At 50.3% G+C, this 140250-nt stretch overlaps 5 protein-coding genes and 1 long non-coding RNA gene across 11 annotated transcripts; 3 read left to right on the top strand and 3 right to left on the bottom strand.

Moving 5' to 3' along the window:
• Positions 1–8614: 8614 nt before the first annotated feature.
• On the bottom strand, positions 8615–27281 carry DUOX2 (dual oxidase 2; the record flags this gene model as incomplete). The annotated part of the gene is made up of 33 exons (XM_081228262.1): positions 8615–10025; positions 10302–10430; positions 10578–10733; positions 11084–11242; positions 11466–11698; positions 12949–13102; positions 13355–13482; positions 13772–13821; positions 14527–14626; positions 14787–15017; positions 15175–15353; positions 15890–15973; positions 16397–16466; positions 16988–17175; positions 18780–18873; positions 18953–19178; positions 19974–20159; positions 20455–20657; positions 20854–20967; positions 21188–21325; positions 21688–21806; positions 22008–22183; positions 22717–22880; positions 23367–23469; positions 23744–23834; positions 24278–24374; positions 24561–24621; positions 25003–25169; positions 25268–25469; positions 25631–25818; positions 26419–26583; positions 26684–26857; positions 26981–27281. The coding sequence occupies 33 exons, from the start codon at positions 27279–27281 to the stop codon at positions 9903–9905; spliced, it is 4953 nt and encodes a 1650-aa protein (XP_081084388.1). The 3' UTR covers positions 8615–9902.
• A 1048-nt stretch (positions 27282–28329) lies between these two features.
• Positions 28330–31912, top strand: DUOXA2 (dual oxidase maturation factor 2). The gene is made up of 6 exons (XM_081227651.1): positions 28330–28541; positions 29646–29703; positions 29983–30117; positions 30377–30590; positions 30953–31167; positions 31524–31912. Exons 1-6 carry the CDS (start codon positions 28395–28397, stop codon positions 31715–31717), a joined length of 963 nt encoding a protein of 320 aa, XP_081083777.1. The 5' UTR covers positions 28330–28394; the 3' UTR covers positions 31718–31912.
• A 102-nt stretch (positions 31913–32014) lies between these two features.
• Positions 32015–36215, bottom strand: LOC308614044 (dual oxidase maturation factor 1-like; the record flags this gene model as incomplete). The annotated part of the gene is given in 10 exon segments (XM_081228261.1): positions 32015–32256; positions 32870–33143; positions 33145–33215; positions 33958–34175; positions 34441–34595; positions 34597–34643; positions 34898–35032; positions 35693–35729; positions 35733–35750; positions 36069–36215. Coding segments are annotated over 10 exon segments (1344 nt in total).
• Positions 36216–46876: 10661 nt separating this feature from the next.
• Positions 46877–75626, top strand: DUOX1 (dual oxidase 1; the record flags this gene model as incomplete). The annotated part of the gene is given in 40 exon segments (XM_081228260.1): positions 46877–46995; positions 47480–47514; positions 47517–47558; positions 47753–47886; positions 47890–47917; positions 48697–48884; positions 49048–49249; positions 49348–49514; positions 49896–49956; positions 50144–50237; positions 51637–51727; positions 52763–52858; positions 53092–53280; positions 54729–54904; positions 55115–55233; positions 55818–55955; positions 56653–56766; positions 57510–57540; positions 57542–57653; positions 57656–57703; positions 58351–58530; positions 60643–60868; positions 61127–61220; positions 61514–61689; positions 63572–63641; positions 64060–64191; positions 64726–64901; positions 65072–65308; positions 65988–66087; positions 66344–66393; positions 67867–67994; positions 71743–71896; positions 72303–72373; positions 72377–72483; positions 72485–72533; positions 72781–72852; positions 72854–72940; positions 74086–74241; positions 74389–74517; positions 75195–75626. Coding segments are annotated over 40 exon segments (4701 nt in total). The 3' UTR covers positions 75318–75626.
• Positions 75627–77547: 1921 nt separating this feature from the next.
• On the bottom strand, positions 77548–97243 carry SHF (Src homology 2 domain containing F). 6 transcript variants are annotated; one of them, XM_081227645.1, is made up of 7 exons: positions 96720–97243; positions 87944–88085; positions 85144–85353; positions 83581–83721; positions 82131–82302; positions 81869–81988; positions 77548–78349 (listed from the first exon to the last, which is right to left on the bottom strand). In XM_081227645.1, the coding sequence occupies exons 1-7, from the start codon at positions 97215–97217 to the stop codon at positions 78163–78165; spliced, it is 1470 nt and encodes a 489-aa protein (XP_081083771.1). In that variant the 5' UTR covers positions 97218–97243; the 3' UTR covers positions 77548–78162. The 6 variants fall into 6 exon arrangements, with proteins under 6 accessions (XP_081083771.1, XP_081083772.1, XP_081083774.1 ...); XM_081227647.1 differs by lacking the exon at positions 77548–78349 and adding an exon at positions 80289–80507 and having other exon boundaries at positions 81865–81988; XM_081227646.1 differs by lacking the exon at positions 83581–83721.
• An 8474-nt stretch (positions 97244–105717) lies between these two features.
• LOC308613536 lies at positions 105718–113816 on the top strand. The gene is made up of 4 exons (XR_014015261.1): positions 105718–106243; positions 109647–109802; positions 111993–112098; positions 112881–113816. It is a non-coding gene; the product is annotated as an uncharacterized lncRNA (long non-coding RNA).
• Positions 113817–140250: the final 26434 nt, after the last annotated feature.

The following is a 140250-nucleotide window of genomic DNA, read 5'->3' as shown; positions in this document are numbered from 1 at the left end:
TTAAGTCCTTAGCATGGTGAATAACACCGTGATTATGCTCAGTAGGTGCTTGTACCCCTGCCCCTTCCTCACCAAACCTCTCTTCAGCTGGTAAGTGAGCAGAGTGGATGATTCCCAAGACTCTTCTAGCTCTGAGCCTCTAGTCTGCAAAGGTGCTTCAAAGAAGTTCTCAGGGTGACAGGAAAGGCTCAGCCTGTCCATGACTCAGTATCCTCTGCTTTTCCATAAACCTGTCAGGGCAAGGGAGATAGCACCAGAGGTAGACGTGGAGGCCAGGCAGGTAGGAGAAGTGGGGACTAGGTAACTGCTCTCAGGAGCTCCCTGTTATCTGCCTGCACTGCTCTGCCCCTGTGACCACCCAGAGGAGCCCCTGCACCCAGGAGCCCTAAGTAAGTGATTGGACCCTGCTGGACAGGGCCTCCCTGAGGCCATGGCTATGCCTCACACCTACATTATGGAGGTATCCCTCAATAGCTGGTGCAGTGCCTGGCATACACAGAGGGAGCTCTGGAAATGTCTGTAGCCTGATAAGCAGCCTGATCTTACTCTCAACTCTGAGCCATTGCCTTCTTGCCAGTCAGCCTGAGCTAACCCCAGAGCAACTGGGAGTGCTCAGCATGATTCACTGTGTAGAAGAGGAAGAACCAAGAGGGGCATATCTGGAACAAGAGGAGGGCTCACCTTCACTTAGAGCCCCCTACCCTGGAAACCCATCAGAGACAGCCTGGGGTCCAAATAAGATGGGGCAGCAGAGACGGATCTCACTGAGGGACAAGGAGTGAGACCAGCTGCCCCCTTCAGACCTCTTTGGCTTTAAAGGGGCTTGTGGGGGACCCTGTGGTATGATAAGAACAACTCTGGGCCACAGGCAGAATCCTAGGTTCTGGGCCCAGCCCCCACTAATTTTAGTAGAGCCATTTAATTTGTGTGTGTTCTTGGGCATCTGTGATGGGGACAGTAAAACCTCTCTCAGTAACGTCATCTATACAGTAGGATGCTAAGCTGCTGTAAAAAAGAATGAGGGAATAATCATAACAGCTAAGCTCTGAGTGCTAACTATGGACCAGGCCCTTTTCTGAGAATGCTAGATATCTTAACTCATTTCACCCTCAACAACCCTATGGGATTAGTATTTCCCCCATTTTAAAGCTGAGAAAACTGAGGTACAGAGATTAAATAATTGCTCCAGATGCCCCCCCATACATACATATGTTTGAATATGTGTGGGAAAATTGTCTAGTAGGATAGACACCAAACTGTTAATAGTAGTTAACTCTGGAGGAGAGGATTTGGGGGTTTTGTGGTGTTTGAGGGTAGGGGAACAGGAGGACTTTCATTTTTTTACTGTATAAATTCCTCTATTGATCAAAAAAAGTTTTTACCATTATCATTTAAGAAATTTAAGAAAATGAATAAGGATGTCACAACTCACTGTAGCTTTCAGACTCAAATGCAGAAGTGCATAAGCAGTAGCACAGGCTCCCAAGGCAGGGGACACTCTCCATTCCCAGAAATCCTTTGACTGCAGCCAGTTCCCAGGAGCAGGGAGAGGGAAGGAGCCACCCAAGCTCAATTACAACCCCAACCCTCACCCCTAGAATACCCCCGGCAGCCTGGGCAGGGTGATCTGTTACATCATGGGCCCAAGGATCACTTGTGAAGTCTCAGGACTATGGGGTGGAACCACTGGCTCTGAGAAGTGAGCTGTTTTCATCCTTGAGCTATCTCTTGGTCTTCTTAAGTAAATCATGTGCTTTATCTGATGACTAGGGGAGTAACCTCTCACAGCTGGGCAGTCATTGGCAGTCCTCCCTTTAGTTCTGCATGCCTGCATCTTTTGGTCTTAGCCGTGTTTTGTGGACTCCATGACACTGAGTTCTGTTTTTGAATCAAGTCAAGGCCCTTTCCATTTTCAGAAGAATTCAGCTAGTACTCATTTATGCCTCTGATTATGGTGTCTGTCTTTCGTTATCCCTTGGACCTGCCTTGGTTACATAATTCTTTTGCTTCCCTTCTCCCATATTTGATTTCTGTAGAGGACTTTGTGTTTTCTGGATCCTTTTAAATTAGGTCAGAGGAGAACATTACCTCATCTTTCTAGCTTTTAAAACTGGTTTTTACCTTAAAAACCTTTAACAGAATGTTTTTTATCATTCCTGCTATTAATTTCTATGAACAATTAAGTTATATTTTAATCTTGCTCTGGAGAAATGTGGATTTAAGTGTTTCCTCCCCAGTCTTACTCAGCCCTTGGTATTATATAGCTGTCGGAAAAACCCTGTCAAACCTCCCTCTTTACTCCCCTAGTGGTTCTCACGATATCGTATCTGATACACCATTTAATGAGACTGTTAACATGCTGTTAAACAGGACCTCAGTTAGTCTTTCAGATCATATTACATTTGGTTGTGTAGTTTACTGAGCTACTCTCTTCCCATTGGACATCCAGATTATGGCTTCCTCATAGGGTTGCTGAGAGAATTAAGTGAGAAAGCATATTAGGGAACTAGTCCTGGGCCTGACTCAGAGAGGAACTCCATTTCTTTGTTTGCTGACCCCCTCCTTCAGCCATTCCAGGTAATGGCATTCCTGTCCCCCAGAAAACTCAGCCGTAACTGCCTCCCCTTCTCATCTGGGGGCCATTGCATCACATCCCCAAAAGTCTGTGCCTTCCAAAAGTGTCAGCCTCTCCTAAACCCAGACCAGGTAAGACTCTTGTTTCTTATAAAGTGATGTGATAAAGGTGACAATCCTTCATTGGGGTCACTGACACTGACGAGGTAGCCACATCACACTGGATGTCAGCAGATCTGAAGGTAATAGGAATTCAGAGATGTTCTTTCCTTCTGAAGATGCCATCTTTAGGAAGCTCTGATTGTGGAAGGGGAATATAGCTCAAGTCTGGACCAGTAGAATGTGGACTCCAGCCCAGAGATGAGTTTGTACAATTGACCTTTATCCTTCAAGGTTTAGCTCCCTCCTCCAGAGACCTTTCCTGAACTCCCTCACGGCTCTCCCACTCATCTTGGCATTTAATCAATTACTTATTGTGTAATGTAATTTATGCACCAAAAAGCCCGTGAGAATCTGCTCTGTGCCTGGCACTCTGCTAGGCAGTGGAGAAACAACAGTGAAACAGCAAAGGCTCAGGCCCTACCCTCTAGGAGCTTACAGCATAACAGGAAAGACGGACCTTGAACAAGCACTGTGCTTGCAAGTGTGATGAATTACTGCACTTTCTCCCCAGAGCTGGGCTAATTTTCCACTTCCATACGGCTGGGGTGTATTGGGTTGGCCAAAAAGTGCCTTTGGTTTTTAAGTAAACATAAAAGACACATTTTTCATTTTCACCAAGAACTTTATTGAACAACATATTCACTCTTTTGTTCCACTACCTTCTGCCATTTTTCAGGCAACTTCATAATTCCGTCTTCCCAAGATTTTTTATCTTTTTGAGCAAAGAACTATTCCAGGTGCCTTTTATAGTCTTCCAGGGAATTGAAATTTTTTCCATTAAGAGAATTTTATAAAGACTGAAACAAATGGAAATCCAGAGGTGCAATGTCTGGTGAATATGGAGGATGAATCAGAACTTCCCAGCCAAGCTGTAACAATTTTTGCCTGGTGATCAAAGAAACATGTGATCTTGCCGTTATCCTAATGGAATTGAATAATTGCAATTAATTAATTAATTGATAGTTGCAACTAATTGTTTGGTTTTCTGGAAGGAGCTCATAATAGAGGATTCCCTTCCAGTCCCACCATGCATACAACGTCACCTTCTTTGGATAAAGACTGGCCTTTGGTGTGGTTGGTGGTGGCTCATTTTGCTTGCCCCACGATCTATTCCATTCCACATTATTGTACAGTATCCACTTTTCATCGCCTGTCACAATTTGTTTTAAAAACGGAACAGGGCCTCCCTGGTGGCGCAGTGGTTGAGAGTCCGCCTGCCGATGCAGGGGATACGGGTTCGTGCCCCGGTCTGGGAGGATCCCATATGCCGCGGAGCGGCTGGGCCTGTGAGCCGTGGCCGCTGGGCCTGCGCGTCCGGAGCCTGTGCTCCGCAACGGGAGAGGCCACAACAGTGAGAGGCCCGCATACCACAAAAAGAAAAAAAATAATAATAATAAAAAAATAAAAAATAAATAAAAAATAAAAACGGAACATTTTCATTACATTTCAGTAGAGAATCGCATGTGGAAATACAGTCAAGAAGGTTTTTTTCGCTTAACTTATGTGGAACCCAAACATCATTAACATAACCAGGCTGGTGCAAATGATTTTCAGTGCTTGCTTTGGATATTTTGAGTATGTTGGCTATCTCCAGCGTGGTATAACGTTGATTGTTCTCAATTAATGTCTCCATTTTATCGCTATCAACTTCAACTGGTCTACCTGACCATGGAGCATTGTCCAGCGAGAAATCTCCAGCATGGAACTTCACAAACCACTTTTGACACGTTCGATCCATCACAGCACCTTCTCCATACACTACACAATTTTTTTTTGCGTTTTTACCTTTCTTGAATTAATAGAGCATAATATGCGAAAATGTTGCTTTTTTTCTTCCATCTTCAATATTAAAATAGCTACACAAAAATTCGCCAATTTTGATGTCTTTTTTAAATGCACGCTGATATGACAGCTGTTACATACAATCTAACAAAATTGTTTCAAATGAAGTTAAAGACAACTAAGTACTACTAGAGCCATCTTACGGAAAAAACGGAATGAGCCTTTTGGCCAACCCAATATCTTGCATTCCTTTTGGGTCCTGTGGGCTCTAACATGATCTGTCACAGCAGTTGCTCAATAAATACCATTTGAATAATTAACAATGAGAAACAGATTATGAAAATGTTTGTTTCTTTTCTTAATTTAGGTATAATTGACATATAACATTTATATTAGTTTCAGGTGTGCAATGTAATGATCCAGTATCGTGAGATCACCACAGTAAGTCTAATTAATATCTGTCACCTTATATAGTTACAAAATTTTTTTCTTGTAATGAGAACTTTAAAAATCTACTCTCTTAGCAACTTTCAAATATGCAATACAGTATTATTAACTAGAGTCACCACGCTATAGTTTGCTTCTTGATTGCCTTCTCTTTCTATACCATTAGAGGCACCAGGATGGAAAGAGCAGAGATTCTGAGATTTCATGGGACCTGGGTTCAAATCCTGATTTTACTTGTTACTTCTTGGATGTTTATGGGCAATTTGCTCTCTGAGCCACAGGTGCCTTCTCTGTAAAATGAAAGCAAAAATACCTTCTCCAAAGAGTTATTGTGAAGATTAAATGAGGCAATTTATGTAAATGTGGTATAGGATCTAAAACACATACAAACTTTTAAATGTTAGTTTCCTTCCCCTAGCCAATCGAACCTTGGATGGGAGGCCAAAGAAGCTGTTTTCCTAATATAGGACTTCCATTCATTTAGGATAATGAGTGCAGAGGGGAACAGTAAAATTTTAGGTCTGGATGGGGTCTTAGCCTAATCCCTTTATTTTCTTGGTGAGGAAATTGAGGCCCAGAGAACTCAGGTGATTTCCCTAGGGTCGCACAATGATTTTAGTAGTAGGGCTGGAAAAAGAACCCAGGTCCCGACCCAGCATCCGGTGCATTTTGGGCAGTTTCTCCTAGAATTTTATTGCCAGCCTCTCACTCTCAGAAAAGGGAATGCCTTCATGTTACAGTTCATCTGAAGTCTCTCTCCAGGGAGGAAGATAATTCCTGAGAAGTCAGCTGGAGAGGTTCCCAGACCCTTTACAACTTCCTGGAGACTGGGTGAGAAGGTGGTCAGCTCTCCTTGTTGCATTCCAGGAAAGGCCAGGATAGAGTGGCTTGCAGATGATCTGGGGGCCTGATGTCCCTAGAGGGTAAGGCAGGCCTCCTCCTCGTCCCCCTTCCTGGGGAGATGGAAAGTGAAGGGAGCAGTCAGCACAGGACAGTCAGAACATGCCACTTAGCATCACTCAAGTCCCAAACACTCCAAACTCCTCAGAATATGGAGCTCTGCCTCCTGGAACCTCAATTTCTCTTAATAATAATAATAACGATGACAACAACAATAATATTATGAAGTGCCAGGCACAGTTAAAGGCTATCATACATTATCTTTGCCTGCACACTTGCAGCCTGCTTTTGAGAGGCAAGATAAAGCAGTAGTTAAGGGCTTGGTCTCTGATTAAAACTTTCTGGGCTCAAATCTAGACCTCTCACTTACATTCTGGGCAATATTGGGCAAGTTATTTAAGCCTTCTTTGTGCTTCAGCTTCCTTATCTATAAAATGGGAAGAATGATAATATCTACTACATAGGTTGTTCTAAAGATTAAGTGAGTTAATACATATGAAGCATTCACAATAGCACTGGGCACACAGCAAGCTCTGTGTGCATTAGTTGTTAATATCTTAGAGTCACTTCAGAGGCCTTCCCTTAATCATCTTATCTAAAGGGTCCCCTTTAGTGACTCACTATCAGATTATTGTTTTATTATTTTCAAAGTTCTTTATCATGATCTGGAATTACCTTCCTTTTATTTTTTTAACTTGTTTCTTGTCTGTTTGCTCCCACTAACAGGTAAGTTTCATGGGAGCTGGACCTCGCCTGGGATCGAATAGACGCTCAGTACATATTTGTTGAATTGAATTGAATTATATCACTGGGGTCTTCCCAAACTCCTGGAAGCAGATACTCGTGTTATTCCCCCCTTTATGAAGAAGCAAAATGAGGCACTGAGAGCTCCTTTGTTTGCTCAAGGTCACCCAGCTGGTGGCCCAGTTTGATTCAGGTCAAACCCAGTTTGATTCAAGAGCTCTCACTCTTTTTTATATATATATATATTTATTTATTATTTCTGGCTGTGTTGTCAAGAGCCCTCACTCTTAATGATTATGCTAGGTTGGCTCCTCTTACTCAAAAATTCTTAGCAAGTGGGTGGGAAGGTTGCCACATCTTATCAACTTTCTCCCCTCTCAAATGGTGCTGGATCTGGAAAGTTCGAAAAAAAGACAAAGAGCTAGCCTTCACTTCTTTCTTCTGGAGCTCGGTCTCAGCACCTCCCCATCCTTGTGCACTCCCTTCCCAACAGACCCTGAAGACCTTCCATCCAGTCTCATCCTCATCTTCTCCATCTCCATCTAATCCCACCGGATTCCTTTTCCATCCCTGTTCCATTCTCATCCGCATTCCTATGTCTATGAGGCAGGGCTTGGGTTGGGTTCTGTCCTAGGGCCTGAGACCTATATCTGTGACCTGGAGCAGAAAAGGTTTGCTTTCTTTCTCACTGTCAACATAATAGTTTCCGTGAAGTTTTTCTGAGCTACCTTTCCCTAGTCCTCTTTTTCTGAGACATTTTTGTGGCCTCCCATGTTTACATATTTTCCAGAGTCTAACCTCTCCCCTATACCCACTTGTGCAGTGACCTCATTTCCTCAGTCCAAAGGCACATGGCCTGCTGGCTGCCTGATATTGCCTTTCAATCCACTTCCCAAGACTTGGCTACAAAGTCCCAGGAAAGGTGGGGCCCACTGAGGTTTTGGTGAATGACCAGGCTGAAAACACTTCTATCCTCTGTGTAAGTCTTTGACTTTTATCACAGCAACAAGTGGGTTTCTGGGAACTGAACAAGATTGGATAGCAGCCAGATCATATGAATACATGCTTATAGCTGATATCTAGAACTTGGCTGGGGTTTGGAGTCAGGACTAAGGCCAGGCAGCCTAAGAGCCACCTGAGGCTACTCAAGATGATGATGGCACGTCCTTCTGTCCAGCTGGACAGGCAATTGGCATTGTCTGGGCAAAAGTGATCATGGAGTCTTCAGGAGACCCTCACTCAGGCTCAAGAATGGTAGGGAGGATAAGGCTGAGTAGAGAATATTATGGACAATCATGACAGCCATGTTAACAATATCATCTGGTCTAGCAAGGGTAGATGAATTAGGATGAGACAGATAAATATTTTCAGTGGTCTTTAGAAAGGAATAAGGAAGGAATTGATGGGCCAGATTTGGGAATACAGCTAAGGCTGAGACTTAAGGGGCTGGAGTTTGGGATTAGTGACTGGTTGTAGACCCAGTGAGGGGCAGGAGGGCTGGAGGCCTGTAGGCCTGATGCTGTTAGGAAATAGGTGGATTAATAATCAAAATACATTGCAATTGTATAATATATTCTCATAAATTTTCTCATCTGTATAATTTTCTGGGCCAGTATCACTATCTCTCTTCCTAATACCCACACAGACATTTTAATACATGAGAAAACAGGCTCAGAGAAGTTGAGGGATTTTCCTCTGTAGCTACATATAGGCAAAGTTGGCACTCGTACCCAGGTCTCTTAGCTCCTGATCTGGTGCCCTTCCAGTTCTGTCAGAGAGATTCCTTCAGTACAGAGAGTAGGGAGCTAAAGGCATCTGATCTGTCAGAAGAGGTAGAGTATGACCAATGAGGACAGAAGCCTGGGGCAGGAATGTGGAGATGGCCTGAAACTCTCCCTGCCACAGGTCCTATTGGCTGGAGGACGCTATTACCCAGCAATTTTACTCCTAGATACATACCCAAGAGGAATGAGTGCATTATGTTCACCAAAAGATAAGTCCTAAGAAAGTTCATAACAGCTTTATTCATAATTATCAAAGACTAGAAACAATCTAAATGTCTATTAACAGAAGATTTGATAAACTGTGGTATATCTCTACAATGGAATATGACACATCAATAAAAAGGAACAAACTACCGATATATACAACAACATGGATGAATCACAGAGACATTGTGCTGAGTAAAACAAGCCAGTTTCAAAACAGTACATTCAGTATGACCAAATGAATCTGGAGTGATAACAAAAAATCACATCTGTGGTTCTTTCTAAGGCTTGGGGAGACTGACTGGAAGGGGTACAAGGGAAGTTTCTGGGGTGATGGAAATGTTCTATATCTTGATTTGGGTAGTAGTAACATATGTAGTACATGGTAACTTTAAGATTTGTACACTTTAAGCAAATTATACCTTTTGTTTTTTTAATTAAGGCTTAGCTTTTGAGGAAAGAGCCAGTTGAAGAAGGAAAAGGAAGGGTCTTAAAGAGTATGGAGGTGATGTCCCAGATTGGCTCCTGTGGAAGGTGACCAACTGCCCTGATTTGCCTGGGACTGAGGGGTTTCCTGGGACAAGAGACTTTCAGTGCCAAGACTGGGAGAGTCCTGGGCAAACTGGGACAGTTGGTCATCCAAGTCCTGTGAAGGAGGGGAGCTGAGTGGGGACTCTGGATGATTGGCAGAGAGGCTGGACTCCCTTGGTACCAGAGCTGAGGGGCTGCTCCAGCAGGCTAAGAGAAGGGCCAGCCAAGAGGTGAGGGCAGCGGGCGTTGCTGGTTGCTCCTCAGGATTCCTGATCCTCTAGGAGCAGGAATGAGTTGGGGGGTAGAGCTGGAGGGAAAAGACCTCGGAGACTGAATTGAGGCAGGCAGGCCATCCAGGTTTAGCATCGCAACTTCTAAGCTGGGCTCTGAGGAGATTCTCACTCAGAACCCTCTCTTCACACCAGGTATCCCCACCCTGTCCTCCCTCAAATGCCTAGGCCAAGAAAATACCAAAGCAATACATTGATTTTCTGGAAGGAAAACAGACATGGGGACCTATCAGAGGACAAGGTGGTTGTATCTCTTCACCTCCATAGTTGTCACAAGGAAGGGACTGTCCCCTCCCCACTTTGTCTGCTACAGCCTGCTGTGGCTTAAGCTAGAAGGATCTCCTCTATCTTCTCAGAGCCTGGGACAGATGGGGCAATGAGGGAGAGGCTCTTCCAGCTCTCCAGCTGAGGCCTGAAGTGAATTCTGACAGAAACTGCTGGCAGGGCTGGTCCATGGAGGGATCAGGAACCAGGGAGGGAGGGCTCAGAAGTTCTCATAGTGGTGCACAAAGTGGGCCTGGTCCTTCCTGTTGATGAGCTGACAGGCCTTCTCTACATTCTTGGTCATTCCTGGAGGGCCGCAGCTAAACACCCCGATCTTCCTCACCTGTCAAGTGTGTGGGGGGACAGTGGTTGCAGAGAAGCAGAGGCCTGTGGGCTTCCTCCCCAGGAGGGAGCTGCTTCTCAAGCCTGGCTGGAACGACCAGGGCATTCACCACAGGCCCTGAGGACAAGGCTTGAGTTGGGGAGGCAGGGGGTGGGGTTTAAAGCCCTTCTCCAATGCTTGACCCCATCCTGAGGTCCTCTGCTCAGTACCCAGCTGCAGGCTGCTTGAGGGCCAGGAAGTCCTGGCAGGGGACGGATGGGTCGGGGTGGGACTGACCTTTGGGTGGACTTCCTGCAGAGAGTCAAAGAAGGGCTCAAAGGGGGGTCGGCCAAAGTGGGTGATGGAGCGCAAGCCCGTGAACAGACTCCGGTTCAGCACCTTCTGGAAGTGCCGCTCACAGATGTACTGGGGGAGGGAGTAGAGGAGGGAGGTCACAGCCAGGCAGAGCCAGGGTCAGCGCCTAGTCCAGAGGGTCCACCCACCTGCCTTGGCCATCCTTACCCTCAACCCACATACCCACTGAGCTGCCCTGCCTGGCCGGCCCTGACGTACCAGCATGGTGGTCCTGAGGTCAAACTTCTCAGCCAGCTGGGTGATGTAGATGTGCACGGACACCAGGTCCTGGTGGTCATTCTCCTCCACCTCCCGGATGATGTCAGCCAGCCACTCAAACTGCCGCTGGGTCCGTGTCACCCAGATGAAGTAGATCTGGGGACACACAACTAGGGCTCTGACTCAGCTCAGCTCAAGGTTCCTCCACCCAGATGCTTATACTGAGATGGTGGGAAGCCCTGGACCCCCCACAGGCACCAAACCTCTGGCAGGACCCACAGGCCTGATCCAAGGCTTCTAGCCACAGATCCCAGCAGAGGCTCTTCTGGCTACACCTTCTACCCTCCCTCAAATGTTTGCCATCTGGGCAACTGGGTATGAATGGCCCCAGCAGAACCAGTTGCCTAGGAGCCAGGGACTTTTTATCATGCTACTCTGCTGGGATGTGGGGACACAATCAGGCTGTCTGTCCCCATTTCTTTGAAGAATGGGAAAGGGACACTCACCTTTTTACAGAGCATTTGGCTGCCTAAGGATGACTTGAAGACCAGGTCTTTGAGGATGGAGGCAAAGGGGGTGACCCCAATGCCCCCTCCCACCAGCACGGACACCTCAAACTTATGCCACTCCTGGTGGCCCTCTCCAAATGGTCCATCGAGGTACAGCTGCCAACAGAAGAGGAAGATGAGATGAGCCTGGCCCTTCCCCAGCTCTGAGGTTAGAAATGGAGGGGGGTGGGGAGGACAGGGAGAACTAATTTCTCTGAGGCACGCCAGCCCTCTTCCAGTCTGGCTTTGGGGTGGCTGGAGCATCTTATCCCAAGGTCAGGGAGGGTGGGGACCTTCTATCAATGCCAGAACCCCAAAAGTGGTTCCCAGTGATGGGCACCTTTGGATGTTTGGCACAGCTGTCACCCGTCGGGGGTGAGTAGATCTCCCTGAGGCGGGTGGTCCAGGGTCCTACTGCCCGGATGTGCAGGCTAAGCGTGTCCTCGTGGGGCGCAGAAGTCAGGGTGAAGGGGTGGTACTCGTTGGTCCCCAGAGCCAAGCATGCAATCCGCACCCACTGTCCTGACTTGTACTCAAAGCCTTGGGGCCGCTGGAACTCGAGGTGGGTCACTCCTGGGGGTCATGGGCAGGGAGGGGCAGGGATCAGAGGGCTTGCTCCTGGTACCTGAGGACTGGCAGGTACACTGTCCTCTCCACACACCTGAGGCACAGGGAGTAGTCACATGATCTGAGCGAGTATGGCTTCTGGGGCTGGGAGATGGAGGGCCCCCTTCTCTGTTTCCTGGGTAACTCAAGAGCTGGGCTTCTCCACTCTCCTGTTCCAGCCCCTCCCCTCCTCTTTGCTGCTTCTTCCCACTAAGGGCCCAGGCCTGATACCACTGTCCTGGATACCAGCTTACTAGGTCAGGGGACCTCAGGCTCCCCAGGTACCATCTCAGTGTTTGCCAAACCTCCACCATATGAGGGTTACCTTTATGGTGGGCCATATCAGCACACCTCCTGCACTATCATTTATCTAACATTTTTCTTTAAATTGACTTACTTTTTCAATTCAATTTACCTTGAGAAGAACATTTAGGTCACTAGGGTGAGTAGAAAACCAGCATCATGTGCTCTATCTAGCTTCAGAGGCCAAGTTCTTAACCAATACCCTACATTGCCTTGCCTAAGTATCATGTGGTCTAAACAGAAGGTACCATGTTTTAACAAATTTTAGCTGGATACTGTTTGTTGCCTGACCATAGCTGAGCCTCAGGCTTGTTCTCTCTTTGTGGAAAAAGGAGATTCGCAAGTACTGGAGGATGCAGAAGGCATGCTAATACCATGCTGAGACTTTGCATTTAAATAATCTTGATTGAAATACAGTTGAAGTGAGGTTAATTTTCTTACTATGTGAGTCCTGAAGGTTAGCCGACCCCTTGTCACTTAAGTCATCTTCCACCACCCTTTACATTGATGTGAATCCCCACTCTGGCCAACATTGACTCTTAACAACAGACTCTTGCTGTCTGGGCCATTTATCTGTCTCTGAAGAGAGGTTATTCTGAGTGAAGGAATGGGAGAGGGATGTATGGTTCCCCACCCTGCACCCAGGCCACACGAGCACGGGTCTTTCTTGTCCTTAAACCCCTCTGAATGCACTTTCAGCCTCCTCTTCTCATAGTCACTTCTCACTGTCTGTAAGTCCTCCTGGGAACTAAGCACAGCTCTTTTGGGGGTTGTAGTTCCATCAGGAAAGCTGCAGGGGTCCCTGAGAGGCTAACAGAGGCAGCAATGGGATGATGAGGCTTGGGGAGCTGTCTCCCCACATCCCATGAGTTGACCTCCAATCTTCCCACCGAGGGTCAGGCCAGGCCTGGTACCTGAAGGCAGCAGTTCTGCTTTCACCACGCCTATCTCCACCTTCTTCCGGCTCAGGCTCACCAGCTTGTCCCCCACATAGATAAGTGCTGGCACCAGGAAGTAGATGTGGAAACGGGGCAGTTGGATCAGAGCGAAGCTGCCGTGAATGATAAGCTGGAGACATGGCCAGTTAGTATAGCTCAGGCCCAGCTGGCCCCCTTCCTGCACCCACCCTACCCAGATACTTCCTGCCTGGGCCCTGGGCCTGGGCAGGGTAGATGGGGCTGGCATAGGCTCCATAGACTGTGGTCTCAGATCTCGGGGTCTCGGTCTGAGATCTTGCGTCCAATTCACCCTGCTCCCTCCCCACATCATGAGTGCTCATCTCTGTCCTGTGGCCTGGCCCTGCCCAGAGAGTTCCCTCACCAGCACGTAGAGCAGGATGTAGAGGTGGTGGGTCAGCCAGAAGCCCCGGAAGCTGCGGCGCCGAAACTGGTGGGAGGCGAAGACGTACATGACGGCGAGAACCAGGAGCAGGAGCACCCCTGTCATACCTGGGGGCAGCGGGGGACAGGGTCAGAGAGCCCCTGGTCTCGGGACCTCAGCCTGGGCTGAGAATACCAGAGGGCATTTCTCCATTCCGCTCTTCTTCCCTGACCTCTCTCATCCCTCCCTGGCTCCCAGAACAGCTTGTCCAAAGAAGGCTGGAGCTGAGGCTTGTGCTGGAGGCTGCAAAGGGATCCTATGACCACTATAGACAAGTGTGTATTCATGGGAAGATGAGGACAAAAGCAAAAGTCCTCAGACAGAAACCCCAGACTCCACATACAGTCCACTCTTTACCTGGGACTGTCTGGAAGAACCACCAGTAGAACTTCTGGGGAAGCTTGGACCTGTAGGACAAAGACACCCAGAGCCTCAGGCTGGGGCAGGAGGGGCTCCACCACTGTTGCAATGTGACTCTGTTCCTGACGGCCCTGAATGCGGAGGTTACTGGGCCTCAACCCAGAAGGCCAAGGATCCTTCCAAAGAACATGACACCCAGCCTCCTGCAGTTCCACCCTCTGATCTCAAAGCAATTATTCCTCCTGTGTTATCTTGAATTCTCCTACTGCAGCTGACCTTTGCTTCCTTGAGTGCTTGGTTCATATTCTGTAAGCTCCATGAGGGCAGGGAGCTTACCTCCATGCTCTATCCCTATGCTCAAACAATGCCCAGCACAGAGTAAATGCTCAATAAATATTTGTTGAACGACTGCATGTATCTTGGCATCCCTACTCTTTGGCTCCTGGATGGACACACAGGACGTGTTCCACAAATATTTGCCCAGTGACTGGACAGTAGGCTGAGACAGCAAGCTACGTGTCAAGTACACGTGAGAAAGAGGCTCCGACTTTATCTCCCAAACTCCTTTCCTGGCCAATTACGGCCTGCTTCCTTCCTGAGGGCAAGGAAGTCATCTCTCAGCCTTCCCAAGAATGCTAGCTTCTCGCCCTCACTTAGTGAGAGAGTGGAGGGTCTAGGGCCATCTACCTCTTTTCTGTTGTACCCTGAGGCCTGCCCCAGGATTCCCAAGGGGGACCCTCCCCAAAACTGACCCATCATTCACAAAGACGCTGGGGAAGATGCAGGCCAGCAGGCTGAGGGGGCTGACTGAGAAGATGTAGACATTCACCACGTGGCCAGCACTGTGCAAAACTGAGAGAGACACATCCTGTTAGAGACGCCTCCAGGGCCAACTCTACCTCCAGCCCCGAGGAGAGCAGGAAGTATAAGTAGCTCCAGTCTCCCCACTGCCTCCCCGACAGCTCGACCCAGGGGACTGCAGCAGTGACGAGCGCGCCCGGGAGCCACATACTGGCCAGGACGACAGCAGCCATGGCGATCCAGCGATGGAAGTCCACGGCGGCGTCGAAGGGCACGTAGCAGTTGAGGAAGGTCTCTCGCAGGAAGGTGATGAGGTTGCGGCACATGGTGAGCAGGATGTAGGAGAACATGAAGGAGACGCTGGCCGCCGTGCCCCGTGACAGGATGATGCCCACAAGGGTGGTCTCTGCAATGCCCGAGGGTGGCGAGGCAAAGGCATAGTCTGGGGGCACAGTGGGGGTGGATCAGCACAGCACAGAGGCCTGGACTCCAGTCAGAACAGCTGGGATCCCCTATCCAGACGCCTGAGGATCAAGAATAACAACCAAAAGGCTCTCACATCTCCCCTCCCACTGCCCACCACCTGGAACTCTCCTTACAGTAAGCACGCTCCACAAACAGTCCGGCACAAATGGCTGAGAAGATTGCCACGACCACGATGTGCCGCCGGTAGTTCTCCACGAAGCGCTTGTACTGCTGCAGCTTCTGGGCCAGGAAGCCCCGCTGCATCTTCTCCTGCAGCGCCTCTGTGTATAGCCGGGGAGGGGGCACCACTGCCCTGCAGCAATGGGAGGCAGGTGGCCTGAGGTCAGGGCACCCTGTCCTCCCCTAAATGCTACCCTATGAAGGAGACCTGGTGATCTGGTAGCGGTCAGGATGGGCCACAACAGATGAAAGAAAAAGCTTTTGGGGTGTAGAATCCCACTCTGACAAGCCTTTGCCTCTCAGCTTTATTTGCCCTCTCCACCCACTCCTCCATCTCCCCACTCCTCCATCTCCACTTCCTCCCCTCTGTTCTGTGCTTCCTTCTTCCTGCTCCCTGCACAGGCCTCACTGCTGTGCCCAAGGCAGGCAGGAGCCAGGAGACCCCTCACTGTCTAGTGTTGCATCTGAGTGCCAGGCCCCTTGCCTGAAGATTAGGATGCAGAGGTTGGAAGAGGCTGAAGAGTCATTAACTCAATAGCCTGCCAATCCGGTCAGGGACACATGGAATGAGTCTCAGGATGGTTCCTTGTGTGTGGAGGTGTGGGCAGACCAGAGACCCTGAAAATTCTCCCCATGTCTCCTTGGGTCAAGGGTCTGGGAAACACTTACTTTTTGCCAAACCTCTTCTTCAACCCAGGGCCTCCCAACTCTGGGGCTTCTGAGACAGGGAGCCCCACTCCCTGAGGGCAAGAACTGAGAAGAGAAAAATAGGTCTCATTCTCCCCTTGTCTTTGCAGCCAGGAGAAGAACTACCAAGTCAGAGTTGGGGCTGGTGTGGGAGGGGATAGATCCTGGGACTCATTTCTGTCCACAGAACCTGCCCATAAAACCGGTCAGAAAGAAGCCAGGCAGAAGGCACGACAGAAGGAATGAACATGATCTGGTCATATGTTCTGTAGAATGATTCTGCCCTGGAGGGGCAGGGAGAGAGCCAGGCTCCTGAGCAGTAAGGGGTATGTGTGTGAGGCAGCTGGAACTTGGACTAGAACAACCGTGTGCTGAAAGCTACTTTCAGAGCAAACGTCTGGCCCAGGGGCTGATTCCACCAGCCCTACTCCTTCATTTCTCTGCAGGGGACCCAGCCGGGGCACCTCCCAGTGCCCCGTTCCCACTCACCGTTCCCCAGAAGTCCGAGTGATGAATGACACTCGATAGCTGACGTTTGGTTTAAGAATGTCTCCAATACCTGGGGAGAACAAGAAGCTGGATGGGCTTCCCCACGAGGGAGGAGACTGTCCTAGGAAGGCTGCCGTGGCACTTGCCAGTGACTTGGTCATGTCCCCATCTCTTTCTCCAGCCTTGCTTCCCTCACTGCCCACACCGAGCACCCACTGTACACAGGGCGGCGGCCACTGCTAGACAATGTGGCAACTGAGTGCAGTTAGCAAAGGGGCCCCCCTCCAGGCGGATGCAACCCTGCAGGTCCTTTGTGTAGAGAAAATAGGGACTCTTCCTCTGGCCCGACACACCCCAGACCAATGCACATGGTTGGTGTGTAGAATGTAGGCTGGACTTCAGCCTGCCCTGACCCCTCAGTGGGTATCTTTGTGCATAAATTGCACAGGTGTATGTGATGCCCTTGATTACACGTGCCTGGCTCTCTACTAGGCACCAAGGACTAAAAGAGAAATAAGACCTGAGTGCTATGCACCAGGAACTCTCATTTTGAAGACACGCCCGTTCCTGACGCCTTCCAAACTCACACACCTCCACCTCCACCCTTGACGCAGAGCTGGGTGCAGCGGAGCTCATTGTCGTGGTCCCGCAGCATGAAGTGGAAGTCCTCCCACGTCAGCTCCTGCTTGTCCTGGAAGCCCGACTCCCGGAACATGGACTCCACCACCTCGGCCAGCTGGGCCTTGGACAGGCAGTTGTTGGAGATCTCGATGAAGGACCTGGGCAGGAAGAGGGAGGAGAGACGAAAACAGCCTGTCACCCGGCAAGGTCAGGTTCAGGCAGGTGCTGGGTGGGGTGGGCCCCGGCCTATCTAATGTGGTTACCAGTGACCCAGGAAATGGCACTGAGAAAGTGTTCATCCAGCCTGCCGCTGACGCTAAGCTGGGTGGGGCGGCCAAGGGCTCAAAAGGCAGAACAAAATTGAAAGTGACCTTGACCAGTTAAAGAAAGCAGTCCCCAAACAGGGGGGCATCTACAGCTGGGATGAATGTCTACTTAGTGTAGGGACTTGTCCAGGTGTGCCATGGCACTCTCATGTGGCAGGCTCTTGTGCTGATACCTCCCACACCACTGCCAGGCACCCGTTCGTGGTCCAGCGGGGGGCTGGAAGAGGAGATATAGCTGCACTGGCTGCTGCTTCCTTGTGCCAACAGCCTGGGGCATAGGCAGGAGTATCTACGCACCCAATGTGACAGCACCCACAGTGGCAGCTACAGTGGCCATAACTCTTTTCTTAGACTGTGCTTTGGGACAAAAGCAAACAAACATGCAAGTTTGTGTGAATCCAGCAGAAAAAGACCTTTGCGTGCATGGCACAGCAAGCACTGCCATCACATTAAAAAACACATCATCCCACTTGCTCAGGGTGAGACTGAGCAAGAGCCACACTGAGTACAGGCCAAGGAGGTGGACCTCAGCCCCTGGGAGCAGAGACCGTCTCCTAGAGGGTCCTGCAGCAGCACGCCCAGCGAAGGACAACTGCAATGCGCCTCGCCCTAGCCCTTTCAGAAGCCCACGTCCAGTTGTGGTATCTGGACTGTAAAGAATGTGGCAGTTAAGGTGAAAGCTGAAAGCAATGAGGAGGCTTACAGGGGTAGAAGAGTTAAAAGGGTCTGGGCTGTTCTATGCATTCTGTTTATTCATTTGCTTATTTGTTTCATCTGATTCAGTTAACTATGTATTGAATGCCTGCTATGTGCCAATCACAGTGCGGAGGAGGGGATTCAGTAGGGAACAAAGAGAGATATGAACCCTGTCCTTATAGAGCTGCAGGCAGCTGTGTTACAGGAGCACGGTCTTCAGGAATAAGTCTGTGAGCTCAAAACTGGTCTTTATCAGCACACCACAACCAGAAATGGCTTAAGAAGCAGGGAGAGAGAAGGGTTGGAATATAGAAAAACTTTCCATGTTTCTCCTCCTGCCTGTCATGGTGATTAATACTGGCAGTGACCCAGGGCATCCATCCTCCATGATTCATTATCTCACTGTGTAAAGCACAGCATTTGAAGAGTTAGCAAAGACCCAAAGGCATCCAGAAGGGGTTAGTGGGCTTTGTTACTGGTCATCTTGATGTTGGTTGTCTTTTGTAACCAGGGAGAATTTTCTGGTGGTGTTGGCACTGCAAATACAGACCCTCCTGGAGGCAGGGGCCTAGCCAGATAAACTTCTGAAGCTGGATGCTCTGAGTGTCTAGGATATAGTAGCTAGGCCACCTCTCAATGCAGATGGACTCATAACCTCCTCGCCTACCCTCCTCTGACCTGACCTGTTCTCCTGTTTAAAGTATCAGGAAGTCTCAGGACTGGAGGGGCCCACCCCATACCGCATCATGGTAAAGAACTCGTCCTTGGAGAGGAAGCCATTCCCATCAAGGTCATACATGGTGAACATCAAGCGGGACTTGTCCTCTGGGGAGCCTGGGAAGAGATAGGGGGATGCCTGTCACCTCTCTGCTGAAAGACACCTGACTCCTGGGATGGTGCACCATCCCCCTACCTTTCATGAAGACCACCAGGACGTCCAGGAACTCCCGGAAGGACAGGTAGCCATTGCCGTCCTTGTCAGCCAGAGAAAACATGGACTCCACAAACATGTCCTGGGGCTTGAGGCCCAGGGACTCGGCAAACTCAGTCCGGCTCAGCTCACACGTCAGGGCCTCCCGCACCTTCTGTGACGAGTCCAGGGGCAGGGTCCCGGCGTCTGCCTGGTCGATGTCCAGCACCTGCACTCGGGCAGCAGCAGAGGGAAGGAGAGAAGGAGGTGAGGCCTGGCTGGAAGCAGTTCAGTGACCTCTCACATCTCCCCAAAGTCCAGCTCAGAAAGGGTAAGCCCTGGTGGCTGCTCACGGTCATTAGATAAACTTCTGACTTGGGCTTCTGCTTTCCTGCAGAGGGGGTGACTGTAGCAGGGGATGGGGTGGGAATGGGGAGGGGCACAGTTTGGGAATGCAAAGTGAGAGAGCCTACACTGGGGACAGAAGCTGCAGCAGACATTAAGTGGACAGGGAGGAAGGGGCTAAAGATATGTTCTATTGTCAGTTCAGACAGGGCTGCCATGTGCCTGATTTTAAAAGTCATATACATGTAACTACCATTTGTTAAATGCCTATAATGAAGTAAGCACTTGGGCTAAACCCTGTACATAGAACAGTGTTTATCAAACTTTAGAGTGAATCAGAAGCCTCTGGTGGGCTTGTGGGCCCCAACCCCAGAGTTCTGCTTTCCTAGGTCCTGGGGGAGGGCCTGAGGACTTGAATTTCTAACAAATTCCCAGATGAGCCTGCTGCTGCTGGTCCAGGGGCCACACTTTGAGAACCACTGATGTAGACCATCTCCCTGAATCCTCACAGCAACCTAAAGGGATGGATCCTATTTTAATCACTGTTTCATAGATGAGGAAACTGAAATCTCCAGCCCGCAGAGCAGAAGCTTAGATCACCCCACATAGGGCCCTGTCCAGCCCAGGGTCCCTTCAACCCCTGGGCCTGGCCCTGCCTCCAAAAGGCACAATCAGGCACCTGGGCAAACAGGTGTCTGAAGAAGACCTCCAGGATGCGGCCCCGCTGCTGCTTGGTCACAGCCTTCCTGAACAGCTCGTTCTCATTCATCTCAGCCACATCAAGGCCCAGAGCCCAGCTCACACAGAAGCCCTGCAGATGCTGCACGAAGATGCCTCGCTCTTCCTCGGAGTTAAACAGCATCACCTGGTGGGAGGAAGGCTCAAGCTTCTGGTTCAGCCTCCCCTCAAAGGGTCTTGGGTTGGGGGATGGAGAAAAAAGCTGTCCCCCATTCCATCCCGGCTGGGGCCAGGTGAGAGGCCCAAAGGGGGTCAGAGGGAGAGTCCGGTGGGTCTGGGGACCTCTGAAAGGAGTGCCTCCTCCCAGCATCAGCCTTCACAACTGAGCTCTGTAGCTGAGGACAGGGTGGCCGGAGAGGACTTGCCGTGAGAGGGGAGATGTGCGAGGGCAGCCCAAGCCGGGGAGGCAGGATGGGCCATACCAGGTCATACTCCTTCGGGATCTTGAGCAGCAGGGCGCGGCGTCCACAGTTGCTGGACAGGATGAGGTGGACCTGCTGCGGGGGCCTCAGCTGGACGGTGCGGAGCACAGAGAGACGCCTGTCCAGGACCTGCAGACGCCTGTCTGGGAGCAGCTGGATGGTGATGGGATAGCTCCTCTCCCTGGGTCCCGGCCACTCCATCGCTAGGGAAGGGACAATGGGGCAGAGTGGTTCAGCAGAGGTCCCAGGCCCCTGCCCTCAGGCTGGTTCCACTCTGCCAGTCTGAGCAGGCACCCCCAAAGCCTGGCTCTCTCCCCACATCTGTAACCTGGTTCTTTCTCCCAGCACTGCCCCCCCATCTGTCCCCTTCCCCCTTCCCGCCCCTTGGCCCCATCTCACCTGACATTCCATCTTTGGCTGCTTCCTTCTTCACACTCTCTCTGCCTTTCTTTTGTAGCTTCTTGCGCTCTTGGCCCCGGAAATAGGCCACCACCCCAGAGATAAGCAGGCTCACTGAAGGGGGTCAGAAGGAGACACTGGGCGGGGGGGCCTTGCCTACAGCCTCGCCTACTGAGGCTTTGGCTGCTGCCGCTCCCTTCCCAAGGCCCCTTGAGCCTGGCTTCAAATGTACCTAGGAGCTAGCCTTACAGGCCAGCAGGTAATAAGGGGCAGGGACAGTCTGTGAGGAGGAGGGGAGCCAGAAGAGAAATGGGCGAAGGGGTAAAGGGCTCACCTAGTGGGAGACAGCACAGAGCCACGATGGTGATGCCAAAACCAGGACCACTGCCCTCGAAGAAATGAGTCACAGTCAGGGGCACACAGGGGGGCAAGTCTTCACTTCTGAGCTGCTGGGGCTGAGGGCAGGGTGCACCTGAGGGAAAGACACAGAAGATCTCAGGGCCTGAGGATCCCACTCCTTGGCCAGGCAGCCTTCCCTTCTGTCCTATAAAGGACCAGGTACCCACTCCCTCCCAAACCCTCCTCCCTGGAACTTGTTCCCATCAAAAATTCCTCTTCCACATCCCATCTCTCAGCATCTATCCCAACTTGACCACAAGGTTCAGCCTGCAAACCAGTCTAGTCTCTACTGTGGGAGGTGGCCTAATGCAGGCCTCCCAGACCAACACAGAAGGAGCTGCCTGGTGCCTAGCTCCCTGGACAGCACCAAGTGATCCCCACACAACCTCTGTCTCTTCTCTGCCACCATTGCTTGTGTTCTCCCAGGCCACCCACCTTGTTGCCAAATAAAGACATTGGGCTGCAGGTCACCATGGTTCACGCTGGTGACAGCCACCAGCACGTCCCGAAGAGTGGTGTTTCTGATTTCTGCAATTTCCTCCATGGAGAACAGCCTAAGTTAGAGAAAGCCAGGAATTGTTGGGATGGGAAGGGGACACAGGTCTCCAGCAAACTCAGGCCCAGGGACCCAGATGAGAAAAGAGACCGAGAGGGGTTGGGGAGGGGTGCTGGGACAGCCGGGTGCTGTTTACAGGCAGAGGGTCTGGGGCCCAGGCCGAGGTAGAGTCTGAGGTGGGAACCCAGGCAGGCCTCACCCATTCCTGCTGTTCTCAAACCAGTAGCGGTCGCCATCCCGCAGTCGCACAAACTGATCAAGGACGATGGTGCTGAAGAGGGGTCCAGGGTCCCCATAGCTCTCCAGGAGCCCCCCGGGGAGTAGCTCCAGCCGGGACAGGTCCTGGTTGTACAGGGCGGCTGTGGCATTCAGCACCTGGGGCCACACAGGAAGCGAGGAGTGTGTGAGCATGGGTATGGTTTTGTGTTGGGAGGGCAGCCACTATTGCCCCATCCCTCAAACACAGGACCCCATCAGCTGCCTGGCTTGCTGCTCAGGCCTGAGGAAGTCTCCTCTATCTAGGCAGCACTCCTCAGGTGGTGACAAGTCTGGTGGGAGGACCAGTGCGTCACTACCCAGACTGCCTATCCCCAGTGATCAGCAGCTTCAGGGTCACCCAACTCCTGGGGAGAGATCCTGCAGGAATAGGACAATGGCACCCAACCCAGGGGCCACTCTGCAGTAATGGTACAATGCAGTGTGAGGATACTCTGGAATCAGATGGCTGAATTTAAATCCTGCCTCCAAGACTGACTTATCAATTATGTCATCAGTAAAACAGCAATAATTATGGTATCTACTCTGTAACGTTCTTGACATAGATTAAATGTGTTACATGTGTAAAGGACTTAGAACAGTATCACCACAAGACAGCTTTAGCTGCCATTATTATCATCACTATTCCTGACCTGAGGGTCCACGCTGGTGTTGAAGTCACTCCAGCTCTCTGGGGTCTTCAGCCCCAAGGCCTGTCGGGCTTGGCTATAGCTGGGCAGCCCCATATCTCGGCCACGTTGGATGCTGCTGGCCACATAGTCAGTACGGGAGAACTTGCCAGGGCCAGGCCAGTAATCTGAGGAGGAGAGAGGACCAGGCTCTAGGCTCAGTCCCCCTAACCCTTCTTCGCCCAGCAGCCTTGAATTGGGCTGTTGGCATTACCCACACTCAGCACTCCTTGACATGTGACCTGCCTTGGTGTAGGGTCACTGTCATCATGTGTGACCAGGGGCAATTTTTCTGGCAAAACGCTTCCCTTAAGACTCAGGACTGTTGTAGTCACCAAGCAGTAAATTCTCTGTCCCACCTCCTTAACCTCAGCATAGGGCTGGACAAAAACCTTTAGCGACCTAAGCACCAGAGATTGTGGTGCCACCCTTCCCCCACATACTCAGATGTTGGTAATTTAGAATAAAGCTTGTTTTCTTCTAATGGCTGGTTACTGTGTGTTTATCTATGTTCCTGCATTGTAGGTACCCTAGGTCTGCCTGATGCTTAACCCAGAAGGGTCCCCAGGCTCCCGGACCTCTGGGCCCTCATCCCCTCTGCCTCCAGTGCTTACCCCTCAGATCTTCAACCACTATCCTGTCCTCCAGCTCTGAAATCTGGGAGGCCATTCCCAGCAGCAGATGATTCACTGCCTCGGCACTGTTCAGATTGGGGTTCTGGAAAAAAACAACACACTCAAGGTAGGTTCTTAGGCCCCTCCCTAAAGCCAGGTCCTTCTCAGGACCAATGCAGCACCTCAGGATAAAGGGCCCTTGGCCAGTCCTAGACTCTCTTGAGCTGTTGTCCCCAGATAATTTTCTGATCACTCTACCCTTCAACTCCTACCACCCTGGAGCTGCAACACCTAAGAACTGGAATTGTTGCTTTTCCCAGCCTGTGTGATGAGACTGACCTTGACCCACCTCCCCTTGCCCCTGACCCCAGGCTGACCTCCCGAATCCAGTAGCTGTTGCAGACTCTGAGAGCTGGGGAGCTGACAAAACCCTCATTCAGGACCATCTGGAAATGACAGCTGGTGTTTCTGAAATGCGGAATAAAGGATGCAGTAAGAGAATTCAGAGAAGTTGAGGTGGGGTTGAGTGGGGTGAGGGGTTCAGAGGGGGTCTGGCCAATACTAAGGGGTGTCCTCGGAACTTCCTTGAACATGGCAGGGATTTGGCAACGAGTGCGGATTGAAGGTAGAGGTTGCTCTTTGTCCACACAGGGTAGGAAGAGAAGGAGGGAAGAGAGTGACCCAGCTGCTGGACAAATCCTTCTCTCAACAACTGAAGTTCAGCCATTAGGAGGAAATGGGGAGATTTTCCTGTTAAGAGTGAACTTCCTACCCCAGGGTGCTGTTTCAGGGCACCAAATTCTGCTTCTTTTCCCCCATGAAACTGTAGGGGTGTAAAAAAGGCCCCAGGCCCACAAGACCACTAAGTGTTCACCTCTGCCAGTGTGCTGCTCAGCCAGACCCTCCCTCACCTCATGTAGACGCCAGGGGGCACCATGGTGGAGAAGAACTGCTCAGAGGCCGCCAGGAACTCCGGAGAGATGCTGGGGTCCAGGAAAGGGCGGTACTCTGTCCACAGGGGTAAGAAGAGAAATAGGCTCTTTACCCTCACACACTCTCGTCACATGAACCCACCTGTCTTCTTTGTCCTGAAGAAGGACAGAGATCCTGGATCCTGTCCTGACAGGATCCTGACCCCCTCCCCCTCCTCCTCCCCAAAACCCCTCAGCCCAGGTGTTCCCCAAACTCCCTCACCTGTGTAATTCGGCGGTGCTTCCTGCAGGAAGCTGGGCAGCCACTCATACATCGCGATGTTCTGAGGGTCAAGAGAGGGGGAAATGGGAGGCCAGCGCTGGAGCAGCCAGGCCAGGAGGGATCTGAGCTCAAGGAAAGCTTAGGTGGGAGACGAGGACCAGGCAGGGGCAGTCACGGGAGAGACACTCAAACAGGAGAGGGGCGGAGGTTCCCGTTGCCCACGAGGAACGAGGGCAGGGGGGAGGGGCAGCTAAATAACAATCACGAGAAAACCTCTGGTATAAGTAGCGCTTTGCCTCCTTATCACTCTCAGGGGCTTTCCCTAGACGGTAGCTGTCTGGGGAGGGGTGTTTCTGGGTGGGCTTGTCCAAGGATGGAGGGCTCTGCGGGGCAGCGGAGTCTCCCGGGGACCAGGACGTGGGGGCAGGGCCGCGCGACTGACCTGGTAGGTGGCGATGACCCTCTTGCGCGCGTGCTGGAACAGCTCCTCGTCCCCCCAGAGCGGGTGCTGGCGGGCCAGCCTCTGCGCCCACAGGTTGTGGTAGCGGAACCAGAGCAGGCCCAGCGCCTGCAGGAAGGGCTCGCGGTTCCCTCGCTCCGCCCCGAAGGCTGCTCGCGCGGTGGGGACGCAGGGGAGGAGTTGAGCGCGGGTGGGCCCGAGGGGGGCGCACCTCGCCGGCCCCCCGCCCGCGCCCCCGCCGCCTCACCGTACAGTCCCCGGGGCCCGCGCCGTCCCGTGGCGGGGTCGGGCGCCGTCCACATGCGCAGCGGGTCCTGCGCGTCCCGGGGGAAGGCGGGGTCGGGCCCCGACGCCAGCTGCCCCCCGGAGAAGCTCCGCAGCTCGTCGCTCCAGGAGTGCGAGGAGCCATAGATGGCGCTGCCGTCCAGCCAGCCCGTCACCTCGTTGGTCTGCGGGGACAGCGGGAGGCTGAGCCGGGGTTCGGGTGGCCGAGGCGGCTCAGGGCGGGCGAGGGCCGGGCGGCCGTTGCGGGTGTGCTGGGGGTGGGAGCCTCTCCCCAGCTGCCTCAGGTCCCGCCCCACCCCAATCCCCAGCCCCCTGCCCCGCCCACCAGGTCCCGGGGGTTGCTGGGGCTCTGTCCGGTCTCGGGGTCCCAGCGGCTCCTCTGGAAGGGCAGCACCACGTCCCCGCTCTGGTCGCTATCGAACACGGGGTCTCCGGGCGGGATGTGGATGTTGAGGAACTCGGCCGGGCAGCCAGGCTTTTCTACGCTCACCAGGTCCGAGAGTACGTGGTAGCCTGCGGGTGTAGGGGGCAAACTGGTGAGAATCGGTACTCCCCACCGCCAATGCTGACGCCAATTTCTGAAGAGCCTAAAGGCAGAGGTTCCAAGGCAATTTCCGCGCCACCAGCTCTAAAACTTTTTTCTAATTTGCAAAGTGGGGTCATAGTACCCTCCTCGCCCACCCCATAATGTTGTTGGGAGAATCAAAATAATATAATTAATGTAAGGGCTCCCCCAAGCCAGTCCCCATCTCCTAACAGATCCTGCCTCTCCCTCCCTCTTCGGGGGAAAGAAGATATAATCACAACAGGAGGAGAGCGGCGGCAGGGGAATCAGCTTCTAAGAGCTATAATGAGGGTTAGTGGCACTCCTGGGTTTGTAGTCAGTGATAAGAGAAAGATTAGGAGAGCAAATACCCCCGAATCAACACCCCCAAATCCCTCCAAGAAGAAGAAAGGCTTAAAGTGAGGCTTGGTGGGGAGAGGAAGTGGTTCGGGGTCTTGTATCGGTCTCCTGTGGACCTGCAGAGAGGCCTCAGGGCCCCTCTCCCCAGGCGCTGAGCTGAGCGCCAGGTCAACCCTCACCGAAGACGCGTTCTCCCACTTTGCTCTCACCGAAGAAGACCCCCAGCACTGTGCGATTGCGGCTGGATGGCCGCCCGGCTGTGCCCCGCATGGCGGCGTTGCTGAGTAGGCGCGGGTTGGGCAGCAGTGGCTCCCCCAGAGCCTGATACACGCCGTCCGCGTAATTAGCTGGTACAAGGCGCCGCAGTCGGGAGCCTGTGGGAAGCAGGGAGCCGGGCTCTGTCAGAGCACTCCGTCTCCAACAAGCCCACGAACCTCGCTCTACGCCTCCCTCCAACTCCCCACTCCCACTGACGAGACCCCTTCTTCTGTCCCCAGGAGTGCATAGGAGTTCGCGGCGCAGGCAGCCGGGCGGCTGGCGGCGCGCTCTCTCGGCTTCTCCGCACCGGGTCTCCCGCCACCCTGCCCTCCACTAGCCGTTCCCCACCCCAGACCACGGGACGCACCGGCAGCGCCACGCTCGTGGTGCCTCAGGTTGTTGAACCAGCCGTCATAGCGCTGCACTTCCCAGGTCAGCGAGAGTGAGTCCTGGCCTCCTGTGGGTCAGAGGGTGGTCCACTCAGTGCTAGCCTCCCTGCGACCCCTCTGGGACCCGACGGCCTCGGCCCGTGCTTCTCCAGCTCGCCCAGCGCCCCCAACCCGACCCAAGTGGCGATACTCGCGCGACGTCTAGGCTGCGCCAGGAAGTTTCCCATCTGGCTGAGCCGCTCAGCCATCTCACCCGATCTTCTAGCCTCAGGAAGCCGCTTGCCTGCACGTCTCCCTTCCCCAACTCCCAAGGGAAACTGGGAGACATCCCGAACTAGGGGTGCCTGGTACTTACCCGCTGGGTCCAGGAGTGCAGTCAGCAGAGCTCCCAGGAGCACCAGGGTCTCTGGTCTTGCACGGAGCATGCTGACCCTGCAGCCAAGGGGGTGGGAGGTGGTACGTGAGGGACACGGAGCAGGCGTCCCCCACACCGACAGTTGGCACAGGAGGAGGAAGCGCCAGCTGTGTCCACTTCTGGAGCGAAGCTTTTAGAAACGTCGCCAAGGACCCGCACCCGCAGGGCACTTTTTTAAAGGCACAAGCAGCCCTCAAGGCAGTGACACTGGTCCCCACCCTCCACCCCGTGGAAGAACTAACCCCGATCACACACAGGAACCCGGGAGGCACAAATCCTCTGGGGCTTGTCAGTCTCTGGCAGGACTTTACCTCCAGCCTCCCAGGTCCCGAACAAAGCCTCAAGTCCTACCCCTCAGGAACTGCTTCTCCTAGAGGAGGCAGGGAAAGGAACGTGGCTAGTGAGCTGGGAATCTGGAACCTGCAGTCCCTCATACCCCTCAGTGAATGCCTGTGCATGGACACGAGGGATGGGAAGATCAGGTCCCAAGTCCCACTCAAACCTCGGGCTTAGGGCCCCCATCGGGGTCAGAAGTCTTCTTTTTCTTGGAATCTTTGCTTCTCTCCTCTGCTCTCTGCCTCTCCCCCACCACTCCTCCCCAGCTCCGCAGATCCTCAGCCTCCCCGGCTTCATTCTCACCCTCCTTTCTGGGTCCTCTGAGGCCAGCTGTGCAGGTGTCCACTCAGGCCAGACCAGCACCAGATGTGAGCATCTGGACTGGGACTCACCCTCTTGCTATGCAGGCGGGGCTCCTCTCATTTGCATAGCAACATTCGCCTCTCATTTGCATGATCTCTTCCCTCTGGGACCTGGCTGCAAAGCCCAGGCACGCTGCCCAGGCTGCTATAAAAAGGATTTCAGGTCCTGTGCGACTTCTAAACGCAGAGTGAACACGCAGAGCCCGCCCTCCCACCTACCTAACTCCGTCCCGGCCAACCCAGAGTGCCTGAGGGCGGCTAGCTGCTGCGCTTCCTTAGGGGCAAGCCGAGGCGCTCAGACTTGACTTGTCTATTGGGTCCAGTCCTCGCACGCAGGGAACGGGGTAAAGAGAAGTGGGATCCGGGCTCGGACGCCAGTGACCGCTCTCCCCGCTGGAACAGACCCAGCTCGGCCGGGTTGCAGCATGACTCTGTGGAACGGTGTGCTGCCCTTCTACCCTCAGCCCCGGCATGCCGCCGGCATCAGCGTCCCACTACTCATTGTCATTCTGGTGTTCTTGGCCTTGGCTGCCAGCTTCCTACTCATCTTACCCGGGATTCGTGGCCACTCGGTAAGGGGGTACTAGAAGCTTGGGTATGGGGGTGGAGGGCATCAAGGACAGCATGTCTCTGGAGGACAGGACAGTTAAGACGGCAGCAAGATCTTCCGTGAATAGTCAAACTGAAGCACTGAACCAGACAGGTGGAGCATAGCCAGAAGTCTGGCCCAGCAAGCACCCCTTCCCAAGGTTAGGGGGAGGTCCCATACAAGACATCCAGAGGCTGACCCCAGCTGGAACATTCAGGAGGCTGCTGCAGAGAGTGGGTGCCCAGTCCAGTAATCCTGGGGCCAGTTCTAGTCTTCACGTACTGCAGGGGTCTCCTGCCTCTCCTCAGGCTGCACCTCCACTCCCATCCCACTCCCATCCCGACCTCAAGTGATGACCTTCTGGCCAAGAGGACAGAAACCAGCAACTCATACTGCTGTGTTTCACCTGTGCACTGGGTTGAGTCATGTGTGTGGGAGCCCCCATCCTAATGACAGATTTCTCCACAGAAATTTCTTCGAAGTTGTAGCAGACTGGGCACTTTTTCTTAGATTCCCTCCTGTCCCAGAACCTAAGTTGTCTGTTTTTCAAGTCTAGGAGGGCCTAGCTTCCCTGAGTCTTGTGTTGGTTTTCTGGGAAACTGGCACACCTAGTAATATCTGAGAGGTTACATTCGCACCTCCTCTACTTGGTGACCAGACCTTGAGGCCTCCCTCTCCTGAGGGAGGTGACCGCTGCCTGCCTAGCACTTCTGGACTCACTGAGCCTCATCATGGCAGTGACCCAAGCAGGAGGTGGGACCAGGACTAGGAGTCAGATAGCTAGAGAGGAAGGGGGATGAAGGTGTTGGGAGGGCACCAGATAGAGACAACCCAGTTGCAGGGTGGACTGGAAAATGGGGCTGGGAGGCAGAATCATGCAGCCAGAAAACATTAGAAAACGCCAGTGGCTCAGAGGGACTTGCATGACTTGACTTCAGCCTTTAAAGGTCAGGAATGTAACTGGGAGAAGTGGGCAAGAGAGGGAAGTTGCAGAAGCACTAAAGGCCCGGGTGGCATGGGGTCAAGGGAGAGCTTGGGGACTCTGGTTGGGCAGTACCCAGGCCTGACCCAGTTCCTGCTCCTGCAGCGCTGGTTCTGGTTGGTGAGAGTTCTCCTCAGCCTGTTCATAGGAGCAGAAATTGTGGGTGAGTGTGTGATGCAGCGGAGCGGGAGAGGACCTGGGGTGAGGAAGGATGTGGCCTGAGGGCACCTGGGAAAATGGAGAACCGGGGATGGGTTCCCGCTCCCTCTTCCCATTCTCTTTCTAGTGCCCACTCTTCCACCCTTACCGTGTATATCCCTTTGGACTCCTAGACCCCCCATCTCTGTTCAGTGTCCCAACTCCCATCACCACGCTCCCAATCCTATCTCCCCAATCTTCTCCCTAACCTTTCCCCTCCCCCACGGTTTGCCTCTCCCCACAGCGGTACACTTCAGCGCAGAATGGTCAGTGGGCAGAGTTAGCACCAGTACATCCTACAAGGCCTTCAGTGCGGCACGCGTCCGAGCCCACGTCGGTCTGCACGTGGGCCTGGAGGGCGTGAATGTTACACTCACAGGTGAGGAGCTGCGGCGAAGTGAACTCCTGAGGTTGGCAGACACCATGGTTGGGGGTGTGTGGCAGGCAGGGGCAGCTGGAGGACCTGTGAGGACAGCTCCCACAAGCCCATATAGAATAGCTTTTGGCTCTCATTGATTTGTGTTTTCCCCAACCGCTGCCAAACCTACTTCTCTCAAGATTCTCACTTTCCTATCCGAATCCGCTTAGTTGCCCGGTCCTCGCTGTACGCAGCCGGGTGACGACGCCGCCCTCCGCAGGGAACCCAGTGCAGCAGTTGAACGAGACCATCGACTACAACGAGCAGTTCATTTGGCGGATGGGCGAAAACTATGCTGGGGCGTACACGGAGGCACTGCAGAAGGGGCTGCCGGATCCAGTTCTCTATCTGGCGGAGAAGTTCACTCCGAGCAGCCCCTGCGGGGTTTACCGCCAATACCGCTTGGCGGGACACTACGCCTCGGCCACGCTGTGGTGAGCGCGGAAAGAAGACACTTTGCGTGCTTGGGCGCGCGCGTGCGTGTGTGTATGTGGCGGGGGTCGGGGTGGGGGCATGTGAGGCGGAGGATGTGAGCTACAGTTACAGCCCGACGCGCTGGGGGTGAGAGTTGCCGCCTCGCGCGCAGATGGTCACGAGGTCCGTACAGAGCGTGGGAATCCGAAGAGACCCAGCAATGGCTGGGCGCCGGCTACTCCCCTCCAGTGTTTCCCTGCGTCTCCGCCATCCCAGCCCCGGGCTTTTGTTCTGGGGCCGGGATGTAGGGGAAGCGAGCCCGTGGGAACCCGGGCGGGCTGGGGTAATCCGGCTCACAGCTCCGCTGGTCCCCTCCCCGCAGGGTGGCGTTCTGCTTCTGGCTCCTCTCCAACGTGCTGCTCTCCATGCCGGTCCCGCACTACGGAGGCCTGGCTCTCCTGATCACCGGCGCCTTCGCACTCTTCTCCGTCTTCGCCTTCGCCTCCATCTCCAGCGTGACTCTCTGCCAGCTCCGCCTTGGCTCCTCCGAGCTCACCACTCACTACGGTGCCGCCTTTTGGATCACGCTGGCCACGGGTGAGGACCGAGGGAACCGGCCCCCGGGTGTCTGGGGGCAGAGACGAGATTTATCCCAGCGTGCGCTTTCCGATTTGCAAAATGAGTTCACGTATATTATCTAATTTGCCCCTCTCAATAGTTCGTAGAGGCAGGCACTGTTGTGCCTATTTTACAGAGGAGGGGAAGGGAGTTCGGAAGGGTTCGGTATCTTGCCCCAGTGGCGTGCGAACCCGTGTATCATGTATGCCATATTAGAGGTCTTTCCGTGGTGGGTGTGTCTGGGGAGGAAACGCAAATACCTCCAATAGATGGAGACGGGCGGCCGGGTTCTGGAGCCCTGACCGCCCTCTTTACCCGCGACTGCGCTAACGCAGGCATCCTGTGCCTCCTCCTCGGAGTGGCGGTGCTGAGTCTCCACTACGCTCGGACCAACGCTCTTCGCACCTTCTTGGATGGAAGCGTCAAGGGCCTCGAAAGTCAGGCGAAAGGGAGCTCTCCTCTCATCCTCAACAACCCACTGCATAAGCAGTTCTGGGCCTCAGACTTAACCATCAGTACTAAACTGTGAAAGGGACTCAACCTCGGACTCCTACTCTGCCTTGGTCCCCCGCAGGCTGGGGAGCAGTGCCCACCGGGCCTGGGGAGCTCCGGGAGGGCACTGCGCTGGGGGCGTGGGGGTGAAAGGCCGGTGGCCTCAGATGTGCCGCCTGCACCCAGGAAAGAGTCTCCCAGGGTGAGCTGTAAATAAACTTTCTTCTTCTTCTTTTCTTTTTTTTTTTTTAAACTTTCTCCCATTATTTTCCATGGCTTTTCGAGACTTTTTGGGATACAAGCTCTGGGGAGACTTCCCTGGGTTGGAGGCAGCCTAGTACACTCTTTCTCTGCTTTGCCACAGACGCCGGATTCTGTGTCTGAAGAATGCAGAGTAACCGGGGAAAGGGTCTGGGAGAGGGTGCCCTCTAGTGAGCCCAGAGAAGAACCAATCGGAGCCTGCATCTTCCTGAGCTGCTCCAAGTGGATGGTAGCAGTGACCAGGCAGGTCACTCCCCCGCACCTCCACCCCCGCTGGCCCTGTGGGATCCCCCTCTGCTGGCCCAGCTGAGGGGGCTAAGAAGAAATGGCATTTTGGAGTTTATTCACTAGCTTCACTTTATTCATTAAAGGGGTGGTGTCTGAGGGCCGAGGTAAATGTCAGCAAGGCATAAAGCTGTAAATCCCAGGATTTTTTGTTTGTTTGTTTTAGGTCCTTGGCAAGTCCTACAGTCTTATGCGGCAAATTTGAGAACTGAAGCTCAGAGAGAATGGGGCACAATCGGTTAATATTAGATCTAGAACAAGAAGTTTGGTCTCTCCTCCCTCGCAGTATGTTCATTGTACCAAGAGATCACACAAGCTGGGGAAGTGAAGGGAGAACAAAAGGGAGCCAGGAAAAAGGAAAACAAGAGATGCAGAGGGATAAGAGGGAACATGGGAGAATCGCACTGTAAGCCCCCCGTACACGTATGTCATCATGTGGGTGGAGCTGGGTTTCAGTAAACGGCACCTCGAAGAGGCAAAGCCCCAAGGAGGGGCAGGGTAGCTGGGCAGAAGGAGGGGCAGCCCCTGCCTGGTCTCATCACGCATGGCAGCAGGGTTTATGGCCAACATCTGCCTTAGAGCTTTTTGTTTTGTTTCATGTTTTAACATCAATAGGTAGAGCCTCTTTTCCTACTCCACCTACACATTGGGGCTGGGAACCTGATACAACCCATCCTGCAGGCAGTTCTGGTGGTTTTTTGGGGAGCTCCCAGTGAAGTCTGGAGCCAGATTGGAAGTCTGGGTGGCCACCAGGGAGATGAACTTTCCAGGGCACAGTCAGACTCCTCACAAGGCACCTCAGAGGAAGCCTCTGACAGAGTAATGTCCTGGGGCTCGGGACTCTCAGCTGTGCACCTGTAGCGAGGGCTCAGGGGTCCCCCTTCCTCAGGATCCCACTCCAGGACAGGGTCCTCTCCCACACTGGCTGAAGAAAGCCTGCAGCCTGTGGGCCACCACCATGGCCAGGCCCAGCAGCACACAGAGCAGTCCTGGGGATGAGGCAACAAGTATTCCGCCTTAGTGATAGTAACACCTTCCCAAGGACATCTTCTGCTAAGAGCATTAGGACACCTCTTAAGGGAAGCCTATCGTCCCTGCTTCAGGGCAACTTAGGCTCCGAGCAGTGACTGGCATAGGGTCATATGGCTGATGTGGCTCTGTTGCTCTGAGTTTTTGGACTCTAAACCCAGTGCTCCTTCAATTACATCCCAGGAGAGGGAGGGAGAGAGAGGGAGGGAGAGAGAGAGAGAGAGAGAGAGAGAGAGAGAGAGAGAGAGAGAGATAACTCTGAAAACAGAGAAACCCTGGGGGGAGGGCAGGACACAGTGGGACAGGAGAGGACAATAAAACTGCAGGGCAATTTAAGGCTATGTGAAATAGGCACAGAGAAGTGTTCTAGGAATGGGGGACACAGAGAAGAGTGTTTGGGGGAAGGGGGGACGTGAGATCGGAAGATCTGGGGAAGAGCTGAGTGAAGACAGAGTTAAGGGATGAGGGACATGACAGAGACAGAGATAAGACACAGGGGAGTAGGGATATATGAGGAGGGAGGGGCTGTGGGTCTGAGAAGGGGAAACCCAGCGATGAGGGATCTAAGACGGAGGGGGCTCTAAAGAGGGGAAAGGTCCCCAGAAGTGCCTCCCAGTCCCTGGAGGCAGACGCTCAACCCCACGGACCTGACGGGCCCCAGCCCTGAGTCCTCCCATCCCTGCCTTCAGGATTGGGCCTCACCCGTGGTCAATGTGATCCAGAAGGCAGGCCCACGGTGAGTGTGCAGTGTGGCAGTGCCCAAGCGTAGGGGACAGGGCGGGGTGAGTGACATGGCCGTGGAGAAGAAGAGCAGTCCCAACAGCTGGAAGACACCCGTGGCCAGCAGCACGTGGCCACCATAGACCAGCACAGGCATGGACAGCATCACATCCGCCAGCAGCCAGCAGAGGAATGCCACCCTGGAGAGCCACGACCTGGGGAAGGCTGGCCCAGGCACCTCTACCTTGTTTGGGGTGAACTATCTGGAGGGATCCAGGTGGAGGCTCAGGGACCCAAGGACACCCCAAAGAGGTGAGGTAGGGATTCCTGCCTGTGGGCTTCCCAACCAAGCACCGGTGACTTGTGCCAGACTGTCCCACTAGGGGTCTGCACATGAGTGGGGGAGAGATGGGTAGAAACCCCACTCCTGGGTCTAGGCCAGCAGGGCCTCCGTCCCACCCTCACCACAGTGTGGCCGAGGTGTAGTGTCCCGCCAGGTGGTACTGGCCATGCAGGCCACATGGGCTGTGTGGGGTGAACTTCTCGGCCAGGTAGAGCAGCTCCTTCTCCAATGCCTTTGCATACTCCTCGGCGTAGTTCTCCCCCAGGCGCCAGGTGAACTACTTGTTGTAAACCGCCAGTCTCGTTCAGCTGCTGCACTGGGGTCCCTGGGGAATGGAGCAGCTGTGCTCAGCAGGGACCCGAGGGCCAGAGTGGGTATTTACCGGGGCAGAGGCTTATCACACTGGAAGAGGGCCAGGCTCTGGTCTCAAGTGAGAGAAGGCAGCTTCTGAGGCCTGAGAACTTCCCTTTCTACCTCCCCCGGCCCGGATCCTAGAGCTCTTTAGACCACACGAAACATAGACCCCAAAGCCACAGAGCAGAGGCTTTCCCTTCCTCCCAGGCAAGAGCCCTCCCTCACCTGTGAGCATGATGTTGACTCCTCCCAGCCCAATCTGCAGCCCAACAGCGGTGCTGATCCATTCGGAACTGAAGGCGTTGTATGATGTGTTGGTGCTGACCTGGCCCACAGACCACTCAGAACTGAAATTCATGGCTGGGGTTGGGGAGTTTGATGTTCAGGCACTGAGGGAGGTCTGGGCATTGCTGGGTTAGTCAGAGGGAGAGCTGCAAGGGGACCATGTCAGTTTTGCTCATAGTTGTGTATCCATTAACCCGCCTAGGGCCTGGCTCATGGTAAGTTTGCCAACAATAGGTATGGGATGAATAAATGGGTCAGAACCTAATATCTCCCCTGGTCATAATCCTCTTCCCCTTGTCCCCCCTTCCTCCCCCCATATAGGGAGAGCTACTCAAGCAGTTGGGGCAGGAAACATTAACATAATAAACCATGCTGGGCAAACACAGAGAACTTCAACATAGAGACTTTCTATGTTTCCTATTGCCTAATCCCCAAAGCAAAGCAAGCAGCCCTCCACCATTCTCTCCCTCCAGGCTCTGTAGACCCTGTCCCCAAAGGCATTCATTTTGACCTGCTTTCCTCTGAATAAAAATGTTAGGAAGGTTGGAGAGATGCATCCAGGAGGCTTGCACCTGTCAGGGCAATGGTAGATGTGAGGGGATAAGGCCAGGGTGAGGGAGGCGTGTGGGCAGGGAGGTCTAGAAGCCCTCCCTGAAGCAGAGCCTCTGTGAGGGAGCCAGCATAGAAGAGATGGGATGCAGGCAGCTGCCCAAGTCAGCTGCACTCCACACTCACCCAGGATCACAGCCCCAATGAATAAGCTGGTCACTACTCACAGGTTCCAGAACAGCCTCTGCATCACAGAGTGGGTGGGTTTAGGATGGAGCACCCTCCTTCCAAATCCACCCTTTCTCTTTCCAGACTTGGGAAGGGTGTTCTAAAACTGAGGTCACTTGGTCACCTGAGATCAAAGTGCCTGGCCCATAATAGATACTCAGTAATTACTGTTGAATCAATGAGCAGGGAGCTCTCTGCTGGGAGGGTGAGTGACGCTTTCTCAGGACTAGAATCTCTTTCCAGAATCTGACTGCAATCAGAAAGTCTGGCCCCCTCACCTCGAGGCCGAGGTCTCTCTGGGGCTGGGGTCTCCAGGGCTGGTTTTGTTTCTCACCATCTTGCCCCGAATGCCTGGCAGGATGATGATGAAGGTGACCAGTGAAGTCAGAAAGACAGCGATGATGACGGCCAAGGTGGTGACCATTGGGAAGTTCAGCTTGGGGCCAGCGTAGAAGGGGAATGTGTATCCCAAAGCAGCCATTTTGGTGGGGTTGTTCAGGGGAGGTGGATGCTCTACAACAACAGTAGGTGTTTACTGAGCGCCCTCTATGTGCCACACACTGTTCTTGGTGCTGGAGACCCAGCAGAGGATAAACCAGACACTTCTCTGGTGCTCACCAGACGCCACTGTTACTGCCATTTCCGCTACCCCTCAGCGATCCATCTCCCCATGTTTTAGCTGTGAGAGAATAAGGGTCTTGGCAATCAGTCTCTGTCGCTCCATGCTCCCTTGCTAACCCCCAGGTCCCCTAAACCAGTGCCACCACTACCCTCGAGGCTTCTCTGCTTCCTCTGGGACTGTCTTAAGAAACGTAATTCTCTTTTATCTCCCTCAGGCCTCCAGCACAAGCAGACGGATCACAGAACATAGAAAGAGCTATATTTTCTGTCAAGAGAAGGCATAAGCCTGAAAGATGGTACAGATTACAAAAAGGTTGGCTTTCCTCCTCAGTCCCCAAAGAACAAAGACAAGATAGCTCTGCTAAGTACATAATCCAATTACGTCATCAGAGGGCTGATTCCCAGACCTGGCACTGCCCAGGCTGGTCTGACAAGCTTTCTCGGGCACCCTGGCTCCTGTTCTGGCAACTCGAGAGCGATCGAGCTGAACTGAGCTCACCTCAATAAGCACTGAAGGAGCCTGCCCTCCACTAGGGCACAGTGCTGGGGCCAGATGTCCTTCTGCCCCACACATCATCCACAGCAGCCTTCCTCCTTGATTTAAATTCCTAGGCTTCATTTCAGGTCAAACCCTGGCTTAGCTCTTTTCTGTCTGTCCCCTGATCTCAGAGCTATTTTGGCTCTAGTTTGCCTCTTTGCAGACAGGATATTGGGGAAATGGCACCTACATTTACTGTGTTTTGTTAAATCCAGACAGAATGATTGCAAGACATGCTATTATTTTAAGTACCACAAAGAAAGAAAGAGGAAAAAACACTGCCAATTAAACAATGACAGCCATCGCTGGTAAAACGCACCTCAGTTTCAGAGATGTCAAAATGTGAAAAAAAAATGCATCTTACAATCAACGAACCCAGCTCTGCTCATTTCCCTGTGTATAATCTGTACTGGGGCCTTGGTACCCAGGAGGCTCCATAAGTTACAGTCTGACCAGGTAGTGTCTTAAGTGATACAGTGAAAGAATAAGCTTAGAAGTTTAGCAGCTCTGTGTTTGAATTCTGCCTTTGCCACTTCAAGTTACAGAGACTTGGGTGTATTTTAAAAATAGGGATGATGATGATAAGGTATACTTCATAGGGTCATTGTGAATATGAAACAAGATTGTGTCTGTAAAGTGTTAAGAATAGTACCTGGAACAGAATAATATTCATAAATGGAAGCCACCAGATTGGGAAGGAGGGGACATTTCATTATTCCATTTATCTCTTTCACCAATCCTTCTTAGTGGGAACCCTGGGCAGGAATCAGTTCTGGGTCTAGTTCTAGTTCTTCACTGACTGATTTTTTTTTCTTTTCTTTTTAAATTTTTTTGGCCACACTGCATGGCATGTGGGATCTTAGTTCCCAGACCAGGGATTGAACCTGCACCCCTGCATTGGAATCGTGGGGCCTTAACCATTGGATCGACAGGAAAGTCCCATTCACTGACTGATTTTATAACTGGACAGGCAAATGACAACCTCTCTGTTTCTTGGCTTCCTCATCTGCAGTTGGATATGATGATCTCCAGGACCCATTCTAGTTCTAAATTCTGTGATTCTCTATGACACATCGTAGCTCCCAAACTCTCTCTCTCCTTCTAGGCTGGCCACCTCCTGGTGCTGTCTCTGGGGGGTGGGGGTAGCATGGTATCACGCAGAGACAAAGAGACAGTTTAAACATTTAATTCTGTCTTTTGGGCAAGTGAAATAAACGCTGTCTCAGTTTTAACATGAAGTTTTGCTTTTTTTCCTTAACTCTTCAACTCTCCCATTCCAGAGGAATGTGTATCTCCTTTCTTCTTGGGCTCTGACTCCATTCCTGCCTGCCTTCACCACCACCTTTCTCATCAGTTCTCCCCCTTTCTCTTGGTGACTTTTCAGCTTCTCTTTCTCTGTTGGCTCTTTCTCTCAAGGATATGCTTACATTTCTCCCATCTTAAGAACACAAAGAAAAGGAACTCTTTCTCTTGACCTTTTGGGTCCCCTCCAGCTACTATCTTATGCCACTCTCTCCCTTTCACAGCCAGGCTTTTGGAAAGAATAGTCTATGTATGTCCACTGCCTTAATTCCTCAGTGAACCTGACTTCTTCCCATCCCCAGCTTCTCTCCTTTAGGTTACCAAGCGGTAAATCTAAAGGGAAATGTTCACTTTTCATCATTCCTGATCTCTCTGTAGTAATTCCTCTTTCTTCAGGCTTCCTCCCGGGGCCTCCATGACACCATGTTCTCCTGGGTCTCCTACCTTTGGCCAACACTTCTGTGGCTCCTTTGCTAGTTCTTTCTCCCCTCTTAAACATTTATGCTCCCTAGGATTCTGTCTTGACTCTCTTCTTCCAGCACTCTTCATGATTCCCTCGGCAAGTTCATCCATTCCCATGGCTGATGCTTCTCAAATCTATGTCTCCACATAGACCCCCTACTTGGGCTCCAAACACAGAAAGGCCAGCTATCCTCTGGACATTTCACTTGGCTGTTCCACGGATGCCTTGGATTTAACAGGTCCCAAACTGAATTCACTGTCTCCACTCTGCTTTTTCTTCTGTTTTATTTGTCTCTTTGGTGGCATCACCACCTCATCAATCAAATAAGCCAGAGAGCTGAACCATCTTACCTCCCAAGTGTTTCTTGAAACCACCCAGGCATTTCCTTCCCTACTGCCTCTGCCCTAATTCAGCCTCATCCTATCTGGCCCGGTGCCACAACAATTCTTCTAACAAGCAAATATAATCATTTCACTTCTTTGCTCTGGGTTAAGTCTAATCTTCTCACCATCACATGCAAAGTCCTTTGTGATCTGGTCCCACCTGCACTTCCATCTCCATCTTTTGTGCAATCTAATCTCTAGCCATACTAAACTACTGGCCTCTCCTTGAATCTGACACGCTCTTTCAAGCCTTCGTGCCTTTGTATATGCTATTTCCTCTGTCTGGAATGCTCTTACTCCCATGGCAAACTCTTCACCCATCAAGTCTCAGCTTGTGTTACCACCTCTGTGAAGTTTCCTCTGACGTCATCAGGCCAGGGTAGATGTCCCCACCTCTAATGTTCTGACTGCATTTTGAACATACCTTCACAATCACAATAATTACACTGCACTCTAACTGTTTGAACGTTTAGAACCCAGTAGCTTCTAATCTCCTAAAGGGCGACGACTTCGTCTTTCCATCTTTGCATCCCCTGCATGCAGCATACACTTACCAATCAGCCTGTGGATGGAATGGATGAATATATGAATGAACGAGTCCCTATCCCTGCGAGAGGCATCTTCTGTTTTGCACACAAGAGGGAGCTATGCTCCCTCACGGCCCTCTATCATCATCATTCAACATTAACTATCACCAATATAGGGCTAAGGACTGGACAGGAAGGGATTTGGCCAACCCTGTCAATTTTTAGTGCTTTCACAAAATTTTCAGAAAGCCTCTTCCAACAGTTGGAGTCTCCAAAGCATGAATGTTCATGTTTAATTGAATTTGAAACATAAATTTCAACTCCAGCTGAAGATAAGTAAGAATCTGAGGATTAAATTATTTTGTAAAATATGTGATAGTGATACTTTTTAATATTTATTTTATTTTATTATTTATTTGGCTGCGCCAGGTCTCAGTTGCGGCATGTGGGATCTTTTTAGTTGCAGCATGCAGGCTCTTAGTTGCGGCATGCGTGTAGGATCTAGTTCCCTGACCAGGCATCAAACCCGGGCCCCCTGCATTGGGAGCATGGAGTCTTAACCACTGGACCACCAAGGAAATCCCAGTGATACTTATTTTAAAGCAGATATTTATTGGTCTAAGAATTTTTTATTTATGACACCTAGACTGAAGCCGTTACAATTTTGATGGAAGGCTATATGATTTAGGAAAGGCTATAAAATGTAGAATATCTTGGTTAACATAGAAAGATAAAGCAAGTCTGAATACATAGTATTCAAGTAACAGTAAATGTTATATGCTGGAATTTCAAAACCAAATATTTGCAACATAGGCAAATAATAAAGGTGCAATGTATTTTGATCAGGGTCATGTATTAGCATTATTCCTGCATTTATCTCAAAGAGAGGTTATAAAATATTTTATAAGAATGGCTCATCTCTATTAACATGATGATTCAAAGAAACACTAACAAATGGGTTTCTGTATCTTAAGTACAGAAAAACATGTTAACTTATCTCCAATTCTCCAAAACATTAAAATTGACTAAAGCAAAAAAGATAGTTGGTGAATAAAACTTACCTTAATTCCTTCTTGTTCAGTTTAATGAATTAGGTCTTCTTTAATCTACATTGCCCAATTTAAAGTTAATTTTTATTGACCCTGATCCTAATTTGGTTTTAATTATTAAGCTAAGAGGCCTCCTGCATGAAGAGGTGGGACTGAAATGAAAAGTTCCCACACCCAATAATCTTGCTTTTCCTACAAAGCTTGTAGTTTCCCTTGGGAACATCTTCCTCCCTGGCTTGCCAAGGAGGGTCTGACAGTAGAATTTTTCTAATCTGAGAGAAATCTCATGTCAATCTTCACTCCACCACTTCTCCCCTAGCTGACTACCATGATTGTTATATTGATATAAATATATACTAATATAAATAAGCACAGGATACAGTCAGACATACACCTGCAGGTTCTTATAAGCAGAAATACAGACACAAGAAGGAAGGAGTTCCCAGTAACAGACATCTAGACACAAAAACGCTGCATCAGAGGCTCCTGTGACAAAACTGAGGTGCTTTCTCACAGGGTGAGCCAATCCCTACACTTTGGGGGTTCTCCTTTCTCACCTGGCCTGGAAAGGTAAGGGACACCTTTTCCCTTTCTGAACTCCCTTGAAATACTAAAGCATTTCTCATACTCAGTTGCATTTCAGATACAGTTACCCATTCCTTACCTACCACAGAAGTGGGGTTCCTGTGTGTGTATGAGGGATGGCCAAGAAATAAAGCTACAATCTTTTAAGGAAATATAGCCTAGTACAAGCTCCAGACTTCAGCATTCGAAGTTCTTATGTACTTTCTTAATGCTCTGTGGCCTCTGGTAACTTCACAGGGATTTCTTCTGAAGTCTTCCCCTGACTGCCTTACCCTTCTTCTAGAACCCATAAAGACTACTAATTCTCTACAAAGGGGGAGTGAGTGACATGCCTGGAGTTGCCAAGAGCTCTTATTGGTGATACAGACCTACTAGAATGTGATGGTTTATTTCTCTGGTTAGGGTGGACCCCATTCAAAGTTTACGGCTCTGGATGGCTAAGAGGACCCTGTCCAGAACTCCTGTCCCGGTTTCTTTTCTTCAAGAAGGTGTGTGGGCGTGTGTATGTGTGCTTTTGCACCAAAGTAGGAGTTAAGTGGAGAAAGAGAACAAGATCTGAAAAGCGCGCTGGGGCAGGAATCCCTAATAAGGGCTGAGGTGTGTGAGGAGACTTGGGGTGCTGAATCACGCCAGTCAAACTATCTATACTCCAGTTAAGCAGAGATAAACCTTGGGACCTTATTAAGTTTGTTGTTGTTGTTTTGTTTTGTTTGTTTGCCTGTTCTTAGTTTCTCACCATACTTTGTTTTTGAACTCCCACTAGATCTGAACTTGGTCTGGGCGGATGCAGGAAGTGCGCCTCTAGGGGCCGGGGCGGGGACAACACTTCAAGGTACCCTCCAAAACCCACCCGGACCGCACAGACCCCAGCAGACGCATCCCCGCCACTCAAACCCGGACCGCTGTTTCCTACCTTCGCCTCTTCTAAACACTGCGTGCCTCGCAGCACGCGCAGCTCTCCTCCTCGTGGTGGAACCTCACACACAGCGCTCCCAGGGATGGGATAGAGAAGGAACCAGTTCTGGACGTTCTGTCGTCCAAAGCGCACGCCCTTTCTCCTGGCGGGGCTCTCTTCCAACCCCCACTCTTCTAATTCACTTAAGTACTAGACTATGACCAGACAAACCGGGTCCGGGATGCTTTCCCGCCCTCCCCCCAGCCCCCCACTCCAAGTAGCCTCAACCTACTCAGACCACACCCGAGGCTCTGAGGCGCTGCGCCCGCCCTCACCCAGCCTGAGACAGAAAAAGGACGGGTGCACGAGAACCGTGTCCTACGCAGCCATCCCTCGGACCCCTGCTTCTCCTCGCCCCTTGCCCACAACCCCGGGCAGTTCTAGCACAAACCTGGCGATGCAATCCGGGGTCCGGCAGGGCGCGGGAGGCCCTCGAGGGCGGTGAGACCCCCGAGATCTCACGAGGACCTCCGGGAGGTGGGTGTTACCACGGACTCTTAAAGGGTCTTAGGACGGATGCCTTGCTCGAACGCGTGGCCTGGTCTGCAGGCGTTGACCGATCCTCTTGGTCTTAGAGCCCAGATCCGCCCGCGTGGAGAGGATTTGGGGGGCGCCTCTTCCGTCCCCTCGCACCCTCTCCCCCTCTTCTGCCCTCTCCCCAGCCCCAGCAGACCGGTAGAGGCGGACTTGCCCTTTTCGCCGTTCACTCGGCCGCATTAGCCGAGCCTCGCCACGGACAGGACATCTACCCCATCTGAGCCCTGCGAACCCGTGCGGTCTCACCTTGCGCGCCCGGGTCCCCTCGGAGCCCCTCGGCGGTTCCCGGCGCGCCCGCTTTTTTCCGCTCCACCCCACCCCACCCCACCCCGCCCCGCCCCGCCTCGCCCCGCCTGAGTACTGGGACGTGCGGTCCCTTCTTCACCCGCCAGCCCCGCCAGCCCGGGCGCAGAGCTGGAGAGGGAGCCGGACCCGAGCGCAAGTCGCGGGCCCAGCTGTGAGCCCGGCGGGAGACAGTCCGCCGTCCGCGCTCGAGAGACGCCGCGACCGCAGGTCAGACCCAGGAGGGCATCCCCCGCCCGCGGGCCCGGGCGCTCCGGGGAAGGTGACTGCGGTGGCGTGTGCTCCAGCGCCGCCACGTTTTTGAGGGAAGGGGAATTCTAGCTTTGGCCCCCCTGAGCCTCCGTTCTTAACCTGAGGCTAAAATGAGCCTGTGAGGTCCTATCCTCCCCCCCCACCCACCAACGACGGTTTGGAGAGACTGGATTCTTTGGGAACTGGGAATGTTGGGTGGCCTAGTTTGCCTGGGCCTAGGGGCTCTCTCTGGAGCTCCTCTTGGTACCAGCACATCATGCCAGAAAGGGAACTTTGGGCATTTAGAGTCCAGGCTTTCCCCTTCAGCCCTCCCTTGGGACCACGTTGGACTACTTATGGAGCTGACTCATCTTTTCCCTAGCCCAGGGTCACCACACTAGACTTTGGGCCTGGAAAGCAGCCATGTGGGGAAAGAACCAGGCAACCTGTGTTCCCTCCTGGTTCTACCACAGCCCCGGGGCTTCACTGCCCTGTCGTGAGGCTGTGCTTTCCTTTCAAGGTTGTTGGGAGGTTACGGAACCAGCGATGCTGCGTAAATGGTTGTGGCTACCCACCCAAAAGGAGTGGTTACGAAGCATGTCCACCTTCCCCTTCAGTTTCTCGCCACAGCCTGGCCTGAAAGCTCGCTGCATGCTTTTACTGGTTGAGTGGTACACCTGGCTGGGGCCCAGACTCCTGAAGACGTAGTGGTGGGGGGAAGGGGCAAGACATCCTGGATCAGGGAAGGACCACTGTGGCCACTTCAGCATGTCCAGCCTTTTGCCTTTAACCATCCAAAGCCTTTCACTGGGGTGGAGTGAGTGGAATGCTGAGCTTTTGAATTATGCTGGGCCTACATTTTTTCATTTGTTTAATGGGCGATGTCAAGTCGGGGAGGAGATCTTCCTCTGGGTTCCCTCCTCTGTGACTAGACAACCTGTCCAGGAGCCCTGAGGCTCTGGCTAGAGATGAGGCTTTCCCTGAGCTCCTACCTTCCTCTACTAGACAGTTCCCCAGCCCCACCCCACCCCCTTCTCCATTTTGCCTTTAGAAGGTCTTCACTGGCCTTAGGCACTCCTTGCGCCACTCAGGAGTCCCATCCTGAGTCCCCTGCTGCCTCTGTTTCCCTGTCATTCCTAGGTGATTTGCTGGCCTGGGAGAGAGAGCAGGAAGCCATCCCCAAACACATAAGCACCGGGGGCTGCATCCTTTCTGAGTCTGCCCAGAGAAGCCAAGCTCCAGCCTACCCTCTCTATATCACATTTACATAACATCTGTCACTTTTCTTGCTTGGAATTCAACCTCATTCTCACATTTGATTATGGCAACCAGGCTAGGAGGTAGACAGTTCAGGCATGTGTACTCCCATAGCCAGAAGAGGAAACCAAGGTCCAGAGCAGATAAGTGACCTGCCTAAGATCACACTAGTGGACTGGCAGCCGCACAGTGTCCTGGCCTCAACCCAGTGTTCTGGCCCCCAAGCAAGACTCTGTCCAAGGAAAACACACACACACACACACACGCACGCACGCACGCACGCGCGCGAGGCAGGAAGCTGAGTCAAAGCAAGGTTTCCAATTAATCGGAGAAAGTAAAATCCAGGAAGGCAGAGATTTCTGTCTGCTTTGTTGATCACTTAATCTCCAGTGCCTAGGTCAGTGCCCGCTATGTAGTGGGTGCTTATCAAGTGTTTGTTGAATGAATGAAAGATTCTGGGGAGAGAGTCAGTCTCCTGCCATTTGCTACACACTCTGGTCTTGGCCCAGCCCCGGGCCTTGATTCATAGGGGCCTCAAGAGGCCCTGACTCTCCTGAACTGCTGGAGCTCATTCTCTCCGTCCTTTGTCTTTTTTCTAGGGTCCCCATTTTAGGCTGTTCTAACAACCGAGCCCTATTAACATTTTCATCGTGGGCTTCCGCTTGGCTCTGGCATGAACACTCCTGGTTGGGCCGTGGGTGCCCATGGGTGAGTACAGACTGGAGGAGAAACACAGCTAGGAGCAGAGGAACCCAGCATCCTCTGGGGTCCTCAAAGGACAGAAGCTGTGTCATATTCACCTCTGTATCCCTAGTCCCTAGCTAACCCAGCACGCTGCACATGGTAGATGCTCATTTCAAGCTTCTTGACTAGATGAATGGATAATGGAATGAAAAATTTCCCCAAATACACAGAATTAGGGCGCCTTCATCTGCTGTGTCGGCACTTCCTATTTTATTCCTTACAATCTGGGGGCCCTTTCTCTCTCTTCTGTCTTCTCTCTTTCTTCATGCAGTAAGGAACCCTGACACCCCATAGAGGAAAAGACTGATTAGACACACAAAACAATAAAGGATCTTGGTATCGGACTGGACCCAAAGCTAAAGGGAAATCACCAGTGTTTTAACACCATATGATAAAAACAAACACAAAAATCAATAAGATCCGGGAGTTTCCTGGTGGCCTAGTGGTTAGAATTCTGGGCTTTCACTGCCGTGGCCTGAATTCAATCCCTGGTCGGGGAACTGATGGCATGGCAAAAAATATATATATATCCATAAGCGTTCGTTACTTCAGCTTTGGACAGTCTCTTATTAGAATCTGAGGCCATTCTCTGTAGTCTGGGTCTCTGAGGAGAAAAGTGGGCTTAAGGTGCCACAAATTAGGTTTAAAAGAGCAAGTCTCGGGCTTCCCTGGTGGCGCAGTGGTTGAGAGTCCGCCTGCCGATGCAGGGGACATGGGTTCGTGCCCCGGTCGGGGAAGATCCCACATGCCGTGGAGCGACTGGGCCCGTGAGCCATGGCCGCTGAGCCTGCGTGTCTGGAGCCTGTGCTCCGCAGTGGGAGAGGCCACAACAGTGAGAGGCCCGCGTACAGGAAAAAAAAAAAAAAAAAAGAGCAAGTCTCTGATCATCAGGGGTGGGGGATGCACGAGGAGAAAGCAGAGAGAATCTGTGGCGTGATCGGTCTTGGCTGGAGGCGATAAGCATGGTGAGGCGGCCCGTACAGTTTCTCCCTTTGCCAAAGCTGCTCATGTTCCCTTTCCTCCCAGTCCTCTCCTTGCCTTGGCCTTGGATTTTCCCTTTTTTCCCCAGCTCTTGCCTCTTGTTCCCAGAGGTATTCTCCCCCATACCCTGCCCAAGAGGCGGCCTCCTTGTTCTGCCACCGGCTCATCTTATTTTAGAGATCACATGCATGTGGCTGCCCTAGTTCCTGCCCCATGTCCTGGATCCTTAGTTGAGTTCTTTGCTCAAACATCAGGGCTTGAGTCATCTTCCCTCTCAGACCCCCTGGCGAGCGTATGTATGATGTGTGCTGATGTGCGTGCTCCCAGGGCATGGGGCAGGAAAGTAGCTCTGAGATCCTGTCCTTGGTCTGAGTGGAGAGACAACCGGAGGAATGGGTCTCTCTGGCTGATGAGAGTCCTTTTCTTTCCTCTGTTCTCTGAGGTGAGCAGAGAGGGAGCCTAAGCCCTGTAGCCTCCTAGTTTGGGGAAAGGACTCTGGCTGGTCATCTGATCTACTGACCAGAAGGATCCTTGCTCCACTTCTGATTCTAGACCCTTCCTTCTGCCCCCACTGCCTGAGTTCTTCCCTCAACAGCTGAGTGCTTCCTCCTAGACCCTAGTTTTTGGAGAATAAAATAGGGTCAATAGAGGAATCATATGGGGAACATGATGCCCCAGAAGAGGAGGCAGCAAGGTTATCCGTATGACCAGTCAGTCCCTGATGTCACCCAAGAAACTGGGGAAAAGATCGGGGTAGCAATAGGCCCCAAAGCCACAGCCCCATGGCCCATACCCTTGCTCTGAGAGCGGCTCAACGAGAGAGAGCCAAGCCCCTCTCCATATTTCCCCTGCCCAGGGGTGAGTCACAGAATGACATGTCCTTCACTGGGTGGAAGAGTGGCTGGCTCTTGCACTGTATGATGTATTAGGGCTGGGAACAGTTTCTGTCCTGTCCCCCAGGGAGTTGGGGTGTGAGGGCAGTAGAAGGCTCCTACATCCCTTGCACCACCGCCACTGTTCTCTTTCACCCTCCTCTTCCTCTCTGAGGCCATTTGTCAGCACACACTGGCCATACCACTTTAGTGCTCCCTGCCATATTTGTCCAGTGAGCAGCTTAAAGACTGGGCTTGAGTTTGGACATACTTTGCCCTGGGTAAACTCCCTCCATACCCTACCTCCTGCACTGTGCTGGGTATCCACTTTCTGCTGCTGGCCTGTCCTCTCACGCACTGACTTGCTCAGCTGCCCCTTCCCTCTGTTCTCACACAGGAGCTCAGAACCCCATTCATGGGAGGTGCAGCGAGTTGATGGTACAACAACCTCATGGAGCACAGATGGGGCAGCAAAGGTAGGTGAGAGCCAAGTGGAGATGGAGCCCCAGGGTCAGGGAGGTCGCCACCGCTAAGGGGCAAGGGCTGGCAGGTACCAGCAAAGGCTCACCCATTCCTAAGGTTTTAGGATCTGTGGTGTGGAAAGGAGCCTGGCAGAGAGGTCAGGGAGCCCCCTGAGGATTCATCCTTGCCCCTACCCCTCCTACTCTAGGCTCTCGGCTGCAGCGCCTCATCCCAGCCAGCTACGCAGATGGTGTGTACCAGCCCTTACGAGAGCCTCACCTGCCCAACCCCCAGGCACTTAGCAACACAGCCATGAGGGGCCCCGCAGGGCAGGCGTTCCTGTGAAACCGCACAGTGCCGGGAGTCTTCTTCCATGAGAGCCTCAACCTCTGGGGAAGGGAGGCCAGTGGGGTCAGCTGGACACCTCTGTGTCTGAGGCAGGGAGTCAGGGAATGAGGGAGAGAGTGATGGGAGGGTCTGAGAGACGGGGTGAGAGATGGAAGAGGAGGCAATGGGGTGGGGTAGGGGTCGGAGCAGGGGGAGAACGTCTGCTTGGGGGAGGCATAGATCTGCACCACCTTGAGTTGTTGATGGGAGTGGGGTTAGAGGAGCATGGAAATAATCTGGTAGGTACTCTTGGGGGGACTCTGTTCTCACTCTGCCCCATGTGGCTCCTAGGACAGGTTCAGGGCAGGGTTCTGATTCTGGTAAGAGGGCTGGGGGTGGGCCAGCAAAATGGGGGTGACAGGTGGGCCTGACTGCAGTGACTGTGGGTTGTTGGCTCCCAGCAGGAATGCTCAGCTCCTGCTGGCCATCCATGGTGCCCACACTTGCTTTCCAGTGTCCAGTGTCCCACTGAGGCTGGCAGGCCCTTTGGGCAGGCTGCTCCCAGCTGCATGTTGGAGCCGGTGCTGCCAGCCCTACTGCTTAGGCACATTCACTGGGCACCTCCCAGTTACCAAGGAGAAGACCAAACTTAAAACGAACCCAGTTTGGATGAAGGCTTGGGAAGGAGTGGGGAGGTCAAGGCTTACACTTGCCCATAATGGCTTCTGAGTCTTTTGAAGCTTCAAGGGAAGGGGGTGGGGGGTCTAGATATACGGCTCGGTGGCCCTCAGCTGGCCCTCCCACGCCCTCCCCCTTTGCGGGCAGGCTACCACGTGCTCTCGGACCTGGTGAGCGTGGAAAAGCCTGGCTGCCCGGCCGAGTTCCTCAGCATCCACATCCCGCCCGGAGACCCCGTGGTCGATCGCGACCAGAGCGGGGACGTGGTGCTGCCCTTCCACAGGAGTCGCTGGGACCCCGAGACCGGACAGAGCCCCAGCAACCCCCGGGACCTGGTGGGCGGGGCAGGCGGCTGGCGGGGGTGGGGTGGGGCGGGACCTGAGGCAGCTGAGGAGAGGCTCCCACCCCCAGCACACCTGCAATGGCCGCCCGGCCCTCGCCCTCCCTGAGCCGCCTCGGCCACCCGAACCCCGGCTCAGCCTCCCGCTGTCCCCGCAGACCAACGAGGCGACGGGCTGGCTGGACGGCAGCGCCATCTATGGCTCCTCGCACTCCTGGAGCGACGAGCTGCGGAGCTTCTCTGGGGGGCAGCTGGCGTCGGGGCCCGACCCCGCCTTCCCCCGGGACGCGCAGGACCCGCTGCGCATGTGGACGGCGCCCGACCCCGCCACGGGACGGCGCGGGCCCCGGGGACTGTACGGTGAGGCGGCGGGGGCGCGGGCGGGGAACCGGCGAGGTGCGCGCCCCTCGGGCCCACCCGCGCTCAACTCCTCCCCTGCGTCCCCACCGCGCGAGCAGCCTTCGGGGCGGAGCGAGGGAACCGCGAGCCCTTCCTGCAGGCGCTGGGCCTGCTCTGGTTCCGCTACCACAACCTGTGGGCGCAGAGGCTGACCCGCCAGCACCCGCTCTGGGGGGACGAGGAGCTGTTCCAGCACGCGCGCAAGAGGGTCATCGCCACCTACCAGGTCAGTCGCGCGGCCCTGCCCCCACGTCCTGGTCCCCGGGAGACTCCGCTGCCCCGCAGAGCCCTCCATCCTTGGACAAGCCCACCCAGAAACACCCCTCCCCAGACAGCTACCGTCTAGGGAAAGCCCCTGAGAGTGATAAGGAGGCAAAGCGCTACTTATACCAGAGGTTTTCTCGTGATTGTTATTTAGCTGCCCCTCCCCCCTGCCCTCGTTCCTCGTGGGCAACGGGAACCTCCGCCCCTCTCCTGTTTGAGTGTCTCTCCCGTGACTGCCCCTGCCTGGTCCTCGTCTCCCACCTAAGCTTTCCTTGAGCTCAGATCCCTCCTGGCCTGGCTGCTCCAGCGCTGGCCTCCCATTTCCCCCTCTCTTGACCCTCAGAACATCGCGATGTATGAGTGGCTGCCCAGCTTCCTGCAGGAAGCACCGCCGAATTACACAGGTGAGGGAGTTTGGGGAACACCTGGGCTGAGGGGTTTGGGGGAGGGGGAGGGGGAGGGGGGTCAGGATCCTGTCAGGACAGGATCCAGGATCTCTGTCCTTCTTCAGGACAAAGAAGACAGGTGGGTTCATGTGACGAGAGTGTGTGAGGGTAAAGAGCCTATTTCTCTTCTTACCCCTGTGGACAGAGTACCGCCCTTTCCTGGACCCCAGCATCTCTCCGGAGTTCCTGGCGGCCTCTGAGCAGTTCTCCACCATGGTGCCCCCTGGCGTCTACATGAGGTGAGGGAGGGGCTCAGATGTTTGTGTGTTTGGAGGGGTGGAGGTGTATATTGAGAAAAATCTGCCTCAGGAGCCCTCAGGACAGGCTTATCAATCAGAAGTGTGCCCATTCCCCAGGGAACAGTGAATATGGAGGGAAGGAAGAACAACAGTTGTTTAAAAAGATACATCATTGTGGTTTTTGAGCAACTTAATGTCCACTTTTCTGCAGCTGGTTTAGATATTAATCCTCCAATTAAAGACGGGCTAATTGAAGTTCAGAGGGTGAGTCACAAAGCCCGCAGGTCTGAACCTCAGGTGTTGACACTACACTGGGGATATTTTTAGCTATAAGGACAGGAAGTGGGGCTTATAAGCCTTTGGAGGGAATTATAATAAAAATGTGTGAGATCTGTAGTATTGACTCCAAAATAATGAAAAGGAAACTTTAAAATATACATATTAAATTAAAAGTATATAAAATAAAGCATGCAGTCTATTTTTTTTACAATTGTATTATAAGCTAAAACAGTTCATGGATTAGATTATTTTTACTCTGGACCAATTTCTGGATATGGCTGATGATGGCCAAGAAATCGTAGTAATTGAGTTATCCATAGACAAGTAATTTCAGAAGAACGATTAAAAATCGTTTTAAAAATGTTTTAATTTACATACATAAAAATATATGTAAAGAATGTTGCCCACCATCCAGCTCTACAAGGATCAGGTCATTAGCCACTGTAGTCGCCTTCTAACAGTACACCCTGAAAAGGAATTCGGGACAAAAACAGGATAAGACACTCGGTGCTTTGGGAAAACAAACCCCTTAGACAGTTAGAGATATCTCAGGAAAAAATTTTAATGGACCCAGATTGTTGCATCTTCCCATACATAGAAAAACACAAAAACCATTTACTGAGGTATCTGATCCTTGTGACTAGCAGTAACCTTTTACAGAGATGTATGTTTGACTGCACCCATTCCCTAGCCCAAATCCTATATATACTGGGTTCTCCCCCTACCTCTTTGGAGCAGTCCCCTCAGAGCTACAAAGAGGCTGTTTCCTGGCCTATAGTCCTCAGTAAGTTTCCTGAATAAAATTGAAACTCACAACTCTTATGTTGTGCATTTTTCCTTTCAGTTGACAGGTTATCTATCTCTTTATCTATTGAGAGAGAGAAGAAGAGAGAGAGAGAATGAAACATGGTGAAATAAGGGATACACTTTTAGACGTTTGGTTTGATGTGGGGAGAGGGACCTTCCAAAAATTCAGGTTGTTCAGGACCTACCCTGACCACACACCGCCTCAAGGAAGCAATAGCCTGGGCCCTTGGCTTTAGTCTTGGAGACCAGAGCTGATGCCTGACATTGGGGCTTCATAGCCTCGGTCACCACTAACCTGCTCCTTGCATTTCAGAAATGCCAGCTGCCACTTCCAGGGGGTCACCAATAGGAACTCAAGGGTCTCCAGAGCTCTCCGGGTCTGCAATAGCTACTGGAGCCGAGAGGTCAGGGCTGGGGACACATATGTGGGTGTGGGTGTGTTGTGTGTGTGTGTTTGTGTCTGAGGGTGTGTGGTGAAAGGGGGCAGTAGGACTGAGGCAGCCAGCTGGGATGGGCTGGGGTAGAGGAAGCAGCCTGGGGCACCCCAGCCATCTCCCCTACCAACTGTCTGAGATGACCAGGTAGCTATACACCGTCAAACGTCAGTCCTCCATGCCCACCTCAGGGCTGTGTGAGGCACAGCAGGGGCCTGTGCAGATGTGGCTCTACATCTATCACTTCCGTCTAGGTTTTCCTTCTGCCTTGACAACTCTGGGTCCCCTGTAGGCAATGGAATACCCCAGCCATCCCAGTCCCCAAGGAAACTTCCCAGTTAGACACACCAGGGCAGTGTGTGAATGTGAACGTGTGGGGAGGGCAAGGTGGAGAGAGGAATTCTGAGAGATTACCAGGAATCATCTGTCCAGGCCAGTATGGGTAAAGAGCATTGACCATTAATTTAAAGCAAAATCAGATACTTTGTGTAGAGTGCTCATAAAGGGGGAAGGCGGTGGGAGGAAAGAGGGAAGAGGCAAGCATAGAATCAGAGTCATGGAGCTGAGCTGAAAGAGACCTCAGTGTCCTGCTAATACCTTTTTATTATTTTACTTATTTTATTTTATTAATCCCTAAGGCCCTTTTTATTAAGGGCAGGACACAGTTCAGAGAGGTCCTGTCACACAGCTGGTTACTAACCGAGCAAGGACCAAGACCTAGATCTAGTGCCTTTGTCAACCATACCGTCGAGTTTCCTAAAATAGAAGCAAAGTTTTCGGTTCCTTGTGCTTGTGGAGACCTGTGTCCTAGCAGCATGAGCTTTGGATGGGGACATTGCGCACCCTGAGTGGGGAATCAACCTGTAGAGAAGCAATGGCCCCGCAGTTTGGGAGCAAATAGCAGGACTGGGTGGGCCCAGGACATGAACTGTGGGGTTGAGGGAGCCTGGCTGCCCAACTGCTGGCCTCATTAGCCATGCCCCTCTCTTCTCCCCACCCCCAAAGCACCCAAACCTACAAAGAGCTGAAGATGTGGACTCGCTGCTGCTGGGCATGGCCTCCCAGATTGCTGAGCGAGAGGACCATGTGGTGGCTGAGGACGTATGAGGTGAGGCTGAGTCTGTCCCTGCAGGCTGTGTATGCCTGGCCCCTGGGAAGAAGTTCAGCTGGAGCTCCAGAGTTGGGCAGGGAGGGGTGCCCAGGGCTGGGAGCCTGCACTGTCTCACTGCTGAGAGAGCTTCTGACCATGGCTGACCTTGGCTCCCTCTGTATGGCTCAGGTCCCCCTGGGGCTGATTGGAGCCTGGGGCATGGGCTAGAGGAGCTCCCTCAGACTTGGTACCTCATCCCGATTTCTGGCTTGGGCCACTGAAGTTTTCCCGCACAGGCCACCTGGCCAGTTGCCTGCAGCCAGGCCAGGATCTGGGCCTGCCCTCTTACACGAAGGCCAGGGCAACACCGGGCCTGCCTCCAGTTACCAGATGGCAGGGCGTCAACCCTGCACTCTTCCAGAGTGATGTCATTGTGAGGAGGGGTCAGGACCCAGAGGGCAGGGTTGGGGGAGGTCCAGGGCACACTGGCTTGAGACACAGCAGATGGGCGGTGAAACACATGCATCAGAGACAAGCACCTGGTGAGAGGGGCAGGGCTCACCCAGGTCGCTTTTCCCAGTATCACACACCAGTATGGAGGTTACCAGACCAGCAGGATTAGGCTTTAGACTCTGTGACTGTGCAGATCCAGCGAATGTTTATTGAGCATCTGTTGCATGCCAGGCACTTAATAGGGTTCATCTCATATACTCTTCCCAACAACTTCCTAAATGGGTTTAGAAGGTCCTTGACTCAGGAACAAGCTATACTTTCATGCACCAATGTTCAAGCTGCTTTTGGGGAGTCAGCTGTCATACCCTGAGCTAGCCCCTGGGCAAATGGCATTGCCTGCCAGCCAACAGACCAGTTTTGGCTGCCTTAACATCTTGGCACAGCATTATTTCTACAAGTGGGTGCCTATTTTATTGTGTTTGCCCTTACTATTTTATAACGTTGGAAAGTGGAGAGTTGAAAGACTATAAAGAAGTGATATGTACATGAGACTTGTAACCTTTTATAAAGTCAATAGGTAGATAGGAATCACCAGCTATGCCAAAGGTAGCAAATCTTTCACTTTGGACTTCCGTGGTGGTACAGTGGTTAAGAATCCGCCTGCCAATGCAGGGGACGTGGGTTCAAGCCCTGATCTGGGAAGATCCCACATGCCACTGAGCAACTAAGCCGGTGCACCACAACTACTGAGCCCGCGTGCCACAACTACTAAAGCCTGTGTGCCTAGAGCCTGTGCTCCACAACAAGAGAAGCCACCGCAATGAGAAGCCCACTCACCACGTCGAAGAGTAGCCACCGCAATGAGAAGCCCACTCACCGCGTCGAAGAGTAGCCCCCGCTCGCTCGCCACAACTAGAGAAAGCCCGCGTGCAGCAATGAAGACCCAGTACAGCCAAATATATATATATAGTGGAGAAAAGAACTAAAGTAAAGGTCAGGTAGACAACACTGCTCATATACTGTTGAGCACTGTCTCTAAAAGGCAATGTATATGCAGGGATTTGATTTTCAAAAACTTTTTTTAACCTCTAAAGAATAGGAACCTTTTCTAACACATCATTCTACCATTCAACTTTTGTGCTGGTTTTGACTCTTCAACTTTCACCTTTTCAAGAACAAGTAACATAGGAGACTGGCTGTCTGTTTTATTCCAGCTATATAAAATAAGCAGCTGGATCTGTGAGAGAGTTCTCGTAAATGAGTTAACTTACAAGAGAGCACTCAGAGCAGTGCCCAGGACATAATAAGTGACGACTTGTTCCTGTCATTTATTATGATTATCCCTGGGGCTGACCTCTGGGAGCAACCTCTTGGCCGGAGGGCAGGTACTGGGTCTTTGCACTCACTCCCGTCCCTTCTTGGCCCCAGGTGCTGGAGGCCACAGCTGCCCTGTATAACCAGGACCTGTCCTGGCTGGAGCTACTCCCCGGGGGGCTCCCGGAGAGCCATGGGGACCCTGGACCCCTCTTCAGGACCATCGTCCTCCATCAGTTTGTGCGACTGCAGGATGGCGACCACTACTGGTTTGAGAACAGCAGGAATGGGTGAGGCCTGCCTGGGTTCCCACCTCAGACTCTACCTCGGCCTGGGCCCCAGACCCTCTGCCCGTAGACAGCCCCATGGGCCCTTGATTCCCAGCTGGCCCACTCCTCCCTCCCCAGGCTCTCTGGATCTTTTCCTGCATCTGGGTTCCTGGGCCTGGGAGCCTGCATCTCTCTCCCACCTCAACAGCTCCCTACCTCTCCCACCCCCAGGCTGTTCTCTGAAAAAGAGATTGCAGAGGTCAGAAACACTTCCCTACAGGATGTTCTAGTAGCTGTCACCAATGTGAACCCTGGTGCCCTGCAGTCCAACGTCTTTTTCTGGCATGCTGGTGAGTGGCCAGGGGGGCACTTGGCGGGGTTTGGGATCTGGTGCCTCATCCCTCCTCAGCTGTGGGCTTAGTTCAGTGTGGCTGGATAGTAGACTCCAAGGGGGGCGTGAGCTATGGTTCTGCCCTTGGGAACTTTGGTTCTGGGCACCAAGGTGGCCACATACAGCTATGTACGGTCCCTTCTGCACCATTCCACCAGGTGCCCAAGCGCAGGCAGGACTGAGACGCAGAGAGACCTGGTGAGGAGGCTCACATTTGGCCAGGATGGTTGTAATATTAGGAGGGCCGAGTGCAGTGAGACTATCCTAAGGATATCTAATCCCACTGCAGTGATGAGGAAAGGAAGGGCTGTGTGTGTGTGTGTACATATGTACGTGTGATGGAGAGACAGGCTGAGGTTTATTTTTTATTCCACTTGTTACCCTAGTAGGCAGATGCCACATTCTTGGTACAATGGCAGGGGTAAGAAGCCCCGTCCCCTCTGCTACCCAGAACTCTTTCTACCACCCTAACCTCCTTAGTGATCCTGTCCTAAAGCTTGTGGCCCAGCACCCCCAGGCCTGTAGCTTCCTCTGTCTCCCCAGGAGACCCCTGCCTGCAGCCAAGACAGCTCAGCACAGAGGGCCTGCCAGCCTGTGCTCCCCCCGTCATGCGGGACTATTTTGAAGGCAGTGGATTTGGCTTCAGGGTCACCATCGGGATCCTGTGCTGCTTCCCCCTGGGTAAAAATGATGGGCAGGGTGGGGCTGGGTGAGAGGTGTAAGCTGGGTGGTGGGGTTGGAGTGTTTCCAACTATGACAACCAACCAACCATGCAGAGTACTGTTCCTCTGAGCAGATGAAGAAAACATCAGAGCAGGAGGGACATGAGAAGTGTCTAACCTGCACGTAAGTCAGCTCCAGGGAGAAATGTCTTCCTGTTCTTCTGGGGTCCCCCGAAGGGCCCAGATTGGTCAGGAGCCATGGGAAGTCCACAATCCACAGCAATTTGCAGGAGCCTGGTCCTGGGAAACTGTCAGAGGCAAATCCCTGCTTGAGAACCAGGGCTGGGATGTAGTTGCTGGGGCAAAGGCTTGGGACTTAGTCTTTGCCATGGCTGTGTGTGGGTCGACCCGCAGACTTGGCGGAGTGGGTCCAGTCTCTGGCACAAGGACTCTGGCCTCAGTTTCTGGCTGGAAAGGGATCTGAGTGATGGAAGCAGAGGAGGCTGGGCAGACACCTTAGATGCTACCCAAAGCTTCCCATGGGATGCAAAGCAGCTCCCCCCAAGGGAGCTTCATAATTTGAGACAATTGAATGGGTAACCTAAGAGGTGGGGAAAGCAGGGAGTCTTGCCAAGGAAAGGAGCCTGGGAAAGAAGCCACTGATCTCTCCAGACCTTCACCTTCCTCTGAGCATCCCACTGCCTCTGCCCTCTCAGTGAGCCTGCTCAGTGCCTGGACTGTTGCCCAGCTCTGGAGGAGATATTTAAAGAGGCTCCAGGGCCAGAACCGCCAGAGCATCATGTCTGAGAAGCTCGTGGGGAGCATGAAAGGTAGGCCTGGGGCTGGCCAGGGTGCGGGTGGGGAGGACGTGACTCCAGGCTACATCTCCACCTCCCTCAGCAGCTTCAGGCAAAGGCCTCCCTTTTCTAGGCCTCCAGGCAGGCCAGGGCAGGCGGGAAGAGCCACCGGGGCATTAGGCAGAAGTTGGACCAGGAGTCCTCCATCCTCCTTAGCTCCTCCTAATGGTCCTAAAAAAAGAGAATGTGACTGACTCGCGGGGAGGAGTCATGGGACCCTGCCTACATTTCACAGGCTTACTGTGATGCACAAGTTCCCAAGAACTGCTGCTCTGTGGTGTCTCAGACTGGAATTTCAGGCAACAGAGAAGTCATTAATGAAGGTTTAGAGTCACACTCATTGAGGATTAGAATCTTGGTTCCACCCCTATGGGCTACTGGACTTTAGGCAAACTTTTTAATCTCTCTAAACCTGTATTTTCTTATCTGTAACATAATAATAATAGCACTTACTTCATAGATTTATGAAGGTTAAATAAAGCAGTTCATGCAAAGCACCTGGTACAGTGTTGGACACATAGTAGACACTCAGGACATGGTAGTTATTACGCTTCTCACGGGCTAGAGGCACAGCAGGACTGTCGGGGAGGGGACGACCTTCAGGACCCAAGAAAGGACAAGGAGCTTAGAGGCCTTGGTCTTCCTCCAGCCCTGAGCCGGCCCTCTTCCTCCCCGAGGCAGGGGGCCCCAGCTGACCCAGCCCTGTCTCTCTCCAGCCTCACAATGGCAGGGCCGCAAGGAGCCCTGTGCTCGTGCACCTGCAGCCCGGGCAGATGCACGTGGTGGATGGCAGGCTCTCTGTGCTCCGCACCGTCCAGCTGAGGCCCCCACAGCAGGTCCACCTCATCCTGTCCAGCAACTGCGGGGATGCCGCGCCCTACTGCTCAGGATCCGCAAGGAGTATGACCTGGTATGGCCTAGCCGGCCCCTGGCTCCTTGTCCACAGCCACAGCCATGGAGGCAGCCGAGTGGAGGGCCGGGAGCCTTGGGCCAGGCAGGGTTTCTGGCTTCTAGTCCCCAGCTGTAGTACCAGATAGAGAAACTGGAGCACTGTTTTCCTGCTCTGAGCCTGCTGGACGACACGGTCTCCACAGTCCCTTCTTACTCTTGCAGACAGGGTCTGCCTCCTCCCTTTCTAAGGGCGCCCTGGCAGGTCCTAGCTGAGAGTACTTAGAAGAGGCTGGGCCCTCTTTCCCATGCCCTGATTGCAGGATCCAGTGAATTGTTAGGGATTCCGGAGGGGAGCTCAGTCAGGGGCTGATCTTCGGCTCTGACTCTGGCTGGCTCTGGTCCCCTCCATCCTCTGCCCTTCTTGCCTTCCCCAGTATGGAATAGACAGGGCAGAATGGCTTTGCAGACGTGCCTTTGAATGCTGCCTCTGCATCTACAAGCACGCCACTTAACTCCACAGAGCCCAGGAGATAACAGTATCTCTTTTGCAAGGGTGCTTTTTCCAGTGCTCCCCGCCCCCTGCCGCCCTGCAACAAAATTCATGTAAAGCTTGTGGCCTCAAGAGGCCTTGATGCATGGTTGCTCTCCTTACTGCCCCCTCCGTAGGTTCTGCTATTTGACCTGGGGGAAGAGCGGCAGGTGATGCTGGAAAACCTCCGGGGACCTCTGAAGGAGAGTGGGCTGAGCTTCCAGGAGTGGGGGCTGCAGGAGCTGATGAGCGCTGCCGAGACGCGGGAGCAGCGGAGCCATCTCCTGGAGGCCTTTTTCAGGCACCTTTTCTCCCGGGTGTGTTTGTGGGATCGGATCTGTCCATGTGTGTCTGCCTGTGATGGTGCCCTTACCTGTGTGAGGCCATGGGGTGACTCCAGGGAAAGTTAGAAGCCCCGGGTTCTCAGCTAAGAATCAAATCTACTGCGATTTGCACCAAGTCACCTACCTTTCTGTAAGGAGATGCTCCTGCCCCTTCCCAAGCCCACCCTCATCTGTGAGACTCCAGGGAGGCAAGGCCCGGGAGGGGGTTTATCTGCACGGGTCCCTTATTTCTCTTCTCGTGGCTGCTCACTTTTCTGCCCTCACTCAGCTCATCCTGCCCAAATGGCTGCAGAAACTTAGGGTGAGATGAGCAGTATGGGGACAGTGAGAGCCCTTGGTCACCCCTCCCTGGGGGAGTGCCGCTGGCAGAGGCCTCAGTGGAACATTAGTTTCCGCCTTGCAGATTTCTGAGACTGTAGGGAGGATGTGGGGGAACAAGACAGGAAGAGAAATGCAAGGACTTGAGTCCCTATCTGGTACAAAAATGAAGGCAGCCTGGGAGCAGAATAGTGGAGAGGGGAACCTTGGGAGATGTAAGATAAATACTGCATGGGTCCCCACTGGAGGAGTTTATCATCCCACTGGGAAGATGGGATGAGCACAGAAAGGAAAATAATTGGGAAGAATGACAGCTACAAAAGAGACCCAGGAAATAAGTGGTCTAAGAGTTCAGAAAAGGCAGCAAGGCTTCAGGCTGGTGTAAGGTCATGGTGGAGGTAGGATTAGGCAGGCACTCAAGAAGTTGGAAAAATTTTGGCTCAGAAGAAAGGAGCATGAAGGACTGAGCAGAGGTGCCCAGTAGAAGGGCAGAAAATTAAGGTTTGAGGAGAAGGAGCAGGGTTGGCTGGCTGCGGAGAGGATTTATGAGGGAAGCTACCATTTAGTGGTCATTCGTTATGTGCCAGGCACATGACATGTTATTCACTCCGCCAACAAGTTGAACCTGTGTATGCACGAGAATGGAGGGACGCCCCTCTCCGCCGGGGTGACGCATTGCCAGGGCCTGGGCAGGCCCTGGGCACCTCCCCTCAGTTCAGGACCCATCAGGGCTCTGGGAACTCCCCATGCTAGGAGGTGAGGGTGTGTTACTGTATTGTAGGGGTAGCTGCCAACACTTTCTAACTGCTCAGTGCTTTCAGCTTTCAAAACATTTTCTACACAACCTCTCACTGATTCTCACAACAACCCTGTGAGACAAGTAGGGCAGGTGAGGAAATGAATGCCAGACAACTGAAGAGACTTACCTGAGGTCATGCAGTGAGCGGGTGGCAGAGCTGGGACATGAACCCGGCTCTCTGGCCTCCAGCCCCAGGCTCTTTCCACTAAAGCACCTTGCTTGAAGCAACGAGGTTTAGCTCATGAAATCAGAACCAACCGTGGACTAGGGGCCCCCAGTTGACAGGCAGGAAAAACAGGTGCTGTGGCCTGCTTCCCTCACCGTCTGTTCTTATGCTGGGGCAGCCCCCGGGAGGGTGGGCTGGAGATGGCCTGTGATGAGCATTCCTCTTGCCCCAGCCCAACTTCTCAACCCAGCCGAGGCTTTTTCTCAGTCAAAACTCCTTTGGAGGTAAGAGAAACCTGCTGAAGCTAGCAGTGACAAAGGGTCAGTTGACTCTGAGGACATAGTGGTGTCTCAGGAAGTCCAAAAGGAGGGCTGTGACCTGGCTGGGAAAGGACCAGGAAAGGGAAAGCTGTCAGCAAATAAGGCAACTCCTGTCTCAGACTGCCTCTGTTTTCTCTGTGCCCCCGCTTCCTTCTGTATCTGTGTCTCTGAGCACTTGAAGGAAAAGCGTGGTGGTTTTTTTAAAAGCACTCAGGTCAAGACAGTCCTGGGACCTCTCAGTCCCAATCCCAGATCTTCTGCTTGGGTCGTGCGTGCATCCCTGGTCCAATCAGCTAATGCGGAGGGCCCAGGGCTCTGTAGAACAGATGGCCCCAGGGACCATCCACAAAGCTGATGGGGTAGTGCTTAGGGGAGAGGGTGCTGGGCAGACACCTTAAAAGGCGCCAAAAGCCTCCACTGGCCTTCAAGTCCAGGAAGTCTTGTCTTTTTCTCTCCCTCCCTCTGCTGCTGCCAGAGTGCAGGTGCTGGACATCGACCAGGTGGACACAGACACCCTGCCCCTGGACTCGTCACAGAAGGTGCGGGAGGCCCTGATGTGTGAGCTGAGCCGGGCCGAGTTTGCCGAGTCCCTGGGCCTCAAGCCCCAGGACATGTTTGTGGAGTCCATGTTTTCTCTGGCTGACAAGGATGGCAGTGGCTACCTGTCCTTCCAGGAGTTCCTGGACGTCCTGGTGGTCTTCATGAAAGGTGGGGGAGGAGGGAGTGATTGTCCAGGTAGGAGAAGATGGAGGGGGCTGGAGTGCAGCTGACCTGTGGGAGATGGGGAAGCACTGGTGCCAGGTCTCCAGTCATGGCAGACATCTGGGAGTGCCCAGGCAGGGGTCAGGAAGCAGAGTGACCCCTTGCTGCGTCCAGCAGTGGGTCACTCTAGTGTGAGGCCCCTCCTGGCCAGCCTGGGGTTTAGGCAGGTGGACTGGGACTCTCATGGGGTCCTCCTTCTCCCAGGCTCCCCCGAGGAGAAGTCTCACCTTACGTTCTGCATGTATGACTTTGTTGGGAATGGCCTCATTTCCAAGGACGACTTCATCAGAATGCTGAGGTTGGTCCTGTGGGACAGCCGGGAGAGTGGGCGGAGCAGGGACTGTGGAAGGAAAGAGGTGGGACATGAAGGAGGGAGCAGGAGGGTAAGGAGCAGGAGGGTAAAGAGCAGGGGCCTCCTCGTCACCCATGTAGCCAGAGGCTGTTGTAACGAGGAGTGGGATTGGGATTGGGTCAGTCAGGGCCCTTCCATGTAGGTTCTGCTCTGGAGGCCTGGTGGGATGGCCAGCGGGCCCTTGCATCTAGGCCCCAGGCCGCTTGTCAGGGCCTGATGGCTCCCCTCCCCCTGCCCAGGTCCTTCATCGAGATCTCCAACAACTGCCTGTCCAAGGCCCAGCCGGCCAAGGTGGTGAAGTCCATGTTGCGGGAGTCGGGCTTCCAGGACAAGCAGGAGCTGACGTGGGAGGACTTCTACTTCATGCTGCGGGACCACGACAACGAGCTCCGCCGCACCCAGCTCTGCGTCAAAGGTGGGGTGGCCTGCTGGGCACGGCTGACTCGCCCATGAGACACAGCAGGCACATGCCTAGGGCCCACATACTTTGAGGAGCCCAGAGAAATGTTTACATTTCTTTTAAAATCAAAAGAAAAGAATCAATATAATAATAATGCTAAATATGTAATGTATCCAGCCTGAATTATATTCTTCTTTATACCAACATAATTGTAAAATATAATTTTTTTTTTAATGCAGGAAGGCAGTAGTGCCTACGGCCCAGAAAAGTCATAGTGCAGCCCTGCTGGTGGGGTGGGCAGGGTCAGGATGGATGGGGTGGGGGAAGGAGACTGGAATTCTGCTTTGCTGTCAAAGGTCCCGGTGCCTGGTCCCCAGGTCAAGGGGGAAGAGTGTCTCCTCATTACAGCCCTACCCGAGCCATACCCACTTGAGCTGGGGTGTGTGGTGGTGGTGGGGTGCTCTGATTATTTTTGCCACTTTATCCTTTGGAGGAGTGCTCATTAAATGTTTGCTGAGTATATGGAGAACCTCTTTTCTTTTTCCCTCCCCCTCCTTCCTGCCTGACCTGTGTCTGACTCAGGTGGGTAGGGGCTAGAGTCAGGGTGAGGAGGGGGCAGGTAGCAGGCAGAGGGACTGCCTGTGGCCTGCTCTGGGCTGTTAAGGTGTCTTCACAGCCTGGGATTCTCACTGGGTCATGTTGAGACCAAACCCAGCCCCTCCCAGGGTTATGAGAATTTGGAGGGCTGAGCAGCCCAGATGGAGGCAAGGGGTGAGTTGTACAAGACACAGCTGCGCCTCTGGTCAGGGCTTCTCCTGCCCGGCGGGGAGGAGAGTTGGTAGAGCACAGACCCAGCACTTCTCTGATTCTGCAATTTTCCACCTTTCCCAGGCAGCCAGGGCAGCAGGCACCTGGGCCTGAGGGCAAAACAGGGCCAGGTGCCTGGAAGTGAGCTGAGGCTAGAGTCCTGGGGACATCCAGTCCCTGGAGTGGAGGGGAGGACCAGGCTTGGGGGTTGAGGATTAAGTAGAGAGTTAGCATTGAGTACTATTTTGCTTTGCTTTTAATTATTGTTGTGCTTTGTTGTTTCCTCTATATTTCACTTTGAAACATTTTGAACCTGCAGAAAAGGTGTAAGAATAGTACAAGGAACATCCCTTTACCTTTCACCTAGGTTTGCCATTTGTTACCATTTTGCCACATTTGCTGTTTGCCAAACCATTTGAGAGGATAGACATCTATAGTTTGTTTTAAACATTCATTTCATTAAATTCAGCTTTTTACCCTGGTCTATAGCCAGGGTAATCTTCAAGACTGGTTTTGCACTTGGAAGTGACCTGGAGACTCCCAGGCCTCCTGTGAGATCCTGGATTTGCAGCTCAGTCCTTCCCTGCCCCTCAGCACTGGTGGCTCCTGGGAGGGTTCCTCCCACCCCCAACATTTTATTATGAGCTCTTTCAAACACAGAAAAGTAGAAGGAATTTTACAGTAATCTCCCATATGTGTACTAACTAGATCCTACACTGAACTCCTGGGAGTTTTTAAGCTGGAGGGTCTTTAGCAGGGTTTTGTGGCTGAGTGGTCTTAGCAGGCAGGTTGCGTACAGTTCCCGAGCCCTATTCCACAAGCCTGATACCAGTCCCAGATGTGGGACTGAAAGTTGACACACACTCAGGGGAGCCTGCCTGGCCAACTTTGTTTCAAGCCTTCTCCCTACCCACCCGTGGTGGGGTCTTGCTCGCACTGGGGGCACAGGCTGAGGCTGGCACACCCAGAGGCAGGGTACTGGCCAGGGATCCTCTACAGTTTTGGACATGGGGTGGGTGCTGTGCATTTGAGCTAGGTCGTCCTGGGCTCTGGGCCCTGAGCTTCTTACTAGCCCAGCTCTGTGTTGCAGGGGTGGAGGTGCCTGAAGTCATCACGGACCTCTGCCAGCGAGCCTCATACATCAGCCACAGGAAGCTCTGGTGAACCCTCATCTGGGAATGTTGGAGGGAGAGCTGGGGTCAGGGAGGTGCTTTTTGTTTACCCAGAATGACTGGGATCAGGGCACTCACCAGCCCAAATAGCACCTTCATGCAAATTAGAAAAAGGCAGAGAAAGCCCTGTGGGAAGGGGAGATCAGACAGCCTGCTGGATTTCAGCACTCACCTGCTGCCTGAATCAGATGCCCTTTTGAAGGGCACAACTGTATTGACACCCCGGTGGGGGCCCCAGGATCTGACTCATTCTCTTGCTAGGTCTCTGTGGGAATCCTGTTGTTCCCTGGCTGAGAGCTCTGACCCTTCCTTAACAGAGTAGGTCTGGAGGCAGACATGGGGCAGCAGAGGACCAAGTGGCTCAGGTGGCCAAGGTCCTATCCTATCTCCTGCATTCCTGTCCTAGTCCCTCTCCCAGAGTGAGTGCTTACTGTCCCCGAAGGGATGCTAACGTCAAGGTGGGGCTGACAACATGGAGAATGCAGTGCCCCACGGACACAGACCCTCCCCAGGAAATTCGACGGAGGTTTGACAAGAAGTACGCCTGCTCCTCCCCTTAAGCCCAGGCAGTTCATCCATCCCTTCAGCATGCATACATTGATTACTTGGTGCCAGGCACTGTCCTGGCACTGGAGGTGCAGGCAGGATGAATAGTCCCCGCCCAAGAATGTCTGATAAGAGAGTCTGGTACAGTGATAGTTACAATGTCCGATTAATGTAATAATAGTGGTAAGAGCAAGGGCTTTCAGAGCTTAAGGAAGTGCTCACCTCTGCCTGGGAGGTAGGGAAGGCTTCCTGGAGGAAGTGTCCTTTGAGTCTCCAGTAAAGGGTGAGAATGGAGCTGGTGGGAGTTGAGAGCTACAGACTGGAAAGGGAAAGGTGACCGAGTGACCACCTGCGAGGCCGTCCCCGCACTGACAGCCCACTTGAGGAGTGTGGTACTGAGGAGCCTTTGGGGTCTGAACCCTACTTGGCTTGAGTAACTAGATGCACCTTTCCCCCTTCTAGAGAGCGGGTCCACATTAGCATCGGGTCCTTGGCCGAGAGAGAGCCGAGACTTCCTGTCTCCCAGGGTAATGCTCCAGCCCCTGATGTTCACCGAGGCTCACCGAGAGAAGTTTCAACGCAACCATGGCCACCAGACGGTGCAGCAGTTCAAGCGCTTCGTCGAGAACTACCAACGCCACATCGGCTGCCTGGCCGTGTTCTACCCCATTGCCGGGGTTTTCTTCCTGGAGAGGGCCTACTGTGTGTGACGGCCGTGGCGGGACAGGTCTTAACAATTAGCCACAGCCCTGGTGGTGGGGCCTATTGTGAGTGACGGACAGCCCTGGGGGCGGGGCCTCCGGGTGCGCGAGGGGCCTGCTTGAATGGAGGCCGTGGGAGGCTTGTTGCCTGCAATGGTAGCCGCCGGCCAGCGCCTGCGCTGAGCTCACCCGACTGGGCCCTCTGCAGACTACGCCTTTGCGGCTCATCACGTGGGCATCATCCTGTCACGGCGGCCAGCATCTCCTTCATGTTCTCCTACATCCTGCTCACCAAGTGCCGCAACCTCATCAGCTTCCTGCGAGAGACCTTCCTCAACCGCTACGTGCCCTTCGACGCTGCCGTGGACTTCCATTGCCTCATTGTCTCCACTGCCATCGTCCTCACAGGCAGGGCCTGGGAGTCCCGAGGATTCTCTCCACGTCCTCCCGCCCCCTGCAGCCTCCCCCTCCTCTGAGAGCCCCCTCCTCTCTACCTGCACGTAATTGGAGTGTGAGTCTTAGATGTCCTTTCCTAGGATGACGGTGGCCCCTGCAGTGGTGTGAAGTAAGCCCAGGAGCCCCTCACTGCCCCACGCTCTCAAGGCCACCTTACCAGCCTCCCACTGACAAGTTACTAACACTCCAGAATGAGTGCACATAATGTGTGAGCTCTCCCAGGTTTTATGATTTAACACATAATTCTGAGGAATTCCCTGGTGGTCCAGTGGTTAGGACTGGATGCTGTCACTGCCAGGGCCCCGGGTTCTATCCCTAGTCGGGGAACTAAGATCCCACAAGCCTCTTTGTGAGCCAAACAAACAAAAACACGTAATTCTATGAGAGAAACCAAAGGAATGAACTCCTAATGGTGTAATTTCAGACGCATGTGGCTGTTTTCATGGATGGTGTGTATATGGGGCAGGGGAGGAACAGGAGGTTTATTAAAGAATAGAAGTCCAGATCCCTAGGGTCCTTTTTCAGGCCCCCAGCTCTGGCTGGCTGGAGTCCTAGAGCTTGGGCTGAATGGGTTGAGCACCCCCAGTGGGCTGGCCCCAGGCTCAACCCCACCCTGCCTGGTCTTCCTTAGCCTTACACGGTGCAGGCCATGTGGCGAATGTCTACCTCTTCTCCATCAGCCTGCTCAGCATCCTCTCCTGCCTCTTCCCCGGCTTCTTCCATGACAATGGGTGAGTGAGTGTGTATGTGTGTGTGTGTGTGGCCTGGCTCGGGGGTGAAGGGGGTGGAATTCTTTGCAGAAATTCTCTTGGCTCGGAGGAGTGTGTCACCCTCCAAGCCATAGGACAGTGACCAGCCTGAGTCCCCAATCCCAAGTTGCAGAAAGGGAGACTGGTGGCTGGTGTGGGGTGCCTCCTCTGGAGGATCCTTTCTGGAGGTCCCAGACATCTCCTCACAGGATCCGTCCTTGCTTTCCCTAACCCTCAGGTCCGAGTTCCCCCAGAAGTGTTACTGGTGGTTCTTCCAGACCATGCCAGGTGAGAGCCCTCTCTGCTCCATGAATTTCTGGGCCTGGCTCTGGGTTCTAGGCTCTGGGTTCTGTCTGCCACAGGCAGCCCAGTCACTCTCACTCGGCCCTCATAGCCTTCACGGTGAGCCAGGCTCTGCCCTTGCCCTGAGCACTCTCCTGGGCAGTAGGAGACTCTGCATTCCAGGCCTTCTCTCAGGAGCTTAGCTGGGCTTCTGCCCCAGTTCTGAACTAGTCCCTCCCTCTGAGGAATGGGAGTGTACCCCTCCACCCCGACACACACACCTACCATGACAGTGACTTTGAGGAATGGTATGCCCCAGCTGCATGGGGGAGGGACCAGGCTCTTTGTGGAGCCTGGTGGACACCCCCTCCCCCTCTCCCCCTCCATTCTGTAGTCTATCTTGACAAGAGCTGTTTAGGGGCATATTCCTAACTCCCCATAATCACTCATTTTAGAGCTATTAGCTGTGAATCTATTCAAATGCTTCTTGAAGCTATTTATATTTTCACTCTGTTCCCTCCTTGGGGTAACACGTTCTCTACACTCCTTTCTGTGAAACACAGCGTGTTGTTTTTTATTTTTCTTTAAATCCTAAAATGATCGGCTTTGAACTTCAGAGAGTGCTTGCTAACTCCTGCGCACTGGGGTTTAGTGGATCAGGCCGCGTTTATGCCCTTCTCTCCATTCAGGACTTTACAGGCTTTGGCTAGATCCCTTCTTAACCTCTACTCTTCCACACTACAGGGCTCTAATCTTCTTCACTTCTGCCTCTCTCCTCCTTGATCACTTGAGGGGCCGTTATCTGGAATGGCTCCAGTATTGCCCTCCTGTGCACCCCTAGCCTGGGATCCCCTTTGAGGGGAGGGGTCTCCCACCAGGTCTGGGCCAGATCCATGGGGGCTCTGGTGATGAGCAGCGACAGTGTGGTCCCACTCGCTCACTCACGGTGCCAGTGCTCACGCTTGGTGCTGTGGCTGCCAGGTAGAGTGCAGCTGGAATGCTGGCCAAGCCTTGACTCCCTGACGGCAGGGCCTACAGTGTCCAGAGTTCCACCCAGAGGGCTCAGAGCAGCTGCCCTGTACATTCATTCATTCATTCATTCATTCATTCATCACACATGTCCATAAGGCCCATGGTGTGCCAGGCCCTGCACTAGGCACTCAGGTGCAGTGGTGAACTAGCCTAGCCTGGTCCCTGTTCTTGTGGACCTGAGAGTCAAGAAAGTGACAGACGTAAAACAAGTAATGACACAGGTGCTTGAAAAACAACAATCATGACAAGGTCCACGAAGGACAAGTAGGGTCTGTTGAGATGAAAGGTACCTGTGATCAGTGGTGTCGGAGAGAGGAAGAGGGAAGGGTGCTGGGCTTTCCGCCCCCTGCCTGGAGCTGTGGAGTGGAGAGGGGACCCTGGCAGCTTCAGAACAGCCCCCTCTGTGAGGCCCTGCGCCTCTCCCCTTCACCCCATGTTCATTTGCAGGTCTCACAGGGGTCATGCTGCTCCTGGTTCCTGCCGTCATGTACGTCTTCGCCTCCCACCACTTCCGGTGCCGCAGCTTCCGGGGCTTCTGGCTGACCCACGACCTGTGCATTCTGCTCTTGGTGTTGGTGAGGGCTTTTGGCTGTGAACCAGGCCAGTGGAGTCTGGGCAGATGTTCCCAGGGAGGCAGTGATGCCTGAGACATCAGTTCTCCATCCCCTTAGTTATTTCAAGTATCCTCTTCACTTCTCCGTATCTCTCTCAAAAGGTGGAGATTATATAGTATGGGGCTCTAAGGTAGGCTGACCCAATATGCGGCACTTGGAAGACTGACTCCCTGGCATGGGATCTGTAGTAGCAGCCTTACCAGGCCGATCTGCATTCCTTCCAGACACCCCACATCATTTCTGCCCAGCCAGTCTTTCCCTACTTTGGGTAGTGGTTTGGGCTCTTGGGTGGACTGTCTGCATTCAAGGGAGCGTCACCTTCTTAAAGAGAAACGTACCTTAGATAGGTTCTGCCACTTCTGTTCTGATCCTTTTTTCTGGGGTGTTAGCTACCCCATCCAGCTAGCTAAGTGCCACCTGTAAAGTTAATGAACTTGCTCAAAATGTCTTCATTGGACTGTTGATAAAATGGATTTTTAAGACTCCACCTCTCCCCTTTCCTTCTTAACCGGGGCCCCTGCCTCCCTTCCTTCACATTCCCTCCCTTCTTCTTTCCTGTTCCCTTTTCACCTTTCCCTGGCTTTGTCCTCAGCTGCTTCAGCTGGCTATTTCCAGAGCTGACTCTGATCTATGCCCCTATGTCATGGCTCTACTTGGCCTGCCTTTCTCACAGACACAGGCACTTCCCCGAAGGGCACCCTGAGGACCTTTCTAAGAAGTTAAACCAAGTCCCAATGCTCTGATGTCCCCATTGATGATAGCTTGGCTGCCAGCATTCAAGAAGTGCAGAGCCCAGATGGCTGCCCTATCACCTGGCTCCAGGCAGAACTGCACACAGGGGTCTCCTTTGTCCTGAGACAAGGGAGAAAGGTCATCATTGCCTGGGTCAGGCTGGTGCTGGGGTGCAGTCTGTCCTCACTGGTAGGTAGGAGGGTCTGCTTCCATCCTGCTTGAGGCTCAGCACTTCATGGTTCTGAAGATGACTATCCAGCCTGGGCTTAGGATGTTTCCTAGAACTGATGACGTTTGTTTCTCTGGAAATTGTGGCTAATTTATGCCTCCCTCCCAATGTTCCTGATAATGGGTAGAGCCCTAGCATCTGGGTGACTGTTTCTGTTAGGGGTGGAAATGATGGTCTTGTTTCTGGTGATAAAGCAGCTTTTTTGAACTAGATGGGAGACCCAGAAGAGTGGCCAGCCTGGTTCCCTGAGACCAAGACCGGTTTCTGATTTATCCCCGGTTGTGGGGACCACTGGGGGATCCAGAAGGGAAGTTAGCAGCTCAGAAAGGTGCAGGCCCCTCTGCTGGGAAGTCCTAGCCCCTGCAGCTTGGGTGCATCTCATCTCGGGGGAGATCAGAGCCAAAGCACCTGCTGCCTTCCTGTTTATCTCAGGTATGCCCACTTGACCTCTGGCAGAAAGAGAAGTTACAAGTAAACGACCCCAGTGTGGAGCAGACCCTGGGGAAGGGTGTCCAGGCTCCTGATCCAGGCTGTAGAGGGTGGAGTTAGCACAGCAGAAACTGAGCTGGCAGGCTGTTCCCCAGGTTCCTCAGTCAACCATGACCCTGCAGCAGCTTTGTGGTTTAAAGGTAGAGCCAACACCGAGCAAGGTGTTGGCAAACAAAGGAGTATGAAGTCACCTTGACATTGTTCTCAGCCTGGTTGGATTCTCAGGAAGGCTTGGGGGTGGGCATGGGCTCCTTAATGAAAGAGGAACTTGGGAAAACTGGAGCCAATTCAGAGAAGAGCCCAAGGAGGTTTGAGTGAGCTCTGTGGGGAAAGTTTCAAGAATTGGGTAACACTCAGCTGGAGGAATGGAGAGCTGAATGAGGAACCAGAGTTCACTTTAACTGTTACGTGTTGAGGGTCTAGTATATACTTGCTCTGTGCTAGGCCCAGCAGAGGAGGGGGAGACTCTAAGCTCTGCCCTCAGGAACTGAGGATTTGCTGCAGAGATAAGTGCCATGCATGTGAAATGATCAAAATGAACAGATAATACAGGATTAATTGCTGAGCTGAGTGTTGCAGTCAGTCAGTTAGAAGAGCTCATTGAAGGGAGTTTCGTTTGGGCCAAACTGGTTAGAGAAGACTTTGGGGAGAAGGTGGAACTTGTGCTAAGCTTAAGGAGAGATAAGCTAAGGTTTGACAGGGCAGAGTGGAAACTGAAGAGCATTCCAGGTGGAAGGAAGGGCATGAGGGACTTCCCTGGAGGTCCAGTGGTTAGGACTCTGTGCTTTCACTGCCGAGGGCCCAGGTTCAATCCCTGGTTGGGCCAAAAAAAAAAAAAAAAAGGAGAAAGGCATGAACACTGGTGCAGAGGTGAGAATGATGATAGAATATTTGGGGCACAGAGGAGATGGGCCTGGCTATGAATAGCCAACAGGGCAGTAGGTGGTGGCAGGACATGGCGGACCTGTGCAGGCTGCAGCTGCAGCTGAAGGGCTGTGGCTCAGCTGAGAGGCTGCGCCAGGTGGGAGATCATAGAAAGAGAAGAGCAGAGGGTGAGGAAATCAGGCTGGGGCAACACACAGGATTGGGGGTGGGAGAAGGAGCAGAGCCAGTGCAGGAGGTAGAAAGTAAACAGCCAGAGAGGGAAAGGGGGAGGACCAGTAGAGCACTGTGGCAGAAGGGGCAAGGCAGGGGTGGTCACTAGAGCCACAGGCTGCCAAGCATGGGCGCGAGTGCAGTCTGAAGGGAGACCTCGGGGTTTGGTCACTTGTGAGCCCTCTGTGAGCAGGTCCTGAGAAGACGTGGAGGCGGGAGCCAGGCCGACCATACTCAGGAGCAAGCAAGTGGGAAGAAGGGGGCAAGTCGTGTCTGACCACGTTAGACCAGCTTGTTGGGGAAAGGACCAGAGCTGGACAATACCTGTCAGTTATTTCATGGAAAAGGAGGACTGGTTAGGTGTTCTTAGTCTCCAAAGGGGTAGGGTAAATTGGGGAAACTCCTTCCATTAACTCAGTACTTACTGAGCACCTACTGTGTGCCAGGCAGAAACTGATTGGAGCTGAGAGTGTCACGGCAAATGAAATGCGCACAGTCCCTACTCCTCTAGTCCAGTGGGGAGAACAACAATGAACATGTCCGTGGATGAAGGAACACGTATCGTGGATGACGACAATGCTCTGAAGGGAGTTCACAGGGAGAAGGGATAGAGAGGGCCTGGTGAAGGCCTGAGGAGGTGGCGTTTCTGCTGAGACCTGAAAAGTGAGATGGATGGAAGAAGTAGGGGAAAGGCATTCCCAGCAGAGGGAGCAGCAGGTGCAAAAGGACTTGCTGTGTTTGAAGAACAGGGAGGGGGAAATGCTGGCAGGTAGAGCCCAGAACACTGCAAGGCCTTGTGGTGCAATGGGAAATCATCTAAGGCCTTTTGAGCTGGAAATGACATGATAAAAGAAACTTTAAAATGTCACACTGGCTGTCTTGGAGAGAATGGATCACAGTGGGGCAACCCAGTGGAAGACCAAGTAGGAGGCTACCGCATGAGTGCAGGTGGCTTGGTCTAGGATGGTGTCAGGAAGATGCAAATAGTCTCATTAACATAAAGGCTTTGGAGGATGGGTTGGGAGAGGTTAAGTTTTGGAGCCTGGAAGGAACATGGGCACCTGGGGAGGTGAGAATTGGATGGGCCAATTGGGAAAGGATGCAGGGGTCAGACCCTGTTGTGAGTGTGGCTTGGATCTCAGCTATACTCTTTGCTCTATCCAGCTCATCATCCATGGTAGCTTCGCTCTGATCCAGCTGCCTCGTTTTCACATCTTCTTCCTGGTCCCAGTATTTATTTATATGGGGGACAAGCTGGTGAGCCTGAGCCCGAAGAAGGTGGAGATCAGTGTGGTGAAGGCAGAGCAGCTGCCTTCAGGTACCAACATAGAGGCTGTCAGGGGAGCAGGCTGGTGGTACTGAGGAAGCTGACAGGCCAGGAGCAGAGCCTGGACCTTGAAATCTCCTGGCCTGGCCCAGTGGAGTTAGCAGGGTCCTTGAGGTGGTAGGGATGAGGGAGCTGGTAAGAGAGGCTCTTTGCCAGGGGACCTGAGCCTCTCTCACAACAGAGAGGAGGAGCCCAGGCCAGGCTGACGACCAACCCCAGTGCTGCCCAGCACCCGCTCAGGGTAGACGTTGCCTGAGGGGAGTAATGACCTCTGATCGCGAGAGGCCTCGTCTGTCATATTCCAAAAGCAGAGCTGAGGCTGCAGGTTGGGGAACTCTAGGGGCCACATTGTTGCTGGGTTCAGGACAGCAGCCTCCCACCCACCTCACCTCCTCAGGAGTGACCCGCCTTGAGTTCCAGCGGCCCCAAGACTTTGAGTACAAGTCAGGACAGTGGGTGCGGATCGCCTGACTGGCTCTGGGGACCACAGAGTGCCACCCCTTCACCCTGACTTCTGCGCCCCACGAGGACACACTTAGCCTGCACATCCGGGCAGCAGGGCCCTGGACCACCCGCCTCGGAGATCTACTCACCCCCGACGGGTGACAGCTGTGCCAAACATCCAAAGGGGCCCAGACCCAGGCCGGACGCACCACACGCTCCCACAGTCCTTAGCAGGCCTCGGTCCTGCTGCCCCAGACTCCCCACTGTGTTCCTCCCTTCCCCTATCCGGGGACTGATTCTTCCAGATGATGCTACAAGCCCCCCACTACTCCCCACTCCATACGCCTACCTGCATTTCCCTGCCTCCCATTTCTGGCTTCAGAACTATGGTGGTAGCCGAACTTAACTCAAACCCACTCCCCTCCCTGCAGCTGTACCTCGATGGACCATTTGGAGAGGGCCACCAGGAGTGGCATAAGCTTGAGGTGTCCGTGCTGGTGGGAAGGGGGCATTGGGGTCACCCCCTTTGCCTCCATCCTCGAAGACCTGGTCTTCAAGTCATCGGTCAGCTGCCAAGTGTTCTGTAGGAAGGTGAGTGTCCCCTCCTCCCACCAGCCCCTGGCCCCCTGCTCCCTGTCACTGTGTCCATCTGAACCTGTCTCCTGCCTCTGTCCTTGGCCTCCCTGGTCTGGGAAAGGCTGAGTTGGCCTGACCCCAAGGGACTCGGGGTATTCCTGGACCCTAAGGGACAGAGTTGTTTCGCTGATGCCTTCCAGGCTCTTGCCTCAGTTAGGGGATGCCCCACGTAGGAGGTGCTTCTGAGAGTCCCTCCAGGCAGCGTTGGAGAGGAAGCCAGCACTTGAAGCACTGTCGGGTCGGGAGAGGGAAGGACACACTTGGGGTGGGGCACAAGTGAAACTGGCTCTGCTCTCAAGGGGAAGAGGAGGGGAGGCAGCAAGGCAGGGCTGGCGGGCCTGGATGGCCCTAGGAACACAGCCCAGGCCCTGAGGCCCCTCCACACCAGGCCCCTTCGCCTCACCCTGGCCCTGGTGGCAGGCCCCTGCTTGTCTCTCTGGGCCTGGCAGGTGAGTCAGGGCCACAGGAATGCAGCGGGCAGAGGCCCAGCCTGTATGCTGTCAGCACTCAGAGGGTGACAGACAGCTCCCCTGCCCCTCTGTCCGTGCCAGCTCTGTCTCTGCCTCTTAACTCACAGCCCCATTTCTCCCCATCAGAAGCTGGAGGTGGGTCCCCCCCGGGGACCTTCCGGGGCAGCTTCCATTCCCCTGGTCTCTCTTTGAGCCCATGCCCATCCACTCCAGGCAGCCAGCTGGGTCTTTCCAGAGGCTGTTCTGTGACATACCCCTTAGCGGGACCCTCTCCCTCTGGGCAGCCTGTAGGTTGGGAGCCTAGCAGCCTGAGCAGGGCCCACTGGAGGGAGTGGAAGGTCAGGCTCGGCAAGAGAAAGCTGCTTCCCACCCCAACAGACCTTCAGCTCCCTTGACAGGGTCCTTTCTCATGGCCCCAGGGTATTGCTCACTTCCACTGCTCTGTGCCCTGGGGCAACTCCATCTCCTGCCTCAGAGCACGGCCCTGTGGCCCCATACATTCCACCTCCCCAGGCTATCTGGGGAGAGGCACAAGCTGCTAGAGACCAGAAGAGTTCTATTGGTGTGATGATTCCTGGGGTGTAGGGAGCCTGAGATGAGCTGGGTCCCAAGCTCTAGCCCTGTCCCCAGATCTACTTCATCTGGGTGACACGGACCCAGCGGCAGTTTGAGTGGCTGGCTGACATCATCCGGGAGGTGGAGGAGAATGACCACCAGGACCTGGTGTCCGTGCACATCTACATCACCCAGCTGGCTGAGAAGTTTGACCTCAGGACCACCATGCTGGTACGTCAGGGCCGGCCAGGCAGGGCAGCTCAGTGGGTATGTGGGTTGAGGGTAAGGATGGCCAAGGCAGGTGGGTGGACCCTCTGGACTAGGCGCTGACCCTGGCTCTGCCTGGCTGTGACCTTCCTCCTCTACTCCCTCCCCCAGTACATCTGTGAGCGGCACTTCCAGAAGGTGCTGAACCGGAGTCTGTTCACGGGCTTGCGCTCCATCACCCACTTTGGCCGACCCCCCTTTGAGCCCTTCTTTGACTCTCTGCAGGAGGTCCACCCACAGGTCAGCTCCCATCCCATATTCAGGTTTTCTTCACCTTTATCGTTTGGGGTCTGAGCAAAGCTCCCAAACCTGCTCCATAAGGGAAGGAGAATCCACCCCCAGGGATATTGGTGGGGTAATGGAATGGAAGGGGAGAGGTGTGGGTCACCCTCAGGGGCAAAGGGAGGAATCAGGCAGCAGGGACTTGCCACCTCTGAAGCCGTGATGCCTTGTCCAGAAGGAAAGGCTCGGTGGTTGGGCTGGTCCGCACCACAGACCCAGAGTTATCCTTACCACTAATGCTGTCCAGCCCTCACCCTGGACACCAAGCTAACCTTCACCACGAGCACTATGCTAGCCACACTCTCATATAAACTGGGCTAGCCCTCAATGAGACACTAAACTGTCCTCAACTTGGACATTGATTAACCTGGCCCCTGTTGGAAACACTGATCTTGCACCTGAAGCTAGCAAATGCATTGGAAAACGGTAAAGGCTGGACGCACAGAGAGCAAGTCTACCAAAATTGAGTTAGTTTTATAAACATTGAGGCAGCCCTCACCATACACGGTACGAAGCAAACCTTCATCAGGAACATGGAATGGTCCTCACCAAGGACCCTTGCTGGTCTTTAACATGAACGTGGAGCTAGCCCTCCCTCTAAACACTGAGCTAGCCTTCACTTCTTCCTCCAACAGGTCCAGAAGATTGGGGTGTTTAGCTGTGACCCCCGTGGCATGACGAAGAATGTGGGAAAGGCCTGTCAGCTCATCAACAGGCAGGACGGGATTCGTTTCTCCCACCATCATGAGAACTTCTAGGCCTCCTGCCCAGGGCCTCTGCCCACTTCCCAGCTGAGCAGAGGTTTGGCCCCATACCTCACCTCTAGCTTTCCTGTTTCTGGCTCCCTCAGCCGTCTCCCCATTCGCACCTGCCAACCTTGGTCCAGGTGGCCATGGTTAGTCACCTCATGCGGGTTCAGGGACTCCCAGGCCCGGAAGGTCTCAGCCTGGAGAAATGCAAGGCACTGTGTGGGGACTAGAGGTTGGGAGGTAGAAGAGTTATTATTGCTTTGGGGCAAAGTGACACCTCTTCTTCCAAAATAAGAAAAAAAACAAAAGACTGGAGCAGACAGAGTGTGTGTGTGTGTGTGTGTGTGTGTGTGTGTGTGTGGCTGTGTGTGTGTGGCTGTGAGCCTAAGGATGAAGTGGGAGCACAGATGCTGGCATCCTAAAACCCCTTCCCCCAAATCTCCCCTCCTCTGAGCTCCCCACTGTCAAAAGGGCTGGCAGATGCCTTAGAGAGGGTAGAGGGTAGACCCACAGAGAGCAATTTACAGGACCCCCTCAGCACCCCATTCTAACAGCACAGTTGATCTTTTCTGCCAACTTTTTAAACGTGTACTGTAGTCAAAACCTGCCCCAACAGGCCTCAGTGCTCCTCAGCTCTTCTCTTCCTGCTCTAATAGCCTTTTATAAATAATAAGCCACTTTCCTGCCTTAGGGTTTCTTTATTCTGCTGCAGGGTGGGGTCCTCACGCAGCCAGCTCACCGAGGCTGGTCCACACGTTCTCTTTGAGCTTACCTGTACCCACTGACTAAGAGAACCCCTCCAAGGCCAAGCGCCCCAGCTAGAGACCCCTTCCCCTGCTCAGGGGCACCTTTCCTGACAGAGGGCCTCTCAGGGCGGCTAGTGTGGGGCTCCTGAGGCCTGGTCAGGAGGGGCAGAGGGAGGTGTGAGGGCTTCTGGTGACGGTGGGCTGGGCACAAAGAAGGGAGCAGTGTAGCAAGACACAGTAGGAGTCTACAGGGAGCCAGCGTTCACTGGCTTGCTCCAGGACCTCAGTTACTCCCGGTCCTCTGAGCCATGGGAGGGTGGAGCACCTGTGCCTATATGAGTCTTCTATGTAGTGAGATGACAGCAAGGAGACTGATGAGCACATCACCTAACCTCTCTGGGCCTCTGTTTTCTCATCTGCAAAATAACTGAATGCCCTCCAAGTCTACTTAAGGATAGGGCAACCTCTATGATGGAATGTTTGAAGCAGGACTCAATTTCAAGTGATCCTTTCCACTGTCCCCACAGAATTCTTGCATTCGTCAGATCACATATCCTCGATTTCGAGAAACTAGCCACTGGATTAGAAAATCCAAATTCCCGTGCTTCACACCACGCTTGGGAGTTGCAGGTATCGGTTCTGGAGGAGGCTCTCAGGCTGCCCTCCTTGGGCAACCGTCCCGAGGGTGTTAGTTCAGCCGGTCATCGGGGAGCTTCTGTTCAGCTTGCCCGTGGGAGCTGGAGGGCGGGCCTGGAGTGGTTTGACAGCAGCTCCGCCTGGCGGCCCAGTGGTATTCCCCAGGGACTGGGCCCCAGGCCTCGGCGGGTTCCAGCTGCGGGCGCGGGCTGGGGGGCCGCCAGGGCCGCGGTTGGTGTGGCCCCTCGGGTAGAGGCGCGGCCAGCAGGGGGCGCGCGCGGGCGGCCCCTCCAGGCGCCGCAGCCACGAGGGAGATACGGGCCCGGGTTGGCCGGCTGCAGGTCTCGGGGCCGGACCCATCGGCCCGGGGCCGCGGGTGGCGCGGCAGGCCCCCGCTTCCTCTGGAAAGGAAACGTAGTCGGCCCGCCAGCTTTCCCGCCTCCGCCGGCGCGCGGCTTCCGCGTGGCAGGGGCGCCCCGCTCCCTCCCGCCTGGCGCGCTGCCTCTTTGTCTCTCCGTGGCTCCCCTCCTCCCAGACAAATGGCTGTAGGCAGGAAATTAGATGCGCTCTCTGGGAGCCGCGCTTGTCGGGGCTGCGGGGGGGGGGGGGCGGCGCCGCGCGGCAGGCCGGCTCTGGTGCCCGGAGCCGGGGCGGGGGCGGGGGGGGGATGTTTTGACATCTCGTCAAAGGAAGGAACTTGATGCTTCGAAAGTGCTTTTCACAGCCGCCTGTGTCCTCTCCAGAGCTGATTTATAAACAGGATCTGTGCTCGCTCAACTCCCTCCCCCGTCAGCCGGAGTGGGGGTGGGGGTGGGGTGGGAGGGGGAGGGAGGGAGCTGCGGCGCTGGAGGCGCGGAAGCGGCTGTGCCTGGCAGGACTGGGTTTATTTATTGCCTCTGGCCCGGAGCCGGGGCGGCCCCGGGCTCCCTCCGGCCCAGCCCTTCCCCTCCTTCCCCACCCCCAGTGTCTCCACCCAGGGGTCTGTCTTCCCGAAGCGCCCCGCACCAGACTCCGGGCGGAGCCCGCCAGTGGTTTGGGGGTGGAGGCGGAGAGGTGGTTAGAGTACCCGAGGGCCCGAGTCCAGCTCCATTCCCAATCCACCCCTCCACCCCTGGGTAAAGAGGATGGCGGGGAGGAGGTCGCCACCTCTGCCCTAGGGGCAGAAAGGGGCTGGAGCTGTCTATCTTAAACTCCTCAGGAGATCAGCGATTCTGAAATCCCTTCCTCCTGGAGCTATCCTTTCTCCCCAGGGAGTCCTCTATCCTCAGCTCCAGACCACCTCTTACTCCAAGGCTCCAGTAGTCCTTCTTCCCTTTAGAATAAATTAAGGAATCTCCAGCTGCCACTCGATTCCAGGGAGAGGGCCAAGAAAGGTTTGAGAGATCATGTGGCCCAGGAAGGGCCACAGCCCTCAGCCAGGGGATGAGCACAGGGCTGGGTCCAGATCTGTCACAACGCCCCGGGCCTCACACCTACAGAGTCCGGATGGCCACGGGGTAGAGCAGGGACATGTGCTCGGCCCCCTTAATGGGCAGCTTGCGGCTGGCGTAGTGGTGCACGATTTCAGGGACGCTGCTGAAGGGCGGGCTGTTCTGGCCCAGCACATACTTGTGTTCCTTGGTCCGGGACAGCTTCATGTGCATGAAGCCCTGACTGCTCCTGGGAAGAGGAGGGGAGACCCTGGTGAGTGGGGCCCTCTCCGGTCGTCGTTACCACCCCACCACCCGCTGCAAACATGGTTGTTCCAAGCCAGCTGAGAGTGGAGGCAACTAGGGAAGGTGGAGGTCAGTCCAGGAAGCAGGGAGGGGATGTAGGGGATTTTGTAAGTAGGCAGCAGTAGGTACTGGCTTTGTGGTGAGGGCACTGGCTGTGCCAAGAATGTGTGGGTGGTGAGTGTACAGGGTGTGTGCAGGTGGAAACAAGCTATCAGCACCACCCCCCAACCCTGGGATCCAGTCGCTCCTGCCTCAGCCTATGCACCCCCCCAGCCTATGCGACCAGGGCCAGTTTACCCCATAGTTCTGAAGCCAGAAATGGGAGGCAGGGAAATGCAGGTAGGCGTATGGAGTGGGGAGTAGTGGGGGAGCTCCTGGTGCCTCGTGAACACACAGACACCCTTGGCAGGACAGTGGGTGGACGCATGCGACAACCAACCAGGCGAATCTTGGTTGGGGCTCTCTTGTAGAGACTAGGGGAGAGAGGGAGCTGGACATCACCCCAAATCTGGGAATACTCAGCTGCCTTGTCCTGGGGACATCCCTTCACCCTCCTGCTAACTGGGCCTTGGGCCAATCCCCCAGCTCATCTATCCAGCTCTGCTGCCTGGGATGACATCATCTGTGAGGCTGCAGCTCCATCCCCTCCCTCGGAGAGGACATGCTCCACTGCCTCTCCCATCTCCCCACCACAATCCAGGAAATCAGCATCAGTGCCCAGCCCTGCCCACAAGACAGGGACCCTGCTGCTCAGAGCTCTGGCCGGCTCCCAGCAAGAACGTTTGTTCCAACTACCACAGGCCTGGTCGGCCAGGCCCCAGGTCTGAAACTCCAGACAGGCAATGGGGAAACCATGCTTGGGAGAGCCCTGAGGCCCGAGTACTTGTTTCTGCTGGTCAGAGCCTACTTGGGGACAAGGGCCGGGCTCAGAAGCTGGTGTGGGAGGTAGGACTGGGGGAGGGGGCTGCCGCCTCGTGAGGTTTGCCACCCTTGAGAGGTGAGGCTGGCAAACCCCCTCACTTGCTTCCCCTGTCTGTGTACAAAGAGGGCTCTGACTGGTCCCATTTCACTAGGGCCACAAGTGAGAAAGCACAGAGAGTGGGGAGACTAAAGAGGAAAGGGATGGGAGGAAAAAAACAGGCCCTTAACACCATCCTTCCCTCCCCCCACCCCAGGGTACAGTTCCCTAAAGCCTGGGCGTGTGTGTCAGGGTGTGGGACCATCCTTCATTTGCAGGGCTGAGATAACGGCTGAAGTTGACAGTGACCATGCAGGCCCTGGGGAAAAGAGCAAAGGGCCTGAGGAATACGTACAGCCCCCTGGGGCAGTAGAGAGGGGAGGCAGTGAGTGGTTGCCCTCCCCTGTCTGCCCTATGCCAAAACCCAGGCCCAAGGCTATGGGCATCAGGGTAGGCCCAGTGCTCCCACAGTTTGGGGACAGCCCCCTCCCCACAGTCCACTTGACAGAATCCCCTCTCCTGAAAACTGTACATTGTATCTTCTCCTTCAGGGACAGATATGGCCAAGAAGGGCAACAAGTGGCCAGAGAACTGAGTTGGCAGCTGAGCGCTCAGCCTCCACACCTGGATAACTGACCTTCTGGGACGAAGTCCCAAGGGTCCATTAAGACACAGCAGAGCCCTTGCCTGACCCTCAGGGAACTGAGGTGGGACTAGCTGGGCCGCAGGGCTAGGGCTGGCACGGCTTTTGGAGGAAGCTGTTTAATTACCAGTGAAAGCCCTTCCATTACAGAGAGAAGAGAAACCATAATTGTATTTCAGAGAAACCATTTATATGTAAACGAGGCTCTGGCAGACAGATGCTGGCAGGGCCTGATCAGCCTGGGCTGGAGCGGTGCCCAGGCTGGCCTCCCCTTTTCACTCCTCAGGATATGGCAGGGCCCAGGCTCTGCTCTGCTCTGCTCGGGAGCCAGACCCCGATGTCTCCTCTTGCCTTGAACCATACCAAACTTGATGGGGGGTGGAACTGTGTAATGGAACAGTGTGGTTCTTGGAGTTGGCCTGAGCTGGGTTCAGATCCTGCTCTGGGCACTTTATTAGCTGGTGGCCTTGAGCAAGTCACATACCTCTTGGAATCGATTTTCTTTCGATAAAAAAGAGATTGATCTTGCAGGACAGTAGCTGGTTTGGAGATGGTATGTATGCTGCTTGGCACATAGTAGATGCTCTATGAATCTTAACTATAATTTTTAAAGCAATACACATTCTGAAGTTATGTAGATCAAATTTTTGACAAATGAGTTTTTCCTAAATGCTCCTTTGATGTTATAATTTGCAGACTCCCCCAGCATAAGAGGTGGAAGAAACCTAAGAGGTATCCATTGACATATTTTGCAAAGGTAGAAACCGAGGTCCAGCGGGGTTAAGTGATTTGCTTAAGGTCACACAGCTAGTTTTATTAAAACCAAAAATGAAATTCAGGTTATCTGACTATAATCTGGCATTTTTTCCATTATCTTTTAGTGAAGTTGAATAATTATCCTCCAGTGTATCTGTTTAATACTCCCAAATTTTCATATATTGGGTATGTCTGAAGTGGGGTATACCTGTACTCTAATGCCCCCTAGAAAATGTGATAGGAAGTGGTATAGATGCCCCTGTAATGATGGGGGATGTGACTGGACACAGCACTCTGACAGGCTGCTATGTGGGGTGCAGGTTCTACCAGGCAGAACTCCTAGGTACCGAGGAGAGGACTAGCCATCCTGCCAGTAGAACCTGGGAGGCTGATGCTGGTCTCTCTGTATCTGTGCCCGGACTGGAAGGCTAAGGAGGAGGAGGAGCCCTGCCTCCCCTGCCTCTTCCAGGACCGTTTAAAGCCCAGTTGTCAGCCGCTAGCACCCAGACCTTCTGCCCTCTCCTTCAGAGTGAACAAGAACAGCTTTGTGTCCACTGCTCCATCCTCCTCCCAGCACCCAGCCTCCATCTCACCCTGTTGAGTCCCACAGGCAAAGTTCCTATCTCCTCGCCTGTACTTGTAGAACATCTTGGGCTTCCGTTAATAATGATGATAGTGATAATTCATTAAGCACTTAGCACTATGCTAAGTGCTTATTTCATTTAATCCTTCCCTGTAAGTCAGATATGATTATTCCCCCATTTTATATGGAAACTGAGGCCCAGAGAGGTTAAGGGGGCCCCAGGCCACTAGAGCTAGAAAGTGACAGAACCCTTCTAAGCTGCACTCTATAGCTTGACTGCTTCCCCCAATGGACTCTGCGCTCCTTGGGAGCCGGGGCTGAGCCTCAGACGTCTCCAGATGCCCAGGGCTTGGCACAGAGTCGGCACATGTTCACAGGGGATGAAGTTCTCCCCAGCCTGGCTGGGCAGGAGAGATACTGGAGACGACTCCTGTCCTGCTGCTTATCCCCCCACCAACTCCCCTTGGAGTCATCCTGACAGGCTCACTCTGCCTAAAGCCACCAGCCAGCAGGCCCCACTCACTTGAGGGACAGGGAGAAGTCGTTCTTGCTGGTCTCACTGTTGCGCACCAGGTAGCTGGCCTCTTTGCACAGCCGGAGCAGGTTCTCGGCATCTGTTCGACTGATGGCCCCGTGGTACCAGCTGAGGACAAGAGAGAGGAAGGGGGGCATCTCTGCTGGGTCCCTCGCTGTCCAGGCCCACCCATTCTGGGTGTCCCCTGCAGGCAAGCCGGTGCCAGGAGGGGAAGGGAGGGGAGAGTCCCCAGCTGGACACAGACACTCACACCTGGTTTTCCAGAGGCAGTGCTGGGTCTGTCCACTCCCCCAGGGGGCTGCTGGGCTCCACGCTTAGGGACTTGGCTGACTTGGGGTTCCCTGCAGAGAGTCGGGGAGGGAGCCGCCCCTTCTCCTCCCGGCCAGGTGACAGGCAGCTCTTCTCAGATCCTTCAAATTGGGCTGTGGGGGACATACCAGTCATAGACTCTGAGGACCCTAGAGATAGAGCCCTATAGACTAGCCAGTGCCCCATCCCCATTTCCAGCCAAAAGGGGACAAAGGAATGTTCTGGAAGGGTGGGGCGTGCTCATGAGCCTGACCAGCTCTAGGGACAGTATCCTAGGTCCATCCCTGGGTGGGGTGGGGGCAGGGGCGGGGCTCAGCTCTCCTGTGCCACGGGGCCTCCCAGTCCCCACACCGTGGCAGGAGAGGGGAGACAGCAACACGAGAAACCACTTAAGCTCCTCCCTCTGGAGGAGCTGACTGTCTTCCCTTATTCCATCCCCCTCAGGGTGGCTTCAGTGCTGATAATATTGTTCCTTTCTCCTCCTCAAGAGTTCATTACTGTTCTCCAAATCACCCTGCCAAGCCGTTCTGTAGAAATGACTTATCGATCTGAGAACAATTATCTGACTCCCCTTGGTGCCATCCTGACAGGCTAATCCTGCCCAAAGCCGCCAGCCAGCCCGCCCCTCCCTCGCCCCCAAGGTCGCGGCCCACAGGCTCCCCTCCCCCACCCACAGAAGCCCAGCAGAGGCAGCTCTGGCCTCCCAGACTGGGACAGGCATGACGGCCGAGCCTGTGCAGGGAGGACTGAAGCCAGTGGGCCAAACGGGCACGAGCACGCATGCACAGATGACAGAGACCCTCCTTCAGGCTGTATTTACAAAACACCCACTCACACCCACGCACAAATGTACAAACAGGTGCTCATGCCCGTGTGCGTGTGCACAGATGCAAGCACATCCCTGGCTGCCCATTCTGGGTAAAACTGGAAGTAGAAGTGTTCAGTGTCTTTTTTCACCCCATTTGGGCTCTTTTTCCCTCCGTGTAGCACTTTCAAGCCCTCGTTGTCTTTCCAGTCACCAGATACAAAGGTCAAACGTTTCCTTTAAGGAGTTAGATGCTTCCTGTGCTAGCATCGCCCCTGCCTCAGGCGTTGTCTGCACTGCTGAGGGATCTGGTCAGGCAGAGCTCTGCCCAAAAGACTGAATTCAGAATAATGCATTTTTATGGCATGGGGGGAAAGATTTGGAAGGGGCCTCCCTCAAGAGATACCTTCCCCACCCCTTTAGGGGAGGGAGGAACGTGTACTTTGTCCCTTCCATCTTCTTCCAGGGCAAGAGGGATTCCTCCTGGGTTCTCTGAACTCTGCCCCACCTCTCTGCTCCTCCAATCCACAGGGCCTGAGGGCTGAGAGGACACATCACCCTGGCCAGAAGCCCCCAAAGGACCCACCGCTGCCATCCTCCAGGCTGGACTCAAGGAGGGGTGAGGCTGGACCGGAGATGTCCCTGTCCCCGTCGGGAAGGGAGGGGCTGCTGTCCAGCTGTCCCACCGGTGGAGGCCAAGGTAGGTCTTTGATGACCTTAATGTCAACTGGAGCCAGTAGCAGCAGGGAGAAGAGAGACAGACAGGGACAGAGACAGAGACAGAGAGAGGCAGAGATTGAGACACCAAAACCCAGAGCCAGGACACAGGACAGCCTAGAAAGGAGGAGGGTCAGAGCAGAGGCAGGGGCGGCTTCTGAAGGAAGAAGAGGACCCTCAGAGGACTGGGCAGAGCCACACTGACCGCACCATGGTGGGTGGGAGGCTCCAGGAGGAAACAGCCGGACACAGGGTCTTGCTCTGCCAGCCCCACAGGTCCCCTTTGTTTGACCTCTCACAAGCCTCCAGGGCCCAAAGGGCCCAGGCAGGGAGGAAAAGCAGGACCAGGAGCTGCCCATACTCCCCAGCACCGTACCTGGACACCCACACAGCATCCTGGCACGCCCCACCTTGCCTCCCTTCCCCCTTTCGCCTGCAGCCTGGGAACTCATGGGCAGAGACTGAGACAGCCCAGCCTCAGGCTGTCAGGAAAACTCAGAAGCTGGAGCAGATGTTTTATTGAAATTTACCCACCAAACCCTCAATCCTGAGCCTTGACAATTAGGAGAGCCATGCCACTGGCGGCTGCAGGACTGCTAACAGGTTTCCTAATGAGGAACATAGATTTTCCCATTAAGCAATTCAAACAGTATTGATTCTCCAAGGAGACTTCGGGAGATAAACGGCCCATCCTCAACGGTGCACGCTTTAAGGGAAACAAATTAGGAACCTGTGGTTTCCCAGTGTGGCTGCCGGGGTGGGGAGGACAGAGTGGAGAGCCGAGTCCAGCTCCAGGATGAGCTCCTTGCTCAAGGAGGGCTGAGGAGGACATGGGAGTAGGAATGAGGTCTAACGGCACTGAAGTCCTTTATGTTCTCACTGAACAAGGCTCTTGTACCAGGCTCTTGTATCACCCACTCAGGCCCTCTCTATGTTGGACTCCGGGCCTGGGATGGACACTGGGGTGCTTGGTACAGGAGAAACCTGATGATTTCTCCCTCTCCCCACTGGTTCCTGCTCCTGAGAAATACCCTTGGGGCTAGGCTATACACACAGTGGGTTTTCACTGTCTGGAGTGTTAAATGCTTTCCTTTGTTACGTGTAAGTATTTAACATATGCCACAAGTTTTATCATTTTGTTTGGAATTTCTTTATTTTTAAGTATACCCTGCCTCCCAAAAGATGGAAGTGGCCCAAGCCTCTTGGCCTCTGAGAGGTGGTGATGCAGGGAGTCATCCCCGACCCTGCACACAGTTCTGTGTCCACACCGCCCAACTCACCACTCTCCATGGTGCAACTCAACTGCACTTCCCTTGAGCCCAGCTCCTGCCCCACCCCCACCCCCACCCCCAGCCCACTCCTCCCATCCCCCTTGAGCCTGGAAAGCTGCTCAGAGGCCCCAGCAGACCTGCCCTCTCCACCCAGGACTCACCTGCAAAGGCTTTGGAAATCCGCTCCTTCTTCCACTCCCAGGGCTGGTCATACTCCTCAGGGGGCCTCTCATCATCCTCTGGCAGGCGGGACTCCCGGGGCCAGGAGGCCCCCTCACCTTCCGGGGTGGCCCCCTCCTCTTCCTCTGGCTCATAGGGCGTGTCATACAGGGGCAAGGGCTGAGCTGCTGTCTCCTTGGAGCCCCGGATCTCTGCCAGGGCAAGGCAGGAGGGGAGGTGTGAGCAGTCCTGGCTGCCTGGCTCAGCGCCCCCGGCAGCATTCCCCAGCTACAAGCCTTCAGAGGAGATGCTGGCTCTGGGGGGAGCCCAGTGGCCACACATCTGGGGTCCCTCACCCTCAGAACACCTCTAGGGTTCCAAAAGCATGGGACCCAACAGAGGCAGGGGCAGAGAAGCACCAGAGTGAAAGACAGAAAAAAGATCCTGCGATGGCCAACAAGGGCTGGGGAGCTGAGGCTTACACATTTAGGAAACTGAGGCATGGTCCATCTCCTTGCTACTCAGATCCATTTATTTCCTTGTGTCCCAAGTTATGTCATTTCGCATTCAGAATATCCTTCTTTGTTGCTCAGGTACTGCTGACCACCCCCTCCTTGAAACTGTACCCTTTGGACAAGTCATTTTCATGGACTGTCCTCCTCTCCCATCACCCCTGTTTGGTCTCTTTCCCTGGATCCTCTCTTGGTCTCTGTCCGCCAGGGCCAAATCTTATTCATTTCTCCCTGCCCTCACTCTCCAGTCTCATGGCACCCTTTGCATCTATATGTTTCCAACTGCCATAAAAATGTTTCACTTTGATGTTTCAAACTCACTGCTTTCCCGAAAAATTCTTCTAGTCTGTTCTGTGATCCTCATTTGGGGATCACTGACCCAGTGGAAATCTGATAAAAGCTATGGAGCTACTCCCCAGAAAAACGTGTGAATTTTCACATACAATTCCACAGCACTCATGGACCTCCTGGAGGTCTACACCCTTCTGATCTAAACACAGTGGCCGCCCTCTCACTTTCTCCATTTCTGTCTACTACACTGCTCTCCTTGGTCCTGGCCCTCCTTCATTCTCTGAATCCCATGTGTTCAGTGCCAATACCTGATGACTCTCCCCCTCAACTCTCCACGTCTAGATTACTGCTAGGGTGAACCTCCAGTCTACAGGCTCATGTTTCAGGGGCTCCATGGAATGACACTCCCTACTGCTGTCTGCTCCCTCACCCACCTCTCCCAGGGAGGGAGAACAGCTTATCTGATTGGCCAATGGAAGCTTCCTTTCTTTCCCAGATCTGCCTACTTGCAGAGAGAGAACATTCTGGTTCTTTCTCCTCCTGCCCCGGTGCAGGGGCCTATAGCTGTCTTTGAGTTGCCCAAGCCTGAGTAGGCAAGCTTAATTCTGTGGCGAAGTATTCTTAGCTATGTCATTCTGGTGACATAGCTAAGTAATGTTCTCCAATCAGCTTTATCAGTAATAAAGCTGGCATTGCTATCTCCATCTATCTGTTTCCTTAATCCTATTCCTCAGTTATTTCCAAGCTCAGAGGGGAAGAAAGGGGTGTTAATTATTGGTCCCTTAAAGCCTCAACAATTTCCACGATAGCCTACTAACTCATCTTTCTTATTTTTTAATTAATTAATTAATTTATTTATTTATTGGCTGCGTTGGGTCATTGTTGCCGCATGCGGGCTTTCTCTAGTTGCGGTGAGTGGTGGCTACTCTTCGTTGCAGTTCGCGGGCTTCTCATTGCAGTGGCTTCTCTTGTTGCAGAGCACAGGCTCTAGGTGCATGGGCTTCAGTAGTTGTGGCTCACGGGCTCTAGAGCGCAGGCTCTGTAGTTGTGGCGCGCGGGCTTAGTTGCTCCGCAGCATGTGGGATCTTCCCAGACGAGGGCTCGAACCTGTGTCCCCTGAATTGGCAGGCAGGTTCTTAACCACTGCGCCACCAGGGAAGCCCCCTAACTCATCTTTCTGATGCCCAGTTCTTCTAGTGTGTTCTGTACCCCAAAGCCTCAGTAATCCTCTAAAAATGCCATATTCATCCTGTTCCTTTCTTGCTCAAGAATCCATAATGGCTCCCCTCCCATTTTTGGAGCAAGTCCAAATGCCTCATTTGAGCCTTCAAGACCTGTACTACCCCTCTTGGCCTCTCTCATTTTAGCTCTCCTGTATGCCCAGCACTAAGATATCTGCCCCTGAACAAACCTTCCTCTCATCCTTCCCTGGGGCCTTGGCTTACACTGATTCACCCCTGTCCTCCTCTCTGATCACCCACATTGTTCCCTTTCCCTGGATGCTTTCTTGACCTCTGTTCCCCAGGGCCAGGTCTCATTCACTTCTCCCTGCCCTCACTCCTTGAACTGCTTGCCCAATATCATGTGCAGTGCATCTGCATTTCTAGTCATGTGTTTCCAATTGCCATAGATGTTCGCTTCCAGGTCCCATCATTTCAGACCCATCACCTTCCCTAAAGCTAGTGATTCTCTTCTTGGGATCAGTGACCCCCAGCCCACACCACTAGCTCCCAAATGCTTCTGTTGTCTGCCCTTTGGTTGTATGGCCTTCTCTAGCACCTCACGTCTCAGGCACCACAAGTCCCAGCTTCTTCTCCAAAATGACTATCTTGAAGGCAATGGCCACCCTCCCCAAAGACCCAGCAAAGGCTTTCTCCATATTTTCTAGGGACCAAGGAATCAGTCCTTAGACTTGTGGGTCCCAGAGCCTGTTCTACAGATACTCAGGCCTCAGGGAGCAACCCCCCACCCCACCCCCACCCCTAACTCCATCACTCACCGGCCATCATCTTTTGGGCCTCATAGGGCTCCATGTAACCGTCATTCTCGGGGACCTTCTCTGGGGCTCCTGAAGCTCCTATTGGGCCTTCACCAGTCTCCTGAACATCAAATGGATCCGCATAGTCTTCTAGAATTGCTAACTTTGGGAAGAGAGTGAGGGGAGCAAGCTTCAGATGTCTGAGAGACAGCTCTGCTTCTCCCCAGGATGCTCTGTCCATGGGAGCAAGAGTCCTGGGCAGGCTGCCCAGGAGCTTGGATGGGGAGAAGCTCTGGCTCTTCCTTTGCAGGGGTCCCCACTAGGCTGCCAAGAGAATGGTACATCTTTCTTTTCTGTTAATTTTGTGCCTCTGGCCCATTCCCTAGGCTAAATGGACAGGATGAGGCTCTGGACTTTAATGCCTGCCTCAGTCAGGGTCCAGGCAGGACCAGAGCCTATACCAGGTGGCCTAACAGAGGGAATTAATTCAGAGACCTGGTTATAAAGGTGCTGGAGTTCAAAGAATAAGCAGGGAACAGTAAGCAACTGGGGGATTAGCTTGGTCCATGCCTAGCACTGCATTCCCAGATGCTAAATAAGTATTTGCTGACCATCAAGGAAGGTACTGACTTTATGCCACAGTTCGCTGGTTTATCCTCACAACATCCTTCACAATGTCATGTGGGAATTATTATCCCCATTTTAAGGAAATGGAGGCTCAGGGCAGGTAGGGAACAACATGCCCAAGTCCATTCCACATAAGTGGAGAAACCAGGATGGAACCTGTGCCCTTTGTGCAAAATCATGCTGCCAACCTGCTACCACTGGGCATCTTGGCTGTCCTGGGAGAGAGACCACCTTAGGATAGCCCTGAGAAAGCCAGGGTTTGGGCTCTGCTGAAATCCCCCAGGCTCTTGGAGGACAGGGACAGGAAAGGCCTGGTCTTGGCCCTCCCCATCCCAGGGTGCAAGCCGCACACCCTGCAGAGGAGCTTAAGGTGCTCGGGGCGGGGTGCAGCTGAGGACAATAGAGCCTTTCTCCAAGCTAGGCACAGGCTTGGGGGGACCTGCCGAGGCAGAGACAGAGCACGGCCCGCGGCGCGCTAACTGCACCTCGGGGCGGGAGAGCACCGCACACCGGGTTGCCAGGCGTTGACAAGAGGTAGCTCCGGGGCCTGCAGCATGGGGAAGGGGCCACTCCTGCCTCTCGCCTATTCTCGGTCTAGGCTTTGGTTCTGGTCCAGATCAGGACTGTGGGAGACAGTTGTGCAGGGAGGCTGTGGGGATGATGACCGCCTGTCCTGGGTTACAGGACCTGGGACCCCTAGCAAGGCGGAAATGGAGAAAGAAAACTTCCCACCTCAGAGACCCCTTCTGCATGTTCCTTGAACCCCCACTGGCCCCTCTAGGGGTCTCAAGAGTGTCCCAACAGCTCCTACCATCTCATCCATCGGTTCTTCAGCTCCTACTCGTTTCACCTTGTTCCAGTCAAGACCCCCAGCTCCTTTACCTCCCTTGAATCTCTGCCTGCTTCTGAGAAGACCACCATCTCAGATCATCCCATCACCTCCACCAGAGCATCCACTGGCCTGGGGCTCTTTGTCACTTCTGTCCCTCCAGCTCCAGTAAGCACCTGGTTCACAGTGGGCACTAGAAAAATGTTTCTGCTAGATCACTGCCTATTTCCCCTTACAGCCCCCCTCTGCGAGTCCTCCTTCCTGCAGGAAGTGCAGAAAAGGAATCCACTCCTACCCCGAGCTGCTTCACCCCAGGCCAACGGGCACCCACAGTCTCACCCACTTGACCAAGGGGCTCTGGAGCCAGCCCATTGGGTACCCACCCAGGTTGGCACCCAGCCTTGCACTCATATGTGGCAGCTACTTAACAGTAACTGAATCAACAAATGTGCTATCCTTAAACCTTGCAGTGGCTCTCCAGTGCCAGAAGAACAAGTCCAAAGTTAAAGGGATTTAAAGATTCCACTTTGCTCTTTGGGTTCTCTCTACCCACCCTAGGTTACTTTGTTACCTGAAAGCTCTATAATCTCTTTCTTATCTCAAAGGCTTTCCCTTTACCTGGATCAGATTATTTTTCTTTAGAAAGCCTTCCATTCTCCCTCCAGGTCTGTTTAGGGCCTCTGTGCTGGGCTATCAACACACTGTGTAGAAAATACTTGTTTTATTATCTGTCTTCCTGCAGACTGTGAACTTCCTGAGGGCAGGAACCACGTTCATTGCTAAATTCCCAATACCTAAAAGTGCTCAGTAAATATTTGTTAAATCAGTTCATATAAAAGAGGAAGGAAGAATGGACAAAGGAAGCACTTTTCCTTGTTCATTCAGGGGAGGAGGAAGCATGAATCTGGCTGGGGAGTCAAACACGGGGTATGAGTCCCTGGAAGCTGCTCAATAAGCAGAAGCACCTGGCCCAAGCCCCAGGCCTCCCTCTCCAACTCCACAGAGCCCCCCTTGCCTTCCCTTAGCAAGCCCAGTCAGAGCTGCAGGCAGCACCCTTCCCACTGGAGTCCTGGGCCAGTGCCAGGAGCTGCGACCCCTCCTGGCAGCTCAGGGCCCGTGGGCACCCAGGTGGCAGCTCTGTGGGCAGCTCAATGGCTCCTCTGTTCCATTCCTGGCTCCACACCCTGCTCCAGGAAGCCCTGGCCTCCCCCCTGGGCTGGGGCACCTAGAGAAGCCACCCACGGGGCCGGGGTCAGGAGCAGCAGCAGAGACGCCTGCTGGGAAGGACGGGCACCTGACCTGGACATACAGGACGTGTCAGAGACCAGACCTGCTTTCCCAGTGGCTTCTAGGTCATGTGAAGAGGCAAAACTGCTCAGTGTGGGGAAGCTGCCCCTGTAGGCTTCTGACACCTTTGCTCTATCATGATTTACTTTGTTTATGGGCCCTCTACCTGACTCTGCCGTGCTCACTGTTGTATACGGCATCCATCACAGGGCCTGGCACACAGTAGGTGCTCAGTGCGCATGTACTGGGTGCTCAGAAGGCCGCCTTCTACCCAGACTCCATCTTCTGGAGTGACAGACTCTCAGATCTCAATTCATCTAACTCTGACCGACCAGCAGGGGCTGTAGGAGCAGCCTGTCAGGAGAATCCACATTTGATAGGGATCAAAGCCTTTGGCTCAAGGGCAGAAGGAAGGAACTGGCAGGGGAGGCACCTAAAGCCAGGGCTGATATTTAGGCAAATCCTCTGGTACGCTGTTGAAATGCTGAAATATTTCCAAACTAGTAGGTAAGTAGCTCTGCCCAGAGGGCCCTGTGGCTCCCTCCACTCCTGCAGGAGGGTGGCAGGGTGCCTCCAGGACCCTGGTCTTGTGCCTGTTCAATTGGGCAGTGCTCCTCCCAAAGCAGCTGCCAGGACTTGCCTCTCCTTCCTGCCCAGGCCTCTCCTGAGGTAGCCGGCAGGCCCACGATCTGGTTGAACCCTCCACTCTGCAGCTGGGCCCTGCTACGAGTTTTTGACCCCACCTCTGGGGCTTTTGAGGCCAGGGGAGCAAAGGAGACATGTGTCACAGGATTTGGGCTCTGCAAAGTACCCGAAGTCTACCACTGTCCCTTTTCTCCATTTCTTTAGTTTATATTTAATGTCTGGAAGTCTCTGGTTTTTTAATCTGTAGAATGGGGATGGTATTAGCACCTACCTCATAGGACTGGGTAGAGGGCAATGAATGTAAAAAGTCCTTGGCCCAGAGGTTGGCAAGGAGTCAGTGCTCAATAAATGTTTGCCCTGATGATAATCTTTTATTCAGGCATTAAGACCCCAGAGTTCAGGTGCTTGTCTAGGGTGCACAGCTTGCAGTAGCAGAGACAAGAAAGACAGAGACCCAGGTCTCCTGATTCTCATTGCCTTGCCACAGATTTTCCAGAAAAACTGGGAAATGTAGCATCTTCTCTCCTCTATTTGTAGATTTAAAATACACCTTAGCATGTTAAAGGCTCTGAGAAGTCCGGCAACCAAAAGACTAACTTAATTTTGTTTAATTCAGCATTTCTCCAAACTATTTAACCATGAAATCCCTTTTCCACTGAAAGTCTGTCAGTCTGGGAAATGGTGTACTATTGATGTTTACCTTGCTCAGAATTGAACTTTTTGCACCTTCTGTTCCCACTTACTAGAATGCCCTTCCCAATTTTATCTGCCAGGGAAACTCCTTCACGTGAAACAAATTTATTATCCTTTTCTAATAACAAAGCAATGCCATGCTTGTAAAACATTCATCACAGACATGCAATTGATGCTACCAAACCTTTTAAGACCCTTATAAGGTATGTCCGAGGCCACTTTGGGATTGGGTGGCAAGTGCTGGCCTTCAGCATTCAGGAAATGGCAAACTCGGCACAGAATGCAATCCTCATTCCTTCCTTAAGAGCCTCCTTCCCCTGGTTCATTAGCAAATGCTCAGTGGATACTTCCTCTCTCTGCAGGCCTCCTCTCAGCAGGTGCAAAGGTCCCGTGCAAAGGTCCCATACACGGTGCTGGCAGCCAGTCTGTTGTCAGGCTGCCCAGCTGGGAACCTCAGCTCTCTAACTAGCTGTGACACCATGCAAGCATGACTCAACATTGCTGTGCTTCAGTCTCCCTTTTCGTAATGCTGGAATAACAGACTTGTCCTCATAGGGTTGTTGTAAGGATCAACTGGTCTAATACACATCAGCTGCTTCAAATGGTACTAGATACAAGGTGGAGGCTCAGTAAATGTCCACAATTATATTATTAAATACAAAGGACAAATTCCTGGATCCTCCAAGAGCTCACAGTGACAGACACAAAACAAGTTCCCAAAAAGTGAAGCACCTTGAGGTGCTATGAAGCCACACGGCTGAGCCCCAGGCTCTGCAAGCCCCACAGGCTCACTGTATGCAGGGTTTGGGCCCCACCTCCACTCTCATATCATATCACACTGGTTCTCCAGGGCAACAGGAATAGGCTGCAGGTAGCCCTCCAAGTCCCGGGCCCCAGCCAGCTGCTCCATCCAGGGTCACAGGGTCCTGGCTGTTCCTGGCTCCCAAAGGGTGGAGCACCAGGGCTGCAGTATCACTGAGTCACTGCCCAAGCCAACAAGCCGCAGTTGTCTTCCAGAGGGAGGGAGTGCTGCAGCACGAGGAGGCAGCAGTGGATAGAGTGGACAGGCCTGTGGGCCTCAGCCCTCCTCGAAGCACCAACGGCAGTGGCACCAACAACAGCACAGGCCACAAAGTTCAGATCCCTTGACCGGAACCCTCCTCCTTTCCTCCATCAGGAGACCCAAGGACACGTGTGAGATAAACGAATCACACCTCTAGACTCTGCGCAAGTCATACGAAAGAAAATTAAAGCAAACAAGGAAACAAACTCAAAAAAGGCAAGGACTCGGTCTTCTAGGTGGTGAGTCTCTTTCAGCGCTTAGGCCAGTGTCACTTAACGATACTCAAACACTCAACACTGGCCAGGGAGGGCCCCTACCTGCCCTCCTAATCCCAGGGCAGGCATGTCTTGTTCATCTTCTGACACCCAGAATGTATCCTTCACTTTCTTCTTCCAGCCTGTCTGTTGATTCGTTTCCAAACTTGGGCCCAGAGGATCCAAGTCCATGTGAAAACCATCTATGAGGTACAGTATCTATTCTTCAAAGTTCTTAATATTTCGGGCCCTGTGAACACCAGTGAGAATCTGAGAGCTGTGAACCTTTTCCCAGAAAAATGCTCATGCCCCCAAATATGTGCACAGTATTTCTGGAGGTTCATGAACCCTAGAAGCCCCTCTGTGAGCTAAGAACAAGAACCCTAGTTTCAATTCATACAGGGTGCTTGACTGTCTTAGTATTCACATCACCTCTCTCTCTCTGTTTTGCTCTCTCACTCTCTCATTCTCTGTCTCTGTCTCTCTCTTTCACACATGTATCTTGGCATGATGGAGGCAAAGGACACACTGTGCAGATGGTCAGAGGCAACTCAAAGCTTCATCCAATCAGGGCCCCTCTCCCATCCCCATCCCCCTTTCCTAATTAGATCAGGTTTTTCCTGTTGAAGGTCTGAGAAAAGGGAGCAAAGCAAGGGAAGGCACAGCTCTCTAGTCCCTCTGCCAGGGCATAGCCTGATGGCCAGACAGGGCCCAGTACCAAGAGGGAGTCTTCCTGCAGCCAGATGGTGAGGCCCTGCCTGCCTGCTGCTCCCACACCTGCCCTGCCAGGCCTGCCCAGATGGCCAACCTTGCACCCCTGCCAACTGCAGCCGTGGGTCTCAGGGTGGGCCAGCGGCCAGAGCCCTGCACGGGGAGAAGGCTAATGGTCCTGAGCCCCCAGGCCTCTCAGGGTCCTGTCTGAGGCCTATTCTCTCCAGCCCCTACATCCACTGGGCTCATTCCCCTTCAACTTCTCTGGCTCAATCACAGAAGCATTTGCACCCATTTCATCAAACCTCATGATCCAGCTCAGAGGGTTGTGACCCACCCAGCACCAGCTGCTGGACTGCAGAAGGAGAGAAGTGAGCCAGCCCAAGGCAAAACCTGGTCCCCAGCCTCATCTCACCTCAGGAAGAGACTCAAAAGCAGCAAGCCAAGAGGACCTGCAGGGCTAAGCGGAGGGGGAACTGAGACTAAGGAGAAAGCAGCCACACAGGACAGGAACACCAGCTCAGCGGGGCCTCGGGGGCCAGGCCGGCTCACCATCCAGAAGGTACAATCCTGTGTGAGTTCTGCAGGCAGGTGCTGACACTTGGGTTTAGGCTAAGGGGCTCAGGTACCTAGTCTGGGCTCTTCCTAAGATGATCCAAACTCCACTCCTGAAGAGGTGGAGCCACTCTCTCTGAATGGTGGGAGGCCCCAGGTCAGCATCCCTGCCCCTGGGCCAGCTCAGATGGCATACTGGGTCTTTCCCACACACTCATTAAACCACAGAATTGTGTGGCTCCTAGGAAATCCTGCTGGATTTCATTCCTGTCCCTGCAGCTGACAAAGGAGTCAGATACCTCTTAGCCCCCAAGGTCTGAGCAGCCCACAGATCTCAGGGACGACCCAGGGAGAGGCATGGATGCCCTTGGTGAGAAGAGGCTGTGGGTTTCTGCATGGTTGTGTGGGCACAGCCCCTTCCTTGGGGTCTCTGTGGGGAAGTGTACAAGGGGGACTTTAGTTAGGGGAGTCTCTGACCCTCAGGTCACCCTAGCAGTGGAGAGTCACCACTCAGGATCTATTGATATTTATGCACCACCCCTCTTGATGCCAAACTCTGTGTCAGGCACTTGGGAGACACAATATGAGGATAAGGTCCTTGTCCTGGAGGAGCCCACGGCTTGGTGGGCAGCCTGTTATGCCATTCCAAGACGATACAGAGAGGAGGAGGGCCAGGGACAGTTCAGGCCCACATGCCAGCAGGCAGTGGTCAGGGAGGAGGAGACTAACTGATCAATAGTAAGAACAAAGCCTAATGCTTCCTCTGCCTCACTGCCACCACCACCATCGGGGAAAATTAGGAAGAGGAGCCTAAGGACATGTGAAGAAAGCATAGGCTCCTTCTGCAGGCAAACAGTCCTGGCCCAGGATGGGTAGCCATGCCCCATGGCAGGAACTAGGGGAAAAATAATTCACATTCCTGAGGCTTCTGCTCTGACCCTGACACATCTCTCTTACCCAAGAATCAGGCAGAACAGTGGCGCGCTCTCAGCTGAAAGCCTCAGTCCTGGAGCCAACAGATTCAGACAGCAACTTTGCTCTCCAATCAAAGAAAACTGTTCTCTGCTGAGGAGAGGGGAGTAAACCCCAGAGCGAGCTCCCAGGGGTAAGTGAAGAGGGACAATAGAGCTAGGGCAGCCCACCGAGTCATCGTCCTAGAATTTAGGACTACAGGGACCTGGGGATGACTTTCAGCTGTCAGGGAGGGATAAGGCCGCGCTGAGGTTGGGCAGGGGGTGTCTTCTCTGCCAGGGGCCTTTGAGCCACAGTGGATGTTCTTGGAAAGAGTGAATGCCCAGCCCGCCTCTCTACCCCAAGCCTGCAGATCCACAAAAAGATCTAGCCACCCTCAGAAGGGACCCGGGGAGCAGGAGGCCAAGAGGAGAGGAGGAGTGGGCTCAGTTGCTTAGCCCCTTCTGGGCAACAGGTTCTGAGCACTGACTGTCCGCATACCTGGGGGGATAAGGGAAGGAGTGCAGGAGTGGGCCTGCCTGGACCTCAGTGGTCAGCATCCTTGGTGAAGAGCTGCATACTGCCTGTTCTGGCTTCCTGAGAACAACGGTCCACCCGGCTCCAGTCCCACTGGGTAAGGCAAAGGCCAGCTCTTGCCGTGTGCACAGGGAGAAACCCAGCCTTCACCTCCTTCCTGGGGCTTCAGCACCTCCAAGGATGCTTGGGCTTTTTTAACAGGAGAAGGAGTGGAGCTTTGTGCTGGCTCTGCCCTGAGGGGGAGGGGTCAGAGATCAAAGGGCAGTGAGCTGCTGCTCCCAGAGGATTGAAAGACCATAAACTGGGGAGAAACGGGCTCAAATCCCGTTAGAAAAAAGGCTCCCCGATTAGGCTCCGGGGTCTGCGATGAGGAGAGCAGGGCTGGGAGGGGGAGGGTCACTAGTTCAGGGGCTATAATGGAAAGAGGCAGAGTTTGGGGCGCACGTCCCAAATTAGAAGGTCGAGAATCTGAACAAAGGTGGATGAAGGCTCCGAGCCCCGGGGTCAGGGACTAAGATCGTGTCCGCCAGGAACCGTGACACCAAGGGGCCCGGCCCCGGTCAGGCCACCTTTGTCCCTCTCGAAAGCCCCAGACCTCCGACCACCTCTCCTCCTTGCCACCCCCCCGACCGGCGTGGCACTCACCCTGTCGCTGCTGGCGGGTGGTCCAGAGATCCGTTCCTCGGGAGGAGGCGCTGGGGGTCCAGGGGTCTCGACCCGAATAAGGCGGTGGGGTGGCGAGCCGTGGCGCGGGGGCGGCGTGGGGCCAGGAACGGCAGGGGTGGCTAGAGCAGCGGAGCCGGACGGCGCCCCGGAGTAGGGGTCTTCGAAGTCGCGCTCCCTCTGCAGTCGGTAGGCGGCCAAGATGTCCGGGGGAGGTGCGGGGGGCGCGGCCGGGGAAGGTGCGGGGGGGCGGTAGTCCGGCTCCGGGGGCGCCGGCTTGCCCCCACCTCCGCCGCCGCCCCCCCCGCGGAAGCCCAGGTGCTCCCGGAGCCACTTGGCCACTCCGCCGCTGCCGCCCCCTCCTGGGCCGGTTCCCGCACCTCCGGCGCCCCGGCGCGATCCAGCCGGGCCGCCCCCCGCGCTCCCCTGCGCCCGCGGCCCCGGGCCGGAGCCGGCAGGAGAAGCTCCGCTCAGTAACATGAGGCCAGCCAGACTGAACGTGGGGAGCTCTGTGGCCGGGCAGGGGGCGGGGGCGGGGCGGGGGCGGAGCTCGGCGGGGCGGTGAGAGGGGGCGGGGCTTAGCCGGGCGGCGAGAGGGGGCGGGGCTCGTCAGTAACAAGGGAGGGGCGGGGTTCCGCTACCTAAAGGAGGCGACCTCCCCCCGCCCGGCGGAGAGGAGCGGGCGCGGGTTTCCAGCCTGTGTGGACTCAGAAGTGAAGTGGCGACCCTAGGGCAGGGAATGCGACTCCTGAGGATGGACTGAGGATGAATCCTCCACGGGGCGCACCTGTGCACGTCTGTTCCCCCTCCCCAGCTCCCACCTCGCGCCAAATGCCAAGAGGGGAGTCTTCGGACTCCGGGGTTCCTGGCCCTCCGGCGCCTTCCGCCCCTCCTTTACCCTACCCAAGGCCTCCCAACTGGGAAATAATGTCCTGGGAGGAAAAGCTGGGGTGGTGTGGGGGCGAGACAGGGGCTGTTCTGTAAGATGTGTCTGGAACTACCGGCTCCGGCCTGCTGCCTTGGGAGCCCCACCTACTTCCTCCCATCCAACTGCTCTCTGTGCACATACTCGAACCCACTCAAGGTAGACATCTCACATCACAGACAATCAGCTCCCTAGAGGCACCCACTTCTCCCGAGTGGTTTCCACACACGCCCTCCTCACAGGCAAACAGCCCTTGCATAGACGCCTCCCACCCGGCCCTGATGGCAGCGCACGCATATACACAGAAATCCCTTCAAGTCCCAGGTTGCGTTGCCAATCAGCTTAGTGACAGAATAGAAACAGACAAGTCAATAAATCAAGTCTAGAAACAGTTCCAGTGTTGTCTGTCATAAACCCCTTATCCTCCAGAGGCTCGGATGCTCAAGCATTTTTGTCTGAGAAATAAAACCAATTTCTCCCCAGGAATGTTGTAGCCCTGAGGCCAACACCAACATTTGCTTTTGACTCGGATGGAAAGGTAGCAGCTTCACCTCACCAACATCCCTCTGAGCACTACCTCAGTGTCTCCCTCACCCTTAGGCTCATATCTGTCTTGTGAGGGGGCAAAGAGCCACGTGAGGCCCCACAGGGAAGGGGGCTCAAAGCTGGAGTACAGTAAGATGTGACGGTAAAACTGAGAATACCCTAGGATTCCCAGGACCCCAGGTCTCAAAATATTTGTTGAGTTTCTGCTTTGTGCATATCCTTTGGTGTTATAGGACAGTGCTTTCCAAACTGCAATATGCACACGAATCTCCTGGGGAGTTTGTTAAATTGAAGTTTCTGATACTGTAGGTCTAGCTGGGATGGGGTCCCGTGTAGTTCCAACAGGTTCCCAGGTGATACAGATGCAGCTGGCCCTGCCACCACACTTTGAGTAGCAGGACTGTAGGAGATACTGAAATATCTGATATTGTGTCTGGTTTCATGAGGTATAATAGAGAAAATAACGTGCACATCGTAAAAATGTGCAGCTTAAAAAATTGACTAACAAAGCAAAGCTGGACATAGAGATAATAAATTCTAGAAGAATTGTCCAGTTGATCCATATTGGAGGGTCTCCTCAATCACCAGGTATCTGACAACAATAATTGTGGGCTGTAGCCAGATGTCTGAGGATCAGTGGCAAGATACTCAGTGCCACTGATTCTCACTTTCCTTATATCTGCAAAGGGCATGATGACTGTGGGTGAGGATTAGGGAAAATGATGGATATGAAATGATGGAAATGATGGAACAGGATTTGAAAACTGTAAAGTGCTTACCATGGTAGATGTCACATGAAGCCACATATGTTTAAGACATATGGAGTTAAGCTGCTGACAGCTCAGAAGAATGGAATCAATCAAGTCTACACAAAAGATAGTAGGCTTCATGGAGGGGGTAGACCTGAGCTGGGTAGGATTTGGACAGATGAAGCAAAGGAGTGAAAGATCATTCCAAGCCAGGAGGTCAGCATGAGTTGAGTGAAGGGATTGAGGTGGGAACCAGCCTACCATAAAGAAGGGGTGGGTTCATAGTGAGGAAGGGTAGGAAGTAAAGTCACATGAGGAGGGGGGAGGATAGCATAAGGGTAGAGTTTAAATGATAATTAAAAAGCTATAATACCTTATGTGCACCGTGAACTTACTCTTGTTTTAAACTATCTGTTAATGCACTTTCCTCCCCCACCAGAGTGTGTGCTGCTGGAATCAGGCATTGTTGAGCACCTCATGGGACCAGGAAGCTTGCTAGGAACCAAGGATACAGAGGTGAGGCCCTCTCAGCAAGTCTCCTCTAAGACCTGGGTGGAGTTTGCCAGATCCAAAGTCTTGCAGTTAAGCATGTTAAGCATTGTACCATAGACTCAGGATTCTGAAAGGGAGCCAGGTGTTCCCATCACTTAGAGCAGAGCCTGTCATGTGGCAGGAGCTTAACAAATGTTGAAATGAATAAAGATCATTTCTCTTGTTCGTATTTTTATATAGCTATAATTGTGGTATACACAATTTTATGTCCTTATTTTTTCCACTTAACATTGCACATTTTCCCCATTTTTATTATGTAAGCTTTATTTTCTTCCAATTTTTTTTCAAAATATTTCAAACCTACAGAAAAATTCAAAGAAAGTACAGTGGAAATCTGTATAGCCTTCACCTAGATTCACTACTTTTTAACATTTTGCCACATTTGTTCTATCCCCCCACCCTTTTTTTCCCTTAACCATTTGATGCAAGTTTCAGGTATCATGATACTTCAGCTCTAAATACTTCAGCAGCCATTCCCTAAGAATAAGGAATTATTGCATGGGGCCATTAGACCATTACCATAATAGTATTGTCTATTATGCAGTCTATATTAATTTTTTTCCATTTCCCCCCAAATGTCATATATATATAGTTTGGGTTTTTGTTTGTTTGTTTTTTGTCCTGATTCAGGATTTATCAAGGTTCCTTCCCCCGTTGCACTTGTTTGTTTCTTTAATCTCTTTAAATCTTGAACTGTTCCTCATTTTTTTCTTGCTAGTTTGTTTTTCATGACATTGATCATTCTGAAATGTCCAGGGCAGTTGTCATGTAGAATGTCGCACATTTTGGATTTTTCCATAGTTTCCTCATGATTAGATTCAGGTTAGACATTTTTTATTTTGTTTTTTTGTTGTTGTTGTTTTGTTTTTTTTGTTTTGTTTTTGTTTTGCGGTACGCGGGCCTCTGACTGTTGTGGCCTCTCCCGTTGCGGAGCACAGGCTCCGGACGCGCAGGCTCCGGAGCTTCCATTGATGATCTATGCTTACATTTGTTATTACACTGGGGATCGCAAAATGATGTCTCTAATTGTCATTCTGTATTTGTTTTTTTTTTAATTTTATTTCTTTCTTTCTTTATTTTTGGCTGTGTTGGGTCTTTGTTGCTGCACGCGGGCTTTATCTAGTTGTGGGGAGTGGGGGCTACTCTTCCTTATGGTGCACAAGCTTCTCATTGCGGTGGCTTCGCGGTGGCTTCTCTTGTTGCGGAGCACAGACTCTAGGCGCACAGCCTTCAGTAGTTGTGGCACACGGGCTCAGTAGTTGTGGCTCGCGGGCTCTAGAGCACAGGCTCTGTAGTTGTGGCGCACGGGCTCAGTAGTTGTGGCTCGTGGACTCTAGAGCACGGGCTCAGTAGTTGTGGTGCATGGGCTTAGTTGCTCCGTGGCATGTGGGATCTTCCCAGACCAGGGCTCGAACCCGTGTTCCCTACATTGGCAGGCGGATTCTTAACCACTGCGCCACCAGGGAAGTCCCTGCATTTATTATCTGGCATTCATTTCTGTAAAGAAGAGTTTCCTCTCCTCCTCCTCCCTCCTCACCCCCATCCCCATGGTCTCAAAAAATTTTTTTTAATTTTTTAAAAAAATTCCATGTGATATAATCCATTACCATCATCATTCTGTTTGATGCTCGAAATTGTCCCAAATTGAGCCAGCAGGAGCCCTTTCAAGAGGCTTCTGCATTCTTTTGACTTGGTCTCGCCAATCTTTAAACATTTACTTGCATTCTCACACAAGATGTTCTAGACTCAACTTGTACTTACGCTGTTGCAAAATGTAACCAGTCATTTTTTTAAGGGAGTCTTACTCCTTTTAGTTGGAAATGGTATTTTAAAATTGACTTTGTACTTTAAAAATGGCAATTTAATATCTCATCAAATAAGCATACCTCAGTTTAGCTCATCACTTTATTTGTTGAGCATTTAGGCTATTTCCATTCTCCTCCCTTCTAAATAACTGTAACAGACATCTTTATGCAGATAACTTTTCCAAGTTTAGGATTATTTCCTTTGACAAGATTCCCAAAAGTGGAGTTGTTGGGGCAAAGAGTGTATATTTTTTTCTTACTCTTTTTTTTTTTTTTTTTTTTGCGGTACGCGGGCCTCTCACTGTTGTGGCCTCTCCCGTTGCGGAGCACAGGCTCCAGACGCGCAGGCTCAGCGGCCATGGCTCACGGACCCAGCCACTCCGCGGCATGTGGGATCTTCCCAGACGGGGGCACGAACCCGTGTCCCCTGCATTGGCAGGCGGACTCTCAACCACTGCGCCACCAGGGAAGCCCATCTTACTCTTGATACACGTTATCCATCTGCTCTCATAGAAAGTTTTAAAAGTCAACAACAACTTCTAAATGTTAAGCCCAGTTATTTTGTCTCATTCCTCTTTCTCCTTTGCAGCACCTGAGTCTGCTGACCTCCTTTGTGCTTGCAACTGTCTTCTCCCAAACTTTCCTTAAAATGACACTGTTCTCCTTTCTCTCAAGGCAAATCCTCTCTTCCTCCCTTAACCTCCTAAATTTTCGCATGTTCCAACACCTAGACCTTAGAGCTCACTTTTCTTACTGGGTACTAAGTGGGGTGTCCTCCCTTCTATTTGCTTGACTTTGAATGCCCAGTCCCATCCTGAGCTCCCATTCCTTCTGGTTTTGTCTTCTAAGTCTGGCCCTTGGCTTTGCTCTCCAGCCTTGCCTTGGGTCCATCTCTGTCCACAACCTTGAGAGGACAAACATATCCCAGTATACTCATATATGCACTCTGTTCTTAGAGATTCTGCATGTAAATGGAGCTTCATTTGGGCCGTGTTTTCTATTTGTCTGATATAAAATAACATGGCGGGGGGGACTTCCCCGGTGGTCTGGTGGTTGAGAGTCCACCTTCCAGTGCAGGGGATGAGGGTTCGAGCCCTGGTCGGGAATCTGGGATCCCACATGCTGTGGGGCAACTGAGCCTGCGCTCTAGAGCCTGCGTGCCGCGACTGAGACCTGACGCAGCCAAATAAATAAATTAAAAATATATATTTAAAAAAATAACATGGGGGGCTTCCCTGGTGGCGCAGTGGTTAAGAATCTGCCTGCCAATGCAGGGAACACGGGTTCGAGCCCTGGTCCAGGAAGATCCCACATGCCGCAGAGCAACTAAGCCTGTGAGCCACAACTACTGAAGCCCTCACACCTAGAGCCCGTGCTCCACAACAAGAGAAGCCACTGCAATGAGAAGCCTGTGCACTGCAACGAAGACCCAACGCAGCCAAAACTAAATAAATAAATTTATAAAAAAACAAAACAAAAACATGGTTCTGTGTTGCAAGAATACAACTTAAGGTGCAACCATAAAGCAAACCGGGCCACTTCTCTCATTTATGGACTCGAGCAATCTCCTTTCAAATATTTATGGAGAGGCTGTATTCTTGGAACACAAATATAGTAGGATTCAGTTCTGCCTTCAATGAACTTGAATTTTCTAACTTTAGTGGTTTGTGATTTAAGTTGGATCCTGACAATAAGATAAGAGATGGAAGTGGAGGGTCTCCAAATGAACTATCAAGTCTAGTCCCTCTTCCCAACTCCAAACCCAGGAGGCTTCCCTGACTTTCCTACCTGAAATAAAAATAGGGCTGATTCCCAGCAGAGCCCAGGCTCCCCAAAGTTTTTTACAAGCACAGTAAGGAATTCCTTTCCCTTATCTTATGACCCCAAATAGTGTCCCACCCTCCCTAGCTGCGAGCCAGTGCCTGGGGAGAAAAAGGACTGGATCAGGTGGAGATTCCCCTGGGTATGTATACTCTTTCCTGTAAAGAGAGATTGCCTACCAATGCAAGTCTAGCACTTCAGGTCTGACTTATGGGGGTGAGGAGGAGGAAGGGAAGAGGTCACCTGTATTATACAAGAAGCAAGGGGGGAATATATTTGCATACATATATACATAAATAAATATTTATTTATACAAAGACTGCCACAGAAAAATACATTGGAAACTGGCAATAATTGGTAGATAGGGTGAACAATGAGAGGGAGACACTTTTCACTGGGCTTGTGCATGTGTATTCTCAATTTGATAATAAACCATTTTTTAAAATAAATGTATGAAAAGGAAAAAATCGCAAGGCCACAGGGGCGCTGTTTTGTTGGTGTAGGAGAATGATTTAGACACTGATTTTCCATTTTTTTCAGGAGGTAAGGGGTTACAACTGTTTGATCTAAAGCTGTATTCAGATAATTAAATGAGAATTACTGAAGGTGGTGATCATAGAGCTGTTTCAGTTTTCAGAGTAGAGAGATGCAGCGTTTTTTCATTTAAAAAAAATGAGTCACAATTTAAACAAAGTGTTATGGGCTGGGGGGGGGAAAGGAATTAGAAAAGGTAAGCCCCTTGCCGTGCCATTGTTCCCACAATGCCGTGACTCGGATTCGAACCGAGGTTGCTGCGGCCACAACGCAGAGTACTAACCACTATACGATCACGGCGAGCTACCGGGGACCTGTCAGCGGCCTTTTCTGATTGTCTTCTTCAACAGTTAAAGTCCTTCCCATTCTGCACGTCACCAAAGGGTCCACCTATGGGGCGGGTTCCGGCCTAAGGCCGGGTCTGAGAATGCGCAGGCGCATTGCTCTCTTGTCAGTTGTTCTCTCCTGTTTTGGCCCATTAGCCACGGGAGGTGGGGATGATGCAGTGGGAAAGGGTGGGTTCCATGTAAGAGTTTAGGGGGTTACCACTTGGGCATCCAGAGACGGGACTGGCCGGAGCTGAGTGTTCACAAGCTGTGTAACTCTCATTCCTTGGAGGACGCCTATCTCCTCTGCCCCTGAGACCCTTCTAGCGACCCCAAACTTGCCGGGGGGCGCTCCTCAGGGCTTCTCCTCCCTGTTGATTCCCCAGGAGTGACCTAACGGCAGCCTCTACGGATAATGTGGATGCCCGCAGAACTGGGCTGTCCACTTAGAAGGGACTCAGTGAACACACCCTGCCGTTCTCCCCCCCTCCAGCACCCGCTTCCTTGTTTCTCTTATTCCCGCGACGGCCCTGACTCGTCCCTCTGCAGGGCTCCCGCCGGACCCGGTGCCCTCCTCTGTTGCGTCCCTGGGCGCAGCAGGGACTGGGTCTGATTTTTCATCTTGTACATCAGTGCTTTCGTCTCCATGGCGCCTAGAACCAGGCCGAGTCCACAGTAGGCAGTGGCTTTTTGCTAAAATGAGAACATACCCCTGGTTCTAACGAGTGAATCCAGAGAGACCACCGGTCTCTTCAGTGTTGTCTGCTCTAATCACTGCCCCCCTTCAGAGCCGCCAGAGGGATCTTGCTAAACACGAATACAATCATCCTCTCACTCCTCCGCCTCTCATCCCCACCCCCGAGACTGCGGGAAGTTTGTCTACCTTTTCCAGCTCATCCTGTGGCCTTCCCTCAGTGTCGTTTCGCATTTCCTAGTTACTTGCTTTCATTCAATCAACAAGTCCTTGAGAGGCGCCTGCTACCTGTCAGACCAGGGCCTGTGGGCGTAGTGGGGGTGGGGAAGAGAGAAGACTTACAAAGAGGAATTATGATTGTTCCTTTTGGAGCCCTTAGCACACGAGATAATGCTGGTTGCTTGACATTCCTGGCTGTTTGACAAATTCTCTTTCTGCCTTTAAGAGCTACTTCAAAGGTCACCTCCTCTGCGAAGCGTTCTCTTCCTATTATTGGGAACCCGTTTTCAGTGCTGCCATGGACATTGGTACATATGTCAATTATAACACTTCTTGGCCTTGTGAGTGTTCTGTGCTCTGTCTGGGCTTGGCAGGATAACGTGCGTAGGCCAGGGTAAGCGGAAGCCTATATGCTTCCGAAGTCCAATTTAGCGAGACCTGGCGTAAACATCGTTTCCAACTGTCACAAGGGGACTGGGATCCATTTTCAAGGAAGTTATTACAAACTGAAGATAAAAATGGAGGACAGCGTTAAAAAGCTGTCCTCCTGCCGTGTCAGTGCTTTCGCAATGCCGTGACTCGGATTCGAACCGAGGTTGCTGCGGCCACAACGCAGAGTACTAACCACTATACGATCACGGCGAGCTACTGGGGACGCGGGAGTTTCTTTTCTCGCCTAAGCTCTTCTCTGTTTAAGGCCCCGCCCCTTTGCCGTGTCACTGCTGGTTCCCGCCCGTCTCTAACCTCGCCTCTCCCTGAGGGAACGCAGGCGCACTGCTTGCTTGCTTTCTAGATATCCGTAAGCACTCACCAGCCCGCCAGATCCTACCGCTTCATTACCGAGGAGTGTGTTATTTGCGAGTTCCCCTTACTCCGCATCTCGAAGGAAGTTGTGCGGCTGGGTCCGAACTGATTTTCCTTCTTGTGGGATTTAAGAGACGGCCCCATTCCTAGCAAGAGCCCGTTCAGACAGCGTGAGCGCCAGGGCACGGTGGGTGTGAGAGGGGCCCAGCGCCGCCATTCGGACGACCCCCGGGCCTCACATTCGTACAGGCTGCGTGAGAGTCCCGGACGTAGGCCTGGCCTCTTAGGAGTCCTTTAGTTTGCAGAGGACTTTCATGTCCTCTCTTTCACGAGCCGTGCGGACGACCAGCAGAGACTTCGGCCGGGAGTCCACGGCGCCCCTACTCCACTTCGGGCTGGGCGCCAGGGCCAGAGGGGCCTGGTCGACAGTGAACAGCTTGGGAAGGCGAGAGCGGCAGCCACCTGGACGAGGACGACACTCAATGACGTACTCCTCGTGGCGTCCCAGTAGCTCGCCGTGATCGTATAGTGGTTAGTACTCTGCGTTGTGGCCGCAGCAACCTCGGTTCGAATCCGAGTCACGGCATTGTGGGAACAATGGCACGGCAGGGGCACCTTTTTAGATTCCGGAAGCCACATTCTTCGGCGGTTAGGCCCCAGCTGCTGCTTGATGTTAGGTCTGGGCCGAAATTATAACGCGGCAAAGGGTGACCGCGGGGTCTTCAGTGAATCAGCCAATCGTCATCTTCCTTCCTATATGATTGTTTAATTTGGGGGAGGTTATTCCGTGTTGTACTCATTATCTTACCTCATTTGGCCCCTGTCAATGGGGAAGTCATGTACTGGGTTTTCTAAAAAGCCCTCACACTCGCTAAAACTTCCTTTGGAGTGCAGGAATTATAGGAATACTGCGCAAACATTTATTAAGCGTTAGAAGAGTGCAGAGTGGACAATACAGTGTGACGAGTGAAAAATCTGACTGCTCAGGAGGTGCTGGTTCCCGTAGCCACTATGAGGGTGCGAAAGAGGACTTTGTGGCCTCCATCTCCACAGCCACCTGGGTGAGAGGGATATTCTCGTTGAGGATTTTTCCTAATCTGCCTCAGGTTTAAAGCAAATTTTATTTGTTACTTTGATGAGCACTTAAAAAATCCAGACTCAACAAATTTAGGTCTGTCATTTAGGCATTAGGCAAAAATGGAAATATGTTTTGGATTTGGCTCTCAGGTGGCTGGCAGCGGCTGTATCACTGTCAAGGAGGGAATAAGATAGGACTCAGTGAGCAATGAGCCTCTCCAGCTTCTCCCAGGGAACCTGGGGGTGGCACAGCAAGTCAGGAAGCATTCCTGGGAGAGATGGACATTGCAGTGGGGTTGTGCTTCGTTTACCGACAGCCTGTCAACAAAGTCTTACTGAACAGCCTGTAAAAGCAAGAAGCTGTGGAGGACTGTAATTTTCCAGGTCTCCCCCCTCCCACTTCTGTAAGTTTGATGACTTAAAAGCCACCCAACAGGACAGCTCAGATCATGAGAGAATAGAATAAAGGAAAGTGAGCCTGAGAACTTGCCAGACTTTGGACACTGATTTAAGTGTTATATGTATAGAAAATTAACATCACCAGCAAAAAAAGAACCAGCCAACAGAAATGTGACAACTTCTGTTCCTCTGACCGCTTACCAAATAACTGTACTGAAGTTTTTAAAAATCTGCAGCCTAGAATAAGATGTCAGGGTGGGAAGCAAGGAAAGGATCCAGCTTTTTCTCTGATGGCCCTCCCTCCAACCCCCATTCCTCTCCTGCTGGTGCTTCAGTGCTGGGCAATGAGCTGATCTCAGAATCTGGGGAGAAATTCTGGTGCAATCACTTCCTAAGAGTATTTTGAGTAAAAACAGTCAACCAAGAAAATAAAGACTACAAACATACATCAATGGAGGTAACCCACTCTAGCCATTCACATCCATCCAAGGCAACTGAAGTGTATTTGAGGGCAGGAATGCACTAAAGACATCTGAACAGAAAGTTCCCAGTTTCAGGAAGAGTACCAGAAGGGGAAGGTGCTCTCCTAACTTCTGCTTGGCAGGTATGCAATTATCCATGGAGATGGGTGCATCCAGCTATCAAAATGTCATAATATTCTCTTCTGAGGTTGCTCACTTGATTCCCCTTGCTCTGATTTCAGGCCCCCAAACAGACTTTTGGTAATGATTTGCCAGCCCACGTAGACATTCCTGCAGGGAAAGTATTGCTCTGTACAAGTTTCTGATTAGTTGGCGTTTGCTCTTCTTACTTGTTGGTATTTGGTTTAGACTCTTAAGAGTCTGGCTGGTATGATTCATTTCCCTTGAGTCTGCTTATCTCTGGGTGTATGGATAAAATGGAGTTTCCAGGCTGGCAAAGCTGAGAGCTAGAGACTCTGGCCTGGGATGAGAGACTGCTGCTCTGGGACACCCTCTGAGCAGTCAGTCAGCTCCCTCCCCTTGACCTCTTGATTTAAACCACGTTTTGCAGTTTCTGATTCTGGGAATGTGTCCTTTCCCCTACCCCTTCCAGCTGGAGGTTAGAGCTTTTCTCTAGGGTCTCAGCACCAGGAAAGAGGCAGGCAAACCTTCAAGGGACAAACCTTGAATGTACTTCATAAGCTTCAGAGTGTTTACTTAAATGGTCAACCCCATGGCTTGCTGGTCAGACTTGGTACATCTGGGAGCTGCTACTGCTGTAGCTGCCAGTCACCACGAGGTTGCAGTACAGACTGGACCAGCATCCTTTGGTGTCACCCGGAAGCTAGTTCAGATTCAGAATCTTGATCCACAACCCAGAACTACTGCATCAGAACCTTCATTTTAGCAAGATTCTCTCCAGATTATTCATTTGCACCTTAAAGTTTGAGGCGCTGGTCTGCTCTAGAGAACTACCTGGCTCTGATGCAGCCCTTCATTATTTATCTTGTGAGTACTTGGGGTGACTAGAAAGGACCTGCCTGAGTTGGCTGGGCCTCATCGTCTACTGGGCTTCATTGATGAGGGTGACATTGAGGTTTTGAGGAGGAAAAGATGGAGTTCTGGGAGGGAGTCACTGAGGGCCCATGTTTGGGAGCATCTAGGAAGGAGGTAGCAGCCCTGGACGTCCACTAGGAGGTACTGCACCCCAGGAAGTGGATGTAGAATGCTGAGGCTGGATAAAACTTAGTCTAGAAGATACCACTTTGGATTTAACCTGTATAACACGGAGCCCACTCCTCAGGGATTCTCTGGATATTTAGGACTCAAGTTCCAGTCATTCATTCATTCAGTAAACTAGCATATTTTAGCTCTTAAAGTGCTGTACCTCATGGGGAGCGGCAAAGCTGTATATGATCCTTCTTGCCCAAACTAGTTTATTTTCCAGCTGAAAGAAAATGCTAGTCCACAGGCAACAGTCAGAAAACAACACAAGGAATGCTGTAGAAGAGACATCTTTTGCTGCATTGGAAGGAAACTCTCCAAGGAAGAGCTAACATAAACTTCCAGAATTGTAAAATAATTGAAGTTTATTTTCAGCACTTCCAGCACCCTCATTCTGATCCCCTTCTACCTCTTTGTGTTGTCCTTATCTCATTCAGTCTCGTTCATTTGATCAACAGTATTTACTAACAGCCTACTATGTGCTAGGTAGGCACTGTTCTAGGTTCTGGGGTTATAGTAATGAATAACACAGATGGATTGTTCGCATAGACCTATAGTCTAGTGCAGGAATCAGAAAAGAATGTTAAATAAAAAATAAAAGAATGTGTGCCAATGGAAAATAATGTGATATAGTGTCCTCCTGTTCCCTGCCTATTATCCACCCATGTACCCCCTCAGCTCCTTTGTACAAAGTAAGATGACTGATAATAGTAAGTGTTGCCTTTTAATAGGGATGGAAGTTTTACACTAAAAAGATAAACTCTCACCCACAGTGGCCCACATGTGTCATAAAGAGCCTTCAGATGTGAGGCAGTCTTGTGTGGACAGCGTGAGGAGGACTCTGTGGTGACCTGCGTGGACCTGCAATATAATCCAGTACAAGCAGGTGGATGCTGAGGGCCAATGAGCAGGACCAGATGACCCCATAGGTAGGTCAATAACTTGCCAAGGACACAAGGAAAACAAAACATCCACCCGAGAAGTAAGAAAATTTTTTGAAAGAATAAAAAGCAGTGAAGTGATCAATTTCAGGAGAAAAAAGAAAAACAGAACTTTGTTGGGAAAAAATAAACTATAAAATAATTATTTAAAAAACTTTCAGTTACATATGAGGCAACATAATTTTTTCAGTGCTTAAGACCTTGGGAGGTTTAATCCAGCCCCGTTGACACACTAAATCAGTCCCCTGGATCGGAGGTGCAACCCCTAGGGAAAGAAAGGGAGGAGGGGACCCTGAATTAAGAGGTATTTCTGTCACTAGGTCGAGCATACTTGGATAGGTAATAAATTTGGTAAGCAAAGAAGTAAAATTGCTTTTTTTTTGCATTCTTGAGTTTGTCACCTGAGATGTGCACCTCATATATGTGCCAAGTGACTAGCATAGAGGTGCTCAATATACATTAGTTGGTCTCTTGTTCCCAGGTACTTCTCTCTACACCCACAAAAAAAAAAGAGCCATGGGAAGATCCTACAGGACTATTCCTGTCATGAGGCCTAAAACTCATTCTTGAGCCAAGAAGATTGCAGGAGCCACCTCTCAAAGGCAAAGGTCAAAATCAGTGGTTTCCAAACATTATTCTAGAGCTGATAAACAGGGATGAATTTTTCATCATGGAATGAGAAAAAATAAGGTTGATGTGGTAGGTTTTTCAAAAGGCTAAATGTGTTTAATTCAAAGAACTATTCTCTAGGCTAAGGTTATGGTCTTCCTACTTTTGAGGTGTTATAGTGACTTTTTAAAAAGTAGGTGATAATTTTTTTTAAGTCTTTAAGTTTGAAAAAATTAAAAACTGGCAATCCTATTTTGGTCTCCAAAATTACTTTTGAAATTTTACTGGTCAGTGAAATCTAAAAGTACAAAGCTCACTACAGAGCCTGGAGAGCAAAGCATCAGACTGAGAAGAGATGGTCCTCAGTTTGTAGTGGGTCTGCAGAGAAATGCTCAGAGGGAGAAGGATCCCTGTTCTGTCAGGCAATGGTCCAGTCTAACCCCTATCCACCCACCTAACAAATAGTAGTCCCTAGTATGATCTGTGCTAGGCCTTGGAGATACAAATTCTAATAAAACATCCTTACTCAGAGATCATGTCAGTGCAGGGTTAATCAGATGAGTGAAGAAGTAATTACAGCTATATACATACAAAGTATATTGGAACTTAAATCATTCATTCCTCCAGGATATGACATTTGAGCTGGGTTCCAAGGCATGCAGAGTAGTTTTCCTGGCAGAGAAGGGGAAGGTGTATTCTAGGCAGAGAGAAAGGCAGAAACAAAGGCCAGGAAGTGTGAACAGCATAGGGAAAGATAAAGCTGTGACGTAAGATATGGAGGGGCGAGTGGATGGAGATGTAGACTGAGAGAAAAACACACAATGTAAGTTGTGAGTTAAGTTTTATCTGAGGACCTTACTGAGGACTATAGCCCAGGAAACAGCCTTTCAGATAGCTCTGAGGAACTGCTCCAAAGAGGTAAGGGAGGAGCCAGGATATATATAAACTTTTTTGCTGGGAAAACGTAGTCAAGCATCAAAAGATTACTGCTAATTACAACAAACAGGTATCTCAAGTTAGCGATTTTAGTGCTTTTCTGTGTCTGGGAAAATGCAAGTATCTGAATTCATTTGAAAATTTTTCTTAGATATGCATCTTAACTATCTAAAGGCCAGTGTACCCAAAGCATAGAATGTTTCCTGTTTTTCTTCATCCTGAATTCCCGTAAGGGCACACTGGCAGTGGGCAACTGCAGTGGCTGATGGCCTGATCCTTGCAGAACTGGAACGGCAGGCAACATTTTTTCTTCTTAATAGAGAGCAAGGGTGGAGCCAAATTGATGAATCTCTTGCCCCTTATTGAGACAGGCCTTTATCCTGGAGGCTGGTGGATCTTGACATTTTGTGGTAACTTATTGCTTTGGGGATCCCTTGAAAGTTATAGGCTTGTTCTCCAAAATAGTGCAGCTATGATAGAGTGTCAGGAATTCACAGGGGCTTTTTTTTTTTTAATTGAAGCATAGTTTATTTACAACATTGTGGCAGTCTCTGCTGTCCAGCAGAGTGACTCAGTTACACACATAGAGACATTATTTTTTTAAATATTCTTTTCCATTATGGTTTATCCCAGGAGATTGGATATAGTTCTATGCACAGAGGTTCTCTTATATGTGGGACCGTTTAAATCTCCAGTTCTAAGCAGAAGAGGGACATAATCGCATCTTCCTTTTGGAAAGGTGAGTGGTAAATGGGTAATTATTGACAAAAGTCTTAATTCAAAGGAGAGATAGAAGAGGATCTCAGCCCCCTGGTCTGGTGGTTGACGTTGGGGCTTGGGGACTAATCTAGGGGGAGAGGCTCTTCCCTCACATCACACCCATAGGTGTTTCCTCTTGAGCACAGAGGTAGAGGGGATGGACACGTTGGATGAAGAGAATGAATGTGAAGCTTGAGAGAAGCTCTAATATCAAGGGTGGAATATTTTCTAGAATTACAGTAGTCAAATAGTATGAAAGTAGATGTATCCGTGTTACCTTTATGTATGTATACTATATTGTTAGTACTGAGACGTGGATATGCAAATTCAAATGTAACTTTAAGTTAAGAGGGAGAAACACATGCACAGGTTGCAACAAACTGACTTGACCCTTACTTTTCCCAACTTCCTCATAAATTTCAGAGTCAAAATACTTCTGTGTCATGACTACTCTTTGGTTCAGTAGCCTCAGACTGAGTCTAGATGAATTCCTTTCTTACCATATCATCAAAGCTACTAAGAACCCCTTTTCCACTTAATTCTCTTTAGATCAAATGCTCTGAGAGAACTTGTGGTTTTAAAATATGTTCACAAATTCTTTGATACTCCTCTGTTCCAGAGGTAGAGCTTTATTTCCCTCCCTGGACTGAGGGCTGGACTTAGTGACTCCTTCAAAAGAATGGAATGAAGTAGAAGTGATGGTGTTTCACTTCCTAGATGAGGTCATAAAGTACATGTCGCTTCCTTTTTGCTCTCTCTCAGATCACTAGCTCTGAAGGAAGCCAGCCGCCATGTCAAGAGGACACTCAAGCAATCCCATGGAGAGACCCATGAGGTGAGGAACTGAGGCCTTCTGCCACAACAGTCATCAAAGAAATGAGATTTTTGGCCAATAGCCATGTGAGTGAGCCACCTTGAAATCAGATCCTCCAGCCTCAGCCAGACCTTCAGATGACTGCAGCCCTGGCTGACATCTTGACTGTAATTTCATGAGAAACCCTGAACCCAAACCACTCATCTAAGTCATTTCCAAATTCCTGAGTTAAGAAACTGTGAGATAATCAATGTTTGTCATTTTAAGCTGCTAAATTTTCGGGTAATTGTTACACTGTGATAGATAATTAATACAGATTTTGTTACCAGAGGTGGGGCACTGCCATAACAAAAACCCAGAATGTGAAAGTGGCTTTAGAACTCGGCAGACACTGGAAAAACTTTGAGGAGAGTGTTAGTATAAGTCCAAATAGCCTTGAAGAGACTATCTTCCTCAGTTTCCCCATCTGTAAAATGAAGAAGTTGGGCTGGATGAATACCTAAATATTTTATAATTCTCTTAATCTTTATCTAATCAAGGTTTTATAAATAATATTACCCTAAACAAAGTAGTTATAGGAGACAGCTAATAACTGACCCAAGGCATAATTCCCCAAGGCATAGCTCCACAACAGAGACAAGAGGCCCTGCACCTGACTTTTGTGCTGTCTGTAAACCTAGTTTCAGCCTGGTTTAATCTCAGGAAACTGAAGCTGGCTCTACCTTTAACAGGTTGCTTCAACAGCTCACAACCACATGCCCCAGAAGGAGAAGGGGTTTCTGATTCTTTAACAAAGGCTGGTCCAGAGAAGAAGGTTCTTTATATTCATTCTTCACCTCAATGATTTAACTAAAACGTCCAGAATAAAATTGTTTTTCTTCTTACTACTGAATTTTACAAATCTCTGTCCTTGTATATATTGCTAGTGTCATCCTGTCACTGGATGGGACCCCTTCAAGGGCCCAAGAGTGGGCTCTTGTCCAACACTCAGAAATGAATTGTCCGAGGAGACACACGTACTGACAAAGCAAAAGATTTTATTGAAAAGGGGCGCTCAAGTGGAGAGCAGCAGGGTAAGGGAACCCAGGAGAACTGCTCTGCCTTGTGACTTACAGTCTCAGGTTTTATGGTGGTGGGGTTAGCTTTCCACGTCGTTTCTGGCCAATCATCTTGCTTGTGCCTTCATTTGGTCCGGCTCAGGGCCCTTCCTGGTGGTGCGCGCATCTCTCAGTCACGATGGTTTTCATTGTGAGGGTTTCTGGGAGGTTGGCGAGACATATTATGGACTGGTGTCTCCTCCCCTTCTTGGCCCCTCGTGGGTTTTCCCTGGGTTGCTTTTGGACCCTTCACTGGTTGTGTGTTCTTTTGAAGCATCCTGAGGTGGGAGACTTAAGCAAATCTGTTACTGTTGTGCCTGGCCAGGGTGGGCAGTTTCAGCCAACGGTTCCCTAACAATCCTATCATCTTTAATTTGCTTGGGTCTCAGAAGGCCATAGTACAGATTTCATGACTCTTGAAAAGAAAATTGTTGGAATGCTTTATTTATATATAAACCATATTCATAAGTTATTCAGATATATATGAATGGCTATTTTGGCAGGGGAAATCCCAACAATTTTTAATGGGCCCTAAAGAAAAAATTGTTGGGTCTGTGCTGAGTGATTTAGGGGCCTGCTTTCCTGGAAACCAGCAAGGCAATGAAGGCTCAGCCACTAGACAACAAAGTATCTTTTTTTTTTTTAACATCACATTTTTTTTTAATTTAAACAGAAAGTCACAAAAATTATAATCATCCTCATCAGTTCACTCAGTCCCATGTAATTAATTTTTTTCATCTTGATCTTTTGTTAGCACTTTTATGAATTCATCAGTTTTCCATTAGAGTTCTGAAAGTGCTTATTCATTCAGTTCAGCAGTATAGTCAGTTACCAGAAACCTGTACTTGTCAGAGTCTTTTCCATGAATTCCTTGAAGATAAAACCCTTTTATAGGAACATTTTTGCAAAAGCGTCAGAGTACACCCAGCACTGTGTGTAAATGACAAGACTTAAAAATGACCACAGTTAAAGATTTGATGAAAGTTCATAATAATGCAATTGACAAGGAAATTTAGTTGTTGCTGAGATATATATTTTAAAGTAATAACTAGAATTATAACATTATACCAGAACATATAAGATTTTTAGGAATTTCATGCAATGTCTGAAACATTTATATTAACATATTTCCATACAAATAACCCAAAGAAGGTTTAGTATTAATTGTTTTCTTTTTATTCTTGAATTTTATTTTGTTTTTTTATACAGCAGGTTCTTATTAGTCATCAATTTTATATACATCAGTGTATACATGTCAATCCCAATCACCCAATTCATCACACACACACACACACATCCTGCCGCTTCCCCCGCTTGGTGTCCATACGTTTGTTCTCTACATCTGTGTCTCAATTACTGCCCTGCAAACCGGTTTATCTGTACCATTTTTCTAGGTTCCACATATATGCATTAATATACGATATTTGTTTTTCTCTTTCTGACTTACTTCACTCTGTATGACAGTCTCTAGATCCATCCACGTCTCAACAAATGACCCAATTTCATTCCTTTTTATGGCTGAGTAATATTCCATTGTATATATGTACCACATCTTCTTTATCCATTCGTCTGTCTATGGGCATCTAGGTTGCTTCCATGACCTGGCTATTGTAAATAGTGCTGTAATGAACACTGGGTTGCATGTGTCTCTTTGAATTATGGTTTTCTCTGGGTATATGCCCAGTAGTGGGACTGCTGGATGATATGGTAATTCTGTTTTTCGTTTTTTAAGTGACCTCCGTACTGTTCTCATTAGTGGCTGTATCAATTTACATTCCCACTAACAGTGCAAGAGGGTTCCTTTTTCTCCACACCCTCTCCAGCATTTGTTGTTTGTAGACTTTCTGATGATGCCCATTCTAACTGGTGTGAGGTGATACCTCATTGTAGTTTTTTTTTTTTTTTTTTTTTTTTTTCTTTTTGCGGTATGTGGGCCTCTCACTGCTGTGGCCTCTCCCGTTGTGGAGCACAGGCTCCGGACGCGCAGGCCCAGCGGCCATGGCTCACGGGCCCAGCCGCTCCGCGGCATATGGGATCCTCCCAGACCGGGGCACGAACCCGTATCCCCTGCATCGGCAGGCGGACTCTCAACCACTGTGCCACCAGGGAGGCCCTCATTGTAGTTTTGATTTGCATTTCTCTAATAATTAGTGATGTTGAGCAGCTTTCCATGTGCTTCCTGGCCATCTGTTTGTCTTCTTTGGAGAAATGTCTATTTAGGTCTTCTGCCCATTTTTGGATTGGGTTGTTTGTTTCTTTAATATTGAGCTGCATGAGCTGTTTATATATTTTGGAGATTAATCCTTTGTCCGTTGATTCATTGGCAACTATTTTCTCCCATTCTGAGGGTTGTCTTTTCATCTTGTTTATGGTTTCCTTTGCTGTGCAAAAGCTTTGAAGTTTCATTAGGTCCCATTTGTTTATTTTTGTTTTTATTTCCATTACTCTAGGAGGTGGATCAAAAAAGATCTTGCTGTAATTTATGTCGAAGAGTGTTCTTCCTATGTTTTCCTTTAAGAGTTTTATAGTGTCTGGTCTTACATTTAGGTCTTTAATCCATTTTGAGTTTATTTTTGTGTATGGTGTTAGGGAGTGTTCTAATTTCATTCTTTTACATGTAGCTGTCCAGTTTTCCCAGCACCACTTATTGAAGAGGCTGTCTTTTCTCCATTGTTATCCTTGCCCCCTTTGTCACAGATTAGTTGACCGTAGGTGCATGGGTTTATATCTGGGCTTTCTATCTTGTTCCATTGATCTATGTTTCTGTTTTTGTGCCAGTACCATATTGTCTTGATTACTGTAGCTTTGTAGTATAGTCTGAAGTCAGGGAGTCTGATTCCTTCAGCTCCGTTTTGTTCCCTCAAGGCTGCTTTGGCTATTCAGGGTCCTTTGTGTCTCCATACAAATTTTAAGATTTTTTATTCTAGTTCTGTAAAAAAATGCCATTGGTAATTTGATAGGAAATGCATTGAATCTGTAGATTGCTTTGGGTAGTATAGTCATTTTCATGATATTGATTTTTCCAATCCAAGAACATGGTATATCTCTCCATCTGTTGATATCATCTTTAATTTCTTTCATCAGTGTCTTATAGTTTTCTGCATACAGGTCTTTTGTCTCCCTAGGTAGTTTATTCCTAGATATTTTATTCTTTTTGTTGCAATGATAAATGGGAGTGTTTCCTTAATTTCTCTTTCAGATTTTTCATCATTAGTGTATAGGAATGCAAGAGATTTCTGTGCATTAATGTTGTATCCTGCAACTTCACCAAATTCATTGATTAGCTCTAGTAGTTTTCTGGTGGCATCCTTAGGATTCTCTATGTATAGTATCATGTCATCTGCAGACAGTGACAGCTTTACTTCTTCTTTTCCAATTTGTATTCCTTTTATTTCTTTTTCTTCTCTGATTGCCATGGCTAGGACTTCCAAAACTATGTTGAATAATAGTGGTGAGAGTGGACATCCTTGTCTTTTTCCTGATCTTAGAGGAAATGCTTTCAGTTTTTCACCACTGAGAATGATGTTTGCTGTGGGTTTGTCTTATATGGCCTTTATTATGTTGAGGTAGGTTCCCTCTATGCCCACTTTCTGGAAAGTTTTTATCATAAATGGGCGTTGAATTTTGTCAAAAGCTTTTTCTGCATCTATTGAGATGATCATATGGTTTTTCTTCTTCAGTTTGTTAATGTGGTGTATCACATTGATTGATTTGCGTATATTGAAGAATCCTTGCATCCCTGGGATAAATCCCACTTGATGGTGTATGATCCTTTTAATGTGTTGTTGGATTCTGTTTGCTAGTATTTTGTTGAGGATTTTTGCATCTATATTCATCAGTGATATTGGTCTGTAATTTTCTTTTTTTGTGGTATCTTTGTCTGGTTTTGGTATCAGGGTGATGGTGGCCTCATAGAATGAGTTTGGGAGTATTAATTCCTCCGCAATTTTTTGGAAGAGTTTGAGAAGGATAGGTGTTAGCTCTTCTCTGAATGTTTGATAGAATTCACCTGTGAAGCCATCTGGTCCTGGACTTTTGTTTGTAGGAAGATTTTTAATCACAGTTTCAATTTCATTACTGGCGATTGGTCTGTTTGTATTTTCTATTTCTTCCTGGTTCAGTCTTGGAAGGTTATACCTTTCAAAGAATTTGTCCATTTCTTCCAGGTTGTCCATTTTATTGGCATAGAGTTGCTTGTAGTAGTCTCTTGGGATGCTTTGTATTTCTGTGGTGTCTGTTGTAACTTCTCCTTTTTCGATTCTAATTTTATTGATTTGAGTCCTCTCCATCTTTTTCTTGATGAGTCTGGCTAATGGTTTATCCATTTTGTTTATTTTCTCAAAGAACCAGCTTTTAGTTTTATTAATCTTTGCTATTGTTTTCTTTGTTTTTATTTCATTTATTTCTGCTCTGATCTTGATGGTTTCTTTCCTTCTGCTAACTTTGGGTTTTCTCTGTTCTTCTTTCTCTGGTTCCTTTAGGTGTAAGGTTAGATTGTTTATTGGAGATTTTTCTTGTTTCTTGAGGTAGGCTTGTATACCTGTATCCTTCCCTCTTAGAACTGCTTTTGCTGCATCCCAAAGGTTTTGGACCATCATGTTTTCATTGTCATTTGTCTCTAGGTATTTTTTGATTTCCTCTTTGATTTCTTCAGTGATCTCTTGGTTATTTAGTAACGTATTGTTTAGCCTCCATGTGTTTGTGTTTTTTATGTTTTTTTCCCTGTAATTCATTTCTAATCTCATAGCGTTGTGGTCAGAAAAGATACTTGATATGATTTCAATTTTCTTAAGTTTACTGAGGCTTGATTTGTGACCCAAGATGTGATCTATCGTGGAGAATGTTCCGTGCACACTGGAGAAGAAAGTGTAATCTGCTGTTTTTGGATGGAATGTCCTATAAATATCAATTAAATCTATCTGGTCTATTATGTCACTTAAAGCTTCTGTTTCCTTATTAATTTTCATTTTGGATGATCTGTCCATTGGTGTAAGTGAGGTGTTAAAGTCTCCCACTATTATTGTGTTGCTGTCAATTTCCTTTTTTAGAGCTGTTAGCAGTTGTCTTATGTATTGAGGTGCTCCTATGTTGGGTGCATATATGTTTATAATTGTTATATCTTCTTCTTGGATTGATCCCTTGATCATTATGTCGTGTCCTTCCTTGTGTCTTGTAACATTCTTTATTTTAAAGTCTGTTTTATCTGATATGAGTATTGCTACTCCAGCTTTCTTTTGATTTCCATTTGCATGGAATATCTTTTTCCATCCCCTCACTTTCAGTCTGTATGTGTCCCTAGGTCTGAATTGGGTCTCTTGTAGACAGCATATATATGGGTCTTGTTTTTGTATCCATTCAGCAAGCCTGTGTCTTTTGGCTGGAGCATTTAATCCTTTCACATTTAAGGTAATTATCGATATGTATGTTCCTATGACCAATTTCTTAATTGTTTTGGGTTTGTTTCTGTAGGTCCTTTTCTTCTCTTGTGTTTCCCATTTAGAGAAGTTCCTTTAGCATTTGTTGTAGAGCTGGTTTGGTGGTGCTGAATTCTCTTAGCTTTTGATTCTCTGTAAAGCTTTTGATTTCTCCATTGAATCTGAATGAGATCCTTGTCGGGTAGAGTAATCTTGGCTGTAGGTTCTTCCCTTTCACCATTTTATGTATATCATGCCACTCCCTTCTGGCTTGTAGAGTTTCTGCTGAGAAATCAGCTGTTAACCTTATGGGATTTCCCTTGTATTTGTCGTTTTTCCCTTGCTGCTTTCAATATTTTTCTGTGTCTTTAATTTTTGCCAATTTGATTACTATGTGTCTCGGCATGTTTCTCCTTGGGTTTATCCTGTATGGGACTCTCTGCGCTTCCTGAACTTGGGTGGCTATTTCCTTTCCCATGTTAGGGAAGTTTTCGACTATAATCTCTTCAAATATTTTCTCTGGTCCTTTCTCTCTCTCTTCTTCTTCTGGGACGGCCCCTATAATACGAATGTTGTTGTGTTTAATGTTGTCCCAGAGGGCTCTTAGGCTGTCTTCACTTCTTTTCATTCTTTTTTCTTTATTCTGTTCTGCAGCAGTGAATTCCACCACTCTGTCTTCCAGGTCACTTATCCGTTCTTCTGCCTCAGTTATTCTGCTGTTGATTCCTTCTAGTGTAGTTTTCATTTCAGTTATTGTATTGTTCATCTCTGTTTGGTTGTTCTTTAATTCTTCTAGGTCTTTGTTAAACATTTCTTGCATCTTCTCGATCTTTGCCTCCATTCTTTTTCCGAGGTCCTGGATCATCTTCACTATCATTATTCTGAATTCTTTTTCTGGAAGGTTGCCTATCTCCACTTCATGTAGTTGTTTTTCTGGGGTTTTATCTTGTTCTTTCATCTGGTACATAGCCCTCTGCCTTTTCATCTTATCTATCTTTCTGTGAATGTGGTTTTTGTTCCACAGGCTGCAGGATTGTAGTTCTTGCTTCTGCTGTCTGCCCTCTGGTGGATGAGGCTATCTAAGAGGATTGTGTAAGTTTCCTGATGGGAGGGACTGGTGGTGGGTAGAGCTGACTGCTGCTCTGGTGGGCAGAGCTCAGTAAAACTTTAATCCGCTTGACTGTGGATGGGTGGGACTGGGTTCCCTCCCTGTTGGTTGTTTGGCCTGAGGCAACGCAACACTGGAGCCTACCTGGGCTCTTTGGTGGGGCTAAGGACAGACTCTCGGAGGGCTCATGCCAAGGAGTACTTCCCAGAACTTCTGCTGCCAGTGTCCTTGTCCCCACGGTGAGCCACAGCCACACTCCGCCTCTGCAGGAGACCCTCCAATACTAGCAGGTAGGTCTGGTTCAGTCTCCCCTGAGGTCACTGCTCCTTCCCCTGGGTCCCGATGCGCACGCTACTTTGCGTGTGCCCTCCAAGAGTGGAATCTCTGTTTCCCCTAGTCCTGTCGAAGTCCTGCAATCAAATCCCACTAACCTTCGAAGTCTGATTCTCTAGGAATTCCTCCTCCAGTTGCTGGACCCCCAGGTTGGGAAGCCTGACGTGGGGCTCAGAACCTTCACTCCAGTGGGTGGACTTCTGTGGTATAAGTGTTCTCCAGTCTGTGAGTCACCCACCCAGCAGTTATGGGACTTGATTTTACTGTGATTGCGCCCCTCCTACCGTCTCACTGTGGCTTCTCCTTTGTCTTTGGACGTGGGGTATCTTTTTTGGTGAGTTCCAGTGTCTTGCTGTCGATGATTATCCAGCAGGTAGTTCTGATTCCGGTGTTCTCACAAGAGGGAGTGAGAACATGTCCTTCTACTCCGCCATCTTGGTTTCTCCCAACAACAGAGTATCTTGAAATTCTACAGAACAGCTGGTGACTCACCCTAAGATATTTCCAAGGTTGCAAAGGCCCAACATTTTAATGAGGCAGAAGGTTGGGATTGGAAAATATGCAGAATATAAGTCTGATAACACTTCCTAACAATTTCATAGAAAAACCCTTATGTTTCCAGTGGTCTCTTTCTAGGTCCTCTCCTAAGCAGTTGGTTGTGTATCAGTTTGGAAAGGGCAGTAGTCTTTGTGGTTAATGTCCAGCACTACTGCTACCCCAAGACATGTCAGTGATACAGGTACAGTTGTCAGTCAACAGAGTTCTCCCAACTCCTGTCTCTGGCCAACTTACATACTCCTCCCCTTCCCCTTCAGCCTATTCTAATAGAGTGCCCTCCTGCTACCGTCTTCCTACCCTGGCCCCCCCTCACATATATATGTATAACTTTCTAATCAGGTCCCATACCCTGGGGCCCTGTTCTTTAATTTCCAAGATAATCAGTTAATCATATAAGGTCTTATCTTAAATGCTTTATAGTTGTTTATTAACCTTTGCTGAGGATTATGCTTTGCCAGCATCAAGTACTTTATTGTAGTTTTCTATCTTCTGGGAAATAGGGGAAAAACTATCAAGTCAGCAAACCTGGTTTGCTGATTTTAGCTTCATACTCTTGTAGACACCAGCTCTGGTTCCTAAGCTTTCCCTCCCAGGGCTCTTAAACCTTCTTTCCTCCAGTTAAATATATCTTTTTATCCAGTTCCTTTCAGAAGGAGCCAGGTGACCTACTAAGTTGTTGAAGGGTGTTAAAAATATTATCCTCCTACCCCAAAATAACATGATCATTGTAATGGAGATATCTTTTTTTTTTTTTGGATTTAATCCTCACAAAACCCCTTTCAGATAGATACTGTTAACATCCTTATTTCAAACATGCTTTGTGCCTCATCGCCAGTAAGTAGCAGAGCCTGGGTTTGAAACCAGGAAGTATAGCTCCAGAGTTAACGGAGACATCTTAAGCCCAGCCCACCTCCTTGATGCTGAGACCCTGAGACCAAGACAGACTAAGAGAGAAGACTCTCTGTACCACCAGGGCTTCATAGTATACCTGGATCTGCAAAGTATTCTTGTCCTGAAGAACCTGCCTCATTTGTGGCTTAATATTTAAGACGTGGCAACGGAGAAATGGAGTGTGAGAAAAAGCAGTTATGTCCATTTGTGTGGAATAAAAGATATATAACAGGAAGAAATTTGGCTTGGGTAAGAGTGGGCCTAGAAGGTATGTCTGCTCATTGGAACCTCTCTGAGCATAAATCTTGAAGCATTATAGAGGAAGCAGGTGTCTTGTTCTGCTCAGGTTGTCATAACAAAATACCATAGACTGTGTGGCTAAACAATAGAAATTTATTTGTGCTGGCCAATTTATTTTCTGGTGAGAACTCCATTCCTGACTTGCAGATGGCCACCTTTTTGCTTTGTCCTCACATGGTGGAGAGAGAGTGACCACTCTGGTGTCTCTTCTTATAAGAACGCTAATCCTATTGGATTAGGGCCGTGCCCTTATGACCTCATTAAACCTTAATTACTTCCTTACTATAAATATAGTCACATTAGATTTAGGGGTTCAACATATGAATTTGGTGGGGGGTGTGGGGGAGGGACACAATTCAGCACATTAGCAGCAGGGAAGGCTTAATCCAGACCCCTTGCTCTGTGCCCAGAAAGTTGGGGGCATGTTCTCCAATGGTAGAGCCAGCATTCTACTATTTTGGAAGCAGGGATTAGAGGCAGGGGTGAGGTTTATAAATCTCTGCTAGGAGCTAAAGGGCACCCTGGGTACATGTAGTGATACAGTATTTAGTGTTCACTTCACACATTCTGCTGCCTATCTCTCAGCATCAGAAGTTCGTTTGCTCAGAAGCTCTAACAACTGTGGCCCACAGGTCCACAGCCTGGGGCCAATAGGTGTTCAATTTTAGGGTCTTGAGAAGGACTCCCTGGCCTCCAATATTCATTTAGTCAACAACTAAAGAGCCAGACAATGATCTAGGCACTGGGGAAATAATCCTGAATCAGACAAAGTCTCCCTCCCTCATTTGCTCACCAATTCTTCAAAGCCCTTTACAGAGCACAGAAACTACATGGTTACTTCCTGACTTGGGTTCCCAGGGAAGCAGCCAATCTCAGGTCTTTTCCTGAGGACAGATTTTGATCAGGCTGGAGAGGAGAAAGACAGGATGGAGAAAAGGAAAAAGAGAGAGGGGCCTTTACCTCCAAAGACTCTTTGCTGGCTTCCTGTTTATCTGTGCTGTCCTTAGTGCATGTCTCAGACATGGACCCTCCTCTCTACGCCCCTGTCTGACCCAGGTTGGACCCCATTTCCCTCTCCTTCTCTCTCCTTGCCCCTGAAAAGACCTCACTGGCCTTTTACATGGTTTAAATGGTTTCCTTGGAAAGGCTTGCGGAGGTGGAGAGGAGAGGAGTGAAGCGAGGAGATGGTAGCAACCACTCTGTTCCATCTTTCTCACAGGCAGGTCCCACTTTTTTAGGCCATGGAGTCAACAGGACTGGAATAGTTCTTGAGAACTTGACATATAGACTGAATCACAGGCGGAGTTTTCAGACTTCAAAGCTAGCTCAGCCCGGCTGCCCTTCCCTACTGTCAGAACTGTCTTAATTCCCTTCAGGAGAATGCCATTATACTTATCTTCATTGCAACACTGCTTGTGGAAGGCTTTATCAGTAACTGGAGCAGCTTCCTGAGGAGATGTGAACTGAGAGGCTGAATCAGTGCTCCAGCTACAATGCCTCTATCAGCACCCTCTGATTAGGGGAGACAAGGCAATTTTGGAACCTACCGATTGGGAGTTTGTGGTTCTCCTTGAGAATACCCAACTGTCTGGATTCAAAACTAAGATTCCCACTTAACAGAAGCAAGCAACTTGGGCAAGTTGCTTAACCTCTCTAAGTCCTGGTTTTTATAAAATAGAGGTTTTAAAAAGCAGTAACTATCGGACTTCCTTGGTGGCACAGTGGTTAAGAATCCGCCTGCCAACGCAGGGGACACAGGTTGAAGCCCTGGTCCGGGAAGATCCCTCATTGCCATGGAGCAACTAAGCCTGTGCACTACAACTACTGAGCCTGTGTGCCACAACTACTGAGCCTGTGTGCCACAACTACTGAAGCCTGCGTGCCTAGAGCCCGTTCTCCACAACAAGAGAAGCCACCGCAATGAGAAGCCCACGCACTGCAGTGAAGAGTAGCACCCCCAGCTCACGGCAACTGGAGAATGCCCACGTGCAGCAACGAAGACCCAACGCAGCCAAAAATAAATAAGTAAATTTATTATTTTTTAAAAAGGCAGTAATTATCTTGGAGGGGGTTGGGAGGATTCAGTGAGATAATGCATGAAAGGCCCTTGGCTCAGAGCTTGGAACCAAGTAAGCTCTCCATAAAGGTTAACTATTTTTATTAATAATAACTGAGTTTTTGGTAATCACATTAGGACATGCTTTGTGTGAGCCTTTTCTCTCTCCCCACTAAAGGCCTCTGTCAAGTTCCACTGAGCTCATTCAGTGCTCTGACGTGGAGCTTGACAGAACCTCATCAGTGTCTGGACTGGGCCCATAGTGCCTGGGTGCCTAGCTTCAGCAAGACCTCCCAGGCAGTCACCACTAAGGCTGCATTCTCCTATTATGAAGATAGGGGATATACACTGATACTTGCCATACTATTTCAGAGAGTTATTGCCAGGATCCAGCGTGTCAATGTACAGGAATGTAATTCATGCAAGGAAAAAAAGCCATACAGATTCAGTGCAACACCTTGTCATAGTTCCTATCCCAAAGAGGTTACAATACAGCTAAGGGGATATAACTTAAACCAAGTGATAACAGTATACATGTGACTGAAGTGTTAGCCACTTGGATGTCCCCAAAGCCCTCTGGCCTACTGGGAACCCCCATCCTTTAATATTTAAATAAAATTGTCTTGAACCCCCAACTCCTGTAGAGTGAGAATAATCACCATCATTCCCAATATTTCTGAGAATTCTTGGGGCCTCTCTCCTTGTTGTCTCTGGCTCTGTTTGCACACTTCTGCTGAATTTTCTAACATTGCTGGATGGGCTGCCGTTTTTTTTTTTTTTTCAATATCTTATATCTGCCCCCACCTTTACCCCAGCAGCCCTGAACACCATCTGGCTTCCTGAATTCTCCAAGCATCACTGGCACCGAGCTGTATGTGTAGCAAATTTTACTGAAGACTTGAGGGAAGGAAGGTGAAGTTGTAGCTCAGTACAACAAATGTTAAATGTTCCTTTCCCTAATTGCCCCTGAAAAGACCTCAGTGGCCCACTTTTTACATAGAGACCCAGCAACCACCCTATTGCTCTATTTCCTTCTTCTGCCCTCTTCTACCTGCTCCTCCTAGGTTGATCCAATAATTCATGCTATATTACTTATGTAGGACAAGATAGACACACCACCTATTGAATGCTTACTTTGTACCAGGCACTATGCTAAGTGCTTTTACATTTCTCAAATAACACACATTCTCACTTTCCTTTGCTCCAGACAATCCAGGCATGTATCCTAGGAGCTTCTATTTTTTTCAACAAATAAATTTTACACAACTTTTATGTGCTAGGTGCTGGGATCTTTGCTCTAACAGAGCTTCATAGCCAAAGAGCCAATCAAGATAATTTGCTAAAAAAAACCCAAACCCCCCCCCCACAATTCTCAGTGAGGAATTCTACTGCTACTTTTATACAAACTTTTTTTCCCTCTGGACTACAATTTAAGACAACATTATGACAAACAGCAATATTAGAGAAAAATATAAACGATGCCACGTGATTGACACATGCGTAGCTCAGGCAGTAAAAGAGGACAGTGGATTCACTGGGGACTGAAGTAGAGTCCAAAGGTTTTCAGGAAAAGGGGGAGTCATCTATGTTGGATCTTAAAGGATGGGTGGCATGAAAATAGGAAGAGAGGGACTTCCCTGGCGGTCCAGTGGCTAAGAGTCTGCGCTTCCAATGCAGGGGACACGGGTTCAATCCCTGGTTGGGAAACTAAGATCCCACACACCATGCAGCAAGGCCAAAAAAAAAAAAGAAAATAGGAAGAGAGGAGGAAGGCATGGGAGGCTAGGGCAGGATGAGCAGTAGAGAGTCATGTTTAAGACCAAGGACTCTGGGCTCAAACTCAGCTCTGTCATTTGCTTACTTTGGGACTTTGGCAGATTGTTTCATCTCTCTAAGCCTGAGTTTCCTCATCTGGAAAACTGGGATAGCAACAGTACTTTCCTCAAAGGTGTGTGGTCATGATTAAATGAGAAAATGCATGAAATGCATTTCAGGCTTGGAGTAATGCCTGAAATATGATAAGTGAACAAAACAGCTTTAAAAAACAAGCAAAGGATCTATATTAGGATCTTTATTCTTCAGCTATTAAAATTTTGGGAGCATCTTACCATTTTTACAAATGTTTTTTTTCCTTTTACTTTTGTTCTCATTTAGTAGGCAGATTCCAAATCTTGTAGGCAGATATACTTATCATCACTTCCATTTTGCAGAAGTGGAAATCAAGGTTCAAGAAAGTTAAATACTTTCCCCAAAGGCATGAGGTCACTTTGCTCATGGAACTTCTGACTCCAAATCTTTCTAATCCTGCCTTAAAAGTAAAACAAAACAAAACAAACAAACCCCCCCCCCACACACAAAAGCCAAAAACCAAAAAACACACACAAAAACCCAAAGAGACAAACCCTGAAGTGGTTAATAGTTTGGCCAAGGATTACTTTCTTATTACTTGTTTTCCAAACAAGGATAGACTTTTACCAATGGGATATAGTTAGAGCATCTAGGGGGAGGGTCAGGAGTGAGAAACCAACATGAGAAACCAGCATTTAAAGAAAGCATCTTTAAATGCTTTCCTTTGCACCCTACTCCATGTCTTGTTTTCTCCTTCACAAGGTCTTCTCTCTGGTGAGAGGGGACAAAGGCCCTAGCTCTAACTCAAGCTCTATACCTGGCTCTAACACATGACTACTTCTACACAGGGCCAAGTGAGGAAATTACCACTGGGGGCACAGAAGGAGAAAAGTAAGTAAAAGGGATGCTTTACCTAGTGGGTAACAGAGGGGATTTGGGAGGAGATGGCATCTGAGAAGATAACTATAATTTTGTAACTGTAATTTTGTGTTTAGAACAATTAGTGCTGAGACATCAGTGGATCATCTAAGTGGAGAGGTTTTTGGGAAGACAGGAGAATGAGGGGAGACTTCTCAAGGTCACCATTAGAGGGACTGGATGTCATCTCCATGAAGTGGAAGGTGTGTAATAGGCTGTCGGGTTCACTGAGGGCCTGAGTGCACCACCAGCAGAGCACAGGGTCCTTATACCATGCTCACCATGCAGCTGCTTGCAGCTTGATGACTGGCATTACCCACAGTCAGTTCAGTTGTGGTTAATAGGAAGATCTTAAAGGTCCATTTTGCTCTAAAAATCTATAAGATTCTACAAGATAACCTGCTCCACCCCTCCAGACAGCAGCTATTTTATGACCCTGGCTGGCACCAAGGCCAGGTGGAATTGAGCAAGGGAGGAATGGGAGGGCCTAGAAGTTCTTCTCCTTGGAACTTTGATTTCTTCAATCACCCTCTTGGAAGCAGGATAATTTCCAAATCTGTTCTCTTCATTAGGTGGTAACAAGATAATAGTATATCCACTTAACATTAGCTCAGCCAATGATTAGAAAGTTGAAATTTTCACTTTGTTGGTTCTCTGCCTTTCCTCTAAATATAATTTCTTCCTTTTTTTTTTTCTTTTTTTTGCGGTATGCGGGCCTCTCACTGTTGTGGCCTCTCCCTTTGCAGAGCACAGGCTCCGGACGCGCAGGCTCAGCGGCCATGGCTCACGGGCCTAGCTGCTCCACGGCATGTGGGATCTTACCGGATCGGGGCACGAACCCATGTCCCCTGCATTGGCAGACGGACTCTCAACCACTGCGTCACTGGGGAAGCCCCAATTTCTTCATTTTAAACAAATTTTTTTCTGCATTTTCTCCAAAGGTTGCTAAATGACATTAGCACAGTATGAACCCTGGCAGACCTATCCTAAGAGCTCAAGAAGGGATAACCCACGTGGGAAGATTGCATGGGTGCCGGAAAAATCGTGATCAAAGCTTTTCTAGCTCCTTTTCTTAGGGCATGATTTCTTCCATCTTCATTATTTATTATCCAACAGTGTTTATTAAATGCCTGCTGTGTCACAACACTAGGAGAAGCACTGTGCATTTGAGCTGGGAGTGATGAGTGTTTTGATTGGTTTGCTTGTTTGTGCTAACTGTGTTACTGGGCTGCTGCAGAGCCTTTCTGTCTGTCTAACAGATGGTTGAGGGCGTCACAGAGGAGACTGGAATTTGTCTGCAGGTGAGACAGGAGCAGGAATGGTTTCATGGGTGTGTGACCTAGGCAGTCACACAAGGCCCACTCTGAGAAGGGTCCTGTGCTTGGTTTAATACTCTGCTGTCAACATCTGGATATTCTTAATATTTTTGAACAAGGAGTGCCACATTTTCATTGCACACTGGGCTCCGTAAATTATGTAGCTGGTCTTGAATAAGAGAGATTCTTCTGGAGAGAATTCTGCATCTGGGGACAGAAGACTGTAGGAATAATAATAGAAGTTGCATAGGAGTGGGAGAAAAGCCACCAAACACTACTCTGAGCTGTGGTTTTTTCCATAATTATTTGCCAGATTGGGTTGAAGTGAGGAGAAAAGCAGTCCCCACCGAGCATTGAGCTAAGTAAGTACTTCACGTGAATTAACTCAATTTAGGATTCTATTGAATGGGCACTATAGTTACCCATGTTAGCTCTTAAACTAATGCTATTTCATTTCAGCCAACTACCATTCTATTTACAAAATGACAGGCAACAGTTTTTTATATAGATGTCTGCTCCACCTCTACCCCTCTGCTCAGCCCTCCAGTGTAATCTGCTATTGTTTGCAGCTACAGCTTTAGATCTGGAAGTCCTGGAAGGTAGAAGTGAAGACCTTTTAATTGTATCCATTCCTGCTATAGAACCCAATACTTGTTTTCACAGGCCTTTGTTAAAATGCCTCTTCCCAGAGGACAGGACCCTTGTCTGTGTGGGTCACTACTGTATGCTCAGCATCTAAGGCTGCATCCAGCACAATTAGTAGGCACTCAGATATTACTTAGAGAGTTCCACTTCTGGCCAAGATGGAGTAACAGGGACCAGACTTACTCTCTCATTCTAAACAACTAAAAAGTCCTGACCAAATATATGGAACAATGATTTTCAGTTGTTGGACAACAGGAAGCACAGGATGGTGATCCTTGAAAGAAGGGTGATAAAATGAACCCTATGATTGTCTCAACTTACTGCCTGGAGAGAGTTTCCAGGCCGTAGCTCAGAGAAGTGCGAAAGGGCCCAGTGATCTCGTGGAGTTCAGAGTTCAGTTCAAGGTGGCTGGAATTCACAGGGCAGAGTACTGAGGAGGAGAGAGTAATAGAAAGCTGATAAGGACATGCATGTGAGGAAACCAATAAGGCCTGAGAAAGATGAACTGGAAAAGAGCAGGCAGAAAAATCCTCAGAGCTCACGTAGAACCACTGGGAAACTATTAACCCAAGTGGAAAGACCTCCTAATTCTTAGGGCACTGAGTAAAGTTCTCAGAAAAGGACTGCCTCATAGTAGAGCCAAATGAGTCCTAGTTTAAAGGCTGTTTTATTTTTGTTTTGGCCACACGGCATGTGGGATCTTAGTTCCATGTGGGATCTTAGTTCCCTGACCAGGAATCGAACCCACACCCCCTGCAGTGGACATGCAGAGTCTTAACTGCCAGAGAAGTCCCTTTAAAGGCTGTTTTGGACCTATATAACAACCCAGAAAAAAACAAGACTTGCTAGATTCAAGCTGCTTCCAAGTAATAACTTAGCTACATCCTAGAATGAAGTCCAAAAATATTTAAAGGAATACAGAAAATCAGCACCCCACTATGTTAAACTCATATTAACTGTCATCTGACTTTAAAGTACCATATTACTTTAAAACAATTTTAATTTACTTTATGTAATAAAGCATAAAAATAAGGCTCATAACAAGGGGGAAAATCAATCCATAGAAAAAACACAGAAATGACCCATGATAGATTTAGAGGACAAAATCGTTAAAACAAGTATTTTAATACATCCCATATGTATTAAAATATGTTCAAGAAGGTGGAGAAAGTAATGAGCTTAATGAGGAGAGAAATAGAAGATATTAAAAAAATAGAAATTATAAAAAAGATATGTTTGAAATTAAGCTTCTAGAGATTAAAAAGTACACTATCTGAAATGAAAAGTACCCTGGATGGGATTAATAGCAGTTTACACACTGAGGATGAAAAGATTAGTGAACTTGAAGACATAGCAATAGAAACTATCTGAAATGAAACATAGAGGAGAGAGAGAGAGAGAGAGAACACTGTGTTAGAGATCTGTGGAATATTTTCAAGGGCCTGATATATATCTAAGTGGAGTCCCAGAAAGAGAGAATAGATGGTGGAGACACAAAAGTATTTGAAGATACACTGTTTTAAAAATTGTATGGTAAAGTATCTTTCATTAAAATTCATTTTTTTGGTACATAGAAATATAGTTGATTTTTGTATTTTGTTTTTGCATACTCTTGTAGAGATCATTCCCACCAGCAGTGTATGAGAATTCCAGTTGCTCTGCAAACTCATCAGTACTTGGTATTGTCATTTTTTTCTTTTTAAAAAAATTTATTTATTTATTTTATTTTTAGCTGCATTGTGTCTTCGTAGCTGCGCACGGGCTTTCTCTAATTGTGGTGAGCCAGGGCTACTCTTTGTTGCGGTATGCGGGCTTCTCATTGCAGTGGCTTCTCTTGTTGCAGAGCACAGGCTCTAGGTGCACAGGCTTCAGTAGTTGTGGCTTGCGGGTTCTAGACCACAGGCTCAGTAGTTGTGGCACACGGGCTTAGTTGCTCTGCAGCATGTGGGATCATCCCGGACCAGGGCTCGAACCCGTGTCCCCTTTATTGGCAGGCGGATTCTTAACCACTGCGACACCAGGGAAACCCCATTTTTTTCTTTACTTTCTTTCTTTTCCTTTTCCTCTCTCTCTCTCTCTCTCTCTTTTTTTTTTTGGTTTTAGCCATTCTAATGTGTGTATAGTAGTATCTCATTGTGGTTTTAATTTGCCTTTTCCTGATGACTAATGACATAGCATCTTTCCATATGCTTTTTTGCCATCTGATATTTTCTTTGGTGAAAGATCTAAGTCTTTTGCCCATTTATCACGTTGTTTGGTTGTTTTTTTCTTTTTTCTTTTTTTTTTTTTTGCAGTACGCGGGCCTCTCACTGTTGTGGCCTCTCCCGTTGCGGAGCACAGGCTCCGGACGCACAGGCTCAGCGGCCATGGCTCACAGGCCCAGCCGCTCCGTGGAACGTGGGATCTTCCCGGACTGGGGCACGAACCCATGTCCCCTGCATCGGCAGGCGGACTCAACCACTGAGCCACCAGGGAAGCCCTGTTTTTTTCTTAATATTCAGTTTTGAGACTTTTAAATATATGCTGGATATAAGTTCATTATCAGATACATAATTTGCAAATGTTTTCTACCTATTTGTGGTGTATCTTTTCATTCTCTTTATAGTGTCTTTTGAAGAACAGAGGTTCTTAATTTTGATGAAATCCACCTTATTAATTTTTCTTTTATGGATTGTGCTTTTGACATTATATGTAAAAATTTTTTGCCTAATCCAAGATCACAAAGGTTTGCTCTTATTTTTTCTTTCCTAGAAGCTTTATAGTTTCTGATTTTGGATTTCAGTCTATGATCCATTTTGAGTTGCTTTTTTTTTTTTTTTTTTCTGTACACGGGCCTCTCGCTGTTGTGGCCTCTCCCGTTGCGGACGGAGCACAGGCTCCAGACGCGCAGACTCAGCGGCCATGGCTCACGGGCCCAGCCGCTCCGTGGCATGTGGGATCTTCCCGGACCTGGGCACGAACCCACGTCCCCTGCATCGGCAAGCGGACTCTCAACCACTGCGCCACCAGGGAAGCCCTTGAGTTGCTTTTAAAATAGGGCACAAGTTATGAATTCACATTAATTTTTATTTTTTGCATATGGATACCTAATTGTCCTGGTGCCATTTGTTGAAAACATTATCCTTTTTACATTGCGTTGCCTTTACAACATTGTGGAAAATCAATTCACCATATATTTGTGGGTCTATTTCTGGACTCTTTATTCCATTGAAGTATGTGTCAGTGCTTTCTCTGATACCACACTGTCTTAATTACTGTCTATTTATAATAAGCCTTTGCCTTAATCTGCTCAGGCTGCCATAACAAAATGCCATAGACTGGGTGGCTTAAACAAGAAATTTATATTCTCATAGTTCTGGAGGCTAGAAGTTTGAGATCAGGATGCTAGCATGATCAGGTCCTGGTGAGAGTTTTCTACCTGGCGTGCAATCAGCCATGTTCTTACTGCACCCTCACATGGCCTTTGTGCTTACACAGAAAGAGATACTTCTCTTTTTTCCTCATTTTATAAGACCACTAATCCCATCATGAAGACAGCACTCTCGTGACCTAATCTAACCCTAACTACTTCACCAAGGCCCCATTTCCAAATACCATCATATTGGAGCTTATGGTTTCAACATATGAATTCTGGAGGGACACAGTCAGTCCATAACAACCTTGGAAACAAGTACTATGAATCTTCCCATCTTGTTGTTCTTTTTCAAAATTGTGTTGACTATGCTAGTTCCTTTGACTCTCCATATAACTTTTAAAATCAGTTTGTCAATTTTTATTTAAATTCTTTGGGAAGAATTGACATTTTAACAGTATTGAGTCTTTTAATTCATGAACATGGAATATGTCTCCAATTATTTGTTTTCTTTGATTTCGTTCACCAGGGTTTTATAGTTTTCAGCATACAGGATGGGGGTGGGGGTGGGAGGGAGGTCCACGAGGGAGGGGATATAGGTATACATATAGCTGATTCACTTCATTGTACAGCAGAAACTAACACAACATTGTAAAGCAATTTTACTCCAATAAAAATATAAAAAAATAAAAATAAAGTAAAATAAAATAAACCTAAGTATTTCATGTTTTTTGGTGCTCTTGTAAATGGTACTCTTTTTAAAATTCAGTTTCCAATTGTTCATTGCTGGAATGTAGAAATACAGTAGATTTTATTTATTGATCTTGTATCGTATAGCCTAATTAAACTCGCTTATAAGTTCTGCTTGTTTTTGTTTTGTTTGTAGATATTTTGAGATTTTCTATGTAGAAAAGCATATTGTCTGTGAATAGAGATAATTTTCTTTCTTCTTTCCAATCCATATGTCTTTTAGGTCTTTTCTTGTCTTATTGTACTCTCTAGACCTCCTTGTTAAATGGGAGTGGTGAGAGCATTCTTGTTCCTGATCTTAGGGAGAAAACGTTTATTTTGTTTTTTATGATCAAAAATGATGCTAGTTGTAGGGTTTTTTGTTTACCTTCTTTATCAGATTGAAAAAGTTGCCTCTATTCCTAGTTTGCTATAAGTTTTTATCATAAACAAATATAGAACTTTGTTAAATCCTTTTTCTGCCTCTACAGGGGTAATAATGTGGCTTTTCATTTTTAGTCTGTTGATGTGGTAAATTAGATTGATTTTCAAATGTTGAATAGCCTTTCATTCCTGGGATAAATTCCACTTTGTTATTATACATTATTCTTTTTATGTATTGCTGGATTTGATTTACTAGTGTTTTGTTGAGGATTTTTTTCATGTTAGGTTCATGTGGAATGTTACCATCTGGTTTTTGTATCAGGGTATTGCTGGCCTCCTAAATGAGTCATCAGTGTTCCCTCCTCTTTTACAGTCTGGAAGAGTTTATGAAAACTGGTATTATTTCTTCCTTATGTCCTCTGGAAAAAAATGCACAACCTAAAAGTTGAGAGTTATGTTTTATTCGATGGACATTCTTAGGACTTCAAGCCCAGGAGGGAGGATCTCAATTAACTCTGAGAAACTGCTCAGAGGGTGAGGGGGGAGCTAGGATATGTAGGAGTTTTGCAACAAAGGGCAGGTAGTCGGAAGTCAATAGATTATTGTTAATTAAAGAAAACCAGATATCTCAAGTTAAGGAATTTAGCGCTTTTCTATGGGAATATGCAAGAGTCCTGGCTCTCTGAAATCATTCCTTTGATATGCACCTCAGCTATCTGGGGCCAGTATACTGTATGTTCTCATCCTGAGTTCCCTCAGGGCTTACCAGCTCATCATTGGAGGTGGCTGCAATCGCTGATGACTGTGCATTCCTTTGTTTACAGATATGGCAGGCAATATTTTATTTCTCACTTAGATATTTGGTAGAATTTTAATATTTGAAGACATCTGGGCCTAAATTTTCTGTGTTGGAAGTTTTTTAAGTGTACATTCTTTAATAGATATAAGACTATGCTGATAATCTATTTCTTCTGAAGTGAGCTTTGGCAGTTTTGAGTCTCATGGAATTTATTTCATTAAAATTTTTTTTTTTTTTTTTTTTTTTTCTTTTTGCGGTATGCGGGCCTCTCACTGTTGTGGCCTCTCCCGTTGCGGAGCACAGGCTCCGGATGCGCAGGCCCAGCGGCCATGGCTCACGGGCCCAGCCGCTCCGCGGCATATGGGATCCTCCCAGACCGGGGCACGAACCCGTATCCCCTGCATCGGCAGGCGGACTCTCAACCACTGCGCCACCAGGGAGGCCCTCATTAAAATTTTTGAATTTGTGAGCATAGAATTGTTTTTATTATTCCCTTATTATCTTTTTAATGTATGTAGGAACTATAGTGGTGTCCCCTCTTGCTCCTGATATTTGTAACTTGTTTCTTCTCTTTTTTTTCCTTCACCATTCTAGCTAGATGCTTATCAATTTAATTGATCTTTTCAAAGAATCAAGCTTTTCATTTCATTGATCTTCTTTATATTTTTTTTCTCCTGGTCTCACTTTCCTTGTTTTCTGCTCTTAATTATTTCCTTCAGTCTGTGTTGGGTTTGATTTACTCTTCTATTTCCAGTTTCTTAAGGTGATGTTTTAGATAATTGATTTTAGACCTTGTTATGGGTTTGTTTTCTAATATAAGTACTGCTTCAGTTGCATCCCATAGATTTTGATTTAATATTTTTTTGATGTGGACTATTTTTAAAGTGTTTATTGAATTTGTTACAATATTGCTTCTCTTTTATGTTTTGGTTTTTTGGCTGTGAGGCATGTGGGATCCTAGCTCCCTGACAAGGGATCAAACCTGCACCCCCTGCATTGGAAGGCGAAGTCTTAATCACTGGACTGCCAGGGAAGTCCCCCCCATAGATTTTTATTTATTTATTTATTTGTTTGTTAAATTTTTTATTTATATATTTGGTTGTGCTGGGTCTTAGTTGTGGCAAGTGGGCTCCTTAGTTGTGGCATGAGCATTCCTTAGTTTCATCATGTGAACTCTTAGTTGTGGCATGAATGTGGGATCTCGTTCTCTGACTAGGGATCGAACCGAGGCCCCCTGCATCAGGAGCACGGAGTCTTAATCACTGCCCCACCAGGGAAGTCCTGGATTTTGATATTTTAAAATTTTGATCAATTAAAATGTTTCTAATTTTCCTTGTGACTTCTTCTTTGAGTCATGGGTTATTTACAACTATCTTGTCTAATTTCCAAATATTTGGGGACTTTCAAGGTATCTTTTTGTTAAACATTCCTAGTTTAACTCCTTAATTGCCTTAGAACATATTTTATATGATTTCAATTATTTTAAATATTCCAAGTTTTTTTTTTCCCCTAGAATATGGTCTGCCTTGGAGAATATTCTGTATACTCCTAAAGTCAATGTATATTCTGCACTTGTCAGGTGAAATGTTTAAATATGTCAGGTCAAGTAAATTGATGATGTTGTTTAGATCTTCTGTTTTCTCATATTTTTTTCTATTTATGCTATCAATTATTGAGAGAAGAGTATTAAATCTCCAGCCATAGTTTTGTACTTGTCTATTTCTCCTTTCAGTTTTATCCATTTTTGCCTTGTATCCTTTGAAGCTACATTGTTTAGTCCATATGAAACAGGAGGGAAGGGGGCAGGGCACAACCTTTAAAAGAATGACATAGCTGTTGAAGATGTGACATAAACTGGTTAGAACCAACTAGGTCCAAGATGGTGGAAGATTCAACTTCCAGTGGACCTTGAGCCTCATTATACACTCATTGTAATATATTAACATGCTAAATGACATACCCACCAGCACCACGACAGTTCCAAGGCTGACCATAAAAGGCTGAAAAGTGGGTGGTGGCTCAATTCCTGGAAATATCCGCCCCTTCCCCAAAATAGTTGGAATAATCCTCCCACTCATTTGCCTATGAAATTACCCAGCCCATAAAACCTAACCACCCCATATTTTGGGGCCTCTTGCCTTCTGAGATGACCCACACTCTGTCTGTGGAGTGTGTTCCTCCTAAAGCCATTCTTGCCTTTTGAGAGGGACTGTATTCTGTCTATGGAATGTGTATCTCTCTAAATAAATCCACTTCTTACCTACCACTTTATCTCTCACTGAATTCTTCCTGTGATGAGACATAAAGAACCTGAGCTTCGTTAAGTCCTGAGACCAGGTGTGTGACCTCAATTAAAAGACAGTGTGTTCAAGCCCCAATCTGAGTTGTGTGGTTTCACATACACATTTAGGATTGTGATATAGTCTTGGTGAACTGACTGCTTTCCATTAATGTAATGTTCCTCTTTATCTCTGGCAATATTCTTTGTTCTGAAGTCTACCTTTCTAATATTAATATAGACACTCCAGTCTTTTTTTTTTGATGTTAACATGATATGTCTTTTCCCATCCTTTTACTTTTATTCTGTGTTTTTATATTTAAAATGGGTTCCTATAGACAGCATATAGTTGGGTCTTGCTTTTTTTTTTTTTAAATCCTATCTGACAATCTCTGTATTTTTTGGTATGTTTAAACTATTTATATAAGTATTGACACGTGTTGACTGAAAAAAAAATGCACAACCCAAAAGTTGAAAATTATGTTTTATTCGGTAGACTTACTGAGGATATAAGCCCAGGATAATACAGCTTCTCAGATAGCTTTGAGGGATTGTTCCAAAGAGATAAAGGAAGAGTCAGGATGTATAGGAGTTTTTGAAAAAGAAAAAAAAAAGAAAAAACAGGTAGTCAGAACATCAAAAGATTACTGCTAATTAAAGAAAGCCAGACTTTGAATTTAGCGCTTTTCTATGTATGGGAAGATGCAAGAGTCTGGGCTTATTGAAATTATTCCTTTGATATGCACGTCAACTATCTAGAGCCAGTACTCTGTTCTTTCCCATCCTGAATCCCCTCAGGGTGCACCACTGGGGTGGCTGCAGAGGCTGTCTTTTTTTTTTTTTTTTTGCGGTACGCGGGCCTCTCACTGTTGTGGCCTCTCCCGTTGCGGAGCACAGGCTCTGGCCGCGCAGGCTCAGCGGCCATGGCTCACGGGCCCAGCCGCTCTGCAGCATGTGGGATCTTCCCAGACCGGGGCACGAACCCGTGTCCCCTGCATCGGCAGGCGGACTCTCAACCACTGCGCCACCAGGGAAGCCCGAGGCTGATGTCTTGATGGCCTCAACGTCCTTTGTTTACTGAAATGGCAAGCTGAAAGGACTCTGGAGTGAAACCTAGAGGAGTTAAGCTCACAAACAGTACGTTGGCCCACAGCAGGATCTTCACTGGTGATTTTTTCTCAACAGACCAACTTTGGAATGGGGAACAAAGCTTTCAAACCAAAAGAAAAAGGAGCGACAGATTGTCAGCCTCCAACTAACATCCCAACCAGGTTTATGTATGTACAAAACTTATACTTACAAGTACTTACTTAATTGGGAATTAAAGGAAATCTCACCCTGAAAATGACTAAGATGGAGCTCTTTATTTTGTTTGCAGTTAAGTTAGAGAAAGCCGGCTTGATAAAACAACTCTTCAGAAACATTTGGCAGTCGGTTGAATAGACTGGGATTCTAAACAGGGAATTCCCAGAACTCTTAATTTTCAGTTTAGTTGGAGATCATCCCACTGATACAAAAAGGCAAATTAAAGAAAATATAGCTGGGCAAGTCAATCTTTTAATATCATTTAGGTGGCAGACCAGTTTTTTGGAGAATTAAAAGTAACTGTTTTTGTCTTGCAAATCTCTACAAATCAGAAATGTAAATACAGTCCACAGTGACTGAGACTGAGCCTAATTCACTCAATCAGGTAGAACCTGAAACCAAGGGAGAACAAAAAAGGGAAATAAGGCCTTTTTAAACTCAAACCACTGGAAAGGCTCCCTCAGCCCAAATCTGATTCATAGCCTCCTTAATGGTTTATCAAGGACAAATACAAATCTTAAAAGTCTTTTCCACAAATAGTTAAAGCCTTAGTCATCTGAGTAAACAAATTTAACTTATTCCAACTATTACTTACAAACTAGTAAGTTTATATTGTAATATCTGATTCATAACTAAGTGTTAAAGTGAAGCTATGAGATCTCTAGTTTTGACTGTTTGTATGTCTGTATGTACATTATACATATGAGATGCCTCTACCTCCAGAAAATATTATCAAAACTAAATTTATAAAAGAGTTCTATCTAACTGACATAAAAGTAAGTGCTTACAAGTTAAATGTTTCTAAATATAAAGGAAGCAGGCCAGAATGACTTTCAGGTTCATGTAATCTAGGAAATATTAATATTAAATTAATATCTGGTATTAAAGCTAGCTTAAGCTTGTTGATTTAATCAACATAGACATGTCTTACTTTTATTGTACCTAGGTATACTGAAGGTCAGTAAGTTCATGTTATTTCTATTGCAGAGTTTATCAGCAAAAAAAAGAAAAGAAAAAAGAAAAAAATTAACTTGGTATGATGATATTTTCATAAGTTATAAAATAAAGATAAATGAGGTAAGAATTTTCATGTGCACTCTAGGAATAATTATGTTTTGGGTGTGTCCACCTAAAATAGTTTCTGCACATTTTTTTTTTTTTTTTTGGCTGTGTTGGGTCTTCATTGCTGCACGCGGGCTTTCTCTAGTTGCAGCAAGTGGGGGCTACTCTTCGTTGCAGTGAGCAGGCTTCTCATGGTGCCTTCTCTTGTTGCGGAGCATGGGGCTCTAGACGCGTGGGCTTCAGTTGTTCCAGCACATGGGCTCAGTAGTTGCGACACGCAGGCCCTAGAGCATGAGGGCTTCAGTAGTTGTGGTGCGCAGGTTCAGTAGTTGTGGCGCACGGGCTTAGTAGGCTCAGTAGTTGTGACGCACGGGCTTAGTTGCTCCGCGGCATGTGAGATCTTCGAACCCGTATCCCCTGCATTGGCAGGCGGATTCTTAACCACTGCGCCACCAGGGAAGTCCCTCTGATAACTTTTAGATCATACTGTTACTCAAAAAACTGTGTTTGCCTCTTGAGCCAAAAGATACAACCAAGCCAAAGACTGGGAGAAGGAAGGATTTATTACTTGCAGCAAGTTGAGAGAACGCCAGGGATCTTTCCCAAAGCACTGTCTCCCCAAACAGCAAAATTGGGGAAGTTTTAAGCTAAGGGTACATGCCTTGGGTGGGGCTTGGGTGGTGTATGCATATTCATGAAGGGGCTTGAGCAGAGGAGAATTCAGCATAGAACTGGGGCAAAGGTCAACAGAGTCCAAGCTTCAGTTGATTGAAGTCAGAAAAGGTCAACATCATCATTCCATCCTCTACCTGGGTGGGGTCCTTAGTTCCTGCAGAACTCAAAGATATGTATCAGATTGTTATGTACATCCCCTGAGAAGGGACCAGGATCTATTTTATCCCTGAACTATTGTTTCTTGACTGTT

This window comes from Mesoplodon bidens, assembly GCF_964165515.1.
Source record: "Mesoplodon bidens genome assembly, chromosome: 3".
Classification (NCBI taxonomy): domain Eukaryota; kingdom Metazoa; phylum Chordata; class Mammalia; order Artiodactyla; family Ziphiidae; genus Mesoplodon; species Mesoplodon bidens.
Note: the sequence above shows the minus strand (reverse complement) of the source record. Positions and strands in the feature narration are given on the sequence as shown.

Coding starts and splice junctions, on each gene's coding strand:
- DUOXA2 (XM_081227651.1), top strand. CDS start 28,395: ATGACTCTGTGGAACGGTGTGCTGCCCTTCTACCCTCAGCCCCGGCAT. Junction 30,118..30,376: donor CGTGAATGTTACACTCACAG/GTGAGGAGCTGC, acceptor CGCCCTCCGCAG/GGAACCCAGTGCAGCAGTTG. Junction 31,168..31,523: donor TTGGATCACGCTGGCCACGG/GTGAGGACCGAG, acceptor GCGCTAACGCAG/GCATCCTGTGCCTCCTCCTC.
- SHF (XM_081227645.1), bottom strand. CDS start 97,217: ATGTTACTGAGCGGAGCTTCTCCTGCCGGCTCCGGCCCGGGGCCGCGG. Junction 88,086..96,719: donor CACCCGCCAGCAGCGACAGG/GTGAGTGCCACG, acceptor CTCTTCCCAAAG/TTAGCAATTCTAGAAGACTA. Junction 82,303..83,580: donor CAGCCTGGAGGATGGCAGCG/GTGGGTCCTTTG, acceptor TGTCCCCCACAG/CCCAATTTGAAGGATCTGAG.